The sequence below is a fragment of the Musca autumnalis genome, unplaced genomic scaffold (genome assembly GCF_047663935.1).
Source record: "Musca autumnalis isolate F117 unplaced genomic scaffold, ASM4766393v1 scaffold_5, whole genome shotgun sequence".
In the NCBI taxonomy this organism is placed as follows: Eukaryota; Metazoa; Arthropoda; class Insecta; order Diptera; family Muscidae; genus Musca; species Musca autumnalis.
In genome coordinates, this window is record NW_027412088.1 from 39,836,415 (window position 1) to 39,980,593 (window position 144,179).

Below are 144,179 nucleotides of genomic sequence, written 5' to 3' on the forward strand. Positions count from 1 at the left end.
TATAAATTAGTAAACCGTCGTCCAACAGAGGTTCGGGAATCGATTTTCCTTGCCAAAACCCAAATTTTTGTCATCACCGATTGTTAATTTCTATATGGGATTCAATAGTAAACATATTGAAACTAAGGAAACCAAACAATTAGGTCAACATTTTGGAAGGTGTGGGCGTGGCGTGCTCCTAAAGATGATAATTTTTTTACAATTTTGAAAAATATGTCATTTTTGCAAATTTCTGGAGAAAGAAATAGTTATTTCTCGGAAACTATAACAGGTATTGCGTTTATTGTTTTTGTTAGGTAGGTATAATTGTTGTCTTTAAGAACCGTTTCAATAAATTACAGTAGCGTTTACACGAAGTGAGCTATTTAATTTTTCCTCAGGTAATAAAATTTTAGTGCAATTCCAAATTTAGTGGACCAGGACTTTTAGGGAACAGCTTGGAACAGTTTTCTGCTTTCACAGATTGATGCCTGAGAGTATCCTCTGTCAGTCCATATGTACTTCTGTGCCCGACCGGTTCCGACCGTTAAATACTTTTTAATTTTTTTGAAATTACATGGGTAGATATGTTTTTTTTATATACCGTTTCCCATATATACATTATAGGTTTTTTACACAAATAGACATTTTTTAAATATTTTTTGTGGAAAAAATTTTAAATTTTTGAAAAAAAAAAATTAAGTTTTTAGGTAAAAAAAATATTATTATAGCTTTTTTACACAAATGGGAATTTTTTAAATATTTTTTTTGGAAAAAATTTAAATTTTTTGAAACATTTTTTTTAAAAATAATTTTTTGAGTAAAAAAATTATTTTTTTTGAAAAAATAAAAAAAAATCTCAAAATTGCTTGAATTTTTTGATTTTTATGTTTTTTTATTGGTATTTGACCTTTTTTAAATAGTTAGATCATATGAAAAACTCAAAAACACTCATATTTTGATGCAAAATATAAAAAAACTAAAATTTTTATCTTTGATATTGAATTCCTCTGCTACTACACCTTATTCAGATGTAATTCGAAACATTTGGTTGCAATTCATTACATTTCATTTGTAATTCGAGAATTTTATATGTAATTCGAATTATTTCACTTGTAATTAGAATTATTCTATTAGTTTTTCGAATTATTCCATTTGTAATTGGAACTATTCTATTTGTAATTCGAATTATTCTATTTTTAATTCGAATTATTCTACTTGTAATTTGAATTATTCCATTTGTAATTCGAATTATTCCATTTGCATTTTATTTGTAATTCGAAACGAAAAAATTACGAGATATTTCTTGTATCGAATTACAAATGGAATAATTCGAATTACAAATGAAATGTTAAGAATTATAAATGGAATTCTCGAAAAACAAATAAATTATTCCGAAATGCAAATGGAATAATCGAATTACAATTAAAATGTTACGAGTTACAACTGGAATGTTTCGAATTACATCTGAAAAAGGTGTATTTGTAATTCGCAACATTTCATTCGAAATATAAATTTGTAATTAGAATTATTCTATTTAAAATTTGAATTATTCCTTTTGTAAATTGAATTATTCCATTTGTAATTCGAATTATTTTATTTGAAATTAGAATTATTCCATTTGTAATTTGAATTTTTCTATTTCTAAATCGAAGTTTTGCATTTGGAATTTCAAATAAAAAAATTCAAATTACAATTGGAAAAAATCAATTAACAAAAATTATTCGAATTTCAAATGGAATTCTCAAATTACAAATGAAATAATTCGGAATTCAATTGAAATTGTCAAATTATCAGTGAAATGTATCGAATTACAACTGAAATCATTCGAATTACATGTTAAAATGGTGTACACCTTGCTCAGATGTAATTCGAATTATTTTAATTGTAATTCGGGAAATATATTTGTAATTCGTAAGAATTCGTTTGTAATTCGAAAAAAAATACAAAATATTTCTTGTATTGATTTGATATCTGGCTTTTTCGAATTACAAATAAAATGATTCGAATTAGAAATGGAATAATTCGAATTACAAATAGAATAATTCGAATTACAAATGAAATGTTAAGAACTACAAATGAAATTCACGAAAAACAATTAAATTGTTTTGAATTACAAATGAAATAATCGAATTACAATTAAAATGTTACGATTTACAACTGGAATGTTTAGAATTGCATCTGAAAAAGGTGTGTTTGTAATTCGCAAACATTTCAATCGAAATATAAATTTGTAATTAGAATCATTCCATTTGAAATTTGAATTTTTGTATTTGTAAATCAATGTTTTTATTTGAAATTTCAAATAAAAAATTCAAATTACAAATGGAAAAAAATCGAATTACAAATGAAATAGTTCGAACTACAAATTAAAAAATTTAAATTACAAATGAAAATTTCCGGAATTCAATTGGAATTGTCAAATTACCGGTGGAATGTTTCGAATTACAATTGAAATCATTTGAATTACATGTGAAAATTGTGTACACCTTGTTCACATGTAATTCGAATTTTTTTAATGGTAATTCGGGAAGTATATTTGTAATTCGTAAGATTTCATTTGTAATTCGAAATATAAATTTGTAATTCGAATTATTTCATTTGTAATTCGAAAAAAAATGCAAAATATTTCTTTTATTGATTTTATATCTGGCTTTTTCGAATTACAAATAAACTGATTCGAATTACAAATTGAATAATTTGAATTTCAAATAAAATAATTCGAATTACAAATGGAACAATTAGAATTACAAATGGAATTCACGAAATACAATTAAATTGTTTCGAATTACAAATGGAATAATCGAATTACAATTAAAATGTTACGAATTACAACTGGAATGTTTCGAATTACATCTGAATAAAGTGTATTTGTAATTCGCAACATTTTATTCCAAATATAAATTTGTAATTTGAATTATTCCACATGAAATTTGAATTATTCCTTTTGTAAATAGAATTATTCCATTTGTAATTCGAATTTTTTTATTCGAAATTCGATTTATTCCATTTGTAATTTGAATTTTTCTATATGTAAATCAAAGTTTTTCTTTGAAATTTCAAATAAAAATTCAAATTACAAATGGAAAAAATCGAATTACAAATGAAATAATTGGAACTTCAAATGGAATTCTCAAATTAAAAATGAAATAATTCGGAATTCAATTGGAATTGTCAAATTACCAGTGAAATGTTTCGAATTACAACCTTGTTCAGATGTGATTCGAATTATTTTAATGGTAATTCGGGAAATATATTTGTAATTCGTAAGATTTCGTTTGTAATTCGAAATATAAATTTGTAATTCGAATTATTCCACTTGTAATTCGAATCAAATTACAAATGAAATATTTCGGAATTCAGTTGGAATTGTCAAATAACCAGTGAAATTATTCGAATTACATGTGTAAATGGTGTACACCTTGTTCAGATGTAATTCGAATTATTTTAATGGTAATTCGAAATATAAATTTGTAATTCGAAGTATTCCATTTGCAATTGGAATTATTCGAGTCATTTTTTGTAATTCGAATCAAATTACAAATGGAATAATTCGGATTTAATTGGAATTATCAATTTACAACTGAAATCTGTCGAATTACATGTTAAAATGGTGTACACCTTGCTCAGATGTAATTTGAATTATTTTAATTGTAATTCGGGAAATATATTTGTAATTCGTAAGAATTCATTTGTAATTCGAAATATAAATTTGTAATTCGAATTATTCCACTTGTAATTCGAATCAAATTACAAATGAAATATTTCGGAATTCAGTTGGAATTGTCAAATTACCAGTGAAATTATTCGAATTACATGTGTAAATGGTGTACACCTTGTTCAGATGTAATTCGAATTATTTTAATGGTAATTCGAAATATAAATTTGTAATTCGAATTATTCCATTTGCAATTGGAATTATTCGAGTCATTTTTTGTAATTCGAAAAAACATGCATAAAATTAATACTAAAAATATTTTGAATTTGTTTTGCTTTGAATTTCAAATAAAATAATTCGAATTACAAATAGAATAATAAGAATTTGGAATAAAATAATTCGAATTACAGATGAACTAATTCGAATTACAAAATGGAAATAATTTGAATTATTCCATTTGTAATTCGATTAATTTTTTTCAAATAAAATATTTCGAATTACAAATGAAATAATTCGAATTACAAAATGAAAATAATTTGAATTATTTCATTTGTAATTCGAATCATTTTTTTTGTAATTCGAAAAAATTAAAACTATTTTGACATTTTTTTGTTTCGAATTTCAAATAAAATAATTCGAATTACGAATAGAATAATTCGAATTTCAAATAAAATAATTTGAATTTCAAATAAAATAATTTGAATTTCAAATAAAATAAATTGAATTTCAAATAAAATAATTCGAGTTACAGATGAAATAATTCGAATTACAAAATGGAAATAATTCGAATTATTCCATTTGTAATTCGAATCATTTTTTTTTTCAAATAAAATATTTCGAATTACAAATGAAATAATTCGAATTACAAAATGGAAATAATTCGAATTATTTCATTTGTAATTCGAAAAAACAGGCATAAAATTAATATTAAAAATATTTTGAAATTTTTTTTGTTTCGAATTTCAAATAAAATAATTCGAATTACGAATAGAATAATTTGAATTTCAAATAAAATAAATTGAATTTCAAATAAAATAAATTGAATATCAAATAAAATAATTCGGAAAGGAAAGAATTCGAATTACAAATGGAAAAATTCGAATTGTAAATGAAATAATTCGAATTACAAATGGAATAATTCGAACTACAAATGAAATGTTACGAATTACAGCTAAAATGTTTCGAATTATGTATATCTGAAAAAGGTGTAGACCGAATTAAAGTGTTTTAATGCATCGCAAAGCTGAAAGCTGTTATCTTTCAAACAAAAAAAAAGTGAAAATATCTCTATCCGTTCAAAAGTTACAGAGTTTTGACCCGGGAAAAACGATTCTGAATCACTGTGCGTACCCATCATCTAGATATTAGTCGTATGCCACACGCTGAAACTTGTACTAAAAACTTTCCCATTTTATAGGGTTTCTTAGATCGAGCTATCCACTACAACAATTAAATAAAATTACTCTGGTATGGAACTCGATCTAAGAGCTCATAATTTCATGCAATTTATTTCACCGTGAGGCAGGGGGGCTTCGAGTACTTCGACTGTTGCTTTCATAATTCGATCATACCAAACGATATGTGTGTATGTGTGTTCATTACATTTGTTTAAAGGCGAGTGCATGGCAAGCTCAATATTTTTGTTTTGTCTTAGAGGGGAAATAAAAACAAAGGTTTGAAATCACCTATAAAGTTTAGGAATGTTTTTTTGTTTCCAGGCAATGCAAAAAGTAGTTCTCTAAAGTGGCTTTTTAAATTGCATATGTTGACGTTTGTTGTTGTTGTTGATGTAATAACAATAATTGTTTCTGTTCTTGTTGTAATTTATGAACAATATGTTGCAAAAGTTTTGTTTCATGCTGTTCTCTTTCGATGGTAACTTCAACAGGATCAGAAGTTGTTCGTTCAGTAGTGAAATGATGACGTCTATGATGGACATTACCATATTCATTGTTGTTGGTTGTAATGGCTTCTTTCTCTTCACCATCATCATCATTATTATTATGTCTCTGATGATGTGCTGGCTGGTGTTGATGATGATGACGTTTGTGTTGCTGTGGTTGTTGTTGCTGCTGTTGACGATGGTGACGTCGATGTCTGGGATGATTCCTGTAATTGTATTCAATAGTTTCAGCTGGCATTATTTCATCTGCTTCTCCCTCCTCGTTTTGTTCTTCTTCAATTGTCTCTGACTCTGGTTCCTCATCCTCCTGTTCCAACTGTACATCTTCTTCCTCCATAGATGCTTTTAATTCTTCCGCTTTCAAATGACGTTTACGATGTAAATGTTCTTCTTCATCATTGACATCACCATCGACTTCCTGTAAATGATTATTGGCGGCTGAGGCTATTTGTGTGGTTGATTCGTTATCAGCTTCACTGGAACTGGTTTTACGCGTTAAATTGAATAGTTTATCTTTGAGACTAGCATAGACAGTATCGGGTTGAGTGTTTGGTTGATTAATAGGTGCAAATGATGCATAGCCTATGAGTTTAACATCTAATCTTGGGTACCTGCAAGGGAAAAAGAAGAAGAATGAAAGGAATTTTAGTATATTTATAGCATTGATGGCCAAAAACACACATTTGCAGATTATATATTGCGCTTGTGTGAGTATAAAAAATTCGAAAGACCAACATTAGTATTACACTAACAAACCAACGTTCTTCTCATCCACTGAATTGCAAAATGTAAGCAACTCGCCAACCTAACGAAGCTACACGAAGATGTTTACTCTATGCGTGTGAGTACGATCGCTTTGCCTGTGCCGCGGGCATAGGAAATTTGTTGTTGCTGGCCATCTCTGATTTATAGATAAGTGCATATATGACTAGGAAGCTGTACGTATAATTAATATTAGCGAGATACTTATATGGCTCATACGACCTAAACACCGGGTATTGTGGACTATGAGCGTTTAATACATACATGCATATGCATAGCTTATACATACATGCATACCGAAAATCGGGAGACATCATTTTATGGGGGCTATATGAGAACGAGAATCTATACCGACAAATTTCAGATGGATAGTTTTATACCCCCAACGAAGACTAAATACCAAATTTCCGCCATTTCGATGGGATATTGAGGCCAAAACCTACAAAATACCGAAAATCGGCAGGTACCGTTCTATGGGGGCTATATGAAGACGTGGACATATTCCGAAAAATTTCAGATGGAAAGTTTTATACACCAACGAAGACTAAATACTACATTTGAGTCATTTCGGTGGGATATTGAGGCCACAAACTTCTTAATACAGAAAATCGGGAGGTATTGTTCTATGGGGACTATATGAAGGCGTGAACCTATACCGACAGAATTCAGATGGAAAGTTGTATACCTCCTTACGAAGACTAACTACCAAATTTCAGCCAATTCGTTGGGATATTGAGGCCACAAACTTCTTAATACAGAAAATCGGGAGGTACTGTTCTATGGGGACTATATGAAGGCGTGGACCTATACCAACAAATATCAGGTGGAAAGTTTTATAGCCCCTACGAAGACTAAATACCAAATTTCAGCCACTTAGGTATGATATTGAGACCAAGACCTTCAAAATACCGAAAATCTGGAGGTATCGTTCTATGGGGGCTATGTGCGGACGAGGACCTATACCGACAAATTTCAGGTGGAAGTTTTATATCCCCTACGAAGACTAAATACCAAATTTCCGCCATTTCGATGGGATATTGAAGCCAAAACCTTCAAAATACCGAAAATCGGCAGGTACCGTTCTATGGGGGCTATATGAAGACGTGGACATATTCCGAAAATTTTCAGATGGGAAGTTTTATACCCCAACGAAGACTAAATACTAAATTTGAGTCATTTCGGTGGGATATTGAGGCCACAACCTTCACAATACCGAAAATCGGGCGGCACCGTTCTATGGGGGCTATATGAAGGCCTGGACCTATACCCACAAATTTCAGGTGGAAAGTTTTTTACACCCTAGGAAGACTAACGACCAAATTTTAGCCATTTCGGTGGGATATTTAGGCCACAACCTTCAAAATACGGAAAATCGGCAGGTACCGTTCTATGGGGGCTATATGAAGACGTGGACCTATACCCACAAATTTCAGGTGGACAGTTTTTTACCTCCTAGGAAGACTAACCACCAAATTTTAGCCATTTCGGTGGGATATTGAGGCCACAAACTTCTAAATATAGAAAATCGGGAGGTACTGTTCTATGGGGACTATATGAAGGCGTGGACCTATACCAACAAATTTCAGGTGGAAAGTTTAATAGCCTCTACGAAGACTAAATACCAAATTTCAGGTACTTAGGTATGCTATTGAGGACAAATTTCAAGTGGAAGTTTTATTTATACCGAAAATCAGGAGGTAATGTTCTATGGGGGGCTACATGAAAACTTGGACCTATACCGACAAATTTCAGATAAAAAATTGTATACACCATACGGTGTGCTAAAATCTTTAAAATACCGAAAATCAGGATGTACCGTTCTATGGGGACTATATGAAGACGTGGACCTATAGCGACAAATTTCAGATGGAAAGTTTTATACCCCCAACGAAGACTAAATGCAAAATTTTAGCCATTTCGGTGGACATTAAGTCCACGGCCTTCAAAATACCGAAAATTGAGAGTTACTGTTCTATGAGGGTTATATCAAAACGTGGACCTATAGAATTTTATGCTGATCAAGAATATATGTATATATACTTTATAGGATCTCCGACGATTATTTCGGTGGTGGTTGCAGGTCAGGTTGCAACAAACGCAAGGATAAACAGACGGACATCGTTATATAGCATTCGAATTTTATGCTGATCATGAATATATAGCACTTGTTCAATGAAATGGTGGTAACTCAAAATATTGAATTTTTCAATTTTTATTAAAAAAAAGATAAATATTGACCAACTCCACCAACTATAAAAATCTGCAATTATTTTATCTAGTCTTTCTCCAAATAACACCGTTATGTCACTAATTGTACATCAACCGTTTTTGTCTCTACGGAAAAATACAACATTTTGAGTTACTATCCTTTTGTGACGTAGGGGATGGAAGACACCAAGCAAATGTCCTGACCGGTTTTAACATGGCAAAGCCCAGGATTTATCTTGGTCCCTCTTTCATCTCAGGTGGACACTGACCTCCCAGTGGTGTCACCTGAGGAACTGCCTTTAACACCCGTTAAAGGTAGTGAGCTAACATGTGACGCGCGTTTACCCATAAGAACGTTAAAAACTTGGGTTTGGGCGTCGGGTTAGTAACCCTCCCCTAGAAAAAACATCCTACTATGAAAAAACGAGAAAAACAAACCCCTCTAAAGTTGACGAACCCCGCAAACGTTTTAAGGACCATGATCTGCGAATCTGCACCTGGAATGTTCACACACTTTATAGAGAAGGTGCAGTCTTCGCATTGGCAGACGTACCTGAAAAGTACAAGGCCTATATTACTGCCATACAGGAAATACGATGGAATGGGAAAGACGTCACAACAACACCTAAAGCTGCCATGACCTAAAGCATAAGTTTGGTTGCGGATTCGTAGTTAGTCGGAGGTTAAAACATCTGGTATCCAACTTCACCCCAGTGAATGAAAGACTTGCTGCAATTCGAATAAAAGCTAAATTCTTCAACATCAGCTTTATTTGCGCTCATGCTCCCACTGAAGAAAAGGACGAACAGATATAATTTACGAGCGCTTAGAAGAAACATATGGCCGTTGCCCTGCCCATGACATTAAAATCATTCTAGGCGATTTTAATGCCAAAATTGGAAAAGAGAATATCTTTGGCCCAACAGTCGGGACATTCAGCATCCACAGTGAAACATCTGACAATGGTATGAGGCTGATAGACTTTGCAGCTGCAAGAAACATGGTAGTTAGCAGTACCAGATTTAATCATCTCGATATTCATAAGGGCACCTGGCTGTCTCCAGATCAGAAAACAAGAAATCAAATTGATCACGTTGTTATAGATGGAAGACATTCATCGAGCGTGTTGGATGCACGATCGTTCCGAGGAGCAAACATAGATTCGGACCATTACCTCGTTGCAGCAAAGGTACGTACCCGTCTAAACGTTGCAAATAAAGCACGGACAGACACAACACGAAAGTTGGACATCGCTAAGCTGCAAACACAACAGATAGCCCCAGCATATTCCACTCAACTGACCCAATTGCTTAATGAAAGCGCTTCTCGTCCCGATAACATATCAGCACAATGACAAAATATTGCCCACTCTATGCAAACAGCCGCAAAATCAATACTTGGATACCAGAGTCCCCCACCAAAGAATCCATGGTATGACCAGGAGTGCCGTGCTGTTACCGAAGAAAAAATGCGGCATATAGGGCTACTTTACAATCAGTAGCAAGGCGAAGCGCTCGAGAGAGGTATCTGGAGAAAAGGAGAGAGGAGAAACGTCTTTTCCGCAGGAAAAAGAGAGACATGGAAAAGAGGGAGTGTGAACAAATAGAGATGTACAGGAAACAGAACGAAGTCCGAAAATTCTACCAAAGAGTGAAGCATCAAACTGATGGCTTTGGTACAGGCATATCCTCCTGTAGAGACCAACAAGGTAATTTGGTAACTGATACAGATAGTGTGCTCAGGATATGGAAAGAACATTTTTCCAAACTGTTGGTGTCCGATAGCAGTGAAGACGGCGAAGGTACCACAGATCCAATCCCAGAAGATGGTATTGAATGTATACCGTCCAGCCAAGATGAGGTAATGACAGCAATAAACCAGCAGAAGAATAATAGGGCGGCAGGAGCAGATGGCCTACCAGCCGAGCTGTTCAAAACCGGAGGCGACACGCTGATAAGATGTATGCATCAGCTAGTTAGCACCATCTGGCAGGAAGAACGCGTACCCGACGATTGGAACGTGAGCATCCTATGTCCAGTCCACAAGAAGGGTGATAAGACTGTGTACTCCAATTCAGGGGCATACGTCTGCTCCCTATTGCATATAAGATAGTATCTGGCATGTTGTGTGAGAGACTAAAGCCTATGGTCAATGAAATTATTGGACCCTATCAGTGCGGCTTTAGACCTGGCAAATCCACCATTGACCAGATATTTACCTTGAGACAAATCCTGGAAAAGACTCAAGAAATGCAGATCGACACCTTCCATCTTTTCGTCGATTATAAAGCAGCATTCGACAGACCTATACGTTCAAAGGTGTTCCAAGCCATGTCTGATTTTGGTATTCCTGCATAGCTCATTCGGCTTTGTAGAATGACATTAACTGAGACGAGATCCTCAGTTAGAATAGGAAAGAACCTCTGCGAAGAGTTTATTACCAAAAGAGGTTTCAGACAAGGAGACGGCCTGTCGTGTGATCTATTCAATGCTGGAAAAGGTCATACGAGACGCGAAGGTCAAAAGAAATGGAACGATATACACGAACAGCCATATATTACTGGCTTATGCCGACGACATTGACATCATGGGTCGATCGGTAAAGGAAGTAACTGACACCTTTGCAAAAGTCGAAAGAGAATCTGCTAAAGTTGGTCTGGCAGTAAACGGTGAAAAAACCAAGTTGATGGTATCGACCCGTAATCTGTCCACAAACCATGCACCATCTGTGAATGTTGGTACCTAAAATTTTGAGGTAGTGAAGGACTTCGTCTACCTCGGCACCGCCATAAACACAACAAATAACATCAGTTGTGAAATACGAAGAAGAATAGTGTTGGTTAACAGATGCTACTTTGGGCTGAGTAAGCAGTTTAGAAATAAAGCCACCTCTCGTCAAACAAAAGTAACACTTTACAAAACACTGATACTACCCGTGCTAATGTATGGTTCCGAATCATGGGTACATGCTCAAGCAGATAAGCCAGTGCTTGGTGTGTTCGAGAGAAAAATTCTTCGAAAGATATACGGGCCAATCTGTGTTGACGGCGAATATCGGCGTCGTATATTCAATGACATCAATGTAGTTGAACGAATCGAGATACAACAATTGCGATGGCTAGGACATGTTATAAGAATGAGTGATGATGAACCCGCTAAAAAGGCGTATAAATACGGGCTGCATGGAGGTTCTCCCAGATCTGGAAGGCCAAAGCTTCGTTGGAGCGAACAAGTGAAACGAGATATCATAAAGCTACATATCCCAGATTGGGAAAATACAGCAGCAAACAGAGAGGATTGGAGATTTTTTCTTAGTTTGGCTTATGGAACAAATGTTCTGTAAAAGGCCAGCTAAGTAAGTAAGTAATGTGGCTAAAACTTCAGAATTCCCAAAATCAGGAATGTACCATTCTTTTGGGGCTATATCAAAAATATGGACCTATACCGACGAATCTCTGACCCAAAGCTTTGTAGCCCCAACGAAGACTAACATTTTTAAAATACCGAAAATCAGGTATAAGCCAGCTTGTATCGGGGAGTACCGTACAGATGCAAGGAGCAAGGATAAACAAACGGACATCGTTATATAGCATTCGAATTTTATGCTGATAAAGAATATAAGTTCATATGTTATAGGATATCCGACGGGCAGTTCGATGTATGTTGGAGGATGTTATTTTGTAGGTTATGAATATGCGGTACCTCAATAAGTAACCGTTTTTGGTTTAAATTTAGTTTTATATTGATTTACTGCGCCCTTTGCTTATTATTGTCCATAATATATAGCATGCTTTTAGGCATTTTAATATTACATGTTATATTTAATTTGGTTTTTATTTTATCGTTCACTTACCTTGGCACCTCGAGCGTTGCAAATGAAGAAGTAGGCGAGTACGGTCTATAGTAGTTCCACGGGATTGCAAGATCTGTAAGAACAATATTATCAAAGAAAAGGAAATATTTATTAGACAAAATATTACAAACATAATTACAATTAAAGCACAAAAATAGCTTATTTTCAATGCACAGAAACAATAGCGAACGAATTAAATAGCATTATTACATTATTTGCAGCAAAGATATTGAGCGTCACATTCTTTACTATATGTTAAAAGCAACAGTAAATGCAACCTGACTTATAGCTGATTAAAAAAGCTAATTCATGCCATAGACAACAAAGGAACAAAAAGTAACATTTTGGCCAGCCAGAATATGTATAACACAGCTTGAGAATGCAACAACAACAAACAGTTGCTAATTCATATTACAACAATTGGAAGTTGTGTGTGTTATATGTTTACTTTAAGTAACTGTAACAACAACACTCTATATTGGTTTCCACTTAATGTTTACTTGGTTATCGAAAATTTCTGACCTTACCTCCGCTAAATGTTTGAAATTTAATCTTAAGAAAAATATAAAAATAATCTTTAAACAACAATATTATAAATTGCGTTGAACTAATTAGTCTCATGTGTAAAAAATTGCTAATTCATTGAAAATGTAAAAAGTTTAATTTTTTTCCGCACGCACACAAAGACATTTAAATGTCGTTTTAAAGTTCTTTACTTCTTTTGTATTGTTTTCAGTTAATACAAAAAAAAAAAAATAAAATAATTCATGTGAATTTGTTTTTTGCTGATTCACTTGTAAAGTTTAAATGTCTAGACATGGTTTATAATTACAATGTGTCTGATATTAAATTCATAATATTTTGCGGTGACGTAGTGTCTGTCGGTTATGTGTTCTACGAAAACATAATACATACATATGCATGTGCATTTTCTCGTTGTTCGTTTACGAAGGAAGAAAAAAGGTAATTTAGAAAGAATTTTTCTAGAATATCTTACAACTATATAAAACTATGAAAAATGTTTTTCAAATTCCACAGATATTGAATTACACTTCAAAGGTATTGCATTACATTTGCATGTATGTATGTAATCTATGTATCAATTTTTTACAGTATTTTATTTAACTTGCTTTGGTCCGTTTAGTTCAAATTTGGTAACTAATTTTTAACACAGTTGCAGTTGACCAATCGAACTGAAACTTTGCACACTTTTCAGATTTAGATGACAATACATGAATATGGAATCAAAACCAATATTGGTCCATTTTATAGTGTTTTAACGGTGTTTTATTTAACTTGCATTTCAACTCTGGTAACTCATTTTCCACACTGTTGCAGTTTACCAATCGAACTGAAACTTTTCACACTTTTCAGATTTGGATGAAAATACATGAATATGGGCCCAATTTTTCCTACAGCCCCCATATAGCGGTACCACCCGATTTCAGGTATTTTAAGAATTTATCTTAATTTTTGCCCGAATTAGCTGTCATTTGACATTTCCAATGATACATATGTACATTTCCCCACCAAAAATTGTGAACATAGGTCTTGGTTTTTGGTATAGCCCCCTCATAGCTGTACCACCCGTTTTCAAGTATTATGAGGATTTTATCTTCATTTGTAACTTGGCATTTGGAGTCCCCATTGGTACAGAAACTTCCCCACCAAAAATTATGGACATAAGTCCAGGTTTTGGTATATATAGTACCATAACGGTACTACACGATTTCAGGCATTTTAAAGTTTTTATCTAAATTTTCGGTCTAAATTGACTATAATTTTTTTCTCAGTGGTCAAAAAAACGTATTTACTAAGAAGTTAAAGATAAAATATAATTTAAAACCAGTAAGGAAAGGATCAAAGTCGGGCGGGGCCGACTATATAATACCCTACACCACTGTGAATATGTAAAATATAAATCGGAGCTATATCCAGATCTTAACCGATTTTGATATAATTTGGCACATTTATTTCCAGACCGAATTCAGTCACACATTCCAAATATCATTGAAATCGGACTTATATATCGTGTTTGGAGCTGAAAATACACGAAATCGGCCGAAAATATATATGGGTGCTATATCCAAATCTGAACTGATTTCGATATAATTTGGCACATTTATTTCTAGACTGAATTCGGTCACACATTCCAAATTTTATCGAAATCGGAAATATATAGCGTGTTTGGTACAGAAAATACGTGAAATCGGCCGAAAATATATATGGGAGCTATATCCAAATCGGAACCGATTTCGGTATAATTTGGCACACTTATTTCTAGGCCGAATTCAGTCAAACATTCCAAATTTCATCAAAATCGGACGTATATAGCGTGTTTGGTGCAGCAAATACATGAAATCGGGCGAACATATATATGGGAGCTATATCCAAATCTGAACCGATTTCGATATAATTTGGCTCAATTTAAGTGGCGAAATTTCGTGGTCACTGGGAACCACATATGTAAAATTTCAGCTAGTTCAAGCCAAAAATGTGGCTAAGATCCCTAAAATACCTTAAATCGGGAGGTATAGTTATATGGGGACTATATCGAACCGTGGACCTATCTTGACAATTTTTAGTGGAACAATTTCGCGGCCATTGAGATCCTCAAATGTAAAATTTCAGCTAGTTTGGGCAAAAAATGTGGCTAAGATCCATAAAATACCTTAAATCGGGAGGTATCGTTATATGGGGACTATAACGAACCGTGGACCTATCTTGAAAATTTTTAGTGGAGCAATTTCGCGGCCATTGGGAACTTCAAATGTTTGGTTCTGGTTTGGGCAACAAATGCGGCTAAGATCCTTAAAATACTATAAATCGGGAGGTACCGTTATATGGGGGCTATACCAAAACTTGGGCCGATATAGCCCATCTTCGAACTTGATCTTCTGACGGCTAAAAAAATGGTATTCCCCAATTTTCAGCGAAATCGGTCAACAAATGCGACCTGTATGTTGCGAACGGACGGACGGACATGCATAAATCGACTCAGAAAGTGATTCTATGTATATCCCTAGAAGGAACTATGGGTCTATCTCGCTTCCTTTTGTATGTTACATACAAATGGTGTAGGGTATAAAAATTAAGTTTCAGTGTTTTATTTAGAAGTGCACTTAAAACTAGGAAATAATTTGTCGCTTAGCCTCAATAAATATATTCTTTCTCAAGATGGAATCTCTCAAATAAAACGCTTGCATTTAAATTAAAAATGGTGACAAAATTAAACGGCAAGCGTTTTATTTGAGAGATTCCATCATGAGAAAGAATATATTTATTGAGGCTAAGCGACAAATTATTTCCTAGTTTTAAGTGCATTTCTAAATAAAACACTGAAACTTATTTTTTTTTTAATTATATTTCATTTTAATTTTTAGACACTTTTGCTGATAAATTTCTAAACTATTGGGTTTCAAATCTGAAATAAACATAAATTGAATTGAAATTGATGGGCGAAGATCTAAATCTTGTTGTTGGTCACAGCTAAACGTTTTGTACTTTCTATTGGGAAAAACTCAAATCTTTGAAAATATTCCGATTCATTATAAATATGTTGTTCTATTAAAAAATGGGAGAAGGCCCAGTTACGGTCAATAATGTTTTCAATAAAAACATCTGAAGTTCGAACGTAAAATATAAAATAGTGAATATATTGAATTTCTTAAAAGCCAAATTAGAATATATTAGTAAAACCGGGAGGTATGTCGCTAAATGTCAAATTACAGGTCTTAAATAGAACAAGTAAAGAAGTATAAGTCGGCTTTGCCGACAAGGATACACCCTCAGCCTATGTGAATTGAAACTTTCATCTAAGGACAAATCGAATGTATTTAGGGTCTTTTCAGAATTTTGTGACCCTTTTTGGACATTTCCACTTGCCTTTGAATTTAGAAGTTAAATATTAGGAGATCCCAAGTTTGGACCAAATTGGTCCAAATTGGCCCGTTCAAGAGATATCGTGCATACCATTTTAGTGAAATTTTTTAAGTACTTGGGGAAGTACCGGAAGTTGTGGATCGGTATTGCCCATCTTCGAATAGAAACTACCGGAAGTTGTGGACCGGTATTGCCCATCTTCGAACTGAAACTAAAATTGGACAAACATAACGAAGGCCAAATTTTGGATCAAATCGGTTGATCAGTTCGAGAGTTATCTCCAGCCACTATACATGGCTAGGAGTTTTAACACCTTTCGGGCTGTTTTCTCAAGAAGTATAAATTTACTAGAGTTGTGCCAAAGGAACTATATGGAACTATATAGTTCACTTCGCAGTTCCAATGGCCCACATTTTTTCTTTGAACAAACTGCGTATACTTAATATCACACGTTATATTTCATTATGTTACTCATACGGTCTGGAACTAGTACAAGGAACTAGGAACTAGATTACCCAACTCTAAAATTTACCATGAAAACTCTTTTACCGTCGTAAAGGATGCAGCGAATGCAAGTTGGTTCAACAAAAATCAAATTGATTCGAGAGCAGATCTTAAAGTGAACTTATACGAAATTTTAGGTGTGAGGTACCCCAATGAGTGAAAAAATATAGTCCCTATTGGTATGAGGTACCCCAATGAGTGAAAAAATATAGTCCCTATTCAAATCTGTTCTATGTCTGGTAGATATATTAGGATGTGTAAAGTATGGACCAATTCGGTCGCTCCGTTCAAGAGAGTTTTAATATGTGGCGGAGGTACCTGAAGGAATGGACCGATATGCCTTATCTTCGAGCATAAAATAAGTTTGGACAAAATATTACGAAGGCAAATTTTGTACCGAATCTGCAGATCCGTTCGAGAATCATCTTGGGCTCCAGCCACTACACACGTTGCCATAGGGCTTGTTTTTGCATCTTTCAGGTCATTTTCATTTCACATTTTTATAGAAACAAAATTTAGCCACTGGTCCTAAACTGAACTTCCCCGAAATTTTGTGTGGGAGGTATCCGAAGGAGTGGACCGATTGGGTCAAGAGTTATGGTGCACACAAATTTTCGAACATTTTTGAACTTTTGTGGGGGAGGTACCGGATGGAGTGGATGTAACCCATCTTCGAACTTAAACTAAGTTTAGACAAACTATTACGAGAGCCAAATTTTGGACCGAAGCCGTTGATCCGTTCGAGAGTTATCGTGCGCTCCAGCCAGCATACTTGGGGTCTAAACCCATTATTTCGATGAGGCACATTTTGCCCGTATGAAAGTGTATATATATCCGCGTTAGCATAAATGCTGAGGGTATAAAAACTAGTTAAAACAAGTAAGAAAGTATCAGTCAGCTGTGCTGACGGAGATATAACCTCAGCCACTGACAAAAAAGAAACCAAACACAATAATTATGACGTATATAAAATATATTGATTTTGTCTCACGAGTTCGACTTAAAATAGGGATGTACCGTAATGTGGGCTTACCCCAAATCATTGACATATAATAAACATTTTTAGTAACCAAACTTCTTCATAAAGGACTCGAAATATTAAATTACACTGTGCAACACTGGAAATGCAAACAACTTCTAATGGGCATTTTCTGAAAGTACATATTGAGACTATAAAAACCTTAATTGGGTTTTGTGTTCTTAGATCGGGTTTAGATTTTATGGCCTCATCTAAACCGACCTAAAATGAGCCTTTTTTCCAGTGATCGGACTTTTATCTCCGAAACTAATAAGAATTTTGCTTTGCAGTCTTCAGCAATATTGTAGCCCTAAAGTAGTAGAACTTATGTGTCAACCAGATGAACAAGGAAAAGCTGCATCTAGCGCATCAAACTCGTTAAAATATATAAAAGTTTACATAATTTCTGAAATTCTGGTCAGTAACAACTAAACTGTTGGGAGTTGAAACAAGTAACCATTCTAAAAATGTTCCAAATAATGTGACCATCAATTCTTCAGAACATTCTGAAACTCTAAAATGGGTTTTTCACGTTGTTTAAGGGGTATTTCATAACATACCTTTTACAAAACTTATTTCAAACAATGTTCACACAGGCTGTTTATTCTCATGTTGGGGATTTCATTGAATTATTGAAATATTTACCAAATTGTTGTTGAAAAATTTGCTATAAACAAGGCGATAGAGGCATTTTACAACAATATAATGTTCTGAAGAGTTGTGTATTACATTCCAGAGAATATTTTCCCAAAAGGTAACATTGAGAAGAATTTAACATTTTGGGAGATACGCTGCGAAATATACACAAATTATAGAATTTTTAGAAATATTATAAAATTTGAGGCAATAAATGCAGTTTTTCGAGTTCACTATTCCTCCAAATATTTTCTTCTTGCTCTTATCTACAAGTTTGCTGCAGATGTCAAAACAAGATTCGTATTGGTTTCAGAGATACAGCCCTGATTTGTTTTAAAAATTCGATTTTTAACCATGTTTAGATGAGGCCATAAAAACCGAACCCGATCTAAGAAAACAAAACCCAAATACGGTTTTTGCCTATTGGTCCTCTACTTTCATAAAATTCTGGCCAGAAGTTGTTTGCACGCGATTGGCTCAAAAATGTTGCACAGTGTTATGTTAAACTAAGTTTGAAAGAAATGTTTGAAAAAGTTTAGAGTTATCTTGCATAATAGCAATTTTAGTATGTGCCGGGAGGACGTATTGAATTACTACGGAAAAAGATTTTACCGTTGAAAATGAGGATGCTAGAACAACCTACTGAAAAAATAATCAAAACGATGTGAGAGGAGCTCCTAAACTTTTTTCTCGAATTTTGTGTGGGTGGTACCCGGAGAAGTGGATGGATATAGCCCATATTCCAACCTGATACATGACTGGATGAAATAATATGATGTGCAAAGTCTGCACAAATCAGAAACTCCCTGAGAGAATAACTTGCGGTTTTACCATTTTGGTTGGTGCCGTAAGGGTTTTTTGGAACTTTAAAGCCAATATCTCAGGAAGTATGGACTTGCGCATGAAAAAAATTTTACCGTCGTAAAGGGAGAGGAGTTCTTTAACTTCACTTTAACCGAATTGTATGTGGGAATGACCCGAAGGAGTGGACCAATATACTCCATATTCGAACTTTTGTGTGGAAGGTAGCCGAAGGAGTGGACCGATGTGGCCCATCTTCGAAGTTAAACTAAGTTTAAGTTAAACTAAGTTTGGACAAGATATTACGATACCCAAAAATTGGTTCGAATCAGTTGATCCGTTCGAGAGTAATCGTGCGCACCGGCCAGCCAGACAGACGGACGGACATGGCTAAATCTACTCCGAATTGTCTGAAACGAATTTTGTCCAAACATACTTGGAGTCTAAAACCGCTATTTCGATGAGGCACATTTTTGATCGTATCAAAGTGCATATACCCCTTCTAGCCTAAAGGCTGAGAGTATAACAAGGGTTGTTGATTGAAAGTAAAGCAATGTTGAAACAAGTAAAAAGTATCAGTCGACGTTGCCGACACAGATATATTTACCTTCATTTCCAACAAAATGTAGCTAAAATTCTCAAAATACCGAAAATTGCAGGTACCGTTATATGAGAGCTATACCAAAACTTGGACCTATGTTGAAAATTTTCCGTGGTGAAGTTTCGTGACCACTGAGAATCTAAAATGTCAAATTTCAGGTAATTCAGTTCAAAATTGTAGCTAAAATTAAAAGCCCAAAATAACGAAAATCGAGAGGTACCTTTATATGGGTACTATTCCAAAACATGGACCTATGTCCACAAATTTTTGTAGATAAGTTTTGTGACCATTAGGAACCCGAAATGCCAAATGAAGATGTAGCTAAAAGCCTTAAATTACCTGAAATCGGGCAGTACCATTATATGAGGGCTATACCAAAATGTAAGGGCCGCAAACGATCGAAAGTTAATATTATTTTCGTTGCAGTGAGCCAAAATATTCCACTAACAGATCCAATCAACACTGACAAAGGAATCATAATCCTTCTTGCAAACAGACGAACGCTTCTATGCATCAGAATGACTCCGAGGAATCTTCGACCAGGAGTCGTCATATCAGAGTATCTGGAATATCTGCATAGATCTCTTTTGGTCCGTTCCGGAATAAAAAACCCGGAATCTATTCCATTTTCGAGGCTGCTCTAGCCTTTGCGGGGAGGTACCTAAAGCCATGGACCCACATAGTCCATTTTGAAAGTTGGTCTTATTTGGGAAGTCATTCCTCTCGATAGATATCAGGAAACAAGGACTTGCCCACGAAAAACATAATATCGTTGTAAACAAGGTCACTAGGAGTACCTTTGGTAAAATTTCCAAAGGATCCTCGAACAGACCGTTAACCGCACTTAAACAGAAATGTTGAACATTTGTGTGGGCGCTATCCCAAGGAGTAGACTGATAGGGGCCACTTTTGAACATAAACTAAGTTTTGAGACATTTGGACCAAATCGGTGGCTCTGTTTATGAGATATTACACGTATCATTTAGTGAATATTTTGGAACTTTTGTGGAAGAGGTACCAGAAGAAGTGGACCCATAAGCACCACCTTCGAATTTTGTCTAATATTCGAAGAATTATTACGAAAATGCAAAGTGTGGATCAACGCAGAATTCGGTTCGAGTGCTGGCTGTAGTGTTTTTTTTTTAAAGATTTCGGGTCATTTTCTCAAGGAGTATAGACTTGTCATTTAAGAAACTTGTACCCGTAAAAGGGGCCTTGAGTGCAACCTGCTCCAAGAAAACTCAAAACGAAATTTTGTGTGGGGGGTACCCGAAGCATTTGACATATATAGCCTATATTATAACCTGATCTATGTCTCGTAGAAAGATTACGAGGGGGGAGGTAACCCAAGGAGTGGAGCGATAAGGCCCATCGTAGAACTTGATTTATGTTTGCATGAAATATTACGACTGCCAAATTTTGGATCGAATTGGTTTGGTTGGAGAGTTATCGTGCGCTGCATCCACTACACATGGTGCTTTGGTGGGTTTTTACAGTGTTCGGGTCATTTTCTCAGGAAGTATGGACTTGCCTCTGGAAAAACTTATACCGTCGTAATGGGGGCGCCGAATACAAGTTGTTAAAACAAAAAATCAAGACGATTCGAGAGGAGGTCTTCAACTGCATTTTCCCGAGAATTTGTGTGGGAGGCACCCGAAGGACTGGACCGATATAGTCCATATTCGAACTTGATCTATGTCTGGTAAAAATATTACGATTTGCAAAGTATGGACGAAATCAGTGAGTCCCTTCGAGAGTTATCGTATGCATAATTTTTGCGAAAAAATTGAACTTTTTTGGGGGAAGTACCCGAGGCAGTGGACCGATAAGGTTCATCTTCTTAACTTAAACTAAGTTTGGACAAAATATTACGAAAGCCAAATTTTGGACCAGCCAGTTAGACAGACATTGCTAAATCGACTTTAAATTGTCTGAAACGGATTTCTTCCAAACACACTTGGGGTCGATGAGGCACATTTTATATATACCCTCGTTAGCATAAATGCTGGGGGAATAAATAGTATTGGCCCACAGATGCTATTTTGGTCTAATTAAGCAGTTTAAAAACAAGGCCAAGGGTCTCTTCATGGATTACTTTTAGGTCTTTTTATTGATGACTGTAAGGTCCTCTCATAGAATATCCTTACGTCTTCTCAGAGAAGATTATTAGGTCTTCTCTTTGAATACCCTTAGGTCTTCTCATAGAAGACCCCTAAGTCTTTTGTTTGAAGACCCTTAAGGGCTGAGTACATAAGCTGCCTCGCCTGCCTTGCTTGCTTCTGATAAAATAATAAAAGAGAAAAGGGCAACATAGTTCGAAATTGGCTCGGTCTTAAAGGCCTGGGTACATAAGCTGCCACGCCTGTTTGCCTTGCTTTCCTGCTTCATTTTTGATATAATAAAAATAAAAGAATAAAGGAGCCGGAGCAAATTTCAAACTGGGTTGCCCTTTTCTTTTTTATTCTTTTATCAGAAGCAAGCAAGGCAACTAGGCGAGGCCTTTAGGTCTATTCTTTTCTACATACCAAACTCTTTTTAGCCGTTTGTTATGGCTGATATTATGTTCATTAATAATTTTCATATTTTCCAAAACTTTTTCAAAAATCTTAAATCTTTCTTTCCATCAATGATCTATTTTCAATAGTTTTTGTTTTGTTTTTCTTTGGTGTTGTGATAAAAGTTACTTATTGGCAAACAACACACTTACCTGCCTGATTGCAACTTGGTGGCTTAAAGAATAAACCCGGCTTCAATGGTTGTTCCTCCTCATCGTGAACTTCAATCATTAGATAACCCACTAAGACAGGAGGACGCGATTGTTGATTCTGTTCAATTTGTTTGCCAACATTTTCCCAAATATAAATGGCACGCCGTATATCGATCTCCACCCAGCCCGTGGTCGAAACATTCATCATAATGGTATTGCAGATACGCTTCTTACGTTCTGTAATGAAATGCAGCGCAAAGCAAGAAAACAGAGCAAGAACGGAGAGGGAACACAAAAAAAAAAACAGAAAACAAAACAAGCGATTAAGAAAACAAGCAAGAAAGCAAACAAGAGAAGAAAAAGAAATGCAATTAATTAAAATCGCATCCTTTAAAATTGGCCAATAATTACCATACACACCACGTTTATTGCGTCGCGTTTGCTGGACAATTGAGACAGTGACACGAATTTGAGCATCTAGAATTGGTTCAGCACATCTTTTGGGTTTACTGGTATCGTCGTCGTCGTCATCATCACCATTGCCAGCATTAGTACCACCAGCAGCTATTTGTTGTTCATCACGTGTTTCATTTGGATTGATTTTGAAAAGCCTTAGAATGGCTGAATCTAAATTTAAATTTTGCATTTTTTGTTCAAACAGAGTACTGGAAAATTGTATGGTGATATTATTATCGTGTAGCCAAGATGCTTCTGTGGTCTCCGAATTACATGTGGGATATGCAGCCATTTCATGTAGCGGCGATTCGATAATTTCTTCGGAGTTTTTTGTCTGTATGGCATTGCTAATGCGATTTTTGATATCATTAATGCTGAAATGTCAGAAAACAAACGAAATAATAATATTAGATTTTTAATAATAAGAATTGGGCGACACAGCTTAATTTAATAAAAAATACTTAAAGTTTTGCAGAGTATAATTTGCAGATTCTACATAAGAAAAGCAGACTACTTTTCTAATCGAGCTGTACATAAATGCCAATCGAACGGGGTGTTTTATAATGCTCAAGAAAATGTGTCAAATTATAAGAACTTCAGTGGGAAATTTTGTCAAAACCTAACCTACATTTCCAACATGCTACAGGTAGAAGTGGATACTTGCTGCATATAAAATTGTTCAGCTCGATTCTTTATGAGCTATTTCTGGCATAAATGTTGGTTGTATATCGCAAACTTATGGGTAGATTTTTTAAGATGGCGACAACTGTATAGATGGTCGATTTCTGAATAGATGGTGACCTTATAAGTCGACTTCTGAATAGACTTCTGAATATATGGCGACCTTATAGGTCGACTTCTGTAAGGATGGCGTCTTTATAGGTCGACTTCTGTATATATGGCGACCTCATAGGTCGACTTCTGTATGGATGGCGACCTTATAGGTCGTCTTCTGTTTATTTGGCGACTTTGTAGTGATGGCGAACTTGTAGGTCGACTTCTGTATAGATGGCGACCTTATAGGTCGATTTCTGTACAGATGGCGACCTTATAGGTCGGCTTCTGTATAGATGGCGACCTTATAGGTCGACTTCTGTATAGACGGCGAACTTATAGGCCGACTTCAGTATAGATGGCGACCTTATAGGTCATCTTCTGTATATTTGGCGACCTTATAGGTAGATTTTTGTACTGATGGCGACCTTATTGGCCGACTTAGCTACCTTATAGGTCGGCTTCTGTATAGATGGCGACCTTATAGGCCGACTTCTGTATAGATGGCGACCTTATATTCCGACTTCTGTATAGGTTGCGTCCTTATAGATCGACTTCTGTATAGATGCTGATTTTTTAGGTCGATGGCGACCACATAGGCCGACTTCTGTATGGATGGCTAACTTATAGGTAGATTTTTGTATTGATGGCGAACTTGTAGGTCGACTTCTGTATAGATGACGACTTTATATATCAACTTCGGTATAGATGGCGACCTTATAATTCGACTTCTGTATAGATGGCGACCTTATAGGTCGACTTCTGTATAGATGGCGACCTTATAGGTCGATTTTTGTATTGATGGCGAACTTGTAGGTCGACTTCTGTATAGATGGCGACCTTAAAGGCCGACTTCTGTATGGATGGCCACCTTATAGGTCGACTTCTGTATGGATGGCGACCTTATAGATAGATTTTTGTATTGATGGCGAACTTGTAGGTCGACTTCTGTATAGATGGCAACCTTATTGGTCGACTTCTGTATAGATGGCGACCTTATAGGCCGACTTCGTTGCGTCCTTATAGATCGACTTCTGTATAGATGACGATTTTATAGATCAACTTCTGTATAGATGCTGATCTTTTAGGTCGACTTCTGTATAGATGACGACTTTATATATCAACTTCGGTATATGTGGCGACCTTATAAGTAGACTTCTGTATAGATGGCGACCTTATAGGTAAATTTCTGTATAGATGGCGACCTTATAGGTCGACTTCTGTATAGATGGCAAACTTATAGGTCGACTTCTCTATAGACGGTGAATTTATAGGTCAATTCCAGAATATATGGCGACCTTATAGGTCGTATTCTCTATATATGACGACCTTATAGGTCGACTTCTGTATAGGTTGCGACCTTATAGCTTGATTTCTGTATATATGGCGAACTTATAGGTCGACTTCTGTACAGATCGCGAACTTATAGGTCGACTTCTGTATAGATGGCGAACTTATAATCGATTTCTGTATAGATGGCGACCTTATATGTCGACTTCTGCGTAGATGGCCACCTTATAGGTCGACTTTTGTATAGATGGCGACCTTATAGGTCGACTTCTGTATAGATTGCGACCTTATAGGTCGACTTCTGTATAGATGGCGACCTAATAGGTAAATTTCTGTATAGATGGCGACCTGATAGGTCGACTTCTGTATACATGGCAAACTTATAGGTCGACTTCTCTATAGACGGCGAATTTATAGGTCAATTCCAGAATATATGGCCGACTTCTGTGTAGATGGCAACCTTATAAGTTGTCTTCTGCATAGATGGTGACCTTATAGGTCGACTTTTGTATAGATGGCCACCTTATAGGTCGACTTTTGTATAGATGGCGACCTTATAGGTCGACTTCTGTGTAGATGGCAACCTTATAAGTTGACTTTTGCATAGATGGTGACCTTATAGGTTGACTTCTGTATGGATTGCGACCTTATAGGTCGACTTCTGTATACATGGCGACCTAATAGGTAAATTTCTGTATAGATGGCGACCTGATAGGTCGACTTCTGTATAGATGGCAAACTTATAGGTCGACTTCTCTATAGACGGCGAATTTATAGGTCAATTCCAGAATATATGGCCGACTTCTGTGTAGATGGCAACCTTATAAGTTGTCTTCTGCATAGATGGTGACCTTATAGGTCGACTTTTGTATAGATGGCGACCTTATAGGTCGACTTCTGTATAGATGGCGACCTTATAGGTCGACTTCTGTATAGATGGCATCCTTATAAGTTGACTTCTGTATAGGTGGTGACCTTATAGGTCGACTTCTGTATAGATGGCGACCTTATAGGTCGGCTTCTGTATAGATGGCGACCTTATAGGTCGACTTCTGTATAGACGGCGATCTTATAGGTCGACTTCTGTATAGACGGCGGATTTATAGGTCGACTTCTGTATAGATGGCGATCTTATAGGTCGACTTCTGTATAGATGGCGACCTTATAGGTCGACTTCTATATAGCTGGCGACCTTATAGGTCGACTTCTGTATAGATGGCATCCTTATAAGTTGACTTCTGTATAGGTGGTGACCTTATAGGTCGACTTCTGTATAGATGGCGACCTTATAGGTCGACTTCTGTATAGACGGCGATCTTATAGGTCGACTTCTGTATAGACGGCGGATTTATAGGTCGACTTCTGTATAGATGGCGATCTTATAGGTCGACTTCTGTATAGATGGCGACCTTATAGGTCGACTTCTATATAGCTGGCGACCTTATAGGTCGACTTCTGTATAGATGGCGACCTCATAGGTCGACTTCTGTATAGACGGTGAACTTCTAGGTCGACTCCAGTATAGATGGCGACCATATAGGTCGTCTTCTGCATGGATGACGACCTTATAGGTCGACTTTTGTATAGATGGCGACCTTATAAGTCGACTTCTGTATAGATGGCGACCTTCCAGGTTGACCCCTGTATAGATGGTGACCTTATACTTCGACTTCTGTATAGATGGCGACCTTATATGTCGACTTCTGTATAGATGGCAAACTTATAGGTCGACTTCTGTATAAACGGCGAACTTATAGGTCGACTCCAGTATATATGGCGACCTTATAGGTCGTGTTCTTTATATATGGCGACCTTATAGGTCGACTTCTGTATAGGTTGCGACCTTATAGCTTGATTTCTGTATAGATGGCGAACTTATAGACTTCTGTGTAGACGGCGAACTTATAAATCGATTTCTGTATAGATGGCGACCTTATAGGTCCACTTCTGTATAGGTTATATATTATAGTTTGATTTCTGTATAGATGGCGATTTTATAAGCCGACTTCTGTATATGTGTGGACATTATAGGTCAACTTTAGGGTAGATAGCGACTCCAGTATAGATGGCGACCTTATAGGTCGTCTTCTGCATAGATGGCAACCTTATAAGTTGACTTCTGCATAGATGGTGACCTTATAGGTCGACTTCTGCATATATGGTGACCTTATAGGTTGCCTTCTGTATAGATGGCGACCTTATAGGTCGAATTCTGTATTGATGGCGACTTAATAAATCGACTTCTGTATATATGGCGACCTTATAGGTCGTCTTCTGCATAGATGGCGACCTTATAGGTCGACTTCTGTATAGATGGCAACCTTATAAGTCGACTTCTGTATAGATGGCGACCTTATAAGTCGACTTCTGTGTAGATGGCGACCTTATAGGTCGACTTCTGTATAGGTGGCGACCTTATAGGTCTACTTCTGTATAGATGGCGACCTTATAAGTCGACTTCTGTGTAGATGGCGACCTTATAGGTCGACTTTTGTATAGGTGGCGACCTTATAGGTCTGCTCCTGTATAGGTAGCGCCCTTATAAGTCGACTTCTGTATAGGTGGCGACCTTATATGTATCGGTGGCGACCTTATAAGTCGACTTCTGTATAGGTGGCGAACTTTCTATATAGATTGCGACCTCATAGTTCGACTTTTGCATAGATGGCGACCTTATAGGTCGACTTCTGCATAGATGGCAACCTTATAAGACGATTTCTGTATAGATGGCGACCTTATAAGTCGACTTCTGTGTAGATGGCGAGTTATAGGTCGACTTCTGTATAGGTGGTGACCTTATAGGTCGACTTCTGTATAGATGGCGACTTTTTAAGCCGACTTCTGTATATGTGTGGACATTATAGGTCAACTTTAGGGTAGATAGCTACTCCAGTATAGATGGCGACCTTATAGGTCGTCTTCTGCATAGATGGCGACCTTATAGGTCGACTTCTGTATAGATGGTAACCTTATAAGTCGACTTCTGTATAGATGGCGACCTTATAAGTCGACTTCTGTGTAGATGACGACCTTATAGGTCGACTTCTGTATAGGTGGCGACCTTACTCCCAATTTACATTAGGCGAGTTTACTTGCGGCAATTGTCAGTTTGTAGGTGAGAGAGGGGGCTGAGAGGCAAAGGGTTGCCATATGCCTCACCTCTCTCTCCATCAAACTGACAATTGCCGCAAGTAAACTCGCCTAATGTAAATTGGGACTTATAGGTCTACTTCTGTATAGGTAGCGCCCTTATAAGTCGACTTCTGTATAGGTGGCGACCTTATATGTATAGGTGGCGACCTTATAAGTCGGCTTCTGTATAGGTGGCGAACTTTCTATATAGATTGCGACCTCATAGTTCGACTTTTGCATAGATGGCGACCTTATAGGTCGACTTCTGCATAGATGGCGATCGTATAGGTCGACTTCTGCGAAGATGGCGATCTTATAGGCAGACTTCTGTATAGATGGCGACCTTTTAGATCGACTTCTGTATAGGCGACGACCTTATAGGTCGACTTCAGTATAGATTTTTACCTAATAAGTTGATTTTAGTTGTTTTTGGCGACCTTATATGCCACCTTCTGGATAATTGATGACGTTATATGTGAAATTTTATAAAGATGACGAAGTTAAATAAAAAAATTGTACAGATTGCTACCCTTCAGGTCGACTTTTGTATATATGGCGACTTTATAGGTCAAAGTTGATATCAAATCGGTTTATTCCTTCGACAGATAAACAGACGGACAGACATGGCTAAACTGACTCCGAATTGCCTGACTCGGATTTCGTCTAAACGTTCTTGCGGTCCACAGCCATTATTTCTCTCGGCTATAGATATAATTAAAAGAATCCTTTCAGTTGCCTATAAAGAAACTTTTACTATAGTCCTCGACATAGACTGCCTTTCTGCAATCGGCGATAAAGTTTCCCTTCATTGTTCTCTTCAAGCGTTACAGAAAATTCTTCGTCTACAGAAAGTTCTTTTAAGTCGTTTATATAGTTGTTTCAGTATTTTGTAGAGAATCCATTTCAGTCGTGTACAGACGACATTTTCAGTAGTCGATAGATACTCTTTTTCAGTCGTCGATAGTCATTTTTTTCAGTTGTCTATAGAGTCTCCTTCTACTCGCCTAATTATTATCAAGCGCATGTAGTCAGAATCAGACTCCTTCTAAGTCATCTATAGAGACACATTTTCAGTACTCCATTCCATTTCTGTTTTGAGTCGTCTATAAAGATTCCTTTTAGTCGTCCACAGAGATATAGATACTCAATTTTACTCTCCTACAGAGATACCTATAGAGCAATGGTGGGCAAAGTGCAAGAGACTCATGTATTTTTTACACTTTTGTGTATGAGGCCGAGCATTTCTGCCCAACAGTGCTATAGAGACTCCTTTCCATTTGTCTATAGAGACTCTTTTTCAGTTTTCTCAAGAACTTCTTCCCGGTATACCATAGAATTTATGTTCGCTTGTCCACAGATCCTTCTTTTTAGTCGTTAACATAGACTCCATTTTAGTTGCCTATAGAAACTCCTTTTCTTTCGTCTACAAAGACACCTTTGCAGTCGTTTATATAGACTCCTTATCAGGCGTCTGTCTATTTGCCTATTAAGTCTTCTTATCATACACCTGTAGATAATTCCCATCATATTTTTATTCCGCTCTTGAGGTCTGATTTAACTTCTTTCATAAATTTTATGAATTAAACTTTACTCGACGTGGGCGGTTACGTAGGTTTAGTTTGTTTGTTTGTTTGTTTTTTACACATTTTTACGAGAGTACTACTTTTACGATGCATTTATGTATTGTTGCATTACGATTTCATTGTAAATTTTGTTGTTTCTCCGGTGGTTGCTGTTGTTGCCATTCATGTTGTTGCTGCTGCTGTTGCTCAAAATAATTATTCATTCATGCAAAACAAAATCTCACACAACAACAAACTTGTAATGAGTTACTGAACAAAATACATAATTTACAAATGCATCAAGGACTAACTGTAGTAGAAACGTGGGTGTGTGTGTATGTCGATAGTCGTAAGTCTGTAAAGGAGTGCTTCGTGCTCAGTGCTTTAATGTAATATTAATGTGTGACGGGGTGTTTGTGTCAGATGAATATGGTTTAAGGGCTACTCAGGTTAACTGCATAATTGTTATTATTGTTGTTGTTTAATTGTTGTTGAGCCGACTTGAATGTTTGAAGAACCAAAGGAAAAAAAGGCTGCAGTAACAGCCGGCTAGACACTGTCTAGCCACGTTTTGTATGGCATATCAAAACAAAACCAAAACACAAACAAACAGCAAACACTCAATGTCTAGAAAATTAAACCAGCAACGACAACAACAACAGCGACAACAAGAAGAAAAACGCAATGCAAAAACAACATCAACAACTCTTTTCAATCGAGGCATAGACAAATACACAGAGAGGTTCAGAAAAAAAATTAAAATTAACACAACACACAAGAGTAGCAAAAACAACAACAACAAGAGAACACATGAATGTCGGTCTCGACAACATAACTGCTGATTTAATGTAATCATAATCTTGGCTCTTTCCTCAAACATACTTGCATTAGCCGCAGTATGACCACACATTAAAGTGGGTTTAATATTTTTTCTGTTCTTTTGGTTCCCAACTAAGTACCCTCTTAGACATATTTATATAGTCCTTGTAAGTTATATTAAATGAATTAAGGACTCATTTTTAGTTGCCTGAAGGGACTTTTTTAGTAGTTTATTGAAACTCCTTTAAGTGTTGCTTAGGTAAACTTCAAAAAACATTAAAGGGTAATTTGCCATCGTCTATGCGGAGGTCCTGTGCAAACTACTTTTAAGTTGTTCAGGCATACTGAGCTTCTATCTTTTGCTATAATGTTCCGTTTTGAAGACTCTTCCTAATCATTCCCCTATAAAGTCTCCCTTTCAAAATTTCTAAAGGTATACGTTAATTCAGTTCAGTTAGACGAATTTCTCGAACCTACCACAGACTTCATCATCATGATACTGCATTTTGTTCACATAGCTCCAATCTAATAAGCGTATATGCATATAAATACTCACAAGTCTACGTTTGTCGGCAGAGCAAATAAATGCAGACACAAAAGACCAACAAAATGCATCAGACCAGGCCAGACATACTCTGAGAGTCAGACAGACATAAGACGCCGCCAACATTGACGTCTCAAGTTAAAAAAAAAAAAAAAAAAAAAAAACAGCAACAAGAACAGGCCAGCAGAGACCAAATCAACGTCCATGACGATAACAAGAACAAATCTTAAATTGAAACCAAATTCACTTTGAAGAAGGAGAAGACCGCAAAAATTGGAGACATCATTTTACATACAACAATTAAGAAGGGCGTTAAGTTCGACCGGTCCGAACTTGTTATACCCTCCACCAAAAGTTGTATTGAAGAAAAATGGAAAAATTAGTTTACCAAATTTCAGATATATAATAATTGTTCCACAAACATCCCATACGGGACAAGGGAGACTTCAGATATTTCTGCAAAACAATTTGGCTAAAACCTTCAAAATACCGAAAACCAAGATTTACGCTTCTGTGGGGGATATAGGAAGACGTGGACCTAACCCCATGGAAGACTAAATAACTAATTTCAGTCATTTCTGTGGGATACTGAGTCACAACCTTACGAAAATCGGGAGGTACCGTTCTATGGGGGCTATATAGAAACGAACATATCGAGACTAATTTCAGTCGGTAAATTTTTTACCTCCAACGTAGACTAACTAAATACCAAATTGCAGCCATTTTTGTGGTTTGTTGGGGCCACAACCTTTAAAATACCGAAAATCGGGAAGTACCGTTCTATGAGGGCTATACGAAGGCGTGGACATATACCCACACATTTCTGGTGGAAAGTTTTATAGCCCCAATGAAGTCTAAATTTCAAATTTCAGCCATTTCGGTGGAAACTTGAGGCCACAACTGTCAAAATACCGAAAATAGGGAGGTACCGTTCTATGGGGGCTATATGAAGACGCGGAACTATACCGACAAATTTCGGGTGGAATGTTGTATACCCGCTTACTTACTTACTTAGCTGGCCCATTACAGAACATTTGTTCCATAGACCGAACTAAGAAAATATCTCCAATTCTCTCCGTTTAGTGCTTCGCTTTGTGGAATACCGCGCCTTGTCATCTCTTCATCCACTTGTTTGCGCCATCTATTACTTTTATACGTATGTATACACTTTTTTAGCGGGTTCATCATCGCTCATTCTGATTATATGGCCTAGCCAACGCAATCGCTGCATTTCGATACGATTAACTATATTGATGTCGTTGTATAGCAGATACAGCTCGTGGTTCATACGAAATCGATATTCACCGTCAACGCAGATTGGTTCGTAGATCTTTCGAAGAATTTTTCTCTCAAACACGTCAAGCACTGCCTAATCTGATTGCGCAAGTACCCAGGCTTCGGAACCATATATCAACACGGGTAGTATCAGTGTTTTGTAAAGCGTTATTTTTGTTTGACGAGTTGTGGCTTTACTTAAGCCAAAGTAGCATCTGTTGGCCAATACAATCCTTCTTTTTATTTCACAACTGATGTCGTTTGTTGTGTTTACGGCGGTGCCGAGGTATACAAAGTCTTTTACTACCTCAAAATTGGACGCATTGCGCGTCGGCACCATCAACTTGGTCTTCTCGCCGTTTACCGCCAGGCCCACTTTAGCAGATTCTCCTTCGACCTTCATAAAGGTATCGGTTACTTCCTATACTGATCGTCCCATGATGTCTATATCATCAGCATAAGCAAGTAACATGTGGCTATTGGTGTAGATTGTGTCACTTTGACGTTTGCCTCTCATATAACCTTTTCCAGCAGGATGGTGAAAAGATCACACGAAAGGCTGTCTCCTTGCCTGAAACCTCTTTTGGTACAAACCTGTTCGGAGAGGTTCTTTCCTATTTTAACTGAAGATCTTGTGTCAGTTAGAGTCATTTTACAAAGCCGAATGAGCTTTGCGGGGATACCAAATTCAGACATGGCTTGGAATACCTTTGAACGTAGCGGGCTGTCGAAGGCTGCTTTATAATCGACAAAAACGTGGTAGGTGTCGATCTGCATCTCTTGGGTCTTCTCCAGGATTTGGCGCAGGGTAAATATCTGGTCAATGGTGGACTTGCCAGGTCTAAAGCCGTATTGGTATGGTCCAATTATTTCGTTGACCATTGGCTTTAGTTGTTCGCACAATATCCCTGACACTATGTTGTAGGCGATAGGGAGAAGACTAATGCCCCTATAGTTGAAGCATAAAGTCTTATCTCCCTTCTTATGGACGGGACACAGGATGCTCAGGTTCCAATCGTCGGGTACGCTTTCTTCCTGCTAGATGGAGCTAACTAGATGATGCATACACCTTATCAGCGTGTCGCCTCCGGTTTTAAACAGCTCGGCTGGTAGGCCATCAGCACCTGCTGCCTTATTATTCTTCAGCCGGTTTATTGCTGTCTTTACCTCATCTTGGCCGAGTGGTATACCTTCAATACCTATCTATCAGCCTCATACCATTGTCAGCTGTTTCACTGTGGAGACTGAATTTCCCGACTGTTGGGCCAAAGATATTCTCCTTTCCAATTTTGGCATTAAAATCGCCTAGTATAATTTTAATGTCATGGGCAGGGCAACGGTCATAAGTGTCTTCTAAGCGCTCGTAAAATATGTATATCTTTGGTCTGTTCGTGCTTGTCTTCAGTGGGAGCATGAGCGCAAATAAAGCTGATGTTGAAGAATTTAGATTTTAATCGAATTGCAGCGAGTGTTTTATTCACTGGGGTGAGGCTGGAGACCAGATGTTTTAACCTCCGACCAACTACAAATCCGCAACCAAACTCATGCTTTGTGTCATGGCAGCTATAATACAGTGCGTCGCCTTTAGATGTTGTTGTGACGCCTTTCCCAATCCATCGTATTTTCTGTATGGCGGTAATGTCGGCCTTGTACTTTTCAAGTACACCTGCCAATGCGTAAACTGTACCTTCTCTATAAAGATTGCGAACATTCCAGGTGCAGATTCGCAGATCATGGTCCTTAAAACGTTTGCGGGGTTCGTAAACTTTAGAGGGGTTTGTTTTTCTTTTCTTTCGTTTTTTTTTATAGTAGGCTGTTTTTTCTATGGGAGGGTTACTAACCCGACGTCCAAACCCAAGTTTTTAACGCGGCACATGTTAGCTCACTACCTTTAACGGCTGTTAAAGGCAGTTCCCCAGGTGACACCACGGGGAGGTCAGTGTCCACTTGAGATGAAAGAGGGACCAAGATAAATCCTGGGCTTTGCCATGTTAAAGCCGGTCAGGACCATTCCTTGGTATCTTCCATCCCCTACGTCACCCGGTTGTATACCCGCTGCAAAGACTAAATATCAATTTCAGCCATTTCGGTAGCATAATGAGGCCACAACCTTCAAAATGCCGAAAATCGTGAGGTACCGTTCTATGGGGCAATATGAAAGCGTGGACTTATACCAACAAATTTCAGGTGGAAAGTTTTATACCCACAACGACGACTTAATACCAAATTTTACCCATTTTAGTGGAATATTGAGGCCACAGACTTCAAAATACCGAAAATCGGGAGGTGCCGCGTAGACCTACATATACCGACAATTTTCAGGCGGAATGTTTTATAGCCCCAACGATGACTAAATATCAAATTTCAGCCATCTCGGTGCCATTTTTGACCTCAACCTTCAAAATACCGAAAATCGGGAAGTACCGCTCTATGTGGGCTGTATTAAGACTTTGACCGATACCGACAAATTTAAGGGGGAAAGTTTTATACCCCCAACGAAGACTAAATATCAAACTTCAGCCATTTCAGAGGAATATTGAGGTCACAACCATCAAAAAACCAAAATTCAGGAGGTACCGTTCTATGGGTGTTATATTAAGATCTTGACCTATACCAACAAATTTCAGGTGGAAGGCTTCATACCCGAAATTCCAGTCATTTTAGTGGTATATTGAGGCTAAAACATTGAAAATACCGAAAATCGGGAGGTACCGTTCTATAGGGGCTATTTGAAGACGTGGACCTATACCGATTAATTTCTGGTGGAAAGTTTTATGCCCCCAACGAAGACTAAATACCAAATTGCAGCAATTTCGGTAGGATATTGAGGCCAAAACCTTAAAATATCGAAAATCGGGAAGTACTGTTCGATGGGGGCTATATGAAGGCATAAACCTATACCGACAAATTTCATATGGAAAGTTTTGTACTCCCAAAGAAGACATAATACCAAAGTTCAACCATTTCGGTGGATATACCGAAAATCAGGAGGTACCGTTCTATGAGGTCTATATGAAGACGTGGAGGTATACTGACAAGTTTCAAGCGGAAAGTTGTGTACACCCAAAAAAGACTATATACCAAATTTCAGCCACTTCTGGGGGATATTGAGGCCACAACCTTTGAAATATCGAAAATCGGGAGGTACCGCACGGTGCTCTTGAAGCAACTTTAAATGGAAGGTGCTTACACCTGGGAAGTTTTTGCGGATTCTGAAACTACATTGCTCAAAGATGAGAAAAATCCAAAAAAAAAAAAAAATCACCGGACCGCTTTTCAAATAAATCACGGTTCCATTTGACATTTTTAGGGGTTTTCACGATTTTGCATGGAAACCACAAGTCCTATCGTAATGACATTAAAGAAAATGTTGTAGCGATGAAAATTCTCTACAAGATTGACCATTATGGTAATTTCGTAGATTTTACCGTTATTGATATATAGAAGTTCAAATTGGGACAATGCATTGACTGTATCGCTTATAAAACAATGTCATACATGGTGCACCTTAACTAACTTTAAGAGAAACCCGCTTACACATGGGAAGTTTTTGCGGATTTTGAAACAGCAATGTTCATAGGTGAGAAAAATCCAAAAATATGAAAAAATCGGTGGAGGGATTTATAAATAAATCGCAGTCAAAATTCACATTTTTAGGTTTATTTTAGGTTTTCGCAATTTTGCTTGGAAACCGCAAGTCCTTCGAAATGTGGCTAAAGAAATTGTTGTAGCTGTGAAAAAATTTCTAGAGGATTCACAACGGTCAATTCTCTAGAAATTTATTTCTAGATTTTACCATTTTTTGAGATAGTTAGATGTTCATGGCACATTTTTAGCGTTTTTGTAACGTTTTCACGATTTGCTTGAAACCGGTAAGTCTTATCGAAATGGGACTAGAGAGAATCTTTTAGCTGTGAAAAAATTCTACAAAATTGTCTTTCATAATTTTTTCCTAGGTTGTACCATTTTCGATATATATGAGTTTAAGTTGGAAAATTGCAGTCATGACATTGTTTTATAAGGAGGCGATACAGCCAATGCATTGTCCCAATTTGAACTTCTATATCTCAATAACGGTAAAACTTACGAAATCATCGTGAAGGTCACTCTTGTAGATAATTTTCATAGCTACAACATTTTCTTTAGTCATATTTCGATAGGACTTGCAGTTTCCAAGCAAAATCGTGAAACCTTAAAAAGCCCATAAAAATGTCAACTTGAATCGCCATTTATTTAAAAAGCGCTCCGGCGATTTTGTTGTTTTTTGATTTTTCTCATCTATGAGCTTCAGAATCTTCAAAAATCCGCAAAAATGTCCCAGGTGTAAGCACCTTCCATTTAAAGCACAAAACGTGGACCGATATAGCCTATTTTCAATACCAAACATCCTAGGAGTGTTTTTTATTATTATTTGGTATTATCCTACACCAAATTAGAAAGTTCTATCTTAAAAATTGTGAGCTGTATCTTGATTTCAACAGACGGACGGACAGAGGGACATAGCTATTTCGACTTAGAGTTTTATGCGGATCAAGAATATATGTACTTTATAGGGTCTCCAACGAATATTTCGATGTGTTACAAACGGAATGACAAATCTAATTATACCCTACATGTTATGGAGGAGGTATAAAAACTTGTGTGTGTATATGTGTGTGTGTGTGTGTGTGAATGATATCTCATTTCAAATAAAGTGTATTTTAGTCTTTGTTCCAAGAATTTTTTGCTAAATTTCATAGGAATTGATATCGAATAGAAATTGTGGCAATCCGGGGAGGGATCCAAGGAATGAGAATGTTGATGATTCACCCACCATACAATGCATGTTTTTGTTTTTCAAACTACTGCAGACTAGTTAAGCCACAAGTATTGATTTCTTGTTAATTGGCCTATACCTTAATGTATGTCTCATGTTGTTCCTGTTGTTATTGTTATTGCTGTTGTGTGCCACTGATCTGTCTGCAACCTTTACAAGGCAACAGCAACATTGTAGTAGAGCAGCAAGTAACATACAAAATGTAAATACCACAAGACAACCTGAAGCTATCAAAACCACCAAACAGAAAACATGAGCGTGCTCGAGACAGAGGAGTATCAAATGTGTCTGTCTGACTGTCTGGTGGCGGTGGCGGTTGTAGTTGTTGCAACTGCTACTTTATAATGTGTCTGGCAACAACATAACTAACTCTCGACAACCACAACAGACACAAGCAAGCAACCAGTCGTACAACAACAGCACTTGTTGTTGCAATTGGCTAGACGAGCCCTCTAAACATGCGCAATGTTGCTTGCACCCCTTAAGCTATGCGTTTTTTTGTTTTTTTGCAAAAATACCAGACCAAACCAAAGTGTGGTGTTTTTTTGTTTAGAGTTCAGCTTAACGAATGACTGACTGTCTGAGATTTGGTTTTGAGATTTTTGACTCACCACCAACCAATATCGTCCGGCCGGTGTCTGTGGTATAGCCTGTCTGCCACTTGGCAGACAGTCTGGTTTGAGGTGCGTTATTAGCTTCACACGCAATGTCACTAAATCATGTTTCCTGTCTAGCCTACCGTTTGTCTGGCTGACTAGCTAGAATCAGGTATGCTTTGCAGCCACAGATGTGATAGTTGTTGTCGTAGTAGTGGCCCAGACAGTGTTAATTGCTGGTCATTCATTTAATGATATGAACAAATTAATTGATTATAGCACAAACGTAGGTAGACCTTCAACGGGAAATAGCTAAACATTAATCTGAATGGGTGATTTTAGACAATGTTGCAGAAGACTGAAGTTGATTGAATGGAAGCAGTTTTTAAGCGTTTGGCTTTTAGTCTGGTTATAGTTAACATGTAAGAAATTGAGGCTTTATAGAGGACAGGAATCGATGATTTGTACGAGACGACTGAAATGGAGACTTTATAGACGACAGAAATGGCGGCTTTGTAAAAACCCGAAATTTAGGCTTTTGCAGTTGACTTAATTTGAGGGCTTACAGACGAAAAATGACGGAAAATGTGTCCGTGTAAAAAGACTGAGATGGTGGCTCTACTGATGACTGAAGTAGATGCTCTGCAGAAGATAGAAGTGTATGCTATGTAGATGTTTGAAATAGAGGAATTATAAGCGACTGGAATGGAGTCTTATAGATGACTTAAATGGAGGCTCTGCAGACAACTGAGGATCCTCTGTAGATAATTTAGGCTCCATAAACGACTGCAATTGAGCCTAGATAGATGACTGAAATGTAGGTCTTATAACGACTTTAATTATGGCTCTCTAGACACCTGAAGAGTATGACTGACATTGAGGCTTTAAAGACGACACTGAAATGGAGACTTTAACGATTAAAAAATACTGAAAATGATTCTCACGGTGCTCTTGAAACAATTTTAAATGGAAGGTGCTTACACCTCGGAAGTTTTTGCGGATTCTGAAACTACAATGTTTATAGATGAGAACAATCAAAAAACAAAAAAAATCGCCGGAGCGCTTTTTAAAAAAATCGCGATTGAAGTTGACATTTATAGGGGTTGTTTAGGTTTTCGCGATTTTGCTTAGAAACCGCAATTCCTATCAAAATGGGACTAAAACAAATGTTGTAGCTATGAAAATTCTCTACAAGATTGACTTGTATGATATTCTCGTCGGTTTTACCGTTTTTGAGATATAGAAGTTCAGATTGGAACAATTCAATTCAATTCTGTATCGCCCCTTATAAAACAATGTCATAACCGCAAATTCCCAACTTAAACTTATATATCTAAAAAATGTTACAACTTAGGATAAGTTACTTAAGCCAGTCTTGTAGAGAATTTTCACAGCTTTAAGATTTTCTCAGGTCCCATGTCGATAATACTTACCGTATTCAAGCAAAATCGCGAAACCCTAACAAAAAAACCTAAAAATGTAAACTGAGCCTCTTTATCTCAAAAATGGTACATGCTGGAAACAAATGATAAACGTCAATCCTCTAGAGAATTTTCACAGCTACAACATTTTCTTTAGCTCCATTTCGATTGGACTTGCGGTTTCCAAGAAAAATCGTGAAAACCTAAAAAACACCTAAAAATGTGAATTTTGACCGCGATTTATTTAAAAATCCGTACAGCGATTTTTTCTTGTTTTTGGGTTTTTCTCATCTATGAACACTGCTGTTTCAGAATTCACAAAAACTTTCCCTGTGCAAGCGGTTTTCATCAAAAGTTAGTTAAGGCGCACCCTACATGACATTGTTTTATAAGGGGCCGATACAGTCAGTGCATTGTCCCAATTTGAACTTCTATATCTCAAAAATGGTAAAAACTACGAAAGTACCGTAAAGATCGATCTTGTAGAGAATTTTCATAGCTACAATATTTTCTTTAGTCCCATTTTGATGGGACTTGCGGTTTCTAAACAAAATCGCGAAAACATAAACAACCTTTAAAAATGTCAACTTAAATCGCTCGGCAGAAAGCCTCCATAGACGATTGAAACTTGATTAGAATCTCCATAGTGTCTGGAAAGGAGTCTATATAGAAGTTTGGACAAGAGAGTATACAGATGACTAAAACGCTGTCTCTAGGGTATACTGAAAAGTTGTACCTATGGTTGTCTCTGTGGAAGACTGGAAAAGGGTCTTTATAGAAGCCTGAAAAATAAAATAGTCTCTCTAGACGAGTGGGTTCAACATATAAAGGCGACAGGAAATTAGTCTCTATAGACAACAAAAAGTATAATTTTAGGACCTTTAATCGAGTCTTGGACGGCACCCGGTTCTTCGAGGCCAGCGGCTGTCACCTCAGGGTACATACGTTTCAATTTTATAGTGTTTTGGTGTTGGAAACAGCATATTCAGGAATGCCTGATCCGGATTCTTTTGGAGGAAAGACCAGAACCAATATGTGCTCGGGGATTTGCCACAGTACCAAGTTGGCTCCTACATCCACCACTCTAAAACTTCGTGAGATGCAATAGATGCCGGGAGCGGGTGCATCTTAGGCGTTCCTTTGTAGTCGTCCATCATAATTTTTGCAATTTAATTGCAATGGACTCCGATGTAAGGTCGAGAAAAGATCGAGAAAGAATGTATGGGGGTATGAGTCAGGTGCGGAACTACCGATGTAGAATTGCTTAAGATGTATTCGATAAATAGGCCAAATATCAGCCAACGTTTAGAAGCATTATGTTTAAATTAATGACTAAAATGTTATAGTACTGGCTGAGCACAATGATCACTGCATGTTTGGTACGGTCAATAAGGACGCCCCTACTAGTATTAGCGGAGAATGACACGGTTCGCCAGACATGACTATTGTGGCACCTTTCGGTTAGATCATCCTTATAACCAACCGACTTCACAACATGTGAAAGCCGTCATCGCTTTTACCAATCATGTGAAAACTAATTGTCCTAGTTTCAGAGAGTTCACCAATCATCGGCTCAGAGAACTGCCCAACCCATCTATGGTTCGGGAAGCAGAAAGGATGTTCCGGGACATCATCACAGCTGCAGTCGCTGGTCGAATAGACGAAGTGAGACCAAATTACCCACCAGAGGGGGCAAGACTAGCAAATGGGCGTAATGGACTTCGTCGAGCCAATCGTAGTTATTGTGGTCGGTCAGTAAACACAAGTGGCTACATCATCTGAGAAGTTGCCGGAATTAGTAAATGCTGGGCAAGTAAATTTCGAAACCTAGAAATAAGGTAGGACCTCAATCACGTTTGGTGACGTTACGCTGACGGATATGAGGAAGGGGCGCAAGTTATTTTAATCGACAATTTGTCGAGCATCCTGGGAATGACAGGACAAAGAGAAGAGTACTGTGTTGCATTAGATCTGCCAGCATGCGATAGAGGGCCGTACGACACATTTTCAACAGCCCGGCCAAACTTACTCAACTATCTTCAAAAATTAAGAGATAGGTCCACGTTTTGCTATAGACCCCATAAAGCGGTACCTCCCGATTTAAGGCATTTTGCGGATTTTAGCAACATTTTCCGCCCAAATTGGCTCCAATTTAGCAGTTGGAGTTTCAAGGGGTAAAAAACTTCAGCGCCAAAAATGGTGGAGATGGGTCCACGTTTTGGTATAGTTATTTTAATCGACAGTGTTTCGAGAACCCCGGGAATGACAGGACGAAGAGAAGAGTACTGTGTCGCATTACATCTGCCAGCCTTGTACCGCATGCTGGCAGATGTCGCACGACACATTTTCAACAGTCCTGCCAAACTTCTCAACTATCTTCAAAAGTTAAGCGATATGTCCACGTTTAGCTATAGCCCTGATAAAGCGGTACCTCCCTATTTAAGGTATTTTGAGGATTTTAGCTATATTTTCCGCCAGCATTTGGCACTTGGAGTTTCAAGAGATCAAAAAACTTCTGTACCAAAAATGGTGGATATAGGTCCACGTTTTGAAATAGGCCCCATATAACGGTACCTCCCGATTTAAAGTATTCTGACGCTTTTAACTACATTTTTTGACCGAATTAGCTTTAATTTGACATTTGAGGGTCCCAATGACCAATATAGGTGCATGTTTTGGTATAGACGTCATATAACGGTACCTCCCGATTGTCTGTATTTTGAGGGTTTTAGCTACATTTTTGACAGAACTACCCGATATTTGAGATTTGAGATTCCCAGTGGTCACAAAACGTTGTCACTAAAAAAGTTTTAATTAGTTCCATTTTTTGGTATGGGCCTCATTTAAGCATACATCCCGATTTTCGATATTTTGAGAATTTTAGCTAAAATTTTTAACCGAACTGCTGTAATTGCCCAATTTGAGGTTATCAGTGGTGACGAAAGTTCCCTACCAAAAATCTCCACCAACATAAATCCATGTTTTGGTTCCCTACCAAAAATTTCCACCAACTTAAATCCCTGTTAACAACACCTCCCGATTTTCGGTAGTTGGAGGGTTTTAGCTACATTGTTTGACGGAACTACCCGAGATTAAACATTTGAGATTCCTAATGATCTCAAAAAGTTTTCACTAAACATTTTCAATATGGTTCCCATTTTTGGTATGGGCCACAACCAAGTATGCCTCTCAATTTTCGGTATTTTTAGAATTACGGCTTAATTTCTTGACCGAACTTGACATTTGAAGTTCCTATTGGTCACAACACTTCTCCACCAAAAGTTGTCAATATCGGTCCACGTTTTGGAACAGACCCTATATGACGGTATCTCCCGATTTTCGGTACTTTGAGGATTTTGGCAATAATTTCTGTCAGAACTTTTTCACCTATGATTGTGGACAGGAATGGAAATAACTATTCCATTTTAGTTAAGAACATTTTATGGTGTATGGGTATAAAAAGTTCGGTCCGGCCGAACTTAACGACTTTTTGCTTGTTATACCCTCAGCATTTATGCTAACGAGGGTATATACACTTTCATACGGGCAAAATGTGCCTCATCGAAATAATGGTTTTAGACCCCAAGTATGTTTGGACGAAATGTGTTTCAGACAATTTGGAGTTGATTTAGCCATGTCCGTCAGTCTGTCTGGCTGGCTGACTGGTGCGCACGATAACTCTCGAACGGAGCAACCGATTCGGTTCAAGATTTGGCTTTCGTAATATTTTGCCCAAACTTAGTTTAAGTTCAAAGATGGGTTATATCGGTCCACTCCTTCCGGTACCTCCCCCACAAAAGTTCGAAAATGTTCGAAAAATTTGTGCGCATGATAACTCTTGAAGGGAGTAACCGATTTGGCCCACACTTTGTACATCGTGGAAGTTCTACCAGACTTAGATGAAGTTTAAATACGGACTCAATCGGTCCACTCCTTCGGACCTGCTCTCGAATCGCTTTGATTTTTGTTGTAGCAACTTGTATTCGCTGTCCCCCATGGTACAAGTTTTATAAGGGGCAAGTCCATACTTCCTGAGAAAATAGCCTGAAAGGTGCAAAAAAAAAACCCTATGACACCGTGTGTAGTGGTTGGAGCGCAAGATAAATCTCGAACGGATCTTCAATTCCAATTCGGTCCAAAATTTGGCCTTCGCAATATTTTGTCCAAACATAGTTTAAGTTCGAAGATAAACCATGTCGGTCCACTCCTTCAGGTACCTCCCTCACAAAAATTCAAAAATCTTCGGAAAAAATATGCGCACGATAACTCTTGAAGGGAGTGACCGATGTAATCTATAATTTGCACAGCCTAATATATCTTCCAGATATAGATCAGGTTCGAATATGGACTATATTTGTCTACTCCTTCTGGTACCTCTCACACAAAATTTCGGATAAGTTCACTTTAAGACCTGCTCTCGAATCACTTTGATTTTTGTTGAAGCGATTTGCATTCGCTACCTCCATTACGACGGTAAAAGTTTTTTTCAGGGCAAGTCGATATTTCTTAGGAAAACAGCTCGAAAGGTGTAAAAAACACCTATGTCACCATATGTGGCGGTCGAACTGTTCAACCGATTTGGTCCAACATTTGGTCTTCGTCATATTATATCCAAACTTAAATTAACTTCTAAAATGGCTCATATCGGTCCTCCCTAAGGGTGCCTGTCCTACAAAAGTTCAACATTTGTGTCTTAGTGCAGTTAATTCCTAATCCACATTTTTGTCGGCAAGTTCAAATGTCCAAAAAGGGCCACAAAATTCTGAAGAGACCTTAAATACAATCGATCTGTTAGGAGGTGAAAGTTTCGCTTCATATTGGCTGAGGGTATATATCTGTCGGCAAAGCCGACTGACACTTTTGTACTTGTTTTTACTTATTATTATATTAGGCTGTTCAAAACTCTTTAGGTTTGTATATTTCCCATATTTTGACATACTGTTTTTTTATTTCAATATTAATCAATTTAAATGTCTACAAAATTCATTTGTGTGTCTGGTTTTACAACAAACACTTTTATTTTTATGAATTTACTTCATGTCTGTGTCAAATTATCACTTAAAAGTGTTTAATAAAAAATATCTGTGGAAGTGACTGCATACAAACACAATACGATGCCTAAAGTTCAGACATGCAATTGTTTGCATATTCAAACGGAGACAACAATTGCATTATTCAAATGCACTATGAGATGAGATTGTCTGCCTACCCAAGGAAATCAGTCACATACAATACATATGTATGTGTATATTATAAGACACAATTCTAATATTGCATATAATTGTGATATACATATTTAAGTATAACTGATCTTAAATCTACTATGATGGAAACTTTTAGGGTCTAACGGCCTTCGATACTCTCTGGTCTACAGTCAAAAAAGTTATTCTGCAACGTACGTATGTATGTAAGACATACATATATACGTTGCAAAAGAACTTTTGATGATTTAATTGTCTACATGCATATGCCATCTATAACCAACATAGTGTACATATAGGTATGAAAAATCTGAATGAATGTTATGCCAAATAGTATGCAACATTGTTGTTAAACTGTCTAAGTGCGATCAAATGTTTGATACTCAACACTTGCCAGCATAATTTAACATTATCAATTTACTCAGACGCTATCGTAGACAGACATCGACATATAGGCCTCTATGTTCTCAACTAAATGTTGTGTGTTGTGTAGACTGTCTGGAGGGGAAGTGGTGGTGGTGATGGTGGTGCAGGTGTCTGTGATATGATTTGGTGCAATTTCATTCAAGACTATAGACGACAAACATCAGCACTGGTACGATAACATGCAGACGTAATTCAAACTTAGCGATATGTTGTTGCTCGCCGTTGAAGTTGCCCCCATGTCGCGAGTAGCCTGCCGTCAAGCACAACAAATTTGTTTTGTCAACAATTTCATACATAAGTTAAAAACAATAACAACAATACGAGTATTTGCTGGTGATTGTTGACGTTCATTGGCCATTGACAGACAGACTGACTGACGACAGACTGTCTACAATAATTGCTGTGAATTCTTTAGTTTTACTTTAAATGCTACCCAAAGTGTGACTTGATTATGTCTCGAATATCGTGATGGTTATGTTGGAGTTTCTCATAAATAAATAATAGTTGTGTTCTAGAACCTGCAATATGCTACTTGGTAGAATATGTGGTAGTAAAGGGTTCCCGCACTACAAAAACCAGCAAAACTTGTACTTATCTTCAAACATTCGCTACTATGGATACCATCAATTTGAAAAAATAAACTCTGTTTCTATGTCTTGCGCACACTATCTGCTACTTAATTACCTTGCTGCCTTTACCAAAGCCATCAGTTTGATCTTTCACTTTTTAGTAGAATTTTCGGGCTTCATTCAGGTTCCTGTACACCTCACACTCCCGCTTTTTCTTTTTTTTCTGTGGAAAAGACGTTTCCCTTTTCTGTTGTGATTGCAGATTATCGATGTCTAACTTTCGTATGTTTACTCCTCGGAACGATCGTACATCTAACACGCTCGATGAATGTCTTCCATCTATCACAACGTGACCAATTTGATTTCGTTTTCTTTGATCTGGAAACAGCCAGGTGCCCTTATGAATATCGATATGCTTAAATCTGATACTGCTAACTATCATGTTTTTTTTGCCGCTGCGAAGTCCATCGGCCTTATTCCAGCGTCAGATGTTTCACTGTGGAGACCGAATTTCTCGATGTTGGGCCAAAGATATTCTCCTTTCCAATTTCGCCATAAAATCGCCTAGAATAATTTTAATGTCATGGTCAGGGCAACGGTAATATGTTTCTTCTAATCGTTCGCAAAATATGTCTTTGGTCTGTTTGTCTTTGTCTTCAGTGGGCTGAGGCCCGTTTCCAGCGTTTGGCCGTGGTACGCTCTGGAGTATCGTATTCTGCTGCAATGGGAAATACTTCCGCCCCCAGAACCAATACGACCGGTACTAACTTCCGAGCACCTTCTTCTGCCACAAGTAGAATAAATGCCGAAGCAAGTGCTAGCAATATTGCGCAGTACTTTGGTTCAGATTTCGATAAAAAATGTGAGAAAGTGGAAAATTTTGCGCCGATTTTCACAGAAATAAAAAATAATGCTGGTTTTGATGCGGCATTGTTTACATGGGTCCTGTGTATGGCTGGCGATGTCCAATTTTAAAGTTATTTTTTAAACGTGAACACTCTAGACTAATCAAGAGACACTATTTTAAGAACTTCATAAAATAAAGACAACCAGTAGTGCGATTCTCTAACACATTTGTTGAGTTACCGACAAAAATCGGTAAAATTAAAACGCAAAATTATGAATGAAAAGTTCAAATAAAAGTTGACAACACTCATGCTATCGGTAGAACTTTACGACTGATTTTTATTCGTCGCTAACTTAACGAAAAACCTCGTTAATTACCGAAATTACAAGCATTGTAATTTTACCGACATTTGTCGGTAACTCAAAAAATGCGTTAGAGAATCGCACTACTGATGTGGTTCTCGTGGCTGAACATAAGCTTCAGCCGTCGAATAGATTCAGTTTAGGTGGTTTCAAATGCCACTTTCCATCACCACTGGTTCGGTGGAATCCTGTGTTGTCAAAATTTCAAGGGAAGATGGGTCCGCTGTTTTCCTTGCAGCCTTATATTGTCGTCTTGCTAATAGTCAGATCTTCAATCCTTATTTAATCTAAAGTTAAGGGGCGAAGTTCCTATAGGAGGAGATCTCAACGCCAAACACCCATCATGGGGTGGAAGTAGAAACAAGTAGAGCACTAGCAACGTATTTAACGGATTGCCCAAATCTTGTTATACTTTCTTCTGTCTGTCCCACACGGCCCAATGATACATTGGGTTCGTTTATTGACGTACTCCTGCGGACCCCATGTCTACCTTTTGTTGGAGGTAGCAACGCGGTTGCAGCCCTGGACTTCGAATCAGACCACAGAGCTCTGGAGATAGTCCTCGACATGGGTGGCTTTAGAGAGAGGGAAACAAATGCCTTCCTTAATTTCGATAACATGAATTTAGTTCGCTTTCAGGGCAAAATAAGGCAGGGACTCTCAGAAATTTGTCTGCCAGTAGACAGAAATGTTTCACTTGAAGAGATAGACTCAACTGTTATTAATTTAGACTCTGTATTTAGAAATGCTATCGACTCCTCAGTTCTAAAGCAAAGAATTAAATACATGGCCCTAGGTGAGCTTCCCCCAAGGGTTATCGGATTTATTCGAGAGCGGAGGCGAATCTGCCGCGCTATGCCCAGAACCAATGATCCCTCGCGAGTTAACACTCTTAAAGCGGATATAAGGAACCTTGATCACATTATAAGTGATTCGATTTGCATTTTCGAGCATGAACGTTTCCAAAACTTCTTGGAGGGTATAAGAGTAGATTACAGAGCTTTCGCTAAGGTCAAGGCTGCAGCAGGGGTGTCCTCCAGGGACCCAGTTGGTGAGCTAATCGACTCAGAAGGTACACACATCGTTGATGACACTGCTAAAGCTGAAGCTCTAGCTGATCAATTGCAGAACGCCTTTGAGTCGGCTGATGGAGCGATTGGAAATTCTTTCCACGGTTCTGTTTCCAGGGCTGTGGAGGGAATGGATTATCGGTCTCCCTTGGAAACGTTCTGAAGCTCCTTTACGGTTGATGGTTCGGCAGTTGATATCGATAGATGGAATCAAGCCGGATATGTTCTAACCAACTGTGTAAGGGAGGCTCTTGCAAGCAGATGCGCCAAAAAGTCTAGTGATTTAGACAGGATACCAGACATAGCAATGAAAGAGGCGGGATCAGAATTATTTGGTTTCCTTACTATTTTATTCAACCATTCACTATCTAGGGATTGTGGTAGCTATCGTCCCATTTCCATGCTTTCAGCTTTTGGGAAACTTTACGAATCTTTCATTCTCAAACGCCTTAAAAAATTGTTGAAGACAAACGAATGCTAGTCCATGCCCTTACGGTCTTTTCCTCTTTTGTGATCAAGGTGTTTGATCGGAGATTTGGGACTATAGCTGTTGGGCTTGACTTCGAAAAGGCCTTCGACTCAGTGTGGCATGACGGGATCTTATCTAAGTTTAATCAATTTGGTTTTGATATCCAGACATGAAGATTGGTGGCTAGCTTTCTCAAGGGCAGAAACTTTAAAGTTAACGTAGGAGACTGTCTCTCCACTGAAAGACCTGTTCGAGCTGCAGTTCCCCAGGACTCTCTTCTGGGTCCCATATTTTACAATATTTTTGTGAGTGACATGCCTGAACCTCCTCAAAGAGGGCTGCTACTCATGTATGCTGACGATGTGATACTGGCGATGTCTGGCCCAATAGCAAAGACTGTGGCTTCTCGCCTTCTACTCTAGACAGACGGCAGCGTTAATTTGCATTATGATGTGCATTTAATTTTACCCTGACAGACGACAGTTTCTGCATTTACGAAACAGCTGATTGCTGTTTGCACTGTATTTTTTTTGTTTTCCTTGTGTCTCAGAGCATGAATATGCTCTCTCCCTCATATGAATATGGGCTCTCCACTACGGTATTGCCATATTGAAATACCTAAATGCCCTTTAAATTCTGTTTGATTTTGTGCATTAAGGATGTGGATAATGCACGAATTAATTTGTATTAAGGCAGTTAATGCAAATTAACGCTGCCGTCTGTCTAGGGTATTAACGTTTGGCTTGAAGACTTACATAGATATTTTTCTAGGTGGCCCCCAAGGTGAACTTGGGCAAATGTTCAGATATCGTGTTCATAAGCAAACCGAAGGTCTTTTTTTTCCGAATTTTAGGTCTTTCTACCCGATTCTAAAAGTTGGTTGGTGGTGAGGTTATCCAACTCAAAGATAAAATCAAGTACTCAGGAGTAGTTTTCTGCAAAAAATTCGAGTTTATAAGGCACGTAGATTTTAGCCTTGAAAGAGCCAAACGAGTTTATTATGCCTATCAAGGTGTACTACGGCATAATGGTGGGCTCTCTAATGTAATAGAGCTCTTGATCTACAAACAGGTGATCAGACCCATTGCCTCCTCTGCTTTTCCGGTCTGTTTTCTTATATCTTCGTGCCAAATGGAAAGACTTAGTAGATGGGAAAGATCGATACTAAACTACTGCTTAGGTCTAAAGGCAACAATTCAATGCGATGGATTGTATAAAAGTCGGTCATGTATGGCAACTTATGATGGAGCGAATATTGAACGAATCGACAAGTTTCTTATGAGGGAGGCTTTGAATTTTGTGGACAGAGCACAAAACCTTGAGAATGATCTTGTTGAGGATTCCTTATATTGTCCGTATGATGCAGAGGCACTACGTTTGGCCTTTAATAATTTGATAATTTAGTTTGTATCCAGGTAAGACGTTGCTCGCAGTAAATCTGCAGTTTACGAAATTATGAGCTTGCGCTCATATAGCTTATGTTGAAAAATGTAGCTTTTATCCGGATTGTAGCAAGTCTTTCACCAGGAGGAGGGCAAATGTGCCGCACTTTGCTCTGGAAAAAATGTCGCCAAATTATTATTGTAATCGTGTTTTTGTGTGTGGGCGTAGAGAAAAAACAACAACAACAGGGCGACGCCGACACCAAAGTCCAGCGTTGATCTGTTTGCCGGCATATATTTCAAATGAATTTGAATTTTTCGGCATCATGCCCCACAGTGTAAAAACTGCCAAAACGACACAAAACTTTACCCAAACGTTGGATGTGTTTTCAGCTTTACTGATTTTTTCGAAAGTGGCATCTTGCCGGAAAAATTAACCAATTTGTTTTGTCAAATCAACTACCCAGCAAAAATACTCATTACAAATTGGCCTACTTTCTCATTATTTTAACATGGGCGTGTCATAGGGATTAAGTACTTACTTTTTGACCACTAAAAAGTAGATAAATAAGTAGTTACTCCCGGTTACTTCAAGTCGTAACTACTTATTTAAGTATTTATTTATTTACTTTTAAGTGCCAAAAAATAAGTACTTACTCCCTATGACATGCCCATGTTAAAATAATGAGAAAGTAGGCCAATTTGTAATGAGTATTTTTGCTGGGTAGTGTCATTGCTGCTTCCTTTGTGTTTATAATACATATCTTCGTTTAAGTGTCTCCCTATATTTTGGACTTCGTTATTCACAATAGCCATACGTTTGTTTCCGATATCAATATGTTTGGCCTCTCCCCACTGAATGTGAGTGTGAAATCTTCTTTTTTCCACTGTTCGAAGGTTATAACAACCGCAAAGTCATTGCATTTTGTTCACAGTCGTACTTTAACATCAACAAAAGTGCCGTCTTAAAGTCTCAAAAGTTATTTATTTTGGTGGAACTTTAGCCGTTTGCCGGTAAACTGCAAGTTTTGCATAAATGTCTGTTATTTTAATGTGTGTGTGTGTGCGTGCATGTGTTTTTCAGTGTATTTCTGTTGGCCCATGTTAAACAGTTTATAAACATACATGTGTATGTGTGTTTATGATGTGGTTGTTATTTAAAGTCGGTCTAGTCTAGCCTGTCTATGCATTGTCTGCCAGATGTCTGGGCCATGTCTAGGTATCTCCGTTAATGAACTTTTTGTAGGTCGTTGCTATGCACAAAACGTTTAATAAACACACTAGAGCACACTGCACACACATAGAGACAAACAAACACACAATCATATGTGTGTTAATAGAGTTTAATGTTTATTCCTTGTAGTTTATGTCGGCTATTTATTTATTTTTGTGTGTCTTTACCGTGTTGGCCAATTGTTTGCCGGTCTGGGCCATAGACGTTTAAGCTCGTTTTTGTTATTTTTAAACAATTGACCAGCAAACACCACCACTACCACAATAATGCAACGGAACTTTAAAATCTACAGCTTTAATTAAGTCTAGAAAATATGTTTGTTGCTATCATTTTTAAGGTAACTTTTTTGCAATGAACAAACCATACAGAACCCAACAACAAATTAAAACAACATCTCCAGACTGAGTTTGATATGGCGTCATAGGGTATACTTGTGGCGGCATCTATGGCATAAAAGAGTTTAGATTTCTTTATTAGCACTTTTTATTATTGTTGGTAGCAGACCACATTAAGAATTCTTTGATTGTGAGTCGTCGTCGTTGTTGTTGTTGTTCCTTTATGTGTTATAGCCGTCGAAAAGGATCAAACAGAATATTTAGCTTCAAACATGTCTGAGTTTTATTTCCAGACAGCATGACATTTCTGGTTTTGTTTTCTATTCGATAAGAAGAAGATGAAGAAGAAGGTTGGCGGCGTGTTATATACAAATGAGTCTACTTAAGTTAAATGGCAAATTTAAGTGTCTACTTGAAGGATATAGAAACGATTAAATAAATATTTTAAATAAAATGTTAATGTAGTTTTTTTTATAATTTGTGGTACAAATCATTGCTTTGTAAGAAAATGCAGTTTTCGGAGAATGATAGATGATCAGAAATGGTTTCCTGGAAATTTTAAAATGTTAAATTATCTTTCAGGAACCTGAGAACCCAAATGGTAGTACATCTATATTTAATTTAATATCAGATAGATTAACAAATTTCTATAAGATTGTAAGACTACAGCAAGATATATTTACCAGATCACGTAAATAGCACAACAACATCTCTATTTTGGCCGAAAATTCTTCAACATGTCAAAATGTTTATTTACGTTTTAATATAATTTATTCACAATAACAAAAATGTTGATAGATTGAAACCACGACAATGGCGTTTTATCATTGGCAACAGATTTGACGCTTTGTATCTGCCTCTAGAGAATTATATAGAACTTTGCTACGCATACTCTACTGGTTTCGGAACCTACTTCGTCGCAGTATCTCTGGTGGCATTAGCAGAAAGAAAACTAGGATGCGGTAAGTAAAAAATAAATAAAAAAATTGCCGCAGCGCTTTTTAAATAAATCGCGATTCAAATTGACATTTTTTAGGTTTTCACGATTTGGCTTGGAAACCGCAAGTTCTATCGAAATGTGACTTAAGAAAATGTTATAGCAGTGATAATTCTGTACCAGATTGGCTAATTGATATTTTCCTAGGTTTAACCATTTTTGAGATATGTATATAAGTTTAAGTTGAGAAATTGCAGACATGAAATTTTTTATAAGGAGCCGATACAATCAATCCATTGTCCTTATTTGAACGTCTATATATCAATAACGTTAAAAACTACGAAGATATTATAAAAGTCAATCTGGTAGAGAATTTTCACAGCTACAACAGTTACTTTAGTCCCAATTCGATAGAACTTGCGGTTTTCAAGCAAAATCGTAAAAACCTAAAAACCCTTAAAAATGCCAACTTGAATCGCGATTTATTCAAAAAGCGCTCCGGCGATTTTTTTTCTCATCTATGAACATTGTAGTTTCAGAATTCGCAAAAACTTCTCAGATGTAAGGACCTTCCATTTAAATTGGGTTCAAGAGTACCGTGTCAGCTCTTAGGCTAACAATTAAATACATATATGTCACATCGTAACAATGGTTTTGGATTCTAAGTATATTTTAGAAAAATAAGAGTATAATTAGCCCCGTTCGTTCGTCTGCCTGGCTGGTGCGCAGTTAACGTACAATCAACTGATCGAACTGATCAACAAATTTGGTTCAAACTTCGCAACTCGTAGTATTTCTCACAGACAGAGATTAGGTTTGAAAATGAACTATATCGATCCACTCCTTCGAATACCTTCCACACAAAATTACGAGAATTTTCACAAAAGTGTAGTTTAAGGACATGTCCAGATCGTTTTGAAAGAAGCTCAAAACCCCTTTCTGGCACCAACTAAAATTATTGGTAAGCTCACCATGAGAAAGCTGATTGGTAAGGGTTCAGAGAATTTACCAATCACCGCTTCAGAGAGCAGCCGATTCCCTCTGATCCTCGGGTAGCTGAGACAACTTTTCGGGACATCAACACCGCAGCAGCCGCTACATACGTGCTGGTGAAATACCCGAAATCATACCAAGTTTTCCAGCAGAGACGACGGGACTATGTAATGAGCGTGATGAGCTTCGTTTTACGAACCCTGAAGACCCAAGAGTTAGAGAACTTACTCTTGAAGTCAATAGGCTAGTAGGCGAAAAAAAGCCCACAAGCAAGGATAGAACACCTGAGAGTGAAGGGTGGAGAGGAGTGTGCTACGTTGCATAAAATGAACCCTCCCAGCCGAGAATCTACCACCACAATTTACGATGAGAGATATTGCAAAAGTCATACGAAACGCCAAATCATCCAAAACGTTGGGTCCACACGGAATATTAATGGTAGTGCGTAAGTGTCCTCAACCTATCGTTAGCCATTCGTTTGTATCAAAAGTCTGAAAAGTTGGCAGGATGGTCACTCTACTGAAGCCTGGCAAGGATGCCAGCAGAGGTGATTCGTACAGGGCAATTTCACTACTGTCGCCTGTAGCAAAAATTCAAGAGGTACCACTCCTCCCCATGATGAAAAGCCGTTTTCCAGTTGCCCAACATCAACATGGATTCCGGAAAATGCACAGTACTACAACAGCATTAGACGCCATATCCAAACATATCAATAGAGGACTGAGCCAGAATAGGCCGAGCGACCTAACAGTTAAGGTGGCACTTGACCTACCTAAGGCCTTTGATACCGTCAACCATGCCAAGCTGTTCGAGGACATAGAGAATACCACTCTCCTGTCATTTTTGAAACGTTTGGATAATCAACAATATGTGCGGACGCCAGTCGTTTGTGGAATTCAGAAACAAGAAGTCGAAAACCTATTGGACGAAACAGGCGGTATGCTATATCCGGAACTGTTTAACCTCTACCTTTCTGAAATTCCACACCCTACAGACGGTATAGAGATCGGAATGTATACGGATGATTGGGTGTAACGTTCGATAGCATGCTTAAGTCGTCCGCGTAAGTCATAGCTATATGGGATAAGATGAGAAATAAGAACAATGTCCCCTAGCCGCTGGCCGGCAGCACTTTGGGTGCTGATAAAGAAGCCTTGTTGATCTCTTACATAGCAATAGGCCGGTCTGTGATAAGCTATGCGGCGCCAGTGTGGTATGCAAATATTAGCGCTACGCAGTGAAAGAATATTCAAACCTGACAGAATGCCGCCCTGAGTATTGTTACAGGGTGCCTCCTCATGACACAGGATGTTGTCGATGCAGTACCTTGGGTGCTACCGCCGTGAGCATCCCTGTCATGATTTAATGGACAGACTTCTCCCACCCAGGCACGTCAGGAGAGATCTTCAGGACCTAGGGAGGGAGGTTCAAAGGAGGTTCTCTAGATCAACGAGATTATTAGGCAGTCTTGGATAGCATTTACACTGATGCGGTCGCGCAGCCAGTACGGAGATACAGTGTAAATGCCGTACTTGGAGACCACCCCTAATCCATCGCAGCGGAAGAACGCCAACTGCCAAGGCAAACAGGAGTGTTTTTGGCCCAGTTAAGATCCGGACAATGCAGTCCCCTTTATTCGCATTGTGCCCGTATTGATGTCACGATGATGATTCATGTCCAACGTGTGGATTGGGACCACACGACACGCTGCATTTGTTTAGCTGCCCAGCTAACCCCACTCAACTGTCTCCTGATTCTTTATGGACGTAACCAGTTCAGGCTGCTGAATTTTTGAGTCTGGATACATATGAACCAGAACCTGATAACTGAAATAATACAAACGAACGAACATACTTGCGTTGCTACAACAACAACTGATAAGCTCGTACTTACGAAATATTTGTTAGGGTGATGACTTTTCGACTTTCCTGTTGCACGTTCCGCGAAATAGTGCAAAACGAACAAAACTTCTGATAGAGTGCGACAAAACGTTGATTGAAGGTATTGCTTGGCATCACCAAGGTAAAAGATGAAAATTAATTGGTTACACCAGCGGCAAACCTGCTGGTGTCAATACCATTCACCCATCCAAGCGTAAGAGGACAATGAAATGGGGTTGTATCCACGCTTACCAGCTCAGCGATACCTGATTATTCCCAAACAGCAGTACATATAGTTGTTGGGAGGATAGGTCGGTCCATGCCTTAATACAGTCCCCATAGAACGGTACCTCCCGATTTTCGGTATTTTGAAGGTTTTAGCTCCATTATCGCACCGAAATGGCTGATATTAGCCTTCGTTGGGGGTATAAAATGTCTCCTCAGATTTTTTTTGTTATGGGTCCAAAAAACGGTACCTCCCGACTTGCGGTATTTTGAAGGTTGTGGCCTCAATATTCCTCCGAAATTGCTGAAATTTGGTATTTAGTCCTCATTTGAGGTATAAAACTTTCCACATGAAATTTGACGGTATAGGTCCACGCCTTCATATAGTCCCCATAAAACGGTACCTCCCGATTTTCGGTATTTTGGAGGTTGTGGCCACAACAACCCACCGAAATGGCTAAGACTTGATATTTAGTCTACGTTAGAAGTAAACCCTTTCCGCTTCAATTTCGTCGTTACAGGTCCGCGTTTCGATAAAGCCCCCATAGAACGGTAACTCCCGATTTTCGTAATTGTGAAAGATGTGACATCAATATCCCACCGAAATGACTGAAATATGTTATTTAGTCTTTAATGGGGTTATAAAATTTTCCAGTAAAGAATTATCAGTATAGATCCACGTCTTCCTATATCCCCATAGAAGCGTACCTCTTGATTTACGGTATTTTTTAGGTTTTAACCACATTATCTTACTGATATATCGGAAATTTGGTATTTAATCTTCTTTGAATATAAAAACTTTACGCCAGAAATTTGTTGGTATCGAAGTTCTGATATAGCCCCCATAGAACGGTACCTCCCGAATTTCGGTATTTTAAAGCTTAGATACATTGTTTTACTGAAATTGCTAAAATTTGATATTAATTCTTCTTCATAAACGAAAGAAACTAATTGTTACATTTTACTTAAATACCACTCGTATATAAGTGTATAACAAGTTAAACCCGTTCTTACTTGTTTAAATTTTCTATTTTCTCTTGCGTAACTTTCCCCTAGCACCAAGTGTTATGTGTATGGATTTTCTCAACGCAAGGTGTTTAACCTTATTCAAATTTATAAACATGGAAAAGTGCATTGAGAGGTGAATAAAAATAAGAAAACTCTTTAAAAAGAAAATCAATGCAACCTTGAAAAAATAAACATTATTTGTTGATATAAACAAAAAAGAGAATATCCAAATGAAAACGAGATGAGGAAAACGTGTGAGAATAAACAGAATTATATTCAACAACAAATATGTACAATGGTTAGACAATAAATCTGTAATACTCATATTTTAAATATGAAAGCCATATGTTTAATGTTTGTTGCAGATTACAGATTTAAGTAACTGCAACATTTAAATAAAATTTAAATAAATATCTACCAATGAGGTTTGTGGCCACTAATAGGGAAATGTGTGAGGTCATTGTTATTTTTTGAAGTATTTTGTTTTAAAGTACACAACAAATTTAATCGCTGGCAAAGTTACAACATCGGTAGCAATGTAGGATGTAATTATTACAATTTGTTGACTTTAATATAACGCTTTAATATTGAATGTCTGTTTCTATGTTTAAATGTTTGCTGCACTTGCTTAAATAATCAAATGTTCTTAAGACCATCAAAGTGGGAAGAAATATAAACAAATCCATGTGGGACAATTCACAAAGATTTCAAAGTTCGCAACGTTTGATGTGGTCTTGCCAATATGACTCATGGTTTATTTTAACTATTGTTCTTGTTGTTGTTTTTTTCTTTTTTGTCAAAAAACTAATATTCCATTGTTGGCTGCTTGTGACTAATACTGGTCGCTAATGTATTTACTTTTCAAGCTGATCAAATGTCACTGAATTGCAATTTTCTTAAATAAGGAAGTAGATATTAAGTTTGTCTAGCTAAATGCCTTAAATATGTAAAAATAACTTATAAGAATTATATATAAAAAATTTAAAGAAAACTATACGCAGCAAGCATTTGAAGAACTGAATAACTTATTACAAGTTAATTGAAACAAGCTATCTTTAGCATAACCAAAAGATAATAAATAAAACAATTCTTCGTGTATTTTTGAGCTTTCGGCCATTATCGAGGGAAGTATGGGGCAGAAAACATATAAGAACGGCGCACAATGGTTCAGGAATCGATTTTTTTCTGGTAAAAACCCCAATTTTTTGTCGTCACCAATTGTCAATTTCCATTGGCGATTCGATGGTGAATGTATTGAAACTAAGGAAACCAAAAAATTAGTTCAAAATATTGGAAGGTGACGAAAATTGTTTCCCAATTTTAGAAAATACGTCATTTTCGCATTTTTCTGGAGAAAGAAATCGCTATATCTCGGAAACTATAACAGATATTGTATTCATTGTTTTTTTGTTAGGTGGTAGGATTGTAGCCTATAAGAACCGTTGCCGTAGCATTTACACGAAGTGAGATATTTTATTTTTCATCAGTTACAAAATTTTATTGAAATTCCAAATTTAGTGTACTAGAACTTTTAGGAAACAGCTTGGAATAAGGTTTCGTCTTCACAGAATGATGCCTAAGTGTATCCTCTTTCAGCCCATATATACTTTTGTAAAGTGAATACTATAACAAATATAACTCAAAAACAACCACATAGAAATTTGTTTTTGTTTGTAACGTTAGTGTCACCGTTATTTGTAAACAAAACAAGGAAATACCTATAAATTATTGAAAAAGAAACTAATATTTTTCACATTTCATTGTATATTTTGAAAAACATGAATGAAAATTCGTTACATTTTCAATTTGAATGTTTCCGTATCATTCCACTAAACGCATAATTTGCAGAAAGTTGAATTCTTGCAAACTTAACAATTGTTTTACCGCCTCTATAAGCGGAACTTGGAGAAGGTTACATGTCATCGATATGAGGAAGTCTTTATGGGAAAGAGTTTTTTTCTGAATGATATATTTTTTCCTTAAAAATTTATATCACTAATATAATTTGGTATTATATAACCAAAACAGGCACTATTGGAGCCTATTTTCGTTTTTTTATACCCAATACCATAATGTGGAAAGTTATTATAAGTTTGGTTTTCCGAAAATTCATATAACACCGCGAAATATTCCTTCTTGTGGTATACCAAAATTCATATCCTGACGAGATAAAGCGATTTTAAGATGTGTTAAAATTTTTAATCAAACATGACATATATGGACCAATCATCACAAAATTTTGTATGGAGGTCGGGCACCGACCAGAATAGACACTTATTGTTGTTGGTGATGATCGTGAAATATTGAGAAGGTGTAAAGGACCAAAAACAAATTTTTTATCCGATTTTGTAGCTGCTCGGAAGGTCGCAATAATAGTTTGATTGGTGCGAAAATTGAATTAAGGTTTGAGTTTATGTCAAAGAAGAAGCTTGCTTGTAAGAAGGTGATCCTATAATATTTAGCGGGTTTATTGGACAAAAAATTTGGTGTGAAAATTTGTGAATTTTTGAAATTTGCGTGCTGTGTATTTATAGTCATATAAAATAAATTCAGTAGAAAACTATTGCCCAGGAGAAAATGTGCAGGATATAACATAGTCGGACCAGTCCGACTATAGCCCTCTCTTACTTGTTTTTTGTTTTAAATTTGTTCCTTCAGCGGTTAGGGCCAATTTGGCTTCACCACAAGAAAATGGAAAATTAAATAGATTGTGATTGGGTTTTCCTTTAGAGCATTTCTTCCCACATTTAGGGCACAAATGCAATGAATATCTTTAAACCCCATTATTGACATGACACCCCAAATGTCTTGTTTCATTTACACCCCAAATGTTATAGAAAAAATATTTTTTGGGGCAATAATGCATAATTTTGAAAATGCATCCCAAATCGAGAGATACATTTGGGCTCAAACGTAATTTTGCGAACACACACTGAATATTTTATAGGGACTAATTTTCTGTTGGGGCTTTTTATGCCCTCCACCATAATATGGAGAGCATAATTAAATCTGCCATTCCGTTTGTAACACATCGAAATATTCGTCGAAATAGCCATATACATAGGTCTGTATGTCTGTCTGTTAAAATCAAGATACAGATTTCAATTTTTAAGATATAGCTTTATATTTTAATATAGAAGGTTCTATTACCCCTAGGATGTTTGGTATTGAAAATGGGCTATATCGGTCCACGTTTTGATATAGCCCCCATAGAACGGTAGCTCCCGATTTTCGGTAGTTTGAATGTTGTGACCTCAATATCTCTCCGAAAGGGCTGAAATTTATTAGTTAGTGTTCGTTGCGGGTATAAAATTTTCCACCTGAAATTTGTCGGTATAGGTCCACGTCGTCATAAAGCCCCCATTTAACGGTACCTCCCGATTTTCGGTATTTTTAAGGTTTAAGCCTCAATATCCCACCGAAAGGGCTGAAAGGTGGTATTTAGGTTTCGTTAGGGGTGTTAAATTTTCCACCTGAATTTTGTCGGTATAGGTCCACGTCGTCATATAACCCCCATTTAACGGTACCTCTCGATTTTCGGTATTTTTAAGGCTTTAGCCTTAATATCCCACGTCGAAATGGCTGAAATTTGGTATTAACTCTTCGATGGGGGTATAAAACTTTCCATCTGAAATTTTTCGGTATAGGTTCAGGTCTTCATATAGTCCCCATAGAACGCAACTTTCCGATTTGTGGTATTTTGAAGGTTGTGGCGGCCTTAATATGACTCCGAATTGGCTGAAATTTGGAATTTAGTTTTCGTTGGGGATATAAAATTATCCACGTGAAATTTGTCGGTATAGGTCCAGGCCTTCATATAGTCCCCAGAAAGCAGTACCTCCCGATTTTCGGTATTTTGGAGGATGTTGTCTCAATATACCACCGAGCTGACTGAACTTTGGTATTTAGTCTTCGTTGGGGGTATAAAACTCTGCACCTGAAATTTGTCGGTATAGATCAACGTCTTCCTGGAAGGTGCTTGCACCTGGGAAGTTTTTGCAGATTCTGAAACTACAATGTTTATAGATGAGAAAAATCAAAAACCAAAAAAAATCGCCTCATCGCTTTTTAAATAAATCGCGATTCAAGTTGACATTTTTAGGGGTTGCGTAGGTTTTTGCGATTTTGCTTGGAAACCGAAAGTCGTATCAAAATGTGACTAAAGAAAATATTGTAGCTACCAAAATTCTCTACAAGAGTGACCTTTGCCATATTTACATAGGTTTTACCATTTTTGATATATAGAAGTGCAAATTGGGACAATGCACTGACTGTATCGCCCCCTTATAAAACAATGGCATAAAGGGTGCGCCGTAACTAACTTTTAATGAAAAACGCTTACACAGGGGACGTTTTTGTGAATTCTGAAAGAGCAATGTTCATAGATGAAAAAATCTAAAAACAAGAAAAAATCGCTGTAGGCATTTTTAAATAAATCGCGGTCAATATTCACATTTGTAGGTGTTTTTTAGGTTTTCACGATTTTGCTTGGAAACCACAAGTCCTATCGGAATGGGAAAAGAAAATGTTGTAGCTGTGAAATTTCTCTAGGGGATTGACGTTTATGATTTGTTCCCAGCTTGTACCTTTTTTGAGATAAAGAAGCTCAGTTTACATTTTTAGGTTTTTTTGTTTGGATTGTCCCAATTTCAACTTCTATATCTCAAAAACGGTAAAACCGACGAGAATAACATAAGGGTCAATCTTGTAGATAGCTTTTGATAGCTACAACATTTTTTTAGTCACATTTTGATAGGACTTGCGGTTTCCAAGCAAAATCGCAAAAACCTAAACAACCCCCAAAAAATGTTAACTTGAATCGCGATTTATTTAAAAAGCGCTCCGGCGATTTTTTTGTTTTTTGATTTTTCTCATCTATAAACATTGTAGTTTCAGAATCTGCAAAAACTTCCCAGGTGCAAGCACCTTCCATTTAAATTAGCTTCAAGAGTACCGTGTGAGGTGTATAAGGGAATGATCCTAAATATCGGGAAATTTTGGAGCATAAATTCATAGCCATTTGAGAAGTGGCCTTAAAGTGGATTTAAGCACAAATATGTTGAATTTTTGTTAATGAGATATCTGAGAGAATCGAGCCATAACCCATCTGGGTATTGATATAAGTTTGGAAGTCGCTCCCTTCTGATAGTTTCTTCCCCTGCACCCATTTAATTGGTCACCGTGGGACATTTTGGAACTTTCGAACCAGTATAACATTAAATAAGGACTTGCAAAAAAAAAAAAAAAAAAACAACAGGAGGTACCGTTATATGGGGGCTATACCAAAGCGTGGACCTAAATTGACAATTTTTAGTGAAGAAGTTTGTAGTCCACAAATTTTAGCTAGGTTGGCCAAAATATGTAGATAAAATCCTCAAAATACCTTAAATTGGGTGATAGCGTTATATAGGGGCTATACCAAAACGTGCACCTATATAGCCCATCTTTGAACTTGACTTGCCATGGAAAAAAGACACTCGGGTGCAAAATTTTAGCGTTCTATCTCAATTATTGTGGACGCTAGAGTGATTACAACTGAGGGACGGACAGACAGACATGCATAGGTCGTGTCAGAATTTTACCCTGATCAAGAATATATATACTTTATAGGTTCTCAAGTGATTATTCCAATGCGTTGCAAACGGAAAAACCAACTTAATATACCCTTCATACTATGGTGCCCACTAGTCATTTTAGATGGGCAACAGAAAGCATAGAGAAAAAATTATATCATTGTAATCAGGACCCCTAATAAATGTTTAGAACTTTATTCGATCGACACTTAAACAGCTATTAAGAGGTTATGACTACTTTTTGAGTACAAAAAAGGCCACTCGCCTCGACCCTTAATCAAATTTTCGAATTTTTGTAAGGGCGAGTTTTTTAGAGCTTTTGGCCCATTATTTCAGGCATATGGATTTGTCCACGAAATATATTATGTCATTATAATCAGAACCATAAGGATTATATTCGATAAATATTTCACAACCAAACGATACTCGAAAATCACTTAAACTGCACCTAAGAGTAGGGTTTTAAGGACTAACTTATGTGAAATTTTCAAAACAATGCTCAAAATCCCTTAAACTGCAGTCAAGCAAAAATTTTGGACTTTTGTGAGGGCGGGAATTTTTAAAGCTTTTGGGTCATTATCTCAGGAAGTATAGACGTTCCCACGGTGGGGGTACTCAAAGAAGTGGCAGATATATTCCCACATGGAAGAAATATTACGATAGCTATGGGTTAACCAGCCTCACAGACTGCATGTCTCGACAACAAATTATCTAAAGTGGCTGAGGCTATAAAAAGTAATGAACAAAATACACAACATTTTAATAATTTGTATGACCCCATTTTATTTCATAAAAAAAACACTTTGATAATTCAAACATTTCTAACTAAATTACATATGAAAAATAAAATTTAATCCTATTTTCCTGGTTGTGTTTAATTTCCTGAGCGATTTGTCTTTAGCCAATGGAAGTGCAGATTTTAGTATATGGGCAAGTCACCACGTGATGCAAAAAATTGTCTGTAGATGGAATAGGAAAAAGTCTCAAATTAGTCAACAGTCTTCCATCTTTGGATACAAATTTGAAGTTTCTCATGCACAATTTCAAACAAATCTATTTGTGTGTGGTTTTCTGACATAAAAACAAGTTCTTAAACGTTCCGCCCAGGACTTAAAGACGATACAAGAAATACACTATACATCCCTTCAGAATAGCTTACAAATATTTCATTTAACTTACCGGAAATCTTTGATATTTTTAAAATAAACACTGCCATTGGCCTCAGCTTCCTCTTTTTTTGCATTTATACCGGCATAGATACGACTCATTTGATCTTCAGTCAAATTAAACATGGCCAATATTTGTTTACGATTATTGCCATCGACCGGTGCAGTGTGGATGGCACCATCATCGGCTGTTTCCACAAAAATATTGAAATACAACAAGGGAAGGCAATAGAGGCCAAAGATGATAATAACTTTTGGCACAAACATTGTGTTGGAGTCAAGCGTTCAATACGTTTATTGTTTTTTTTAGTGGAATGCACTTGTAATAAATGTTGTTGTTGTTAAATATCTTCCTCTAAACGGAACAATATTATATAAATTTCATTGTTATATTGCACCAAGAGTGTCTTTGGTTTTTTTATAAAATAAATATTTATTGGTTTCTTTTGCACACTGATTATTACAATTTTCTTCTTAAGAAGTTTTTATTTTATATTTGAACAAATTTTTTGTTTAGACACTTTCATTGAGAAAATAAAAAGCAATATTTTCCTTTTTCTTGATTTCTAGTTTGTTGTCTTCACTCTAAGAATGGCAAGTACGAAGTGATTTGCGCGAGGCACTTTAAAAGACTTAAATAACATTTGCTCGCATCTATCCAACACAGACTGTGCTGTGTTGGCTCGCAGTCTGGCTGAGGCTGTCTTTGTATTTGTCGTTTATTCGTACCTACATATATGCATGCACTTATGTACAATAAGGCCAAAGCAAAAGCAAAAACAACATCAATATCAGCAGCTTTTTATTCGTATTGGTACGAATGAACATCTATCTGAATGTTGGTGTGTTTCTGTGATTGAGAATGCGATTTGTGTCTTTGAATGTATGTGTATATATTTACTTTTGCTGTGAATTTACTTACTGTTATTTCATTCGCAGAGAAAATTATGCACTCGTATATGTTCAAATAGAGGTGTCTGTGTTGGTGGAAAATATATACGCGAGATAAGAGGGCAATCCTTACTGGAAGTTACATATATTGATTTACATGCAAACATACTCACTTAAACTTATACAATAATTTATGACAACTATTTCTTATAAGTTTACATTATTTTGCGTACTATGTTATATCCTACTAGCAGAATGAGCTCGCTTTACATACCTGTCATGTTAACTCTATTTTGGATTCCCTCTAAGCTCCTACGTACATAAAATGTTGCAGACGGCTTACCATTCTAAGACGCTATTATCTTTTCAAAGTTCGGGACTAGAAGACAAATACATTTGATGTGTGAAAAATCCTATGTGTGTTCTTTAAAACATATGTTTCTACAGCCAGACTATAAATAGATCGAAGTTGGATGATAAAATTTTATATTCTTTCGGACATACAAATATCCTATGTAAAGGAACTTCTGCTTAACCAACAGTAAAACTGTGGTAATATTCTGCTTGGGTGGGTGTGGGATTTGGCTTGATATCAAAAATTACATGCACTCCTTAGGCCATAATAGATCACAAATTATTATAAATTATGTTTTCGTTGGGGTTGAAGGGGCTTGGTAGAAGGGACTCAAGGGAAGAAGGTTATATCAAAACTTGTTGTCAGTCGAAGTAGCACAGAAGGTTGTTGTTGTAACAGTGTTTTATTATTATGTTCGTATGTTCGTGATCCTGTTCAATCTGGCTCTGGGTCTATCTCCAGTTCCAGGCAGTTGGCTTCATCGATGGGATGTAACCACAGATCCGCTGGAGTCAGATGAGTAGGCTTGGCGGGGCAGTTGAATAGGTGCTTAGTAGGCCCATGCCGCACGGTGCGATCGATTCCCGCCCAATAGGAATTTAGGCGATACTGCGCCGGCCATGTGGTGAACAGAGTGGCCGTCGATTTAGTGGCGGATATCTGCATATTCCTCTCGTGGAAAAAGGAGGTAAGATCGGTTAAATAGGAGTTCAGTCTCTCACAGATGTCATCCGGGTAGGTACCTGACGCCAGGATCATACAATCATCCGCATACGTTATGATCTCAATGCCGTCTGGAGGGGGCGGAATACAGGAAAGGTAGACGTTAAACAGTTCCGGAGATATCACCACTTCTTGGGGAACTCACTGTTTTACTCTACGGGGCTTGGATTTCTTGTTCCTGAATTCCACATACGACTGGCGACCACACATATAGTTGATTATCCAACGTTTCAGACTTGGCCGGAGGGTTGTCTGCTCGATGTCCTCGAACAGCGTGGAGTGCTTGACATTATCAAAGGCTATTAATAAGTCAAGCGCCACCATCACTGTTCTATCACACGGCCGCTCTTGGTTGAGTCCTCGACAAATATGTGTGGAGATGGCGTGCAGCGCTGTTGTCGTGCTGTGCTGCTTACGGAATCCATGTTGATGATCGGCAACTTGATAGATATTTCTAATGCTGGGGAGGACTAAGGCCTCAAGGGTCTTCGCTACAGGTGACAAAAGCGAAATCGGCCTGTACGATTCACCTTTGCTGGCATCCTTGTCTGGCTTCAGTAGCGGGACCACCCTGCCCATTTTCCAGACTTCGGGAACAATAAGAGTGGCTAGCGACAAGTTGAGAACTTTAGTGATATACTCTACTCCCGGCTCATCCAGCTGTTTCAACATTACCATGGAAATTCCGTCAGGGCCCAACCCTTTGGATGATTTAGCGTTCTTGATGGCATTCGCAACATCATCCACTGTAAACTGTGGTGGTTCATCATCGGCAGGAAGCGATCTAATGCGAAGTAACACTCTTCTCTTCGCCCTGTCACTCTCGGGGTGCTCGACAAAAAGTCGATTGAAGTAACTTGCACACCTCTTCGGGTCAGTCAACGTAACGTCGCCAAACGTGACTGAGGTCCTGTCATCCCTCCTTCCGGGGTTCGAGAGTGACTTAACCGTTGTCCACAATTTACATATACCGGCTCCAATGTTGCAACTCTTCAGATGATTTAACCACTTGTTCCGCTTAAGTTCGCCGACCAGCCCGTTAACTTGCAGTGTCAGCTCCCTGACTCTGGGGTCGTCGGGGTTGGTTCGACGAAGCTTATCACGCTCGTTTGCTAATCCCGTCGCCTCTGCTGAAAAAATTGGTCTTACTTCGGGTATTCGACCAGCAGGTATATGGTATATCTGCTACCCGAACATCGGAAGGATTGAGCACATCAGGTCGAGACGCTAAGCTGATCTAGCCATGTCCGTCCGCCTGCCTGTTCTAATCAAACTAGATTGAGATACAACGCTAAAATTTGCACCCGAGTGTATTTTTCCCATAGGCAGATCGTGTTCGAAGATAGGCTATTTAGGTCCACGTTTTGGTGTAGCCCCCATATAACGTCACAACCCTCAGAATTTCGAAAATCGGAAGGTACCGTTCTACGGGGGCTATATCGAAACGTGGCCCTATACCGACGAATTTCAGTCAGGAAGGTTTTTACCTCTAACGTAGACTAAATGCGAAATTTCAGCCATTTCGGTGGAATATTGAGGTCACAACCTTCAAAATATCGAAAATTGGGATGTACTCTTTAAAGGCGTGAACCGGTACCGAAAAATTTCTTGGGGAAAGTTCTATACCCACAACGATGATTAAATACCAAATATCAGCCATTACGGAGGACTATTGAGGCCACAACCTGCAAAATACCAATAGCAGGAGGTAGTGTTCTTTGGGGGCTATATGAATGCGTGGATCTACACCGACAAATTTCATATGGAAAGTTTTGTACCCCAAACGAAGACTAAATACCAAGTTTCAAAAATTTCGGTGGATTATTGATGCCACAAACTTCAAAATATCGGAAATCCGGAGGCACCGTTCTATGGGGGCTATATGAAGGCGTGAAACTATACCGACAAATTTCTGGGGGAACGCTTTATACCATCGAGGACAAAAATTTGAGCATTTCTCAGGAATATTTTATGCCACAAACTTCAATATACCGGAAATCCGTAGGTAGCGTTCTGTGGGGGCTTTATGATTACGTGGATCTATACCGACAAATTTCATATGGAAAGTTTTATACCCCAAATGAAGACTAAATACCAAATTTCAGCCTTTTCAGTGGTTTATTGTGGCCACAACCTTCAAAATACCAAAAATCGGGAGGTACCGTATGGGGGCTATATGAAGGCGTGGAGCTATACCGACAAAATTCTGGGGAGAAGTTTTATATCACTAATGAAGACTAAGTACCAAATTTCAGCCATGTGATAATGAAGCTAAAACCTTACAGGGTCTCCGATGAATATTTCAATGTGTTACAAACGGAATGACGAATTTAATTATACCCTCCATATTATGGTTTAGTTATAACCCCCATATAACGGTACCTCTCGATTTAAGGTATTTTGAAGATTTTAACTACATTTTCCGCCCTAATTGGCTCCAATTTGGCAATTGGAGTTCCAAGTGGTCAAAAAGCTTCTGCACCAAAAAAAAAAAGCTTAGGCCCATATATTGGTACTTCCCTATTTAAAGTATTTTAGCTACATTTTAGCTGAAATTTGACATATGAGGTTCTCAAAAACCAACTCCACTAAAAATTAACCAGATAGGTTTAGGTACGTTTGGGTATAACCCCCATATAAGGGTACCTCCTAATTTAAGGTATTTTGTGGATTTTAGCTAATTTTTTGCCGAGCTAGCTATAATTTGGCATTTGAGGTTCTCATTGGTCCCGAAATTTCTCCACCAAAAACCATCAACAATCATCCATGTTATGGTATAGCCCCCATATAACGTTACCCCTAGAATTTCGGTATTTTAATGATTTATGCTAAAATTTTTAACCGTACTAGCTGTAATTTGACATTTGAGGCTCTGAGAGGCCCTGAAACTTCTCCACTAAAAATCGTCCATATAGGTCCATGTTGCAGAATAACCCCCAACGGTATCCCCCGATTTTTGGTATTTTGAGGATTTAAGCTACATTTTTTAACCGAACTAGCCGCAATTTGACGCTTGAAGTTTTCAGCGGTTACGAAACGCTTTAACATTTTACTATTAAATTTTAAAAATTAAAAATACATATTGGGGTTAAAGACGGACTCCATTTGAGTTTATGCAAAATTGTCCCAGAAACCATTTTTTGAGAAGAATGATGTCAATGACAAAAATTTTATCCTCTACTTTTTACTATAAGTCACCAAAGAAATTAAATCTCTATTTGTATTACCTACTAAGGAAATATAAGTATCAATTTTGCCAAATAAAAAAAAAAAAAACAACGACACTCAAATCGTGTTGCAGGTTTCCACCATTTCTACATTTTGAAAATATGTATGTTCAGATTCCTTGGAATCCATGCATTTTATGTATATGGTGTCCTTGGTAAAAAATTTTAAAAAATTGACCATCGAGCGGGTCATTAATAGGGTTAATTTGGTCCTTTTTTCAAATTGTCTGCTAGACAAAATATCACACAAAATCAAAACGTGCAAATTAGTGCAGGATGTTTCTATGGAAATTGGTAAAAACAACTTTCCCCCTCTTTTATGAAACGATATAATACATAGTCCAACTAGATTTATATTATTTTCATTATTTATTGTAAAAATTGACCTTGAACAAATCAACAAGTAGGGTTACTTTTGGCATCAATTATTAAAAAAACGCACATTTAATTGGCGATACTGGACATTTTAACTAGGTTTCACATACTTTTCATTACAATTATAAAATTGGAATTTCTTATCCACACATGCCAGGAAACAGCTTTTAGACGAATAGGTTTTATATGCTAAGATCAGGAAAACACTGCTAACCTATGCCCACTCATATGTAAAACAACTGAACATGACACCACTATAGTCTGGTGCTCAATTCTCTTTCTATGAAAATTTGTATAAAATATTATGAAAAAAATATTTTTCATTTCAAATTTTCATAGAACAAGAATCTAGCCCTAACTAGGTGTTTACACACAGACAGTATTGGCAAGACAATAGCAAAGTTACAAACCATTTTCAACAATACATTCATACTTTTCTCTATACGTATTTAAAAATATTCCTAACTAAAATGGTATAATTATTTCCCTTCCTGTCCTCAATTTTAGGTGCAAACATTTTCCGACCCCGGACACCCCAAATGTCTAAATTATCTAATCTTAATCATAAAGGGCGGGCGGACTATATGATACCCTACACCACTGTGAGTATGTTAAATATATATGGGAGCTATATCTAAATCAGAATTGATTTCAATTAGAACTTATTTCTAGACCAAATTCCGTCACACATTCCAAATTTCATCTAAATTGGATAGTATGTTTGATACATCAAATAAAATACCTCAAATCGGCTGAAAATGTATATGGGAGCTATATTCAAATCACCGGACCGATTTCGATATAATGTGGCACTTTTTTCTAGACCGAATTCCGTCACACATTCCAAATTTCATCGTAACCGGGAATATATAGCGTGTTTGGTACATCAAATACGTGAAGTCGGGCGAAAATATATGGGAGCTATATATATCCAAATCTGAACCGATTTTCACCAAAAGAAATATCGTTCTTCCTATGGCTAAAAAATGGCATTTCCCAATTTTCAGCTGAATTGGAAGATAAATTCGACCTTTAAGTAACGAACAAAAATACATGGACAGGCGGACGGACGGACATGCATAAATCGACTCAGCAAGTGATTCTATGTATATTCCCAAAAGGAATTATTGGTCTTTCGTTTACTTATGTATGTTACATACAAATGCACAAAGACATAGTACGCCTTACCACAGTATGGTGTAGGGTATACAAATGTGTTCCATCAAGTGGTACCTTTATATCGTTAAGTTCGACCGGAATAATTATTTTCTTTTCTGTCCACAATTTTAAGCGGAGATATTTTGTGACCACTGATACCTAAATAAGGTAAAAATGAATATAAAAATGTCTTCAATCGGTCGCACCTTCATATTGGGCTATATCAAAGTGTCGACATATCGTCGGTGTCATGCTTAAGTGTTCCATACGCCATTTGCCCGTTTTGAGATAATCGCATTTTAATGGTTTGCGTCAAAACTGCTTGGAGCTGACTAAAGAAAATATTTATACTTTTGACACGAAATATTAGTAATAGTATATAGAACATATTTGCAAAAATACAGAGGAATATGTATTGGAATATAAAAGTTATAGAGATTTTTTTAAGAAATGAATTTTTGTCGATTTGTTCCATATCCACACTTATGACACAAATGTGAAATATTGTAAATCACATGGAACAAAGTGAGAAAATTTTTTTCCATCTTTGCCTCAATAAATTAAATACTTCTAAATCGAAAATTAAAGTTCTGATTTTTGAAATGCGTTTGTAAACTTGTAAGTTTTTAAAATATTAATTTCATAACTGAAAAAAGTTTAAGCTTTCGCGTCGATGCGTGGATATCTCGGAAACTAGAGCAGATAGGAGAAACCCGACTAGAAATTCAGAAAGAGCATACCAGAAAACCCTAGAAATCACCTGTATCTCAAAAAATCCAAAATGGCGTATGGAACACTTAAGCATGACACCGACGATATGTTGACAATTAATGGTGTAGAAGTTTTGTGACCAATGGGAACTTCAAATTGCAAACTGCAGGTAGTACGGTCATCAAATGTAGCTAAAATGCTCAAAATACCGAAAATCGGGAGGTACCGTTATGTGCGGTAGTTTTGTGACTACTGAAAAGCTCAACTGTAAAAGTACAGGTAGTTCAAATATAGCTAAAATCATCAAAATACCGAAAATCGGCAGGTACCGTTATATGGTGGCTTGCCAAAGCCTATGTAGACGGTTTTTGGTGGAGATGTTTTGTGACCACTAAGAACCTAAACTGTCAAATTACAGGTAGCTCGGCCAATAATTACTAATTTTTATACCCTCAGCATTTATGCTAACGAGGCACAGAGGGGAAATGTATGTTAAAAATTGATTAAAACTCCTAACAAGCTCATTTTTAGTCCGATTGACGTAAATTTTGGCACGTATCATATTTACGACATAAAGATTAATACTACAGAAAATAGTGAGAATTGGTCCAGATTAAGATACAGCTCCCATATATATTGGCATCCGAGTTTAGATAACATTTGAAAGAAGCGAAAAACATCCAAAACTTAGCCGATGTAAAGCATGCTTAATTTGGTCCAAATCTGTTCAGATTTATTTGTAGTCCCAACATATATTTTTTAATTCACATTTTGTTAAAGTTGCACAAAAGTCACAATATACCTCAGATCACGATTATATTATATCTACCGATTTCCCTTAAAATTCATATTTAAGGGTTTCACAGTGTAGAAAATAAGTATGTATAATTTTTTTGAAACTATGTCCATTTTTTGTCATAGCCCCCACATAAAAGTACCGTCCGATTTTAGATATTTTGTGGATTTTAGCGACACTTTATGACCGATTCGGCTGAAATTTGGTATTTTGACCTCTTGGAAGATATGAATCCTCCGTACCAAAAATTAAAAACATAGGTCAATGTTTTGGTTTAGACCCCACACAACGGGACCACCCTGTTCAACAAATTTTGGCAGTTTTTGGTCATTTTGGTCGATAAAACGTAAGAATTCGTGTTTGTACACATTCATTATAAATAATAACTAATTTCAATACAAAATGGACGTTGAAATAGTTTTGGCCAGAAAATTTCGATTTGGGACCATTGTGCAGTGTGAAACATTTGTTATTTTACCAAAAAAAAAAAAAAAAAAAATAATAAAAAATTACATTTATTAACATGGGTTTTGTTTGTTATTTAGGAATTTGTCAAAAACATCGTAAAAATGCTTCATTTTTCGATTTTAAAAATTAATTAGCCGGAGAACAATCCAAATATATAAAGAACTTTTTTTGTTCGTTGAAGTGATTAAATTCTACTTAAGTCTTATATTTCGGTCCCCATGAAATAACATTTTCTAACTCTGATGTAACGCATTTATATTTCTTTGAAGCCACTGTTTAGAATGCACTGAAAAAAGGGTTTACTGTTACACACACGAAATATATTTATTTATATACTTCATCAATGATGTATGTATGTTTAACGACACAACGACTTTAACCTGTTCATCGTGTCATTTTCTTGCTGTCGTCTGTGTGAAATGCTGCTGCAACTGTTTGCATGTGTGTTTCCGTATGTTTGCTGTTATGTTATAGCTGTCGGTTTTTGCTATTCGCCGGTTGGTTGAATGCAAATGCAACTGTATTTGTGGCATCACATTGGCCATTGCGGTGCGATGTATGTGAGTTTGTGTTTGCTTTCGTTTATGTGACTAACACCATTGTCAATGTTTCATGTCGTGTTTTCTGTTAACGCTGATGTTGTAATATAACAGTCGTCAACTTTGTCTGTTAATGTTGTATGCTGGAGATTTTTAACATTAAGAAAATAATGTTAAGTATGTATAGTTGTATATTAAAAAGTCTTTTCTTTCGAATAATTAAAATGATGTGTGCGCAAGAAGGGGGTACCAGATTTATTTATTTCAGACTTGGCATATCGCAATATTTCTTCTAAACTTACATCAAATTCGAAGACATACTCCGGTCGACTCCTTTTTAGAGTATACATTTTCCGAGATAACGGTTGCATGTTCCAGAAAAAGAGAACTTTCCTTTTGATCGTTCCTGATATAAGTTTGTAGGCGACAAACCACTTATTTTGAAATAAGTAATATAAAAAAATAAATAAATAAAAAACTTATTAGGAAGGGATCAAAGTCGGGCGGCGCAAAATATATATGATACCCTCTACCACTACGATTTAAATATAATTTGGCGAAATTTTCTCTAGACCAATTTGCGTCACATTTTCCAAATGTCTGTCCAATTTTGTGAATAGTGCGCCAAATACCCAATTCTGCGCCAAATGTCTTCAAAGTTGGACATACATAAATGGGATATTTAGTTGTATCAAATAAATGAGACTGGGGAAAAATGTATAAGAGCTCTACATATATTAAAACCTAAAACGTTTTCAAACTTAGTTGACGAACTTTTTTTAAGACAAAACTCCGTCACATTTTTATCAAAATTAAACAGGCATAGCGTGTTTATTGCAGCAAATGCATGATTTCCAAATCTGAACCGATTTTCATATACTTTGACAAATTTATTTCTTGACCGAATTCCGTCACATAATCCAAATGTCATCAAAATTGGACACACATAGGCTTGTTTAGTGTATTAAATGCATACATAAAATCTGCCGAAAATATTTATGAGAGCTACATACATATGTATATCCAAATCTGAAACCGATTTCGATATAATTGGCAAATTATATCTGGTTAAAATATCGTCACACCTTAATCATTTTATTGAAATTAGATGTACATAGGCGTGTTTAGTCCCAGCAAAAATTTGGATCCGTCAGTCATTATGTAAGACATTACAAAGTAATGTAAGCAAAAATAACGACTTATATTGTTCCTTACTAAGCAATGGGTACGGTGCCACGGAGCGTGTTCAACGTCCACCGTCGGCAGAAAGCAGAAGTTCATGTGTCCAATTCCAGCAAGGAGCGAATAAAAATAAAAATATGAAATGTGTTTGAAATTGAAAACAATTCCACCTCAACTGTTCTAAAAATTGAAAATATTTCTTTTTGGCTTATAGCTTATTTTTAAACTTCCAGTGGCCATAAAATAACTAGTTATTCTAGTGGTCATAGAATAACTAGTAATTTAGTTCGGCATGCCCTTGTTAAAATAATGGGTTAGTAGGGGGTTTTGTAAGTAGTTACGACTAGCAAAAAGTATTATAACAACCCATTAATTAATAGGCATTTTTTTGCTGGGGTGTATAAAGTACATGAAATCTGCGGAAAATATGTAAGGGAGCTATATCACCAAAAATTAAAGAGCATGAATTCCCTTGAAGATAATTTGCATCTACTATTTCTATAAAAATTTTTTGAATAATCAAATTTTAACAAAATTCAAACCTTTCTGGATAAAAGAAATCCATTTTCAAATTCATTTTACTAAATGAACACCTAGAGGGTATAAGTGTTAATGATAGTTATACGCTCCAGAGCACTATCAAATTTTTATTAAGATTAAATAGCATTGAATTCCTTGGAAGGGAATTGCCATCATTGGAAATTGTCGCAAAAATGTGTATAACACTATGCGACACGAAAATTATTAACCATTTTCGCTATCACTTCAACTTTCGCGGTTATAGGCCCCCAAAGACCTAAGGCCTCGAAATAAATAATATGTTCCAAAATGTTGTTTATTGAAATCTTAGGTACATTTTTGTAGTTGATTGTATCCTTAATTTTTGGGCGGTTCGCTATCTGTTGACCAGAATCGGAGAAAAAAGTATAAAAATCGAATATTTTCAAAAGTTATTTATTCACTAAAGTATATTCCAAAAAAATGTTTGCTCATATCTTTGCTACATTATTGTGGTTGACTGTTTTCTATCATTTTGAGCAGTTTAGTATCTATAGAGCGGAAACCGAGAAAATAGAATGAAATCGGATTTGTTTTTCTACATTAGCCATTAACACTCATTTCTACAGAGTTCGCATATTCTAGAATGTTGTTTATTGAGATCTAAGGTAAATTTTCTAGTTGGTCGTTTGCTTCAATTTTGATCGATTTGATATCTGTAGACTAAAATCCGAGAAAAAATTATAAGGGAAATTTGACCTTGGCGCTTTTGACCTTGTAGATGAGGTTGAATAGATTTTATGTGTTCACAATTATTATTCTCTAAGACGACACCTACAAGTTTGCTTCCACGAGTAAACCATAATTCTTAGCGGTTTATAAGATATGTACCTGACAAAATGATCCCTTTTGACATCAAGGCCTCAGGACTTTGGGCACCAATAACCGCGAAAGTTGAAGTGATATGAAAAGACAACGGAACACGAGTCTTGTTATTTTTGGTCTTCTATTACTTTGCGGTGTCAGAATATGGTGTTATAAATCATGACTCAAAAAATGACTCACAGTGCAATTGAAGAAATTCTCTTTTAATTTTGCCCCTAGAGAGTATGAGTGCTGGTGATAGTTATACGCTCCAGAGCACGAACAAATTTCTTTATTTCCCAAAACCCTAACAATGTTTTTAAATAAGAAATAAAATTTAAATTGTTTTCAAATTTAGCTATTTTAAATTAATTATATTCCCCAAAGAGTCCCTACAATAACACTGTGCTACAAAAATTCACAAAATTTTTTGCAGGGGTTCTGATGCATATATTCACTTTTGTGCGTAATTATTAAGTAGACAAATTCAAATTACAATCATACGGCCAAAGGAACCAACTTTTATAAAGGAAAAACCAAAAAGTTAGAACACAAAAAATGCCATAACTCATCTATTTTTCAACCGATTTAATTGGGTTTCCCCATTTTGTAAAGCTAACTAAATTTCCTTCTTGATAAAAGTATATTATTACGCAGTTTGGTATCTTCTACGCAACCTAGAGCACGAGGAAAAGCATTTTCCTGTTTTTTAATACGTTTTTGTCACACTTAAATCACTATAATTTAACCATTTGTTACCCAATTTTTAAAAATTATAGCTTGTTCGAAAAACGTGATTTTCACCTTTTAAATAAAGTATATGCTGTAAAATTTCGTTGTGGAAAAAAGAAGTTATGTCCTTTTTAAGTTGAAAATCCAAGAAACCCCGTTTTTCACTACATTTACCGTTATAAAATTTAAAAAACGAAGTGACCCAAAGAAACCAAAGGTATTTTCGTCTTGCATGAACTCCCACACTACTGAATTTATTCATCAGAACCCCTGCAAATTTTCACAGTCGCTCAGTGTAATTATACACTCCACACATCTTCATTTGTTATTTCATTTTTAGTTCCTTCCATACAAGAAAGACTAGACTATTTTATTAGACAGTTTACCTTGCGAAAACCGTTACTTTACCAGAGTTACTTTACTAATTTGATAATACTTCTTGAATCTCTTGGATCTCGTAATAGTTTAAATTCGGTGGTGGGCCATATCGATGCACTTCTTCGGGTACCACCCCACAAAATTTTTTCCCACACACTGATCATGGGTATATATGGACTATATCGGTCCACTACAAATGTGATGTTCTGAGAAGTAAAGTTTAGGTCCACCAAACCGTTCAAAATCCAAGCAAACAACCAACTACAAACATGTACATAGGGACGTAATAACGACTTACACACACACACACACACCTCTGTAGAAACGGTTCTTAAAGGCGAAATAAATAAATAAAAACAAGTAAGAAAAGACTATATTCGGACGGAGCCGACTATATGATACCCTAATCCACTACTTTGTATGATTCTCGACAATTTTTTAATTATTTGGCGTTTATAGTTTTGTAATATCTAATTTAGTTTGTTTGATATCCGTTCCTTAAAAATGTGCTTTTTTTAAAAGTCGACTAAATTATTATTTTTTATAAGTTTTGGGGGTTTTTTAATGTATTGTGGTGAATTGCAGAATAAATCATACATTTTCTGAGATGTAGGATATTTTTCTTAGACAAACCAAAAATTAGCTGCAGGTTCGCGCAGGTTTACGAGATATGCGACTTTTTCAGAAAGTCATTGGAATATTCATATAACTATATTTTTGAAAATTTGATAGAAGAACCTGCATTAGATGTCAATGTTGCTTTCGTTTATCCCAAAATGGGTTCACCAATACTAAGAAATGTTGCTTTTAATAGTTTTATGACTATTCTTGGGAATTTCATTCACATTTTATAGAAAAAATTGTCAAATTTGAGCAGTTTTCTCAGGACATCGTTAAGTACCTAAAACAAAGCATAGTTGCACCAGATGCTTTTAGGTGATATACTCATTTGCAGAACCGTGTAAGAAGATAAACATATCCTCAGTCGAAACATTCAATTTGTAAAATTTATTTATATCAATGACACTAAACTAAAAATAAAAAATCTAGAAAAAATGTTTTTTTTTTTCATTTACTAACGTACATATGTCATTCGAAGAAAGTTGTCCACTTCGAGACAGGTGAAATTCGTAACAAAGCAAAGAGGTCCGAAGGCGTAAAAATTAGCTGTATTCTGGGACAACTATCACACAAAACTTAAAGAATTCAACAATATGACTAGAACAGCAAAGCCAATTCCTGGAAACTCTTCTGTGAACAGGTAGACAGCGTAAATGATGTATCATAAATAAAAAAGTTTCTATCGAAAACCCATACACAAACCGAGAGTATGGTGAATGATATGGGAAATAAGATGGAAACAATCGAGGACACGCTGGGGCTTTTGATGAATACACATTTCCCGCCGAGCACTGCAGTGCACGCAGAGAAGGCGGTAGTTAGGGAACATGTTACAGAAGAAGCACCAACAATTGATGAAGCGATGGTAAAGGATGCCATAAAGAGTTTCAAACCTTTCAAAGCAGCGGGACCGGATGAGATATTTCCGGCCTTACTCCAGAAAGAGATGGACTACATTGCGTCCAAACTATCTGGAATTTTTAACGCATGCTTAAAATTTGCGTATACCCCTAAAGCCTGGCAGGAGGCGACGGTAGTATTTATCCCCAAACCTGGGAAGGCAAGTTACGCAATTCCTAAGTCTTATCGTTCGATAAGCCTAACATCCTTCCTGCTTAAAACCATGGAACGAATAGTCGATACCATGATTAAGAGCAAGATTCCAAACGATATGCTTAAATATAAACAACATGCATACGTTAAAGGTAGATCAGTGGAAACCGCATTACATGAGGTTGTACACCACATTGAGAGCACCTTCGACAGGAAGATGTATACACTAGCGGTATGCATTGATATCGAGGGTGCTTTCAATACCGTCAGCACCGAAAACCTTATCCAATCCTTAGATAAATTTCAGGTGAACCGGGCCCTTAGGGACTGGATAAGCCACAGGCTAAGGAATAGATGGATAAGCTGCGGGCTGCTTGACGTAAAAATAAAGGACAAAGTTGGTCAGGGTACACCGCAGGGGGGATGTTATCCCCACTCCTATGGGTCGCTACCATAAATAGCCTATTAAGGACTTTAACCGATGAGGGATTTGACCCAGTCTGCTATGCAGACGACGTTATAATACTTCTGAGTGGTATGAATCCAAACTTGCTATGCAAAAGAGCTGAATCAGCCTTAAAACTAGCGTACAACTGGGCTAGACCAAGAGGTTTTAACGTAAACCCGGAAAAAAACGGAAATATGTCTGTTCACTAGGAAAACAAAACTGGGACACTTTGAAGAACCAGTTTTCCTAAACAATACAATAAATATTTCGAACAGAGTTAAATATCTGGGAGTAAACTTAAACTTAAATGGAAAGACCATATTCAAGAGAGAGAGCTAACAAAGCTTATAGATGTTGGTCAACCTGTAGAAGGGCTATAGGCTCCAAGTGGGTTCTGAATCCTAGGATGACACACTGGCTATACAAAAGCGTAGTTAGACCTATTCTAACATACACTTCAGTAGTCTGGTGGACAGCTATGGATAAAAAGTGTAATATTAAAATACTACAGAAAGTTCAACGAATGTGCTGTTTAAGTGTAAGCGGCGCAATGAGGACAACACCAACGAGGGCATTAGAAACTATTCTATATACCCCCAATAGAAATCCAGATAAGGTATGAAGCGGCTGTCGTAGCTATCCGACTTAAAGCGATGGACGAGTGGATCAGTAAGGACCACGTAACATACCATCAAAACATCTACGGGTAATAACGGGAGAGTCAATGGATAACATTGTATCGGACCGTATACATGAAACAATTGTAGCTTCCTAATGTGAGGCATTAATTCCAGACAGAGACTCGTGGATCGGCTGAACACTAGCACAAATGCCGACTGGAAACTGTTGTTATACAGACGGCTCCATGCTAGGTGGGAGAACGGGACTGGGTCTTTGTATTGAAGAACCAGAGACCGAAATATCTCTTCGTTTGTGGGATCACAATACGGTCCATCAAGCGGAGATCCGAGCGATTACAGAGTGGCTGAACTGGCTTAATGCCAACACGTGACCAACTACTGTAACCGTCTTTACGGACAGTAAAACTGCAATCAAAGCAATAACATCCAAGACAGTAAAATCACAAACAGTCTTGGATTGTATAAATTCGATCAACAGCTATTCTCAACATGGCTCGGTGCGTATAATATGGGTACCGGGACATGCGGGGAATAGAGGTAATGAGATAGCAAATTCTCTGGCCAAAAATGAAAGGGAATTAGCAACAGTAAACTTAGAGAACGCAAAGCCACTAAATGCGTCTCGGCTAGAGTTAAAAACTTGGGTAAAAAAATGCCCACTTATCCCTATGGAATAGAGAGGAATTAGGGAAAACCGCAAAAATCCTATGGGGAGACCCAAATGAGGAAAAAACTAAAAACCTATTACTGCTAGGTAAGGCAGAGTTGAGTAGCATTACAGGTGTCCTTACAGTTCACCTGGGTTTACAAGCTCATCTGCACAAAATTAATTGTGCAGACAACAGCGTATGCAGGGCATGCGGAGAAGATGACGAAACATTGGAGCATTTTCTCTGCCAATGCACCGCTTCCCAGTTTTTAGGGAACGACACAATACCAGACAACCTGAAACAATTACAGGATTTTGTTAAGGGAACAGAGTTCCTTAAATAAAATACAGTAGAGTCCCCTTCTTCAAAAACCTAGTCTAGAGCGCACAACAGGCCTACTTCATGGCTTATGTGTATGTCCACCTGGGCATATGGCGATTACTCGCCCCTATTTTCAACCTAACCTAACCTAACGTATGTGGATGCTTGGGGGGAGGGGCCAAAGCAAGGATCTATGCTCTGAATTGTTTTTTAGAATATTTTCTACTCAATGAAGACAAATTTTAAAGTAAACCAAACTCTGTTGGCAATAATTATTTATTACGATTTAAATATTCCAAAGGAGACGGTACAATAACGGTATAACCTACGAAAATATCATAGAGGTCAATCTTGTAGAGAATTTTCATAGCTACAATATTTTTTCTAGTACCATTTCAATAGAACCTGCGGTTTCTAAGCAAAGTCGTGAAAACCTAAATACCACTAAAAATTGAACTTGAATCGCAATTTATTAAAAAAGCATTCTATACATTCTATTTTGCGTAAAAGACCCATATTCCTCGCGCATCTCAGTAATTTTTGACACGAGGATTCCATTTGTGTAAAAATGTTTAAAGAAAATCGATGTTTAATACCCGGATTTGTCAAAATATATTTTTCCTATATCCGCGGTTTTAGTGGATGGATTCGATCGCAGAAGGGCTCATTAGATTCGTCGCGTAAAAAAACTAAATTCACGCGGGGTTCAAAGGAAATTGAATGACACTTTTCAATTTTAAACGCAAAAAATACGTTTTTTAAGAAAATTCACGCATCAAATTTTGGCCTTTAGACTCCAATTACTAGGATACTGTAAGGAGCACACTCATGAGACATATGTACATTAAACGACGTAAAACCACGCGTTCTATAATCCCATTATAAGTTTGAACATTACATTGTTGCGCGTCCGGATTATTAAAAAAATCAAAAAAAAAACCCGAAATGCCGGCTTCTAAATGTCAGCATCAATTTTAGGTGGATGCAGTGAATATATCGAAAAATCATACATTAGTATCATGTTGCCCATGAAGTATTCTGTGATTCTTTCTTTGGACATAGGTCTATAAAGTGTAAGGTTAAGGCAGAAATCGGAAGGGAACATAAAAAACTTGTTGGAATTGCCAACACAGCTTCCACGCAAATTAATTTTAATGGTCGACGTTATGGGATCCCTCCTAAAACACTTCATTTTAAAGAATTTCAGGCATACTACATAGATTATGTGACTGTTCGTGAATTCTGAATGGGTGAAACTCGGATTCATCGATTGTAAAACATTTTTGGTTTTTACCATATACCCTTTTTAGCCTAAAAGCTGAGGGTATAATTAACGTCATCTTAAAATGCCGAATAAGCTTTTCGGGAATACCAAATTTAGACATGACTTGGAATAACTTTGAACGTAGAGGGCTGATTTATAATGGACAAGAAGATGGTAGGTGTCGTTCTGCATCTTTTGGGTTGGCAATATTTCGTTGACCATAGGCTTTATTCGTTCGCACAATATACTTGATACAATTTTATAAGCAATAGGTAGAAGACTTATGTCCCTGTAGTTAGAGCACAAAGTTTTATCTCTCTTCTTGTAGACGGGACCCAGGATTATCAGGTTCCAATCGTCGGATACGCCTTCTTCCTGCCGGATGATGCACACAATATATAAACGTGTCGCCCCCGGTCTTTAACAGCTTGGCTGGTAAGCCATTCTCTCCTAGTGCCTTTTTATTTTCATCTGGTTTATTCTAGGATTCAGACCTGTGGTAATTCGTCGTCTTCGCTAGTATTGGATACCAACAGTTTGCAAATATGCTCTTTCCATATCCTGAGCACACTATATGTATCAAAGCCATCAGTTTAATGTTTTACTCTTTGGTGGATTTTGTCGATTTTTTCGCATTCCCTACTTTTCCATTTATCTATCCTGCGGAAAAGACGTTTTTCTACTCTCCTTTTCTTCCGATACCCCACTCGTGCAATACGATTGTAGAGTAGCCCTATATGCCGCATTTTTTTTTCTTTAGTAGCAGCACGACTCTCCTGGTCAAACCATGGGTTCCTTGTCAAACCATGGGTTCTAATTAAGGATTTTGTGGCTGTTTGCATGGAGTGGGCAATTTGTTTATTGATAAATCAGCTTTTTGACATTATTATTTTTGGTGATGATGTGCGAGCTTTTCAAGGATCAGTTTCTCATGTAATTGAGAATTACTGTTACTACTCACTAGCCTTTCACAAAATAAATCAGAAAAAAATTATTTACAAATTGGTTTTATTGAGCTAATTATCTATAAAAAGTCAGCGCAGAATTATATTCTCCGGCTATAATATCCCAAAACAGAATAAGGAAATTCATTAGGATTGTGGGGTAATATCACCGTAGTAGCAGGGGACCCCATTCAAATCAACAATCTAGCTTACTTTTAAAGGTCATCTTTGATAATATTCATGGAAATTCTGACAACATTAATTAGCTTAATTTTTTTTTTTATTTCAAAATTTCTAGAAAAAATTGATTCGAAATACATCAACACATAAACCGGAAGTAATGCAACAAACACGCTTAAGTTAAATCTATGAAATGATTATGCTACTATTATTCGTTCATCATTGAGATAATATGAAACACATGCCATCACACGTTCTCTAGAGTAGAAAAGTGTATGTCTGTGTGTGTGTGATAATAAGAAATAATTCTCACTTTCTGCTTTCTTCCAATTGAACTATTTGCGCATAGTAGCATAATTGAATTTGCAGACGTTTTTGTATTATACGCTCAATCAACGGCGCAATGTTTCTTTTTTTTTTTGCCTTTGTTACCAACTAAGTCGGGGAAAATTTAGATTTAGATAGACAGACAGACTGACTGATAGACAGACAAACAGAATATAAGTCATTTATTTACTACTATGTTATACAAACTGGAGCAAGTTCCATATTTGATTGTTTACGCACTTCGAGACATTTGTACAGATTTTTTTTTCTAAATCATTCACTTAATTTAAATACAAAGCAAAATGTTCAGACAGTTTTGTGATTTGTTTACAGTAGATGCAGTTTTTGCATATTTTAGTGTGTCGAGGGTGTTTCAAGTATGTTAGCAATATGTGCAAAGAAACGTATAATTAATTCAGATACCAGATTACAAAAGATTTCTTAGTCCACCTCTATGGCTTCTTTGAGAAACCATTTGAGTCTTCTATGAGAAGGCCTTGTAGTCCTCAATAAGAAGACCTTGTAGTCTTCGATTAGAGGCCTTTGAGGTCTTGTATAAGAGGACCTTGGGGTCATTGTGTACATTGAAGATACCTTATTGTATTCGGTGAGAAACATTGTGATCTTTCATGAGAAAATCTTGTGCTCTTTTATGAGGGAACTTGTGGTCTTCTGTGAGAAGATCTAGTGGTTTTCTGTGAGAAGACTTTTCTTCTATGAGAGGACATTATGACCTTCTACGAGAATACATTGTGGTCTATTTATGAGAAGACCTTGAGGTCTTCTATGAGAAGATCTTTGTGGTCATATTTCAGAAAACCTTGCGGTTTTCTATGATAAGACCTTGGGGTCTTTTTGCGATAATAGTGTGTTCTCTATGAGAAAATCTCGTGGTTTCCTATGATAGGGACTTGTGGTCTTTCTAAAGAGAACTTAGTGGTCTTCTTTTAAAAAATCTTGTGGACTTCTATGAAGAGATCTTGTGGTCTTTTATGAGAGGATCTTTTGTCTTCTATGAAAATATCTTATAAATATATTTTGAGAAATCTCAAAACTGGTAAAACCTAGGAAGATATCACAAATGTCACTATTGTAGAGAAATTTCACTGCTACAACATTTTCATTTCATTCATATGCTTTTATACGCCAGCACTTTAGCCATTTACAAAGAGTATTTAAACAGTTTTATAGTTTTTTACTAGCATTAGGAGCATTTTCGTCGGTGGCTAAAATATCAGTATCATCAGCAAAGCTGTCCCTCATCGGGAATAACAATCTTGAAGCGATATGAGGGCTTAAGTGTACAGTTTCTCTTTTTGTCCAAGCAATGTGCTTTCACTGTATATTTCTGCATTTTAAGTACATTGCCCTGATTTATAGGAAGCTGTGCACGACCAAAGGTTATTCCAGGTAGTGATCCTCCGCCTTAACGGGGATCCCCTAACGCCGGGGTATTAAGCAACCTCGTGCCTATCGGTGTTCCTAAGGTTTCCAGTTAGGGTACCAACTGTATTTAAACGGAGCCTCGCTTGATACCTGGGCGCCTCAGCGAGTATTTCAGCCCCAATCATGGTAGTGGAGGACTATGCCATGATTGTCCTCAGAACCCCCATTACACTTCTCTCTTATTGATGATAATTTGAAAACTTATAAAAACCCCAACCCTAATACACTCTCCATACCGACCATGTCCCCATCAGCCAGTCAGAAGAAGGATAGGTACAATTACCGTAGAGCAATCTTCTACTGCCAAAGATTTATCGGCAAAGACCCCTCCGAGGCGACTCAGTCGGAATTTAGGGAGATTGTTTGAATATCCAATTTATGAGGCGTTTCGAACGGAAATACCCTCACATTGAGAAGATCTTCATTCCAATCGACCAAATTCCGACCCCTGTAAAGGCTGCAGTTTCCAACCCAGCGGCTGTCACAAAGGCAACCTCTACAGGGAAACTAATAAATCCAATGTTGTCGAACTGCTCGAGTCCTTTGCGGACATCTTTGATGACCGCGGTAGGTTCGGGCAGCTCGGCTCCGTTGGCCCCGAAGACGATGGAACGTAAGGGAAACACGGGTGTGATCTCTCCCATTTCGAAGTTGACGCAGGGAAAGTTGCAGCCACAAGCGAGACAGCCGCTAAAGGTACCGCCTATCTCGACTGCCTCATCGGTGGCTGCTACCGGACCTGCCGGGGTAAAGAAGGGTGAAGATCGATCAGGGGCGACGACTGTGCAGAGGACTGGGCAACAGACCACTGTAAAGTCGTCGGCACTTGAGGGACCTCACTCTTCTGGAGTTAAGAGCAGTGCTGACACTGTGAAGAGCCATGGGGCAGTGGTGGGAGATGGACCATCGACCTCTTAACAGGGCGGACATTCGAAGACATCTGCGCAGGAATGCGTTAAGAGGGTTAGGTCTTCTGAAGATCCGCATCCTGTTGGTGGTGGATCTTCGACCGGGCAACCACATGGACTCGTATGCACAGGGGACCGGTCAAAAGAAGGCAGAAAGGGCTCAACCGGGGAAGGCCAGCAAAGCCTACCTAGGTCTAATCCCCCCACAGCCTTCTGGTGACAGGACACCGAAGTCAGTGAGCTCAGAAGGGATGATCGCTCCGAGAATCTCCGAGTGGCGGTAATCGATAAAGCTGACCTGTATGGGAGGATCAGCGACACACACTGGCTCGCAGTGGAACGCCTCCTTAGGAGGACCATCACCTCCGATGAGGTAGACACCGGGAAGACCGGTTTCGGCAGGGCGGTCGCCCAAAGAGGCATCAAAATCCTCTATTGTTAGGATGAGGAGTCGAGAGACTTTCTTATCCAGACGGTAGAGGGCGCTGGTGAACTCTGGGACGGCTGCAGGCTTGCTGCGATTTCTGCGGATGAGATACCCAGGAGGATTGTAGCCACAACATGGGGGCCTCCTCCTGATTCTGCTGCAGAGGAGGTGATGAAGATGATAAGGAAGCAGGATAGAGGCCTCTTTATCGACAGTTGGAGGCTGCTCAACTTCTTTAAAGAAGGAGACGGCATGGTAATGCGGTAGGGATATATTATAGACTGTGGGGGAGTGCTGTTCTTCGGATCTGGTGGACTTCGGCTCCGGATCTCGAAGTCGCAGTAAAGTAGTTCGGCAGCATGGCCTGCGGGTGGTGCAGATTAATCTGCACCACTGTAAGGCCGCGGCTGTGCAGAGATCTGCTTCACTTCTTATCACTGGAGCAGTAAAGAGCACCCCTCAGGCAGCACTGAATGTGGTATTGAACATTCAACCCCTTGATATCTCAGTTCAATATCTAGCATCCCGTAGTGCCCTGAGGCTTAAGGAGCTCAACCTGTGGCGTTCTTCAGGGTTTGAACATGCTAGCATTTTACAACAGTTAAGCAGTCAGATCGGATTAAGCAACGGGAGGAATGAAACTGACTACATTTCGCCTTCACTGGACTTTGATGTAGCGAATGTAATAATCCCTGACAGGAGTGAATGGGAGCAGGGCAGACTACTACCCGATAGCCTTCCCATCTTTACTGATGGTTCGAAGATGGATGAAGGTACTGGAGCGGGGTGTACTGCGAAGAGCTAAATATCAAACTCTCGTTTGAGCTTAGTACAAATTGCAGTGTTTTTCAGGCGGAGGTCTTTGCAGTAATGAAAGCCCTAGAATTAGTGGTAGGAATGACGGACAACGCAGGCAGGACAGTCACAGTCTATGTGGATAGTCAGGCTGCCCTTAAGGCGCTAGGGTCTTATACTATTAAATATAGGATTGTACAAAAGTGTAGATCCATCTTAAAAACATGCAACGTACGCGTCAACCTTTTTTGGGTACCAGGACACTGCAATGTTGAGGGGAATGAGATTGTTGATGAACTAGCAAGGCGAGGCTCACAGTCCTCTGACCTCATGGTAGACGACTATGTCAAGCCACCGCTTTGCTTCTTCCTCAGCAAACTCAGCCAGTTCTACGCAGAGAAAACCGTAAGAAATTGGCAGGAAATACCTGGCTGTAAGGTATCGAAGTCAATCTGGCCGGCAATCTCAGGGCGTAAAAAGGCGTCCCTTCTCTCACTGCGCAGGCCACTGCTACGGGGTTTATAACTGACCACTGTAGCAGATCCATGACTTGTAAGTTGGATGAAAACAATATTGAGTATTGTAGGTTATGTGAGGATGAAGAGGAAACGGAGACAATCGAGCACCTTCTTTGTCGATGCCCTAGACTGACGGTCAAAAGGCATAGACTATTTGGTGTATATGTGATTGACTCTCTTTCTTACTTTTCCTCTATTGACCCTACAGTTCTGGTTACATATTGTAAGAGCCTTAAATGGCTATGGGCGGGTCAGTATAGACTTGAATAATCTAGAAATCTTTCTTTAGACTAACTTTCTCTTTCCTATAACTACCTTATCCTTCACCCAATGTTTTGGATCTCGCGCTCAATTTCTTTATCGTTTATATATATATCAAAAGCTTTCGGAGTTCAGGGGTTGCTTTGTTAAGTATCCGTTTGTCCTCAGGAGATTTAGTCTGTTGCCAACGCTTCCTGGCCTTTCTTTTTTCGGATATCTTTTTTCGCACATGATTAGGTAGAGATTGTGGGGTTTGGAAACTTGTTTTAGGCGTAGAATTCCATGAAGCGTTTTGTATAACTTGGACTAAGTGTTCCACACTCTCTGTGATTTCATTTTCTGTTTTCAGAGATACCTTAAGATTGAGAGAATTACATATTTGGTGTCAAAAGTATTGCCAGTTGGTTTTTTTGTTGTGCAATTTACATTTTTAATCATTCATGATGTGTTTAGAATGCAACGTTAAGAAAACAGGCGAATGATCAGAAGTCATGAGTATTAAAACAAGCTTCAGAAGATACTGGGATCTCCTTTGCGACACAGAAATCAATAAGATCCGGTGCTTTGTTCAGGTCCGAAGGCCAGTAGGTGGGGGAATGTGGAGAAATTGTTCTTAGTTTTAATTCCTTTATAGCATTGTACAACTGCCTACCCTTTGGGGAAGTAAGCCCCGAACCCCAATGTGTGTGTTTGGCGTTATAATCTCCGCACGCTATAAATTTATTCTCAAGAGTTCTTGGAGGGCTGTATAGTGAAGACACAGTAAATGGGCCATGGGAACTTTCCACAATAATATTTGTAGCCTGAATTTCATCTGTACAATATGAGTTGCCTTGGTGATGCTTTATAGATTCACTTATTAGGATAGCTGACCCACCACGTGCTTTCCCACCGGGATGCATGACGTGATAGAAATTGAACTTTGGAATTGAAAAATTGTGTTTATGCGTAAAATGTGTCTCTGATAAGAGTAGAATGTCAACTTGATTTGATATAAGAAAAATTTTCACTTCTAAGGAATGCTGTGACAAACCGTTTGCATTTCAGAAAACTATTTTTAGTAACTCCATTTAAATAGCAGAAAGTTTTTGACTGATGCTTACAATGAGATTTGTCATTTGTTGCATTATCATGTTGAGGCTATTCAACATGGCTTGAATTTCAGACATTTTAGTCGGTGGGTGTGACTGGGTTTCAGTATTATGATGTTGTGTTGGTTCTGCACTTCTGGTTGCATTTGAATATGAAACATTTTCGGTAAGTCGTGATGTTTTGGAAGTAGGCACGATCTTGCATGTTTTGTTTTTTGATTTTTCTTATCTATGCAAATTGCAGCAGTTTCAGAATCCGCAAAAACTTCCCAGGTGTAAGTACCTTTCATTTAATGTTAGTTCAGGAGTATTGTGATAAACTATGTTTCGATTTATGCCGTCAATACGGAACTAAATTTCCTTACACTGTCGTCGGTCTCTTTGGCAAAATTTTATAAATAAAGCTTCAACATTATTCAGAGCCTCCTGTAATGTCTCTACGTAATACGATCTTTTTTGACAGTCACTAACAATTCATAGAACCTAATTCTAATATCATGTGATAATGTCGGGTTTTAAATTAGATAATTTGTATATTTTCTAAGCCAGACAGACAAAAAAAAAACTTACGAAATAGTTTACTGGTAACAATGTGTGCGGCAATGTTGTTGCTTAAGTGGTCAGCAACAATGTTGTAAGATTTTTGCGAGCAAAATTTAATACAACAATTGTGTAAGGGGAAACGCCATGCCAGTGTGTCATTTAATATTAATAGGTGCAACTAGAATAAACTATTAAAAAGAAAACTGAACATGAATAGAAAAAATGAAATAAAGGAAAGTTATAATTAATAACTTTATGAGTTCTATATATCTATTTCCTTTACATGGGACCTGCGTAATTGTCTGATTTGGATATTAGACGTTTAACGCCTCAAAATATAATTACCAACGGGCTCTGCTCATTGCACCTTCGGGCAAGTTAGTGATATATAAAACAATATTTCTTTTCAATGAAATTGATAAACAATTTAATAAATAAACTCATAATTTTTTTCTTAGAAAACTTTAAACGTTCGTATGTATGTATGTGTATGTATTTGTGAATCTTTGCCAACAAATCATTCATTCACTTTAAGCTAACGAAGAACAATGAAACTTCAATAGGAAACCATTTGACGCTTAAAAAACTCTTTGTTTAGATTTGATGATATTGCAAACAATTTTTTATATCAAAAACTTATTTATGACATGTTTGAAATGTTATCTTGTTTCGGTGGTCATGACATGTCATTTAAAAAAATAAATAAAAAGGAAATGCAATGCATACACACACATACAAAAAGTTTGTTAGATAAGACAGTTTGCCAAACAAATACGTGTCTATATTTCGTTGAAAAAAAATGTTTTCTATGTCGATTACAATAGTTTTTAAACGACCACCATAAAGAAAATATTAGTTAGAATTCCTTCCTGTTCACAATTTTAAGAGGTGATATTTTGTGACCACGGAAACCCAAATGCTTAAATAAGATCAGAAAAGATTCACTTTGGCAGTTTTGTTGAGATTTGTTGTTTTCAAGTTTAAAAACAACAATTTTAAAGTGGGTGTAGTTAAAATTGATTACTTTTGGGGATGGCAGAGAAGACTAGTTTCGTCCAACGCCACTTGGACTCATCAGTTCTCCTAGTTCTTTGTATTGAAACAAAGAACCCTTCCCCAATTTTATGACGACTCGAGCTCACTTTAAACTTGTTGTTTTTAAATTTGAAAACAACAAATATGAGATTAAGCTTAACTTACATACAAATAGTACGTAAAACACACATCTCAACAAAACTGCCAAAGTAAATCTAAAAATAAACACACAAAGCACCGTGTTCGATTGGTTGTTGTTATTGTTCGACAACTATCAAAATAGTTGTGTGCATTCTCTGCAATGTGGAGACACATGACAGTGGGAGTAGTTAATTTAGTTTACATATGCGGCTATGAGAGTTTTTAGGTGTTTCGGTTGAATTCGCATCTAAACGAATTCATCAGTCACACTTATTCATGAGCTCGAGTCGCCATAAAATTGGGAAAGGGTTCTTTGTTTCAATACAAAGAACTAAGAGAACTGATGAGTCCAAGTGGCGTTGGGCGAAACTAGTCTTCTCTGCCATCCCCTAAAGTAATCAATTTTAACTACATCCCACTTTTAACTTGTTGTTTTTAAGCTTGAAAACAACATATATGGGATTAAGCTTGACTTATCTACAAATAGTAAATATCGAAAATATTGTTGGTGGGATAACTTCCTTGCAGAAAGTTGTCAAAATAGATCCACGTTTTAATACAAGGTTTCCATTCGTGAATGTGACGAATGGATATATACAGTGTTTTAATATGGTGTATGATATAAACAGTTCGACCCGAACATAACACACTAACTTCCCATTAAAAGGTTTTGTGGAGAAGATACAAGAAGATACCAAAAAGAATAGACCGAAGTCATTCTTTTGATAGATTTCCTGTCAAGCCGTTATTCGTAAGTTTTAGAGCTTTTGGGCCATTATTTCAGCAAGCATGGACTTACCGACGAAAAATAGAATGTCGCTGTAATCAACATCATTGGCCAAAATGTCCAGTGCATCCTCGAACAGCCCTTAAACTGCACTTATGTTGAAATATGTGAATGAGGTATCCGAAGATGTTGTCCCATATAGCCCCTCTTGGTTCTTTATATATATGCCTGGAAGTAATTTTAGGAAATCCGGAGTTTCGGTGAAATCGGATATTTTTAGTTTTGTGTGGTAGATACCTGAAGGAGTGCACCGATTTAATCCATATTCGAAACTAATCTATGTCTCGAAGAAATTGATTTGGACCTTCGATTCTTATTGTGCATTTTGAAGTTTTGTGGGGGAAGTGTCCAAAGGAGTGGACCGATATAACTCAAAGTTTGGACAAAATATTGCGGACGAACAGGGCTAAATCGACTTCAAATTATCTGAAGCCGATTTCTTTAAAACATATGAGGAGTGTAAGACCAGATCAGCTACAATCAGGTGGGTATGCTAAATATTGTATATAGCAGCACTTTATGACGCACAGCAATAAATTTTTCTCCATTATTTTGTACTACTATATACCAACAAATTTGAAAAAAATTTGATTACAAATTTTGATTAAGGCAGTAAAACAATTTTCTGATTAGTTTTCGAGATATACTACATGGAAACCCCTTGATATGTTGTACATTTTTCCAATATACATGCCGTTTCACGCACTTCTAATCCGCACAATACTTAAAAGCTTCAAGACCTAAATATTCACTACAGATTTCCGAGACCCTTTATTACCCCTTTCGGTGCTTCTTTTTTGTTTTTGTTCTGAAAAGTATATTTTTCCAATTTTATATATATGTACTTAAGCCCACTATATGAATAACCAAAACTAATTTTTTAACATTTTGTTTGGAAAAATGGTTTTTGGACTTTATGTCATATGGCATAGAATGTATTTAAAGAAAAAAAAAACTAAAATATTCAAGTTTTTAATTCAATTTTATCTTATAGAAGACCAGGAGAAGAGAAGAGGAAGAGGTCTTCTTATAGAAGAGCAGGACGTCTTCTTATAGAAGAGCAGAAGGTCCTCTCATAGAAGGGCAATATGTCTTCTCCTTGAAGAGGAAAGGGTCGTCTCATAGAAAGGCAGGATGTCTTCTCATAGAAGGGAAATATGTCTTCTAATAGAAAAGCAGGAGGTTGTCTCATAGATGAGCAGGAGGACTTCTTATAGAAGAGCAAGACGTTTGCATATAGAAGGGCAGGAGGTCTTCTTATAGAAGAGCAGGAGTTCTTCTTAAACAAGAGGAGGAGGTATCCTCATAAAAGAGCAGAACATTTGCATATAGAAGGGCAGGAGTTCTATTTATACAAGAGCAAGAGGTCTCCTTATACAAGAGCAGGAGGTCTTCTCATAGAAGAGCAGTGGGTCGTCTCATAGAAGATCAGGACGTCTTCTCATAGAAGAGCAGAGGGTCCTCTCATAGAAGGGCAGGTAGCCTTCTCATAGAAGAGCTGGGGGAACTTTTTAAAGAAAAGCAGGAGCATATCTCTTTCAACAGTAGGAGATCTTCTTATAAAAAAACAGATGGTCTTTTCATAGAAGAATAGGAGCCTTGAACGTTTTTTATAGAAGATCTGGGGGTCTACTTTTTGAAGATTTGGTGGTCTTCACATAGAAGATCTTCTTATAGAATATCTGGAGGTCTTCTTTTAGAACATTCAAAGCTTCTTAAAGAAGACAGAGAGTCTTCTTATGGTAGATTTGAGGCCTTCATTTAGAAAAAACCGATAACTTCTTATAGAAGACCTGAATGTCTTCTTAAAGCAGATCTGAAGGACTTCTTATAGAACACCTGTATGCCTTCCTATAGAAGGCCGGGAGATCATCTTGCAGAAGATATGGGGGCCATCTTATAGAAGATCTGAGGGGCTTATTTTAGAAAATCTGCAGGAATTGTTATACATGATCTGGAGGTTATCTTATTGTATATCTGAAGGTTTCTTATGGTAGATCTGAAGGTCTTCTTATAGAAGACCTGGAGATATTCATACATAAGTCCAAGATCTGGAGGTCTTCTTATTGAAGGTCTAGGGGTTTTACTATAGAAGATCTGGCAGTCAAACAAACTGAAACATTTCCGTTTGGAAAAAATCTATGCCATATGGCATAGTATGAAATATAAAAAATCTGACAGGTCTATTGAACTATACATATTTAGGATCTTTTTTTCGTTTTAATTACACTGTGAACCGAAATTTTGGGGGGTGGAAAATTCCTATTGGAGATGAAAGCCCTTGGTGAGTATATACAGAACCCCGAAGGACAGATTCGCCGTGAGTCGAACTTTCGCGATATGGCGTGATGAAGTTTTTGCTAGAGACCCTGTAAGCCATCAGGTATTAGCGTTATATCTTTGTTCACTGTTGCTTTAGCTTATTTTTGAAATGACATGTCTTCAATAAAATCGAATGGGGATTATTTTCGTAGAACACTTCGACCTTCTAACTCGCTTCCTTCAATGCCCTTTTCGTCCTTTATTTTAAGAGCCGCTATAAAAGTACCCCCAGATGACGTTTTTCAGCTTCGAAATGTTTCTCAAAAATGTAGGCCAGAAAATTTTAGTTACGGCTCTCATTGACAACAAATCGATTTTGTCACGTTTTCGTGGTCTTTTAGTGCATTTACCCTGTTTTTGTTCAGAAAAATACTATATTTGATTTTTTGTATATTCGTTACAGAACATACAAAAACACAAAACACAGTTTTTTTCTGAGCAAACAAGGGTGAATGTAAAAAATTACTATGAAAACGCGACAAAAGTGATTAGTTGTCAATGAGAGCCGTACCTAAAATTTTCTGGCCGACATTTTTGCAGAACATTTCGAAGCTGAAAAACGTCATCTTGGGGTACTTTTATAGCGGCTCTTAAAATAAAGGACGAAAAGGACATTGAAGGAAGCGAGTTAGAAGGTCGAAGTGCGCTATGAAAATAATCCCCATTCGATTTGATTGAAGACATGTCATCTCAAAAATAAGCTAAAGCAACAGTGAACAAAGATATAACGCTAATACCTGATGGCTTACAGGGTCTCTAGCAAAAACTTCATCACGCCATATCGCGAAAGTTCGACTCACGGCGAAACTGTCCTTCGGGGTTCTGTATATACTCACCAAGGGCTTTCATCTCCAATAGGAATTTTCCACCCCCCAGACTTTGAGCTCCATTTTGTTGCACAGTGTTATTAAGGCAATGACTATCTACTAAATTAATTACAAAAAGTTAACAAAAAATATTTTTGTTAATGAAATATATACAATTATAAGATGGTATTTTCATGCAAAATTTAAATCGAACGAGGAGCGCTCGCTCTTTGAGACATAACAATGTCGATTTATTTCTAGATAACACTTCAGGGAAAAATACAAAATTATTAAAAAGGGTACCCATAAGTATTTTGCCTTAAAACGGGCTTCAAAAACTGGCTATGCCATATGGCATAGAATCACCGAAAGGTTATTTAATAATGAAATGACATGACATAAAGAAGTAATTCAGATTTTACTGGTAGTTTCCCTTAATAATAGTTTTCCAGCAAAAAAAAAATTAAATATTGCTTAGACAACTTGTTAATAAAGTAACCTTTCAGTTCAGAACCTACAGAAAAATGTATGTATTCATTTTCGATTTCCGGCCCCCCCTGTGTACGTACCTGGCCACCACCAACAATTTTTATGTTCTGGTAAGGGATTGAACCGCAGACCTTCTGACCTTCAGCAAGGCGAATGTAAACCACAAATTGTTGCACTGCAAATAAACTAACATTTTGTCTGGAGTGTAATATTGGTGGCAATGTTGTTGTCAAAATATGCGCATGCCAAAGTAAGCCTTCCCTAATTACTATTTACGAATATTTTCATTTTGCAAACACTTTCATTTTCATGATTTATTCATTGCCTCCAACCACGTTCTTTTGGGCAAATCAAACCATCATTAAGTTTGTGAGTATATTGGCCGTCGTAATTAGATACAAGCTGCATAATTTTATGTTCAAATTGTGTTCTGTTGTTATGTTTGTTCCTTATTTTGTTATGTTTGTTGCTTTTGATGCATTTTTATGTGACATTAAAAAGTTCCAGTTGTTAATTAAATGCAGTTGCATCCCGGAATCAATGCAATCATGGTCACGAACGAAAAAAACACAGTAAATTTTGGTCAGCAGTCAGTCGGGGCATCGTCATTAAAATAATGTTGTTGCCAAACATATAACATAAATTTAGTGTTTTCAAAGACTATGACGATGTTGTGTTAAATGTTTGTGATGGTGTTTCGATAGCTTGATTATGGCTTCTGTGCAAAAATTCAATGATGCAGAGAGTGGGTATATTAGAGTGATTATAAGTGTAATAATTTGTTTTGTATTTTTCGATGTTCAAAACTAAGGCCAGTCAGTTGGTATTGCTAAAAAGAGTTTTCCATCGCAATGGAAGTGAAAACATGAATGTAGATTTGTTCATGTACTGTTTAAATTTGGTTCTGCATACCTGTGATATAAGTATTTTAAATCAAAAAAAAAAAAAAATATTAGTCATCCTATTCGATTTAAAGTTTCATCGGATTTTCAAATCTCAACAGTTTTTCTAAGAACCCACTCTTTTGTTTCTGCAAAATTGCATTTATAAACAATAATATTTATTATGACTTTTTGACTGCTACTGTTTTTTAAATTTTTTTGTTGAGTGGTATTTCTTAAAAAAAAAAACTATAAATTACGACCAAACACATATAATTTGCCATGGAAACGACGCAACGCAGACAGACAGATACGGACAACACCTCTTCTTTGAATGTTTGCCACAAACAAAAATCTTGAATGAATGAGAAGGCATATCGTGCAGACATAACAAGAATGCACATTTTGTCTAGAAGTCTACAGCTTTGGTTAGTTGAACATACAACTGAACACGAATGTGAATATTGGAATAGCCTAACATATGTACACATGTGTGTATGTATGTAAGTGCGTTTATGCATTTTGTGGAAATACAAATCGTTTTCAGTGGCACAAATGCATTATTTGTTGCGACAGTGGAACAATGACGTAGTTGACGATAGTTTCTAGGCAAAGGTTTTGTGGGGTTTTAACATTGAAAAGTCCTAGAATTATATGGTCAGTGATATTGACCATGCAGTGCAGGCATTTGTAAGTTAGCAATAATGAATACAGAGTCAGGGAGTTAAATATACACATGTGCAACATCATAAAGTTACATTTAAATCTGTCAGAAGGTCTCTCTGAAAATTCCAACAGGGGTTTCCCCCATTTATCACTGCTGCAGGACGTCAGCTGCTACGAAAAACCGGCCAGCTTTGGCTTGAACAACTATTCTTTAAAAATCCACGATTTTTGGTTTTATGATGCTTGAAAAAATATTGTTTAAAAATTCAAGCTTTTTGGGCTTATGGTGCTTGAAAAAATAGTTTTAAAAAATCCAGGTTTTGGCCTTATGGTGCTTGTAAAAAAATGTTATTTAAAAGTCCACGATTTTTCCTTATGGTGCTTAAAAAATATTCCTTAAAATGCATGCTTTTTGGCCTTAAAATTTAAAAAAATTTAATTTTTTGGCCTTATTGCGCTTGAAAAAATATTATTTAAAAATCAACGCTTTTTGGCCTTATGAAGCTTGAAAAATATTCTTTAAAAATGGAAACTTTTGGGCCTTAAAAAATATTTTTTAAAAATTCATTCTGTTTGGCCTTATGGTGCTTGAAAAAATATTCTTTAAAGCTTCAAGCTTTTTGGCCTTAGGGTGCTTGAACAAATATTCTTTAAAAATTCAAGTTTTTTGGCCTTATGGTAGTTGAAAAAATATTCTTAAAAATTCAAGCTTTTTGGTCTTATTGTGCTTGAAAGAATATTCTTTACAAATTCAACGTTTTGGCCTTATGGTGGTTGAAAAAATATTCAAGCTTTTTGGCTTTTTGTGCTTGAAAAAATATTCTTTAAAATCCACGCTTTCTGGCCTTATGGTGCTTGAAAAATTATTGTTTAAAAATCCACGCTATTTATGGTGCTTGAAAAATTATTGTTTAAAAATCCACGCTATTTATGGTGCTTGAAAAATTTTATTTAAAAATCCACGCTTGAAAAAATTTTCTTTAAAAATCCAAACATTTTGGCCTTATGGATTAATAATATTAATAAGTGTTCACACCACTGTTGCATTATATCGTCAATGTAGACCTGAACAACAAACACCTTCATCAGTTTAAGATTGTTTTTGTTTTCTTGTTTGTGTCTGCAAGGATATGAGGAATTTTGCATATGTTCTGTGGCTCATTGTATAAACATGCAGTTGAAGTTACCTTAGGCGCGTTGGTGATATAAAATTTTCATAAATGGGGCCTATGATAGTTCTTTTAATTTAGGTAGGGCAGAAAGAGGACCCTATTTTTGTATTTTTAATATACAAATGGTTTTAATTTGTGCCCTCTTCCTTTTGAACATTTTGAAAATATGACAGAGGTTAAAAAAATGTCAACCAAAAATTTTGTATAGGTCTTTTTAAAAATGGGCGGCAAACCGCCCATATTACGCGCCACTATAAGAAATTTTGAAGGGATTTGACCACCGAATTTGTCGTAGTTTTGGTTTTGTGTTTCGAGAGGTAAGAAAAGATTTTCACAAAAAAACTGTCTGAAATCGGACACTTTTTCAAAATGAGGTTTTTGATTTCCTTTATTTTTTGTTGTGATGCTGCTGCTCATCGGAAAAACTTTTTTGGATATTTTCAAATTTTTTTTAACTGAAGGTTTCAGAGATATCGCGCGCCTTGAATTTTGTTAAAACTATTTGGAAAAATATACTCATAACTTCTTTAATATTGGTCCAAATAGAAAAAAATCATTTTTATTAATTTTCTCGTTTAGAGTTAAGTTTGATGATCGAAAATTTTTTGTAAGTGATAAAGGAAAGCCAAGGACTCGACCCCACACAGTCACCAAATTACGTGACCTGGTTTCGCTGTTAGTTGAGCAGCTCTTCAGACGTATCGACTGTGGGATGGCTTCTCTGTCCTGGAACTTTTGGTTTTTCAAATGCAAATGTGTTTTTATACAACCACGGATATTTGGACGGATATTTTTATATTTTTTATACCCTCAGCATTTATGCTAACGAGGGTATATACACTTTCATACGGGCAAAATGTGCCTCATCGAAATAATGGTTTTAGACCCCAAGTATGTTTGGACGAAATGTGTTTCAGACAATTTGGAGTCGATTGAGCAATGTCCGTCTGTCTGTCTGTCTGGCTGGATGGAGCGCACGATAACTCTCGAACGGATGAACCGATTCGGTTCAAATTTTGGCTTTCGTAATATTTTGTCCAAACTTAGTTTAAGTTCGAAGATGGGCTATATCGGTCCACTCCTTCCGGTACCTCCCCCATAAAAGTTCGAAAATTTCGGGAAATTTGTGCGCACGATAACTCTTGCAGGGAATAACCGATTTGGTCCATACTTTGCCCATCGTAAAATGTGTACCCAACTTAGATAATGTATCAATATAGACTCAATCGGTCCACTCCTTCGGTTACCTCCCACACAAAATTTCGGAAAAGTTCGGTTTAGGGCCATCTCTCGAATCGCTCTGATTTTTGTTTTAGCAACTTGTATACACTGCCCTCCATAAGAAGGTAAAAGTCTTATTAAGGGCAAGTCCATACTTCCTGAGAAAATAGCCTGAAAGTTGCAAAAAAAAACCTCTATGACACCGTGTGAGGTGGTTGGAGCGCAAGATAACTCTAGAACGGATCTGCCGATACGGTCCAAAATTTGGCCTTAGTAATATTTTGTCCAAACATAGTTTAAGTTTGAAGATAAGCCATATCGGTCCACTCTTTCAGGTACCTCCCCCACAAAAGTTCAAAAATGTTCGGAAAATTTGTTCATACGGTAACTCTTGAAGGGAGTGGCCGAATTGGTCCATACTTTACACATCCTAATATATCTACTATATATAGGTCAGGTTCAAATATGGACTATATTTGTCCACTCCATCCGTTACCTCCCACATAAAATTTCGGATAAGTTGAATTTAAGACCTGTTATTGAATCACGTTGATTTTTGTTGAAGCAACTTGCATTAGCTGCCTCAATTCCGATGGTAAACGTTTTTTCAGGGGTCCATTTTCAGTCCATACTTCTTGAGCAAACATCCCGAAGGGTGTAAAAACCCCCTATGCCACCATATGTAGTGGCTGGATATCCACTTCCATACTGGTCAATGTAGATCCATTCCTTTTAGTATCTCCTACCCAAAACTTTTGATCTATAATCCTACTGAACATTTTTGGCAATTCAAATTCCCAACATTTTTAAAAACCCCTAAATACATAGGTTTTTTGGGAAAAAATTGTTTCAATATATAAAGGCTGAGGGTATATCTCTGTCGGCAAAGCCGACTGATACTTTTTTACTTGTTTTTATTAAACTACGATTAATTACAAAAGTTTTAAGTACTATTTGATAGTGGAATTCGAATAATTACTATTTTTTCTATTTATACCCTATACCACAATGTGGAAAAGGGTATTATAAGTTTGTTTTGGTAAAAATTCATGTAACACCGCGAAATATTCGTCGGAGACCCCCAATGTGGTATACCAATCTTCATATCTCGACGAGATAAAGCGATTTTGAGATGTGTGTCTGTCCGTCCGTCCGTCCGTCCGTCTGTCCATTATAAATTGTAAACACGCTCCAGGCCGCAATTATGGACCGATCGTCACGAAATTTTGTATGGAGGTCGGGTTCAGATCAGAATAGATCCCTATTCTTATTGGTGATGATCGTGAAATATTTAGCGGGTGAAATGGACCAAAAACATAATATTTATCCAATTTTCTAGCGGCTCTGTAGGTCTCAATAATAGTCCGATCAACGCGTAATTTTAAATTAGGTAAGAGTATATCACAAAGGAGAAGCTTGCAATTTGAGATGGCGATCGGATATTATTTAGAGGGTTAAATGGACCAAAACTTTTGTGTGAAAATTGTGAAAATTTTTAATAAACAGCTTATATCTTAATTCCTGGAAGTGACATTCCGGACAAGTGAGATATACTTGAAAGTGGAACGCTTGACCTTTCAATTGATGCCAATTATGTTGGTGTGCATGATCAGATAACAGAGTTACAGCCTAATATATTCCGTTATTTGTTTGTAGTGCAATAATAAACTCGCTAGAAGTCGCAATTATACATCAATAGTCACGAAATTTTGCACCGGGTAAGAGTATAGGTCGAAAAAGATGCATACAATTTTGAATGATGATCTGATATTCTTTAGCGGGTGAAATGGACCATTACTTTTGTATGAAAAAAATAAAAATTTTATTTTTGGTCGATATTTTAATTCCTTGAGGACATATTTATTTCGCAAAGTAGCCTACATATAGGAAAAAACTACTGACCTTTCCTCTGATGTAAATTGCAATAAAGTGTTTGCTAGATAACGGGCCTACTGCCTAATATATAATGGGTTCTGTGTAGATAACCACATTTTTATCCCAAGCTATGTATTGTCTCTCCAAATATTCGTCCTAGACCCCTTATTTGGTATGCCAAAATTCATATCTCGACGAGATAAAGCGATTTAGCGATGTGTGTCCGTCCATTAAAAATTGTAAACAAGCTTAAGGCCGCAATTATGGACCGATTGTAACGAATTTTTAAGGAGGTTGGGTTCGGCCAGAATATAAATGATTAGTTTTTGGTGATGATCGTGAAATGTTCAGGGGATGAAATGGACCAAAAACAAAATTTTAACTAATTTTGTAGCGGCTCTGTAGGTCAAAATAATAACCCGCAAAATTTTAAACAAAGTTTGAGTTTATGACGAAGAAAAAGATAATACTTAGCGGGTTAAATGGACTGAAACTTTTGTGTGAAATTGGTAAAAATTTCAATAACGTAGCGGTTAAACAACGGAAGTAGTAGTACTACATAAGTGGGTTGCAATACATTTTAGTTTGTGTGAACTAAATTTTCCTTTCCTGCTACAAAAATGTCTTTGTCATGCTAGATAACTTTTTTGGCTTTGGTCATAAGTATTATACATTACATATTTTATATTTGATAATTAAATTTTCACAATCATTGAAAAGAATATCCGTGGAGAGCGATTGTCCAGGGATAGTGGTATAGGGTATCCCATGGTCGGCTCCGTCCGACTATAGACTTTTCTTACTTGTTTTTTTTTTTAAATTTGTCAATAAACACGGTGCGCCTTAACTAATTTTAAATGGAAGGTGCTTACACCTGGGAAGTTTTTGCAGATTCTGAAACTACAATGCTCATAGATGAGAAATATCAAGAAACAAAAAAATCGCCGGAGGGATTTTCAAATAAACCGCGATTTAAGTTCACATTTTTAGGGGTTCTTTAGGTTTTCACGATTTTGCTTGGAAACCGCGAGTTCTATGTAAATAGACCTTAAGAAAATGTTGTAGCTGTGAAAATTCTCCACAATATTGACCTTTATGATATTTTCGTAGGTTTTGCCGTTTTTGAGATATAGAAGTTCAAATTGAGACAATGCATTGACTGTATCGCCTCCTTATAAAACAATATCATTACTGCAATTTCCCAAATTAAACTTATATATCTTGAAAATGGTACAACCTAGGAAAAAAATAAATCATCCAATTTTGTAGAGAATTTTCACAGCTTCAACATTTTCTTTATTCCCATTTTGATATGACTTGCGGTTTCAAAGCAAAGTCTTGAAGACTTAAGATAAAAACCTAAAAATCTGAACTGAGCCTCTATATCTCAAAAATGGAAAAACCTACGAAAAAACCTAAAAGTCAGTCTTATAGAGAATTTTCATAGCTACAACGTTTTCTTTAGACTCATTTCGATACGGCTTGCGGTTTCCAAGCAAAATCGTGAAAACCTAAAAAAACCCTAAAATTGTGAATTTTGATCGCGATGTATTTAAGAATCCCTCCGGCGATTTTTTCTGTTTTCTTATTTTTCTTATCTATGAACATTGCTGTTTCAGATTCCGCGAAATCTTCCCATGTGTAAGCGGTTTTCATTAAAAGTTAGTTAAGGTGCACTGAGCATGATATCGTTTTAGTCAGTCAGTGCATTGTCTCATTTTGAACTTCTATATCTCAAAAACTGTAAAACCTACGAAAATATCATAAAGGTCAATCTCGTGGAAAATTTTCACAGCTATAACATTTTCTTTAGGCCCATTTACATAGGACACGCGGTTTCTAAGCAAAATCGTGAAAACCTAAAGAACCCCTAAAAATGTGAACTTAAATCGCGATTTATTTGAAAATCTCTCCGGCGATTTTTTTTGTTTCTTGATATTTCGCATCTATGAGCATTGTAGTTTCAGAATCTGCAAAAACTTAAGCACTAGAGTTATGACTTTTTTACAACCTCATATTCCTGTATCATAGCGTGATGAGTTTTGCCATAAGATTACATAAAATCATAACTATAAGGTGATTCGGTGAAAAAACCTCACGCACACAATGATTTTAAAATTTGAATTTATCAAAATTATGGACAATTTTTTGAAGTCACTGTAAGCAGATATACAATTGAAAATAAACTTTAGAGTCTCATGAGATAATTAAACTGACATAACATTTATTTCTCACTAATTTTCTTCAATTCTGAGAATCGTAAAAATGTCGTAAACGCTTTTATTTAAAGATATAATTTTTTAACAAAAAACAAAAAATTTAAAATTTTTTCAAAGTGGTTTGTGCATGACCTTTTTCAATATTTGAATGAAATAAACATTATTATAGTTATTAGGAGGCTTTTGCCTAATAATCACTACCCTATCGTTTATTCCATTGAAATATAAAAAAAGTTCACGCACAAATCGATTTTAAAAATATAATATTTTGAAAAAAATTATGAGATGAAAAAATTTTTTTTTCAAAAATTATTTTTTGTTGCACGAATGAATAAATATAAGCCTACCTCCAAAAGATTTAGATTTTGAATACAAATATCTTTAGAACTGTTACAAATACAATCCCCAAATTTTGCATGTATGACGGAATTTGATGTAGAAATAAATTTACCAAATTATATTCAAATCGGTTCAGAATTAGATATAGCTCCCACATACATATATTTTCATCCGATTTCCTTATTTTATGTACCAAACACGCTATTAATGTCCAATTTCAATAAAATTTTGCATGTGTGACGGAACATGGTATAAAAATTTGGAATGTGTTACAGAATGTGGTCTAGACATAAATGTGCCAATTCAATTCAAATATATTGAGTCTTTTTTTTAATCTCATACAAGTTTAAAATGCACATAATATGAAATACTTAAAGCTATTATGTTTTGTTTCAATGACATATTTAAAAATTCAGCATCTGGCTTGTTTTGACGTGTAAGATATGTTGTTATTGTACAGTGAAAGTAAATCGTGTTTGCTCTCGACACTTCAATATTTATAGAGCATGTCTCATTTGGATTAAACTTAAAACTAAACTTAACCTAACCTAAACCTAATAAAAAAAAAAATAAAAAAAAAAAATAAAAAAAAATAAATAAATAAGAAATGAATAAGAAATGTGGCCTCTCTGACAGGAATGTTTAGACCTGTCAGAGAGGCCACATTTCTGGTTAATTTAGCCCCTGTGGATTCCAGGAGAAGTGCGTACATAAAAATCTGGACACATTAAACCATCCATAAATGTGCCAAATTATATCGAAATCGATTCAGATTTGGATATACCACCCATATATATTTTCGGTATTTTATGCACCAAGCACGCTATATACAGTATCGGCCAAAACTAAAGCACCCCCTCAGTAAATTTTTTTGAAATGATAATTTTTTTATGAAAACTAAATTATAAATTTATTTTTTATTTTTCTTTTTATTTATTTATATCTTTATAATTGAAAAATACAAAAATAAGGAGATCAGAATTTAGTAAACAAAAGTTAAAATTCAAAAAACATTTTAGGTCGCAAATATAAGCGGACAAAACTAAAGCACCCCCCATTTGAAGTACAGCAAAAACTATTGAAATCAATATTACGTTGCTTATCCTCTATTCTGGATGACACAATCACATCTTTTAGGCATAAAGGATACTAAATTATTAATTACTGCAGGCGAAATAATTGATTTTCGGAAAATTTAGCTTGAATCCTCAAAATACTGAAAATCGGAAGTTACCGTTATATGGAGGCTATACCCAAACGTGGACCCAGGTTCACGATTTTTGGTGGATATGTTTTGTGACCACTAAGAACCCTAAGTACCAAATTACAGCTTATTAAGTAGGAAAATGTGGCTTAAATATCCGAAATACCGAAGATCGGAAGGTACCGCTATAAGGAGGCTATACCAAAACATTAGCCGATATTGTTCATATTCATCCAAAAATGATGCTACAGCATTCTCTGGTCAAATACTAAATCCCTTAGGTTTAAAAATTACCAAAAGAACGAATTGCAAAAGAACGATAGACGCCGGCTTATTCAGTCGACGACCAGCAAAAAAAAAAACCTTTCATATCGACTAAAAATGAAGGAGCCAGACTGGCATTCGCCAAGACCCATTTGAACTGTTTTCCGATGAATCTATGTTTAATGTAAAGTATTCAGATGGTAAAAGGCGTGGACCAAATGGGCAACCGTTAAATCCTAAATATTGCAAAGAAGCTGTAAAACATGGAGGCGGAAGGTTTTTTGCTGGTCGTCGACTGAATAAGCCGGCGTCTACCGTTCTTTTGCAATTCGTTCTTTTGCTAATTTTTAAACCTAAGGGATTTAGTATTTGACCAGAGAATGCTGTAGCATCATTTTTGGATGAATATGAACAATATCGGCTAATGTTTTGGTATAGCCCCATTATAGCGGTACCTTCCGATCTTCGGTATTTCGGATATTTAAGCCACATTTTCCTACTAAATTAGCTGTAATTTGGTAGTTAGGGTTCTTAGTGGTCACAAAACATATCCACCAAAAATCGTGGACCTGGGTCCACGTTTGGGTATAGCCTCCATATAACGGTACCTTCCGATTTTCAGTAATTTGAGGATTCAAGCTAAATTTTCCGAAAATCAATTATTTCGCCTGCAGTAATTAATAATTTAGTATCCTTTATGCCTAAAAGATGTGATTGTGTCATCCAGAATAGAGGATAAGCAACGTAATATTGATTTTAATAGTTTTTGCTGTACTTCAAATGGGGGGGGTGCTTTAGTTTTGTCCGCTTATATTTGCGACCTAAAATGTTTTTTGAATTTTAACTTTTGTTTACTAAATTCTGATCTCCTTTTTTTTGTATTTTTCAATTATAAAGATATAAATAAATAAAAAGAAAAATAAAAAATAAATTTATAATTTAGTTTTCATAAAAAAATTATCATTTCAAAAAAATTTACTGAGGGGGTGCTTTAGTTTTGGCCGATACTGTATGTCCAATTTCGCTGAAGTTTGGAATGTGTAATGGAATTTGGACTAGACATAAATGTGACAAATTATATCGAAATCGGTTGAGATTTGGATATAGCACCCATATATATTTTCGGCCGATTTCCCGTATTTGATGCACCAAACACGCTATGTATGTCCAATTTCAATGAAATTTGGAATGTGTGACGGAATTTGGTCTAGACATAAATGTACCAAATTATTTCGAAAACGGTTCAAATTTTTATATTGCTGCTATATATATTTTCGGACGATTTTTTGTATTTGATGCATCAAACACGCTATATATATCTAATTTCGCTGAAATTTGGAATGTATGACGGAATTTGTTCTAGAAATAAATGTGCCAATTTATATCGAGATCGGTTGAGATTTGAATAGAGCTCCCATATATATTTTCCGCCGATTTCCCGTATTTGATGCATCAAACACGCTATATATGTCAAATTTCGCTGAAATTTGGAATGCGTTACAGAACTTGGTCTAGAAATAAATGTGCCAAATTATATCGAAATCGGTTCAGATTTTTATATTGCTCCCATATATATTTTCGGACAAATTCCTGTATTTAATGCACCAAACACGCTATATATGTCAAATTTCGCTGAAATTTGGAATGCGTTACAGAACTTGGTCTAGAAATAAATGTGCCACATTATATCGAAATCGATTCAGATTTGGATATAGCTCCCATATATATTTTCGTCCGATTTTCTGTATTGATGCACCAAACACGCTATATATGTCCAATTTCGCTGAAATTTGAAACGCGTGACGGAATTTTTTCTAGAAATAAATGGGGCAAATTATATCGCAATCGGTTCAGATTTGAATATAGCTCCCATATATATTTCCGCCTGATTTCCTGTATTTTATGCACCAAACACCCTATTTATGTTCAATTTCTATGAAATTTGGTCTACAGCCCGGTTTCGACTATTTTTAAGTTTTGGTACCCTCAGTATTTAGACTAAAGAGGGTATATACGCCTTGATACGGCCAAAATGGTGACTGATCGAAATAACGGGACACTTTTTCAAAATGAGTATATTTGGACGAAATCCGTTTCAGACAATTTGGAGTCAATTTAGCCATGTCTGTCCGTCTGTCTGTCTGCCTAGTGCGCACGGTAACTCTCGAATGGATCAGCCGATTTGGTTAAAATTTTCGGTATCGTAATATTTTGTCAAAACTTAGTTTATCTTCGAAAATTATGTCATATCTGTCCACTTCTTTCCTTACCTCCCCACAAACTTTCAGAAAATTTCGCTAAAATGATGCGCACTATAACTCTTGAAGGCAGAAACCGAGTTGGCCCATACTATGCACATCGTAATATTTTTACGAGATATAGATCACGTTCGAATAGGGACTATATATGTCAACTAATTCAGGTACCTCCCACACAAAATTTCGTAAATGTACAATTTAAGAGCTGTTCTCGAATCCGATGCATTACGCCAGGTTCGTCCTCCGTAAAGACATCGACACATAAGAAGCATGGCATTCTTGCCGAAGTCATATCTGATAAAAGACTAGAGACCAAGTTCGACCTAATAAAAAGATTTCAGAATCATATTTGAATTAGGTCGAACTTGGTCTTTAGTCTTTTATTAGATACCACTTCAGCAAGAAGGCCATGCTTCTTATGTGTCGAGGCCTTAACACTTTTGAGCTTTAATCCAAATATATATTTTTGTCGTCAACTTCATACCAAAACAGGGTCGAAAAATCTGAAAATCCCCTAAATTATTGCCGAAAAGGATTTTGGTTGCGTAGCCACTTTTCGAATCTATATTGTCCATAGATGAAAGTATAGAGTCACACAGGCTGAGGGTATACCTCTTTCGGCAAAGCCAACTGATATTTTTTCATTTTTATAGAATATGGATTTAATTGGGCATTAATAATTGATGTTGTTAAAAAAAAACATTTTTAGCATTTTTTTTGATTTAGTTACACGATTTAGAATACCCTGAAATAGTTTTAGAAAAACTCATTCGATTCCAATTTATTTTTAATACATCTATAAAGGCCCCACAAGCATATTCCTAAAATACCATGCCAAATCCCGCATACGTTTCAAGTGCATCGTGCATTTGTAATGTTCCATTATTTATTTCTTTATTTTTCTGTTTTTGTTTTTAAGTCAGACTGTCTGGTTTGGCGAGACAGACTTGGTCAGATCGTTTGTGCCTTTGGCCTACTAAGATCTGAGTTTACGTGAAATGTTAAATGATTTGTTGCTGTTGCCACTACTACTGAAGTTGTTGTTCTTGTTATTGTTTTCGTCTCCTTGCAACAGCATCATTTCTACCAAAACAATATCAGACATTAACAATTTAAAAGACAAGCAGTCTAGCCACAGGTCTCATGTCTGTCCATTTGTCTGGCATGTTAAAGGGCTATTAGCTGACAACGCATAAACAAGGTATGCTGCATGCATGTACAGACAGACATACGCGTGTCACGTTGTCTGGTCCACATTTGTCTGCCACAAAAAGCTAAATATTAAATACGATAAATTTAAGGCACTTGAAAATGTGGCAAAAACAACAACGATGACGATCGTCCAATAAGAAACAAAAAATACAGACTCGAGTCTGTTGTCTGCATCTTTAATAACATTACCTTTTGTCTGTCTGAAATGTCTCTGTCTGTCTGTCTGTTTTGGCGTCTGTCCTTCCCAACATCTGACTTAAGTATAGGCTGGAAACATGTGTGCATTGCAAATTTCAACTCTAGACATTTTGCAGACAGACCCTCTGCTCGGCTGCACTTGTTACGTTTTTTTTGTGATGTTCATATGATTTGTGGGTTTGTTTGTTGTTGTGCTGGTTTATATGTTTTTTTTTGTTTTTATTCACATTTGGTTTCTTTCCTCTTGCTGTCGAGAGATGCTAAACAATAAATGTTTATACAATACACGCCTATTGGAAACAAGAAATCAATGCAAGATGTTTACCAGATTTAAAGAAAATCTTCTTTTAAATAAATTAACGAATAAGAATCATCAATTTGCTATTTGGTCTTTGGATTTTTTTTTTGCTATTTTTGTTTTACAAATTTTTCCATGTCCAAATGTGTGTGGAGTTCTCCAATCTGGCAACTACAAATGCTGAAGGCATAAATAAAAAATGTTCAAAATCCAATATTTATGCTAACAAACAAATTAGCTTCTGGTCTTTGCAAATCAAATTTAAAATGCATTATTGCATGCCATGCAATTACCACCAGATAACGAACGACAGGACATTTTTATGCATTTTAAACACCAAGAAAGGTATAGACATAATTTTTTATTCCTTCGAAATGCCTGGAGTTACTGGATAATTCTATTTACAAATGCATGTGTTTTATATCCTTCACCATAATATAGAGGGTACGAGTATAATTAAGTTTGCCATTCCGTTTGTAGCACATCGAAATATTCGTCGATGATCCTATATATTCTTCATGAGCATAAAATTCTAAGACGATATAACCATATCAGTCTGTCCGTCCACCCGTTTTGGCCAATCTATCTAAGCGAAATGGCTGACATTTACTGAATCTTCTTTGGGAGGTACAAAACTATCATCCAGAAATTAGTCCCCATATGTCCGTGTTCGGATTTAGCCCCATAAAATGGTGCCTCCCGATTGTCGATATATTCAAAGTTTTAGTCGCATTATCCGACAGGAATTGGTAAAATACAGTTTATAGTGTTCGTTAGGGATATACAACAGAGGATTATCGGTATAGGACCACGTTTCGCTATAGCCCCATAGAAGGTACCTCGCACAGTGGTTCAGAATCGTTTTTTCCGGTCAAAATTCTGTAACTTTTGAACGGATAGAGATATTTTCAAAATTCTTTTTTGTTAGGTCTATAAATTATAACTGGTCAAATTTGGCCTGGTAGTTGCAGGGAAATTCAAGGTCAAAGTTAAACTTTTGATGTTTTTTCTATTTTTCATCAAAATTTGACTGTTTTTTGTGTTTTTTATATCTTTGTATATATTACAGATGGTCAAAACCCAATAGATAAACTATAAAAATACCAAAAAAAAAAAACTTAAAAAAATCGAAAACAAAAATTTTCAAAATTTTTTCAAAAATTAAAAAAAAAATTCCAAAAAATTTCAATTTTTTAAAAAATTAAAAAATATACTTCTTGCGTTTTCATAAAACTTATATAACCCGTATAAAAACTCATATACTCAAAAAATGTCCATTTGTGTAAAAAGCTGTAAATCATATGGAAAACGGTATGGAAAAACACACATTAGCTTTGTTCCTTTACTTTTTTAATGGTAAAAGTGGTAAAAGAGAAAACTGTCAAAATTGCTCTCTCATGAACATTTTTATCAGAGGTAGATCTGGTAGCAATGTCAAAAAGAAACATAAAATATTTTTTCTTTTATTTCTGAGTTTTTAATTTTGTTTTTTTGTTTTTCGTTTATTTTTTCTTCATTGTGAAATAATCATCAAACAAATGTCGAAAAATCAGTTCTACCATTTTTTTACCTGCAGAAATTTGTCTGGTAGCCTCTTTTAAACTCTCTTAAAAATTGCTGCCAGTTTTACCACTTTTTGGGGTTAAGAAACGCTTTGCAGGTTAAAAATGGTAACAAATGGTAAAAATGGTAACCTCAGGTAACTAAAGGAACACATTTAAAAAAGTGTTAAACGGACGGAACGGGACGGATACAAGAGTATATATGACCTGAAAGAGGAGACTCTCCGGTATCTTTTAGTGAAAACAGAAGATTGTTCCATGTTGTTCCACAAAAGTTCTAGTCTACTAAATTTGGAATTTCATAAAATTTTGTACAAGGCGAATTTAACAAGGTGATCCAATAGTTGACGTTAGGTTGTAGTCTTCATTTGCTGTCAAATTTTTTTTGCGCGAATTATCCACAAAAGTTAGAAGAAAACGTTAAAATATTATTCGCGAAGCTTAAACAAAGATGTTGTACACAGATATTTTTTATAGAAGCGAAATATTTGTTATTTATTTTTGATTAAAAATATGTTTTGACAGCAAATGAAGACATAGGTTGTTATTATTGTATCACCTTCTTTCTTACACCATGATTTTGTACCTGTGGAAAAGTAAAATAGCTCATGTTGTGTGAACGCTACGGTAATTTGTTAAAACGATTTTTAAAGCCCATTATCCTATCTACCTTAAAATAAAACAAGTGAGAAAAGGCTATAGTCGGTACGGGGCCGACTTTGTGATACCCTACACCACTACCTCTGCGCATAATCTTTTCACTCGAAAACATTTCTTTTAGGGAGACACGAAAGTTTTCACCTATCTGGCTTTTATATCAAATTACTGAAGTCGAACTGAACCAAAATAATTTATATTTAATTTTATATTTGACTACTATCGACATCACCAACATCAATATGCTTCTATCTCTGTGAGAAATTTTTTTGATGATCTGATCAAAATTCCGACCTGTAGTGTGATTGCAGAAAAAGTGGAAAAAAGGGATGCATTACCGACTATTGCGAGATCTCTGTTATTTGACCACCTTCGCTAACCTACTTTGCATAATTTTAAAGATGGGATTTTCTACTTTCTTAGTCAGGATTTGCTTTTAGAAGGTCCCTTAACCAAAGGTGTGATATCCGTCATTATTATTAAAATCGCAAAAATGAAAAGTTGGGTTCTATTAGCGACTATTGTAATATCTTCGTTGTTTGACCACCTACGACAACCTACGTTACATCTTTGTAAAGGTGATATTTTCTACTTCCATTGCCAGGTTTTGCTTTTTGTATACCCCTTAAAGACGCTGAGATATTTGCTTTTGAATAAAATGTTGACTTTTTCTCCAAATAAATTTTTTGCTCATTCCGACCCCTAATTTTTATCCGACCATCACCAAAATCAATAAGCTTCTTCCTCTGTGAGACCTCCATCAACTCTCAAAATTTCGTGACGATCCGATCAAAATTGCGACCTGTAGCGTGATTTCCAAAAAAATTGAAAAATGGGATGCATTACCGACTATTGCGATATCTCCTTTAGTTGGTCACCTACGCCGACCTAGTTTGCATCATTGTAAAGATGTGGTCTTCCACTTTCATAGTCAGGCTTTGCTTTTGGAAAGTCCCCAACCAAAGCTGTGATATTCGCCATTATAATTAAAATCGCAGAAATGAAAAGTTGGGTTTTATTTGCGACTATTGTGATATCTTCGTTGTTTGATCACCTACAAGAACCTACTTTACATCATTAGAAAGGTGATATTTTCTACTTTCATTGTCAGGTCTTGCTTTTGGTATATCCCATATAGATGCTGAGATATTCGTTTTTTGCCCATTCCGACACCTAAATATTATCCGACCCTCACCAAAATCAATAGGCTTCTTCCCCTCCGGGACCCCCATCAACGTCCAAAATTTCGTGGCGATCCGATCAAAATTGCGACCTGTAGCGTGATTACAAGGTTTAGATGGACAGACGGACGGACTGACTGACGGACGGACGGACACACATAGCCAGATCGACTCAGATCTTCGAGAAATTCATTTTGGTATATATAAGTATGGGTCTACGACCATTATTTCGATGCGTTACAAACTTTTTGGCCAAAACCAACTTATAATACCCTCCCCACATAGTGGTGTAGGGTATAAAAACAATGAACACAATATCTGTTATAGTTTCCAAGATATAGCAACTTCTTTCTCCATATATTTGCAAAATTTACTTAATTCCCAAAAATGGGGAAAATATTCGTCTCTAGGGGCAGCCCCGCCCACACCTTCCAATATTTTGACTTAATTTTTTGGTTTCCTTAGTTTCAATATGTTTACTATCGAATCCCATATTGAAATAAAATATCTGTTTGAAATTTGCCCTAAAAAGGCAAAAATAAAAATTCAGCTGAGACCGGCTGGGATTCGAATCTGGGTCGTCGCCAACTAACAGACAATGTTGCTGACGTCTCAGCGTTCTGAACCACAATCCACTTAAAATCTTTCGATGTGAAAGACATATACAGTATACGATGGAAATATGAATGTAATATTGAAAAATCTATTTCTGGATAGAAGGGGGACAATGAGTCGTCTTTGGAAATAAAAAGCTTCAATTTGAAATTCACAAATTTGCAATCTTGGATGTATAAATAGGGGATCCAAATGACGAAAATTGTCTAGCAACAACAACATCTAATACACCTGAGGATGTTAGCCTAACGAAACGATCGTCGCATAGTGGTTGATGTGTGTGTAGGACTTCGCTAGATATCAATATTTCAATGTAATCTCCTTAGGTCATAAAGCTCGATTAATTAAATTAAAAACAAGTAAAAAAGTGTTAAGTTCGGCCGGGCCGAACTTTTTATACCCTCCACCATAAAGTAACCTAAATGGAATAAATGGTTTCCTTTCCATTGGGAAAGTACTTAGATCCTCCGCCACGTCATATTACTAGGAGGAGTAAATTATGTTACTATATAATACCGTTTAATTTTGCATAAAATCTCCCTATTGGTTAAAAATTTTAGCTAAAAATCTCAAATTACGTAAAGTCGAGACGTACCGTTTATGTGGGCTATACCAAAACATGGACCTATGTATATTGACGATTTTTGGTGGATAAGTTTCATGGCCACATAGAACCTCATATGTCAAATTACAGCTATTTCGTTTAAAAATTGTAGCTAAAATCCACAAAATACCGAAAATCGGGAGGTACCGATATATGGGGGCTATACCAAAACATGGACCTATATTGACGATGTTTGGTGGATAAGTTCCGTGGCCACATAGAAACTTATATGTCAAATTACAGCTAGTTGGGTTCAAAATTGTAGCTAAAATCCACAAAATACCGAAAATCGGGAGGTACCGATATATGGGGGCTATACCAAAACATGGACCGATATTGACGATGTTTGGTGGATAAGTTTCGTGGCCACATAGAACCTCATATGTCAAATTACAGCTAGTTCGTTTTATAATTTTGGCTAAAATCCACAAAATACCGAAAATCGGGAGGTACCTATATATGGGGGCTATACCAAAACATATACCTATATTGACGATGTTTGTTGGATAAGACGGACGGACGGACATTCATAGATCGACTCAGAATTTTACGCTGATCAACAATATATATACTTTATAGGGTCGCAAATTATTATTTCAATGTGTTTCAAACGGAAAAACAAACTTAATATACCCTCCATACTATGGTGGAGGGTATAATAAAAACTTCAAAGTACCTGAAAACGGGCGGTATCTTGATATGGGGGCTATTTCAAAACATGGACGTGGAATTTTTGATAAAATGTTTTTTGACCTACAGAGACCCTAAATGCCAAATTGTGTCTAATTCGGTCTGCAAATGTGGCGTAAAAACTCAAAATACTTCAAATCGGGAGGTACCGTTATATGGGGGCTATATCAAAACTTGGACCTATATACATACTTCTTGTAGATATGTTTCTTGGCTTCCAGGAACCCTAAATGCCAAATTATAGCTTATTCGGTCTGCAAATGTGGCAAAAATTGTGAAAATACCTCAAATCGGGTGGTACCGTTGTATGGGGGCTATATTAAAACTTTGACCTATATACATAATTTTTTGTAGGTATGTTGTTTGCCCCCCAGGAACCATAAATGCCAAATTATAGCTAATTCGGTCTGCAAATGTGGCGAAGAACGTAAAAATACCTCGGGAGGTACCGTTATATGGGGGCTATATATATAATTTTTTGTAGATATGTTTCTTGGCCTCCAGGAACCCTAAGTGCCAAATTATTCGGCCTGCAAATGTGGCGAAGAACGTCAAAATACCTAAAATCCGGAGGTGCCGTTATATGGGGCTATACCAAAGAGTGGGCCGATATAGCCCATCTTCGAACTTGACCTGCCTCGGGTGCAAAATTTCAGCGCTCTATCTCAATTATTGCGGACGCTAGAATGATTACAACATACGGACAGATCGTCTTAGAATTTTATACTGATCATGAATATATATACTTTATAGGGTTGCAAATGATTAGTTCGATGTGTTATAAACGGAATGACAAACTTAATATACCCTCCATACTATGGTGGAGGGTATAAAAATTGATTTTTGGCCAGGAAAATCCATTTCTGAACCATCGTGCCTCGTGTTTTTCAGTATTTTAAAGGTTTTAGCCACGATCTAACCGAGATGTCTAAAATTTAATATTTAATCTTTGCTGCATTAAATTGTCGGTATAGGTCTATGTTTTGATATAGAACATACCTCCAGATCTTTTATACCCTCCAGCATAATGTGGAAGGCATACTTAAATTTGTCATTCCGTCTGTGACACATCGAAATAATCGTCGGAGACTCTATAAATTACATATGTATTTGATCAGCATAAAACTCTTAGACGAAATAGCTATGTCTGTCTGTCTGTTGAAATAAAGATATAGGCCTCAATTTTAAAGATAGAGCTTTATAAGCTTGTATAGAAGTTTGTATTACTCCTAGGATGTTCGGTATTGAACGGTACGTCCCGATTTTTAGTTTTTTGACGGTTGGGAGTATAACAATTTCCACCTGAAATTTGCCGAAACAGATCCACGTCTTTATATAGCCCCCATATAACGGTATCTCCCGGTATTCGGTATTTTGGAGGTTGTAGCCTCAATAGTTGTGGGTGACACCGTGGTGCAATGGTATGCACACCCGCCTTGCACGCTAAAGGTCGTGGGTTCGATTCCCAGGCCAAACAACATCAAATTTTCAACGGTGGCAAAATACCCCTCAGTGATGTTGGCGACATTTCCTGAGTATTTCAGCCTTGTAAAACTTCTCTACAAGTGGTGTCTTAGGACACGCCGTTCGGACTCGGCAATAAACAGTAGGTCCCATATCATTGAGCTAATATGAATCGGTGTGCACTCATTGATATGAGAGAAGTCTCCCTTGTCCCATCTGGGGTGTTTGTGGAACAATTATTATTATTATATATAGCCTCAATAGTTGTATTTGTCTTCGTTGGGGCATAAAACTTGAAATTTGTAGGTATAGGTCCTCGCCCTCATATAGCCCCCATAGAACGGTACCTCCCGATTTTCGGTATTTTCAAGGTTTCAACCTCAATATCCCACCGAAATGGCTGAAATTAGGTATTAAGTCGATGGCGGTATAAAACTATCAACACGATTTTCGCAGCTTTGAAGATTATGGCCTCAATATTTTGTCGAAATGTGGTCTTACTTGGGGGTATTTGACTTTCCACCTGAAAGTTGTCCGTGTAGGTCCATGTCTTCATATAGCCCTTATTGAATGGTAGTAATGACTGAAATTTGGTATTTAGTCGTTGGCGGTATAAAACTATCAACCTGATATTCTTATAGCCTCCATAGAACGGTACCTCCCGATTTTCGATATTTTAAGGTTGTGGCCTCAATATCCTATCGAATTTACAGAAATTTGGTATTTAGTCTTCGTTGGGATATAAAACTTTCCACTTGAAATTTCTTGGTATAGGTCCACGTCTTTATATAGCCCCCATAGAATGGTACATCGAGATTTTGAAGGTTGTGGCTTCAAAATCCCATCGAAATGGCTGAAAATTGGTATTTAGTCTCCGTTGGTTGACGTAGGGGATGAAAGATACCAAGGAAAGGTCCTGACCGGCTTTAACATGGCAAAGCCCAAGATTTATTTTGGTCTCTCTTTCAATGTGCCGCGGCTTCTTCAATAAGAACATTAATAACAACAACACCTAAAGATGATGCACTGTTTTATAGCTGACATGAATTTGGTTGCGGTTTTGTAGTTGGTCGGATGTTAAAACATCTGGAAGAAACATATCACCGTTGTCCTGCCCATGACATTTAAATTATTCTAGGCGATTTTAATGCCAAAATAGGAAACGAGTCTCCATAGTGAAACATATGACAATGGAATGAGGCTGATAGACTTCGCGGCGGCAAAAAACATGGTAGTTAGCAGATTTAAGCATCTCGATATTCATAAGGGTACCTGGCTGTCTCCAGATCAAAGAACAAGTAATTAAATTGATCATGTTGTGATAGATGGAAGACATTCATCGAGCGTTCCGAGGAGCAAACATAGACTCGGACCACTACCTTGCTGCAGCATAGGTATGTACGTGGTTAAACATAGCGAATAAAGTACGAACAGACACAACACGAAAGTTAGACATCGGTAAACTGAAATAACAGATAGCCACAGCATATTCCACTCAACTGGCCCAATTGCCTAATGAAAGCACCCCTCGTCCCAATAACATATCAGCACAATGGAAATGATTGCCCACTCTATGCAAACAGCCGAAAAATCCATACTTGATCTCCACCAAGGAATCCGTGGTATGACCAGGAGTGTCGTACTGCTACCGAAGAGAAAAATGCAGCATATATGGCTACTCTACAATCAGTACCAACGCGTAGCCCACCATAGAGTTATCGGTAGAAAAGGAGAGAAGAGAAACGTCTTTTCCGCAAGAAAAAGAGAGAAATGGAAAAGCTGGAGTGTGAAAAAGCGAGATGTGCAGGAGGCAGAATGAAGTCCGAAAGTTCTACCAACGAGTGAAACATCAAACTGGTGGTTTTGGCAGGCACACACTCCTATAAGACCAACAAAGTAATTTGGAAACTGATACAGATAGTGTGCTCAGCATATGGAAAAATCAGAAGATGGTATTGAATGTGTAACCACCTGACAAGGTGAGGTAAAGGCACCACTAAACCGACTAAAGATTAAAATGGCGGCTGGAGCCGATGGCTTACCAGCCGAGTTGTTTAAAATCGGAGGCGTCACGCTGATAAGGTGTATGTATTAGCTAGTTAGCCATCTGAAAGGGAAGAACGCGTACCCGACGACTGGATCTTGGCCATCTTGTGTTTCGTCCACATGACAGGAGATAAGACTGTATGCTCTAATTATAGGGACATAAGTTTTCTCCCTATAGCATAAAAGATACTCCGTCCTCAGTTGATAGGAAAGTACCTATCCGAACAGTTTTGTACCAAAAGAGGTTTCAGGCAAGGTATTTTGAAGGTTGTGTCCCCACCGAAATGGCTGAAATTTGATAGTTTTTTTTTGGGGAATTAATCTTTCCATATGAAATTTGTCGGTATAGATCCCCGCCTTGATATAGCCGCCGTAGAACGGTACCTCTTGATTGTCGGTATTTTGAAAGTTGTGGCCTCAATATTTCTCCTAAATGGATTAAATTTGGTATTTAGTCTTCAATTAGGGTACAAAACGTTCCATATGAAATTTGTCGGTATAGGACCGCGCCCTCATATTGGCCCCATAGAAAGGTACCTCCCGATTTTCGGTATTTTGAAGGTTATGAAATGAAATTTGTAGGTATAGGTTTACGCCCTCATATTGCCTCTATAGAACTGTACCTCACGATTGTCGGTATGTTAAAAGTTGTGGCTTTAATATTCCACCGAAGTGGTTGAAATTTGGGACTTAGTCTTCGTTGGTCGTATAAAACTTTCGTGGTCGTAAAAAACACATTTTGAAAGTTATTTTGTTTTACCGAAATTGCTGGAATTTGATATTTAGTCTTCTTCATAACGAAAGGAAACTAATTGTTCAGTTTTACTTCAATACAACTCGTGGTGGAGGGTTCGGACGGGCCGAACTTAACGCCGTTCTTACTTGAGTTTCTTCAAATGTCGGAGCGGGTGTTAAAGGTAGCTTCCGAGGTGATACATAGAGAAGGAATGTGTGCCTTAAATACAGAAGAGGGTAAGAACGCTTATGGTAAATATCATCCCCACCCCTCATATCATATCCATTACGGGCAGTTAGAAAATTATAAAAGCGTAAATATTCAACGATCCAAATATTTTATTTCGTTGTATGTTTTATGCAAAGCAATTGTAGTTTCAATGGAATAATAACAATTAATTTTTTCCTAAAAAATAAATTACCAACATATGTATGTAGATTTTAGTCATTAATATTCATTATTATGTTATAAATTAAGATTATGTCTGAATATGTGAAATATGTCCTTCAAATTTTCAACAATAACAACAATTGCAAATAAATTGTATTTTAATGAATTTGCATGTTCTTTTACTGTTTGCTTAGATACGAAAAGAGACGATCAAACTGCTATACGGAAATTCAAAGTCTCGCCATCGAGAACAGCGCCAACAACAATAATATACCCCAAATCCACACAATAATTGTGCATTTTGACAATCAGATATAGCAGACGCACGCTTTCAAAACAACAACAACAACATTAAATTGCAAATATAAAGTAAATCAGAAGTTCTTTATTTGATACGTCTTGTTTTTCTTTTCTTTACAAATTTCGCAATTCTCAGGGTCCTCTGTCATTTGGAATGCTGCCTAATACCTAACATATGATAAACAACCATCGCTGACTAAAAATACGTTTATTTCTTTACACTTTTATTTTCATTCAATTATTTATTCTCACATTATCATGCACACGTCTGGACTCAAATTTTGATTTGAAAGTCTAATTTATTTTTGAAAGCATCAACAAGTTGTTTATGTGAATTTAGAGTAGTCTTTGTGTATACACACGAAGGAGGTACTGCTTAAGATTTGTACGTCTAACTAAAACTTACATGTTAAGGTGGTTATAGGTTTCAAATATTTTGTGAAGCTTATGAGCAATGGGTAGGTCCAACCCCATCTTTGGAAACATAATATTCTTTAAATAAGATTACAGGAATTGGTAGCTCACTTTACAAAAAAATAAATATGTAAGTGTATAATTAGGTTCAGGTCTTCATGTATACAATGTAAGACCCGATTTCAAACTATAATAATAATTGTTCCACAAACATCCCATACCGGACAAGGGAGACTTCTCTCATATCAATGAGTGTACCCCTCTTCACATTAGCTCAATGACATTGGACCTATTGTCTATTTATTTCAAACTAAACAAAATATTCCATCGTGAAATCTAGATCAAGAGAATCAAAAACGAAAGGATACAGTTGTAATAGAGGCCACAAGGACAAACTGTGGTAGGAGCGATCAGAAAGAGTGGTCCGATATTAAAAATTCTCTAATTTATTATACCCTCTACCATAATATGAAGAGTATAATTAAATTTGTCATTCCTTTTGTAACACATAGAAATATTCGTTGGAGACCCTATAAAGTATATATATTCTTGATCAACATTTACGTCCGTCCATCTGTTGAAATCAATATACAGCTCGCAATTGTTAAGATAGGGCTTTATTATTTAGTATAGAAGTGACTCCTAGGATGTTTAGTATTGAAAATGGGCTATATCAGTCCAGGTTTTTATATAGCCCCCATAAAACGGCATCTCGCAATTTTCGGTAGTTTGAAGGTTTTGGCCTCATTATCACACCTAAATGTCTGAAATTTGGTACTTAAACTTTGTTGGGGGTTTACAAATTCTCGGTATAGGTCCACGTGAGATGTACAGGAGCCAGAATGAAGTCCGATAGTTCTACCAAACAGTGAAACATCAAACTGATGTCTTTGGTACAGGTACATCCTCCGGCAAAGTAATTTAGTAACTGATACATATAGTGTGCTCAGGATATGGAAAGAGCATTTTTTCCAAACTATTGGTATCTAATAGTAGCAAAGACGACGAGTTACCACAGATTGAATCCCAGATGAGGTAAAGTCAGCAATAAACCGGCTAAAGAATAATAAGGCAGCAGGAGCCGATGGCTTACCAGCTGAGCTGTTTAAAGCCGGAGGCGCAAAGCTCATTCGGCTTTGTAAGATGACTTTAACTGATACTAGGTCCTGAGGTAAAGTAGTAAAGAACATCTCCGAACAATTCAGTACCAAAAGAGGTTTCAGACAAGGAGACAGCATTTCGTGTGACTTGTTCAACATTCTGCTGGAAAAGGTTATACGAGATGCAAATGTCAAAAGCAATGGCACAATCTACAGCAACAGCCACATGTTACTTGCTTATGCTGATGACACTGACATCGTGGGACGATCAGTAAAGGAAGTAACTGATACCTTTAAGAAGGTCGAAGGAGAATCAGCAAAAGTGGGTCTGGCGGTAAACGGCGAAAAGATAAAGTTGATGGTGTCGACGCGCAATGCGTCAATACAGCTCGGACCAAAAGTTGAAGTTGTTTCCTAGTAATAGACTTCGTCTATCTCGGCACCGCACTATAGGTAATTTGGACTGTTTTTTAGGCAAAAATTAATAGCGGTGGATATGTGGGCTTTTTATACATTTTTATTGCTTTATATGCAAAAGTATGATAAAACAAAGAATTACAACGTAAAATTCGGATATAGCGAACATCGATTATAAGAAACTACGTTTATAGCGAATAAAGTTTTATGTTTCCAAGGAACTTTTCCAATTATTTGAACACACATTCAACTTCTTAAAACGACCACGATTATAACAAACACCGGTGCACCGTCATAAACACAACAAACAACATCAGTTGTGAAATAAAAAGAAAAATTGTATTGGCCAACAGATGCTACTTTGGCTTTGGCTTGCACCTAAAAACAAACATTTTTCCCATTGTTGGAAATACGTAATTTTTCCAAATTTCTGGAGAAAGAAATTGCTATTTCGGGAAAACTATAATAGATATCGTGTTCATTGTTCTTTTGTAAGGTAGGTAAAAGTATGGACTTTAATAAATTACCGTAGCGTTTACACAGCATGAGCTATATATTTTTTTTCTTCAGGTACTAAATTTTAAGAAATTCCAAATTTAGTGGACTAGAACTTTTGTGGAACAACATGAAACATTGTTCTGTTTTCACAGAAAGACTCCCGAAAGTCTCCCCTTTCAGCTCATATATACTTTTGTTCACGTCCAGTTCTGTCCGTTTAACACTTTTTTAAATTCATTGAAATTACATGGGTAAACACGTGTTTTTTCGTACCGTTTCCCAAATGAATTACAGATTTTTTATACAAATGGACATTTTTTGAGTATATGAGTTTTTATACGAGTTATATATGTTTTATGAAATATTTTTTTAATTTTTTGAACAAATTTAAATTTTTTGTAATTTTTTAAATAATTTTTGAATTTATTTTTAAAAAAGTGTCGAATTTTTTTTTTCGATTTTTTTAGGTTTTTTGTATTTTTATAGTTTACTAGCAAAATGCCCGCTACTTCGTATGCGGAAAGGGAATAATATACAAATAAACAATATTTCATATGTAAATGGTGGACAGTGAAAATTTTGATGTACTAATACTTATTTTAATAGATATTTAATTTCTTTTAAGTACTTTTCATACTTATGTTCGAATTTCCAAAAAATACCCATTTTAAATTCCATTCCATCTTTTATTAGAACGGTACGGGTATTTTGAAGATATTATTCGCAACCGAAGTAATTTCGGCATTTGTGATATCAACATGTAGAAAACCTTTAGTCAAAAAATGTTACTTAATGCGCACGCTTTGTTTGACGTGGCCCCTATATATAACAGTTATTTTTACACATTTTAATTGAACCCTTTTGTTCCCAGGGGATAAAAACCTTCTTGTAAAACAATAGTCGCATAGATCTATGTTTTCAAATGTACCTTCTAAAACGTTCAAAATAGAAAAAAAACAATATTGTTCAAAAGATACGTTTGACTGTTTGATTTCAGTGTAAAATTTATAAACCACCTCGCGTTAACATGAAAGCATTATCACACTATTCGATACAATTTTAAAACTCCATGGTATTTAGTACTATTTAATACGTCTAGTACACTTATTGTACTAACACCTCTAACAGTGAAACTGACAACTTCTCCTTAGCCCAATACCAAATTTATTGCCCTTTCGTACTTTGCGCACACTAACTATAAAATTCCAGCATCACCCAACATCAAATTTGGTACTATTTTGTATTTCTAATACCAACTCAATAATTCAGTCCTTAGAGACCTCCATACCTAATTTCAGAATTTCTATGCATTTCAAAAACTCCTTATCTGAACACAAACAAAGCAACAAAGAACCAAATTTAGTACTTATAATAGGTAAACGTTTCAAAAATAACATCGCGATATCCCAAACGCGATACTTATTTACAATTTCATCTAAACAATTTTAACCAAATTTTGTGGCGTTTAGTAATTTTCGTTAACTTATCTCAACCCTATACACCAACAGCGTCTATAATACCAAATTTCAGAATTCCACCGTTATAAACCATTTAATATTTTTCGTACGAAAGTTCGAATTTCAATAACTATCTCAATCCTCCACTCCAAATTGTACCATATTGTACCCATATCCAAATGGTACCAAATTTAGTATTATTCGGAAATTCGTACTTCGTACAAAAAGTATTTTGTACACATAAGAACGAATTTCCGAAATCTGTCTCAATCCTCTACGCAAAAGTAATCATAATTCCAAATTTCACGATACTTTTCGTACACGTAATTACGAATTTCCAAAACTACCTCAATTCTGTACTCCAACAGTAATTATTATTACAAATTCTAGGTTCCCGGCTCTATCCGTTCGCGCTAATCCAAATTGTACCAAATTTATTACCATTTAACACTTTTCGTACACATAAGTACAATTTTCCAAAGCTATTTCCATAACTCAATCCTACCCTACAACAGTAATCGTAATTCCAAATTTCCGGTTTGCAGCTCTATCCGTTAACCCAAATCCAAATTATACCAAATTTAGAACAGTTTAGTATTTTCGTACACATAAATACGAATTTCCAAAACTACATCACTCCTATACTCCAACAGTAATCACTATTCCAAATTTTAGGATTCCGCCTTTATCCATTAATCCAAATCCAAATTGTACCAAATTTAGTACACTTTAGTACTTTTTGTATACATAAGTACGAATTTCCAAAGCTACCTACATAACTCAATCCTACACTTCAACAGTAATCCTAATTCCAAATTTCAGGTTTCCAGCTCTATCCGTTCACCCAAATCCAAATTGTACCAAATTTAGAACAGTTTAGTACTTTTTGTACACATAAGTACGAATTTCCAAAACTACCACAATCCCATACTCCAACGGTAATCACTACTTCAAATTTTAGGATTCCGCCTTTATCCATTTATCAAAATCTAAATTGTACCAAATTTAGTACCATTTAGTACTTTTCGTACACATAAGTACGAATTTCCAAAGCTAACTTAATAATCCACAGTACAGGTTTGCAGCTCTATCTGTTTACCCAACTCCAAGTTGTACCAAATTTAGTTCCATTTAGTACTTTTCGTGGACATAAGTACGTATTTACAAAACTACACCCATATCTCATTCTCACACTTTAACAATAATCATAGTTCCAAATTTCTGGTTTCCTCTGGTTCACCCAAATCCAAACTGTACTAAATTTAGTACCATTTAGAACTTTTCGTGCACATGAGTACGAATTTCCAAAACCATTTCCTTCAATAAACACAACTTCCCAACCTTGATTTCCATACCAAATTCCAGGATTCTAGCTATATCAGTTGAAAATATACAACTGGTACTAAATTTAGTAACTTTTAGTACACTTATAGGTCAAATTTCCAAAAACTTTTGGTACATCTTTCTAACTCCATCAGTGACCCACATTCCAAATTTCAGAATTCCCGCTCTATCCGTTCACCCAAATCCAAATTGTACTAAATTTAGTACCATTTAGAACTTCTCGTACACAAGAGTACTAATTTCCAAAACCATTTCCTTTTATAAACACCACTTCCCAACCTTGATTTCCATACCAAATTCTAAGTTTCAAGCTAAATGTCTTCAAAATATACAATTCGTACAAAAATTAGTACTTTTCGTACGCTTAGAGGTCGAATTTCCAAAAACCCTTTTGTACATCTTTCTAACTCTCCATGAGTTACCCCCATTCCAAATTTCAGGATTCTAGGTATTCCCGTTTGCCTAATACAAAGGGTACCATATTTAGTACCTTTTAGTACCCTTCTAGGTCGAATTTCCAAAAACCCAGCCTTATCTCACACCTACACATCGACAGCAACCCACAGTCAAAATTTCAGCTTTCCAGCTTTAGCGGTTTCGTCTGGGCGATGATATATATGTCACTCACTTATCACTAAGCTCTTTTATATATCAGGAATATTGTCAAATATTTCATATTCCATTTCAGAAAAAAAGGATAAATTTTTTTCGCGCTACATCAACGATTTTTGATATGTAGGTTAAGAAAAAAATTCTCAGTAAGAATCTGGTCGCGAGCCAATTTTTGGTTGTTGCGGCCAAAAGTTATGGCGCTTTTATTTCGCTTTTTAAGAAATAAAATATTATAGAAACGCTAATTATTTTAATGAGCACAATTGTTACAAAAAGTTCCCTCGAAGTGACTTCAGCGAGTAGATTGCATAATACCTGCAAAATATTATACAGAATTCGCGGAATGTACATAAAATTGATAAATTATTGAACATAAGTCAACTTTTTTCAAAATTAAGGCCCATTTAGTGGTCATAAAATTACATAAAAATTTGTTGTGGATCAAAACATCACGGCGAATCAAAGGAGACTACAATCATGCAGATTGGTATTATAATTTCGACGTTACAGCCAAAATAAACACATATTTTGGTTAAAAAAATAATTTTTTGTTTGAAAAAATATGTTTTCACGTGCATTATGTAGTAGAAAATATTGTAAAAATATGTAGAAATACTTCCTTCATTTTGCTTAAATCTCTCAATAAAATAGACGGACTTTGCTTTATTGACATTCATATTAAAGCTTTCCCATTAGGGAACGTAATTGGGTGGTTGAGGATATATCTCAAAGCTTCTGAAATGGAAATAGAGGTCAAATAACCCATTTTAATTTATATGCATTTTAAAATACGTGTAAATCGCGTAATTATCAAAATCATTTTGTCCGCATGTGATTTTCATGTACAACAAGACCATATCTATTAAGTTGTATATATTTTTCGAAATATAATTTGGACTCTAAGATGTAGCATCGGCTGCATCTTAGCATTAAAAAACCTATAAAATATCGCTAATTTGCGCAAAGTGCATACAATTTTTGTCCGCATCCGATTTCAGTGTTCACCATGAAAATCTATATCGATATATACCTATTTCAAGGCGATCAATCAAGAACCGTGTATGTAGCATCACACATTATTTTTTGGGATAAAATTAATGTAGCTTCCTTATCAGTGAAGTTTTCAAATCTCTGTTTCCGCTAAAACACAGATGCTGCACTAGTTTTTTCATTGCAGTGGAAACGATCCGCAGAAAACGCGATATTTTCAAAAACAATTTTAGGTGATTTTTCTACTTTGGAATTTCTCGTAACTCGCGTTTTAGTAGATGGATTTTCACGAGGAATGATTTATTGGATCCGGAACGTAAAAAACTAAAATGTGCAATGGAGTACGAGGTATTCTAGAGACAATTGCAAATATTAGACCCAAAAAATATGATTTTTAGAAAAATGTTCGCATAAAATTTCCGCATTTGGATGCAGATTTCTATGAAGCTGTGCAGACTACATTCACAATATACCTATAAAATAACTCAGAATCGCAAGTACTACAATCCTATATATGATTTTTTGAAAAACCTTTTTGCGAAATGAAATTAGAAGAAAATGTCAAAAAACACTGTAAATCTGGCTTCAAAATGTCAGCATCATTTAATGGTAGAAGCAGTTAAAATTTTGAAAAGTAATACATAAGTGAGATGATCCTTATTTAGTTTGCTTCTACTTTTACTTTGACAGGAAAATCGAGAGAAGTGTGGTTTACTCACAAATCGAGAGAAAACAAAAAAAGACATGGTGGCTTCAACCCATTTTTACCCATTTTTTAACATAAATATATCCACAGCTTCCACGCATATTATCTTTTAAGGCCAATATTTTTTGCCATGTCCAAAAACATTTCATTTTATCCAAAAATATTTAATTTGTATAATATACAATCACAATTCGCGTGTTCTAAAAGGGTAAACCTTGGCTTCAGCTATGTTAAATTTTCAAAAATATTGGTAATATATAGATTTATTGGTGTTTGACCATCTTTAATATATAAGAAGATATTAAAAACAAAAAAAAAAAACACTCATATTTTGATGAAAAATAGTAAAAAAACTCAAAATTTTAACTTTGACCTCGAATTTCTCTGCAACTTGCAGACCTGTAGCCTTATTCTGTACCTTTTATCGATCGAAAAGTTGGTAAAATTTCTTTTGTTTTTGTAACAACTACAAAACAAACAAATGAAATTGTTGTAAAATAAACAATGAGTGAAGTTGTTAAATTTACAGATTTGCCTTTGATTTGTCAGTATGTTTCGTTTTGGAATACATTAAAAACTGAAAGCTCTTGAAAGTTTATCGTCAATTTGTCTACATTTTTACAGAATATCACAATCGTTACTGCAAACAATTTTTAGTGTCGATAACGTTGTCGATTTTCGGATTGTTAAAAAGTTACAGAATAAGCCTACTGATTTCTAGGAAAGAAGGGGGACAAATGACTCGTCTTTGGAAATAAAAAGCTTAAATTTGCAATCTTGGATGTATAAATAGGGGCTTCAAATGACGAAAATTGTCTAGCAACAACAACATATATTATGCCTGTAGGCCTATTCTGTAAATTTTAACAACTTTCGATATTGTTTAAATTTCTTTTGTTTTTGTAACAACAATAAAACAAACAAATGAATTTTTTGTAAAATAAACAATGAGTTAAGTTGTTAAAAAGTTATAGACCTATTCTGTAACTTTTAACAACTATCGATATTGTTAAAATTTCTTTTGTTTTTGTAACAACTACAAAACAAACAAATGAAATTGTTGTGAAATAAACAATGAATAAAGATGTTAAAAAGTTAAAGAATAGGACCCCAGTTAACGAAACGATCGTCGGATAGTGGTTGAAGTGTATGTAAGACTTCACTAGATATCAATTTTTTAATGTAACCTCATTAATCATATAGCTCGATTAATTAATTAAATTAATTATAAATCTCACAAATTATGGTCTTCGCCCTAAGGTAAAACTTAAAAAAATTTAATTTTTGAGTAATTTTCTGTTTAGTTGATGTTAAGTTGAAAGGTCTAATCGTAAGTTTAGGCTGATTGTGGTGTTGCTGACTTCAGAACAATACGTTGATTTGTATATGTGGAACGTTTGTGGGATATAACGTCAAATATTTAGGATTATGAACAACATATAAAAAAATCTTGCAATTTTTTTTATTTTTGAAATTTTTGATAAGAGAAAATCAACAATGTTTGAACTTTGCTAGAGATAAAATCATTGCTTAATCTTTGTGGCTTTCAATTTTTGTATATTTTCTCTAATACCTTATGTAATGAACTATTTTGAACATCATTACAATTACAAATTCCTTTGTTTGTTGTTTGCAAAAAAGTTATATTAACGTTTGTCATTAGATTATTTTCATCTGATTTCTTGCTACAGGTTTTTTTTACTTCGACTAAGTTTCCGAGATATATATATTTATAAATGTTCCACAAACATCCCAAACGAGACATGGGAGACTTCTCTCCTATCAATGAGTGCACCCCGTTTCATATTAGCTCAGTGATATGGGACTTACTGTTTATCGCCGAGCCGAACGGAGTGTCTTAAGACACCACTTGTAGAGAAGTTTTACATGGATGAAATACTCAGGAAAGGTCGCCTACATTACTGAAGTGTACTTTGCCACCGTTGGAAATTTGATGTTGCTTTCCCATATACAGCCGTTTTTCACTATTTCTGCTGAAATGTCTATTGTACAAAATGGATTTTTATGCCCACAACAATTGTATTTTGGAAAAAAATAGGACGATAAGGAACAAACACGTACTTCCAATTTATGCATATTTCTACAAATTTTACTTTTTTCTTTCTTCGGTAAATCACTTTGCAAAGACAAACGAAAAAACTGAAACCGATCCTTAATTATAAAAGACTCAACAACTAAATAAGTATCAGTCGGCTTTGCCTACAGAGATATACCCTCAGCCTGTGTGAATTGAAACTTCCATCTATGGACAGATCGAATACCGGCTACACAACCAAAATATTTTTCACAAAAATGTATGTATTTAGGGTGGTTTCAGAATTTTGTGGCTTTTTTTTTGACGGTTGAGCTTGCTGACAATATAAGGATTTGGATTAATACTTGTAATAGATATCACACATACCGCTCATTTCAGTTGGTCTCCGTATAATGTAGAGTTTTTGGACCAAACATGGACATGTCTACGAAAAACATAATATCGCTGTTGGACGGTACCTTAGCTATGGCCCATTTTCGAGCTTAAAGTAAGTTTGGGAAAAATATTACTAAATGCAGTTTGGACCAAATGGGTTGCTCCGTTCAAGAAATATCGCGTGTGCCACTTTAGCGATTTTTTTGAATTTTATGGGGTAGGTAGGTAGTTAACAGCATCTTCGAACTTTATCTAAGATTCGCACAAATATTGCGATATGCAAAGTTTGGACCAACGCAGGATTAACGCAGTTCGAAAGTTGTGGTTTTTACAGCTTACGAGCCAGTTTCTCATGAAGTATGGACATGCACCCGAAAAAAACTTGTAACGCCTTAATAGGGGCCCCGAAAACAACCAGTTGCAAAAATGTCAAAACGAGTCGAGAACAGATCTTAATCTGCACTTTTCTGAAAATGTTTACATTGGGAGTCCCCGAAGGGAGTGGACCGATATCCTCGAACTTGATCTAAGTTTGGACAATCTAAGTTTCGACGAATCGATTCTGTTCAAATTTTGGTTTTCGTAATATTTTGCCCAAACTTATTTTAAGTTCGAAGATAAGCCATATCGATCCACACCTCCAGGTACCTCCCCCAAACAAGTTCAAAAATGTTCGGAAAAATTGTGCGCACGATAACTCTGGATTGGGGTGAGCGATTTGGTCCATACTTTACACATCCTAATATATTTACCAGATATAGATCAGGTTCGAATATGGACTTTATTTGTTTTGTTCAGTCCTTCGGGTATCTCCCACACAAAATTTTGGATAAATTCACTTTAAGACCTGTTCTCGAATCACTTTGATTTTTGTTGACGCATCTTGCATTCTCTGTCTCAATTACGATAGTAAACGTTTTTTCAGGGGCAAGTCCATACTTCTTGAGAAAACAGCCCGAAAGTTGTAAAAAAAAAACCTATGGCACCATATGTAGTGGCTGTAGAGCTCGAACCGAATACTGCGTTCGTCCATACTTTGGATATCGTAATATTTCTTCGAATATTAGATGAAATTCGATGGTAGTGCTTATAGGTCTACTGCTTCCGGTACCTCTCCCACAAATGTTATAATATTTGCTAAAATGATAAGCGCAATATCTCACAAACGTAGCAACCGATTTGGTCCAAATTTTCGATCTCGAAATTTTTTGTCCAAGCTTAGTCTATGTTCAAATTTGGGCCCTATCGGTCCAATACTTGGAGTACCACTCATACAAATGTTTAACACATTTTTGTAGTTGAGGGTCTATTCGAGGATCCTTTGGAGATTTTTACTGAAGGGTTCCCTAGTGGCCCGATATTATGCTTTTCGTAGGCTAGTATGGTACAGAAGCCCTATCTATCGATATCCCCCGCAAATTTTTGAGCTTTAATCCAATCCATATTTCTGTCGGTTCATAGGCCCATGCATTTCTTTTTTTTTGGAAAAAAAGAATTTCAATCCACACAGGCTGAGGGTATATCTCTGTCGGCAAAGCCGACCGATACTTTTTTACTTGTTCTCTATAAAATAACCAGTTTGGGCGCCAAGGTTTGTCTGTTAAAAGAAACAAGATTGGATGCCACAATTTTTCTATTAACAGATTCACGATTTGTAGCCATAATATGTTTATTTCAAAGCCACAGGTTGGACGCCAGGATATTTATATACGCAGGACTGTGAATGGGAGTCTGAAGTTGCTTATTAACATACCCACGATTAGGTTCCGGAATTGATCTATTAATTAACTCACGTCTTGGCTCTATAATTATACCCTCAGCATTTATGCTAACGAGGGTATATACACTTTCATACGGGCAAAATGTGTCTCATCGAAATAATGGTTTTAGACCCCAAGTATGTTTGGACGAAATGTGTTTCAGACAACTCGGAGTCGATTTGGCAATGTCCGTCCGTCTGTCTGTCTGGCTGGCTGGTGCGCACGATAACTCTCGAAGTTTAGGTTCGAAGATGGGTTATATCGGTCCACTCCTTCCGGTACCTTCCCCACAAAAGTTCGAAAATGTTCGGAAAATTTGTGCGCACGATAACTCCTAAAGGGAATAACCGATTTGGTCCATACTTTGCACATCGTGAAATTTCTACCAGACTTAGATAAGGTTCTAGTATGGACTCAATCGGCTCACTCCTTCGGGTACCACCCAATTTCTGAAAAGTTCAGTTTAGGAGCTGCTAGGAGCTGTTTTTTATTGTAACAACTTGTATTCACTGCTCCGCATACGATGGTACAAGTTTCGTCAGGGGCAAGTCCATACTTCCTGAGAAAATAGTCTGAAAGTTGAAAAAAATCCCTATGACACCGGGTGTAGTGGTTGGTGCGCAATATAACTCTCGAACGGATCAATCGATTTGGTCCAAAATTTGGCCTTCGTAATATTTTGACCAAACATAGTTTAAGTTCGAAGATGAGCCATATCGGTCCACTACTTCAGGTACCTCCCCCAGAAAAGTACAAAAATGTTCGGAAAAATTATTCGCACGATAACTCTTAAAGGTAGTAACCGATTTGGCCCATACTTTTCGCATCGTGAAATTTTTACCAGACGTAGATGAGGTTCCAATATGGACTCTATCGGTCCACTCCTTTGAGTACCTCCCACACACAACTTTGGAAAGTTCAGTTGAGGAGCTGCTCTCGAATCGCTTCGATGTTTGTTGTAACAACTTGTATTTGCTGCCCCCATTACGGCAGTACATGTTTTATCAGTGGCAAGTCTATACTTCTGAGAAAATAACCAGAAGTTGTAAAAAACCCCTATGCCACCAAGTGTAGTGGTTGGAGAGCACGATAACTCTCGATCTGATCAACCGACTTGGTCCAAAATTTGGTCTTCGTCATAAGTTGTCATAATTTAAGTTCCAAGATACACAAAACCGGTCCACAACTTCCGGTCTTCCCCCAAATATTTCTATTGAACAAATTTGGTCCAACTTTTGGATCTCCTAATATTTTGTTCAAATTTAGTTTATCTTCTGAAATGGAGGAACTTTAGGGTAAATGTTCAACATTTGTCTTTAAGTGCAGTTTATGGTCTGTTCGAAGATCCGATGCTGTTCGTTGAGGTCCTGTTTACAACGATATAATGATTTCCGTGGACATGTACATACTTCCTGGCGTACTGGTCCAAAAGTTATACGATGACCCAATGAAATGACTAGTGGGCGCAATATCTATCGAAAAGATATGACTCCCAAAATAAGATGCACTTCCATAATGGACTATGTCGGTCTATTCCTTTAAGTGCCTCCTCTGCAACACTTTTCAACTTTAATCCTAATCCATATTTTCGTCGGCAAGTTCAAATGTCCAAAAACGCCACAAAATACAGAAAAGACCTTAAATACATTCGATCATACCATAGATGACATTTTCAATTCACATAGGCTGAGGGTATATCTTTGCCGACAGATACTTTTTTACTTGTTTTTATATTAAACATAATAACACTGACACCGCAGCGTGATACAAGACCAAAAAATATGTATCGAGTCTCGACGTGTTTTTCTCCTCAATTCTCCTGACTTCTACCTGTCAATACAAAAACCCAAATGGAGGACGCAATGATGTCCCAACGCTCCCTCTACATAGATCAATGCTCAACTAATCCCATCTTCTTTCCATAAATTATTCAATAAAATTAGAGTGGAAAATTTAAACTTTTGTGAAGTAGATAACAAAGGAAAGGACCTAAACATTCCATGGACATATTTAACGCAATTTTGGCTGGGGGTTTGAGAACACTATTTCGGGGAGTGGGAATTTCATAAGAAGTTGTATAGTTCTATATATTACTCTGAAGTATTTTAACAAAGGCCCTCCAATATGATAAATGATACGCCCAATAGTATGTGGGAACAAGGTTAACATCATTGTTAAATAAGAAATTTCGTTAAAATGAACTTCCAAAATTTTGGTCCGGTGCATCCCCCCCAAATGAAATCCTTGATACGTCCCTGACTCCTACGATGTTTTGTATTTAAAGTGGTTCAATTTTTGATATAATCCCCCTCTACCACCCGATTTTCGGTATTTTCAAGGTTTATTCTCATTATCACACCTAAATGAGTGAAAAGTTCGTATTTAGATTTCGTTGGGAGCGCTGAACTTTCCCTCAGAATTGTTAGCCCCCCATCCCAGATAGCATTTAGAAGACTGTTTTTTCAAAAATCACATTGAGGAGTCTTTTTAGAGTCCTTTTGGTGATCAAAAATTGATTAAGTCGCTTGTGTGATCAGAAAGGGACTCGAAAGTGACTCCCTGTAATGATTAAAAAGAGTTCAATTTAAGATACAACAACAAATGTGTAGCAATCACAAATAAATCATTGAGGTGTTTAAAATGTGACAATTTTTTGTTATTTATTGTCACATTTTGATCATCTGGAAGATTGAAAAATGCTTAATCAAAAAAGGGTCATACAGGTGTTTGAAAAGTGATTATAATTATGTACCTTCTGATCATATTTTGAACAGTTAGGTGATTAAAAACTGATTGCTTTGTTTTATTCTTATTTGGTTGTAAATAAAAAAATAAAATTCCCATATACACTTTCTACAAAATTTTGATATAAATGTAACGTATAATATTAAAGGTACAGACAAACACAACACAACAGGTTTTGCCAAGTGAAATGAAGAAGCAGTATACTAACCACCAAGCAACATAAAGGATAATTAAAAGACATACCAAAGCAGAAAAGACTATAAAACGAAGGAAAGAAACAAAGAAGAATAAAAAGAAAATTTTTTTAATTTTTTTCGTCTAACAAAAAGACTCATAAATGACTCCCTAAAGACTCATAAATGATTATAAACATGACTCTAAAAAGACTCGAAAAAGGGTCCGAAATTAATCAACAAAACACCAATAAATGATTGAAATACGACTCGAAAAAGACTCATTTGTGATTTGTTTAGAAGAGTCGCCTGAGGTTATGTTTTCCTACCGACAAAGGAGTCATTTATGATCAGAAAATGAGCTCATATTCTAGCTTTTTAATCGTGCAGTCGGATCAAAAAAGACTCGAATTTGATTAAAATTTTCAAAAAATGCTGACTGGGATAGAACGCTACCTTCCAATTTTTGGTATTTTCCTGGTTTTTGGTTCATTATCACACCGAAATGGCTGAACATTTAAATAAATTTCTTAGACCATATAATATCGTGAAATGTGGAAATTATTTGGCCATCTTTGGCAGCACCTGACTATTTTTTATTGGGGTCATGGTTTAATAAGAAAGGCTAGCCAAAGCTTTATGTCAATTTAAATTTTTTCATTCGAGTATTCCTAAAACTTCAAAACAATATGCACAATCTTTGTATGTGTGTGTGGTGTTTGAATAATATGTCAAACAATTTTAAAAACAATCGAATTCAATGATTTTTTGGAACATTTGTGTAGAAATAAATCGTCAGGTTATCATTGAAACAAACATTTTATCATATCCACAACTTGATTATGCGGAGAAACATTGGTCCTTCATTCATTTTTCGCGATTTTTATAAAATGCTCAAAATTGGTGTTGTAAACAAACCCACTTGTTGATTCATTTTGAAGTTTTAGGAATTCAGGAAAAACAAGGGTTCTATAGATTTTTTTCATTTAAATCTACCTCTTTATTTATACCATGATTGGGGTTATTTCAAGAAGCGAGTGGATCTGAACAAGCCAGAGACAATCCTTGAACTCAAGGCAAACATTTTTGCACAAATTGTTTAAAGATGCTGTGGAAAATGCTCTAGGACGAGCCCATTTGTGCGAAGCTGAAGACTGTGGTCATTATGAAACATTATTTGTCAAGCTAGTAAAAAATTCCATTTTATATATCATATACGAGAAAGTTATTAAACTTAAACATGACTCATCAATACTTTTTTCAAGTTTGTCCTATACTCCAAAAACTAGTAAAACTTACTCTTTTCTTTTAACAAAAATTGCATTAATGACTATCTCTTCTCCTATTTTCTGCTTGCAGAGTAGAAACAAATAGCATGTTTGCTGGCATCTGAAAGGCTGATTTGATTTTGACATTTCTGCTTGAGTTTGTGCAATTTTTGCCATTTTTCCTTTTTTGATCAAATTTGTATCGAAAAGCTATTTTTGACAGTTGACACTTTTGCTAGCTTTACCATCAATAAAAGTTGAAAAATAAATTACCAGAACTACCTTTGACTTAAGTTGTAATTGTTCTTTATTCTTTTTCTTTATTCTTCTAAAATGCTACTTATCTGTCTCAACCTTAACCAATTGATTGATTGACTTCTTCCACAGTTGTCATACTTACTGGTGATGACAGTCATCAACATCATAGCCATAATTGTTGCTGTCAGTGTTAACATTGTCACCTTAGCCACCAACATGTCTAGCCATGGTAAATGCGAAGCATGTGGTCAGTCTTCTATATGATTAGTAGTAGACGTACAACAACATACCATAGCCATCCATATATGTATAGAATAAAATGCCACGTGCCTCATTGAAGAGAAAATTCTATTAATAAACAGTGGACATAAAGATGCTCCTCCTAGCTGACAGGCTAGCACCTAATAGAGTTATTTTATTTTGAAATTATTACTAAAATGGTAAGAATATCTGTTGCTATTACTATTATTATAAGGAACTATTAATATATTATTAGCGAAGCATGGCTATTGATAGAATACCAACAGTTTTACAAGGGAGTCACGATTGTTTTTTTTTCTAAATTTCAAGGTCGTTTCTATGTTAGCGATGTATAGACATGATTGACCTTGAAACCATGTTTCTGTAAAGTTTTTAGTTTGCACCAAATATGTTCGGAATGTCATTGAACCATTTCTATTGAACTTGTTTGCACGCTGGCAAGAAATCAATTCGACATTAGTAATATCGGTCAAAGTTGAAAATTAGAATGTAATGCGTCCCATACACAGTGGGAATGCAGGACAGCATTTGTAATAGTATTAGTAAATTTAGAAGTATTTGCCAATGTATGTGTGAGTATTTTAAGCAGCCCAGTCAGCATTTTTTGAAAATTTTAATCAAATTCGAGTCTTTTTTGATCCGACTGCACGATTAAAAAGCTAGAATATGAGCTCATTTTCTGATCATAAATGTCGGTAGGAAAACATAACCTCAGGCGACTCTTCTAAACAAATCACAAATGAGTCTTTTTCGAGTCGTATTTCAATCATTTATTGGTGTTTTGTTGATTAATTTCGGACCCTTTTTCGAGTCTTTTTAGAGCAGCGACGACCACAGAAATACAACAAAAGCGAAGACATGTATGAACGTATGAGTGAAAAAAGCAACAACCACATTTTGTTTTTGTTGGTTTTCATTCATTTACACTGTACGTGAGAGAGAGAAGCAAATGCAAAAACAACTCAGTGGGCGCCCTCACTATACGATCTAAGCAAAGAAGCTCATCCCTGTTTTAGAGTCATGTTTATAATCATTTATGAGTCTTTAGGGAGTCATTTATGAGTCTTTTTGTTAGACGAAATAAATTAAAAAAAAATTTCTTTTTATACTTCTTTGTTTCTTTCCTTTGTTTTATATTCTTTTCTGCTTTGTTATGTCTTTTAATTATCCTTTATGTTGCTTGGTGGTTAGTATACTGCTTCTTCATTTCACTTGGCAAAACCTGTTGTGTTGTGTTTGTCTGTACCTTTAATATTATACGTTACATTTATATCAAAATTTTGTAGAAATCAAAATATTTTGATTTTGGTGCTTCTTTGGAAAAGCCGAAAAGTGAGTGTGATTCTCATTCATATGAGAATACAAGACACTTAAAGAGTTCGGTTTTTCGCTAAAAAGGCATCATTTCAAAAACTGAGAAGTCAATTGATAATTCCCTTCGCCGGGATGAAATCATGATATTGGTAGCGATCAGTAAAATTTTGCAACACTGTCAGTTCGTTTTGAAAAACATTACTCTCTGTAATAGAGGGTAATAAATGAAGTTGAGCCAATGGGGGAATACTCCACTCAAACAATCGAAAATAATAAAAATAGTTTGTGACGAAATTACACTAAAAATCATGTTTTGGTGGTTGTTTTCCGTGACTTGAAAAAATCACTTCGTTATAACAAAATGGAATTTACTTGTGAATATTTTCGTCCGATAATTTTTCACAACTTTCGACGTGGATACGGCAAGAGTGCATCGACCAAATTAAATCTCTGTATGTCGATAAAGGGCCATCCTAAAGCACTGTGAAAAACTGGTTTAATGAACTCAATCGTGGCCGAAACTCCCTAAAAAACGAAAGTCGTGAGGGTCATCCAAAAATGGGCGTTGTGCCAGAAAAAAATTAAGCCGTGCGTAAACGAATAATGCAAGATCGCCAAGTTAAATACCGTGAGATAGAGGCATACATCCTAACATTTGATATAGCATGAACACATGGCCGCAAAAATGTATTTTTCTCGTTAAATCCAGCAAAATTGGACAATAGCTGAAAAAGAAGCTCTTGTGGATTGCTGCAAAGAAATTGTAAGTAAAAACGATCGCGGTGCTTCAAACGTCGTCACAGACGAAGAATCTTGCATCTATGCTTAGGAACCCGAAACAAAATAGGAAACGACCGTTTAGGTTTTCGAAAGCGAGCCAAATCCAACGAAAGTTGTTTATGTAAGAATCACTTTGAAGGAAATCGTCGCCTGTTTCTTCGGCAAAACTTATTATGTGGCGACTATATGGCTTCAGAAATGTAGGACGGTTAATTCTGTGTGTAGGGCCACAACTTCGTATTGCCCTTATAGAATGGTTCATTCCGAATTTCGGTATTTTGAAGGTTTGTGACCGCAACCTTCAGCTGCCGATATGACGGAAATTTGGTTTTTAGTCTACTTTTGAGGTAAAAACCTTTCGATTGAAATTCGTCGGTAAAGGTCCACTTTTCGATATAGCCCCCATAGAAGGGTATCTTCCGATTTTCTTTCGAAAGGACTGAAATTTGTTATTTAGTCTTCCATGGGGTTATAAAATATTCCAGAAGAGAATTATCAGTATAGGTCCACGTCTTCCTATATCCGCCGTAGAAGCGCAGTACAAAATTTATGCGATTTCGGTTGGACAATGTCGGCAAAACCTTTAAAATACCGGAAATAGAGATGTGCCGTTATACGTACCGACAAGTTTCTGGTGAAAAGTTGTATAACCCCTACTAAGACTATATACAAAATTTCAGCCATTTCGGTATATATATAGTATATTCATGCCACAAGATACCAAAATCGAGAGGTGCCGTTCTATGGGGGTTATATTAAATTTCTGGTAGAAAGTTTTATACCACCAACGAAGACAAAATTCCAAAATTCAGTCATTTCGGTTTGCTATTGAGGCCACAACCTTCAAAATACCGATGCTGATGCAGCCCATTAAAAATTTTCAAAACTATCTTCGAATAGCCCTTAAACTGAACTTAAGCACAAATTTTGAACTTTTGTGAGGAAGGTACTCATGTTATGCGGTATAGACCTGCTTGGAACTGGATGTAAATAAGTTTGAAAGAATTTCTACTACGATGTGGAAAGTTTCGATCAATCGTATGCTCAATTCGTAAGTTATCATGCTCATCAGTCATTGTTGGTCGGTTGGAAGGGGTTTCTAGTCCATCATTAAACTTCTCCAGTGCAAAAATTTTTAGCGAACATTTTTCATCTTCTGTGGAGAAGTTACTCGTAGGGCTGAACTTGATCTAAATCAAACCCGTTCGTTGGTATTGATATGGTTACGAAGTTTTTCGGCAAATCACACACACGCGACCCGAACGCAAAGTAAGAGAGCAAATGTTTTGATTTTTTTACTTCAGTCTTGTACTGAATGTCATGCAAGCAGGTTGATGCCGATTTATTTCTTTTTTTTTTTTTGGGTACACTGAAAAGATTTTGCAGTTGTACAGCAAATATGTGGAGGGAAGAATTTGAAAATTATTTTTTGTTTTGTATTAATATTTTTAATGACGCAGAATGCCTCGTCTGCAATGCAACAATAAAAAATGTATATCCATCTTACCTTAGGCGTCATTATAATACGCATACAAAATATCATTTAATGACGGGAAATGTGCGAAGAAAAAATAATATGCCAGCTTAAAGATAATTTAAGAAATAAAAATAATAGGTGTCTTAATATTATAAAAGACAAAGGCAATTATGATAATGCCACAATCAAGGCCTCATATAATATTGCTTTGGAATTGGCCAAGAAATGTAGACCTTTTGAAGATGGGGGGTTTTTTAAAGAAGTTTTTATGTCAGTATTACCTTTTTTTAGAGATACTGGTAGAAAAATGGAAGACATTTTCAAAGAGGTGCCTTTATCTCGGTCCACAATAGTCCGCCGCACCGAGTCAATAGGGAAATTCATAAAACATGAAACAAAGGAGAGGATTCGAAATGCGGTATATGTATCTGTTTGCTTTGATGAAAGCACTGATATAAGGGACACAAGTCAAATGCTAATTTATATTAGAACCGTAAACAATTTGTTCAATGCATTTGAAGAAATTTTAAAGTTGAAATCAAAGGATGTCAAGTGCTAAAACCCTAACAAATCCTTTTTGCTTTGTAAAACACACAAAAAACACACCCACCACTATGTTTGGCTCTGAACGCTAACACGCCGTGACAACTTTTTTCCTGCATTTTTCATTTCATACTCAATATGAAAATCATCACCCTGTTCTGTTCTGTCAGTGTAATTTTACCCACACATAAACAATTTAAGCGCTCGCTCTTCTTGGTCGGCTATGATCTAAATTTGTACAAAGTATTAAAAGGTACAAAGTCTGGACAAAATTGGTTTATTCTCTCGTGAGTTATCGTGCATGCGGACATAGTTGCATTGACTCCAAGTTGTCTGCAAAGCCCGAACGTACTTGGGGTCCAAAACCATTAATGCAAAGGGTGTGTTTTCTGGCAAATTGGAATAAAAATGGAAATGACAGCCAAAATAAAATAATGTCTGACATTCATATAAAAAAGTAGAAACCATTAAGTTCGGCCGAGCCATAAAATAGTCTGAACTGAAATGGAATAATTGGTACACAAATTGTTCGACCACGGATACTCTAAATGTCTAAATTTGCTCAAAAAATATATCTAAACATTTCTTCAATCTGTTGGTACCTTTATGTGTGGATACACCAAACCATGGACCTATGTGAACGATTTTTGGTGGATGGGACCTCTGATAACTTCAAATGTAAAATTACAGCTAGTTCGGTCAATAATTGTAGCTAAAATCGTCAAAATACCGAAAATCGAAGCGTACCATTATATGGTTGCTATTCCAGAACATGGACTTATATTGACCATTTTTGGTGGTGAAATTTCGGGATCAGTGAGAACCTCAAATGTGAAGTTACAGGTAGATCGATCAAAAAGAATTAGCTAAAATCCCCAAAATACCTTAAATCAAATCAATAACTTCAAATGTCAAATTACAGCTGGTTTGATCAATAATTGTAGCTAAAATTCTCAAAATACCTTAAATCGGGAGGTACTTTATATGGAGGCTATTCCAGCACGTGGACCTATATTGACGATTTTTGATGGAGAAGTTTTGTGACCGCTGCAAACCTTAAGTGTCAAAGTTCGGTCAAAAATTTGTAGCTAAAATTCTCAAAATACCATAGGAAAGTTTCGGGACCACTGAGAACCTCAAATGTTAAATTACAGATAGTTCGGTCAAAAAATTTAGCTTAAATCCACAAACTACCTTAAATCGGGTGGTATCGTAATTTTTAGTGGTTAAAAATTGTATCTAAAATCATCAAAATACCGAAAATTGCAAGGTATCGTTCTATAGTGGGTATTCCAAAACATTGACGATTTTTGGTGAGAAATTTTCGAGGCCACTGAGAACCTCAAATTACAGCTAGTTCGGTCAAAAAACTAGCCGAAATCCCCAAAATACCTTAAATCGGGTGGTAGCGTTATGTGGGGACTATATCGAAAACTATCTTGTTAATTTTTAGTGGAGACGTTTGTTGGTTATTGAGAACCTCAAATGTCAAATTTCAGCTAATTCGGTCAAAGAATTTAGCTAAAAGCATCAAAATACCTTTAATAGGGTGGTGCCGTTATATGAAGGCTATCCCAAAACGTGGACCTATATAATCCGTCTTCGAACTTGACCTGCCTATGGAAAAAAATACACTCGGGTGCAAAGTTCAACGGACAGACAGACATGACTAGATCGTCTTAGAATTTTATCCTGATTAAGAATATATATAATTTATATGGTCGCGAATGATTAGTTCGATGTGTTACAAACAGAAAAACAAAATTAATGTTGGATATGTAATATATCTATATATTATATATTAAAAATCCCAAAATAAAATTTTCAGTCTAAATTCATCATCTCCACGGTATCACACGCCAACCAGGTATGGTATCATCAAAGCTATATGTTATATCCAAGGTATCTTGACTAATAACTCCGGCTTCTATTAAACGCCTTAAAATGCTGCCAGTTCTTGGATTGTATTTGTTTCCCCATAAATGCAAATTATTTAGCGGTAATGACTTTTTCATGGTTAAGAGTATCAACGTAATAGCTTCAGCTCCGATGTTATTATTTTGAACGCGAAGTGATTCCAAACTTCGACATGAACTAAGATATTTTGCAATATATTCACCACCATGCGAACCCAAACCACAACCATTCATGTTTAAAGATTTTAAAGTTCCAGATACAGAAATTGCTTTCAATAGATGTTCAGCACCATTTGGACCAATTGTATTATAGGCAACATTTAATATAAATAATTTCGAATTTTTGTTGTATAAATATTCTGCAATGATTTCCATATCATCACTATTTAATTCACATTTTTCCATTTCAAGTTGTTGTAATTTATTTTGCCATATTAATGAGGATATGAGGTGGGCGATTTTTTGAGAATCTAAACTTAAATTATTGCCCAATAAGCGGCCACAGTTGAAACCTTTTATGGATTGAGATTTGTGAACTGCATCGGCTAAATTGGCGAAATTATATTGGTTTATATTGCATGAGCCAACGTGAAGATATTGAAGGGTCCGCGAATTTATGATATAGAGGCGTAACCATATGATGTCATTATCATTTAAAGGAGTTCCTGAAAGGGACAGATGTAGCGGTTAGTAAGTATAACATTTATCTAATAAAAACAATAGTTGAGAAATAGTTTTAAAGCTAACTTTTCCAAAATGGGAATTTTTAATAATATTTGAAGATAGATAACGTCGTAGCAGGTATTAAGCTCGGTAGTGGAAGGATCAGGTCCATCCATCTCTCTTAATTAATTGTTTCAAAGACTTAACACAGTGGTCAACGAAGTTAAATGCCCAAAACGAAACGCCTAGACCTGCAAAATTCACTATATACTACGCTACGTCAATTCTTAAGAATAAAAAAATAATTACAAAAAATTAAGTTCAGTGATTTATTTAAAAATGCACTTAAAACTAGAAAGTAATTGTTTCCGATTTTTTTTTCCGAATTCGGAACGAAACTCTGCACAAGTTTCCGATTCTGATGCCGAATTCGTTCCGAAATCGGAACAAAATTGTGTGAAGGTGCCCACGAATTCGGAAAGTTTTGTCGGAAAAAAATCGGAAGGAATAGTAGAGTTTGTTTCCGAATTCTAAATGAATTCGTAACAAACTCGTATGAAAAAAGAGAAATTTTAAGGGAATTGTCGATTATCTGCACAATTTCGGAAAAAAACTCTGAAGGAACATTCGAAAATCGGCAGAAAATAGGGTGGTTTTCGGATACTTTTTCAGAACATCGAAAAAAATGCTGATCTTTGATCCGAAATTCGGAAAAGTATCGGATGTTTGATCCGGTATTCGGAAAATTATTGCTTGTTTAGTCCGAAAGTCGAAAACTTTTCGGATGTTTGATTCGAAATTCTAATTTTTTTCGGTCAAAATTTTAAATCGGAAAATGGCGAAAAAATCGGTTTTCAATAAGAAAATCGGATGTTCAATCAGAAATACAGACCATTTTTGGGGATTTGATGTAAATACGTCAATAATTAACTTCTTCATATATTTGTAGAACTCTATAATGTGGATTTAATAGTATTCATTGCTGCTGCTCGCTGACATTGTATATCTACAAAATTATAAAACGTAGCTCTTCCAACCGTAGTTTCCGTATGCCACCACGCTGTTGTTTTTTATTAGACTTATCTAAAAGAGAATTAACAATATTAACTGTTATAAACAACTTATTAAAAAAATGTGTATCCATTTTCCCTTGTCATTTCTTTTTGAACACAACATTCAAAAACAAACACAAAATTACTCGGAAAATTATCGGAAAAAACATTAGAGAATCTCGGAAAAAATCTGATATTGGAGCCCTCGGCAAAAATTGCTAGCTGGGTTGAAAAAAAACAGCCTGTTTATGTATTTCGAAACGAAAATGTGTGCGCATGAAACACACCCAAACTTTAGTTTTGGAAATAATATTTCCTTTGCTTTTGCTTCAAAACAAAAATCAAATTTGAACACATAAAAAAGCTTTAAGTTCGGCCGAGTCGAACTTTTTATACCCTCCACCATAAACTGTTCAGAAATAAAACGGAATAATTATTTTCTTTCCTGTTCACAATTTTAGGCGGAGATATTTTGAGATCTTTGATACCTTAATAAGGTAAAGAAAGCATAAAAATATATTCAATCGGTCGGGAACCTTATATGTGGCTTACGGCTATGACTTTTTTACAACATCATATCCCTGTATCATAGCGTGATAAGTTTCTACATAAGATTACATAAAATGTTAATTATAAAGTGATTCGATACAAAAAGCTTGCGCACATAAAGCTTTTAAAGTTATTATTTTTCATTTTTTGACCATTTTTTGAAGTCACTATAAGCAGATATTTAACTGAAAACAAAGTATAGGGGCACACGACATAACCGAAATGACATAACCGTTGGTTTCTAACTATTTTATCGTCGTATTATTACATATATATCATTTTATATTATATAGAACATTATTTCATATATCATAAAAATTAAAATTGGTTTGTGCGGGACCTTTTTATATATTTATATGAAATAAAAGTTATTTCAGTCATTTATAGGCAAAAGGTCATTCATTCGTGCAACAGGAAATAATTGTTGGAGAATTTTTTTTCATTTCATAGTATTTTTTCAATTTTTTTTGCAAAGTGGTTTGTGCGCAACTTTTTTTATAATATCATGAAATGAATGTTATTTTAGACATTAATGGCAAAAGTTCATTCATTCTCACTACAGGAAATCGTTTTTGAGAAAAATTGCCAAAAAGTCATAACCCTAATGGGGATATATCAAAGTGTGGACTTATGTTTTCGATGGAGAAGTTTTGTGATCACTGGGAACCTCAAATGTTGAATTGCAGATATTTGGGTCAAAAATTGTAGCTAAAATAAACAAGTAAAAAGTCGTTAAGTTCGGCCGGGCCGAACTTCTTATACCCTCCACCATAAAATAGTCTTAATTAAAATGGAATAATTAGGGTCCTTTCACAATTTTAGGTGGAACAACTTTTCGACAATGGATAGACTCCTACTGCCTCCCACTATTACTTAAATTACACTGTAAACACAAATGTTGGGGCAGAGATAATTCCTTTTGGAGATGAAAGCCCTTGGTGTGTGTATATTAAAAACCCCGAAGGATGGATTCGCCGTGAGTCGAACTTCCGCGTTATGGCGTCATGAAGTTGTTGCAAAAGACCCTGTAAGCCATCATGAATTAGCATTATATCTTTGTTTGTTGTTTTTGTAGAGCACTTAAGCAACAGTGAACAAAGATATAACGCTAATTCTTAATGGCCCACAGGGTATCTAACAAAAATTTCATCACGCCATAGCGCGCAAGACTCACGGCGGATCTGTCCTTCGGCGTTCATAATATACTCACTAAGGACTTTCTCCCGCAAGAGAAATTTTCCGTGCCCCAGACTTTCACCTCCATTCTGTTGCACAGTGTTATCTAATCTAATCTAAAAAAATGTGGTCAGCTAGGTGAAAGGTACCACCTACGGGGCTATATCAAAGAGTCAACCTATCTCTAAATTTTTTGGCGGAAAAGTTTTATAGCTGCAGGGAACTTCAAGAGTCAAATTGAGGGTAGTTTCATCAAAACAATGTAGACCCTAAAAATGGAGCCATGTTGACGAATTTTAGTGAAGAAATTTCGTGATCACTGAAAATTCCCGAAAATCGGGAGGTACAGTTATATGGGGGGATATACCAAAACATGGACCTATGTTGGCGATGTTTTGTGGAGACGTTTCATGACCACTGAGAACCTCAAATGTC

The 144,179-nt window shown here is 36.3% G+C and overlaps 2 protein-coding genes across 3 annotated transcripts in view; both read right to left on the reverse strand.

The window, feature by feature from the left end:
• Positions 1-4,882: 4,882 nt before the first annotated feature.
• On the reverse strand, positions 4,883-63,543 carry ana (anachronism). 2 transcript variants are annotated; one of them, XM_073989710.1, is made up of 5 exons: positions 62,887-63,543; positions 22,932-23,341; positions 22,512-22,748; positions 12,363-12,435; positions 4,883-6,151 (listed from the first exon to the last, which is right to left on the reverse strand). In XM_073989710.1, exons 1-5 carry the CDS (start codon positions 63,138-63,140, stop codon positions 5,389-5,391), a joined length of 1,737 nt encoding a protein of 578 aa, XP_073845811.1. In that variant the 5' UTR covers positions 63,141-63,543; the 3' UTR covers positions 4,883-5,388. The 2 variants fall into 2 exon arrangements, with proteins under 2 accessions (XP_073845811.1, XP_073845810.1); XM_073989709.1 differs by having other exon boundaries at positions 22,923-23,341; positions 62,887-63,469.
• Positions 63,544-140,198: 76,655 nt separating this feature from the next.
• The window catches only part of LOC141405909 (uncharacterized), a 10,345-nt gene continuing 6,364 nt past the window's right edge, over positions 140,199-144,179 (reverse strand). The window contains exon 2 of the mRNA XM_073990778.1: positions 140,199-140,969. Within this exon, the coding sequence (XP_073846879.1) occupies positions 140,227-140,969 (743 nt within the window). The 3' untranslated portion in view covers positions 140,199-140,226. The remainder of the gene's footprint in view (positions 140,970-144,179) is intronic.

Coding starts and splice junctions, on each gene's coding strand:
- ana (XM_073989709.1), bottom strand. CDS start 63,140: ATGTTTGTGCCAAAAGTTATTATCATCTTTGGCCTCTATTGCCTTCCC. Junction 23,342..62,886: donor AAAAATATCAAAGATTTCCG/GTAAGTTAAATG, acceptor CTGACATTTCAG/CATTAATGATATCAAAAATC. Junction 6,152..12,362: donor GCAACGCTCGAGGTGCCAAG/GTAAGTGAACGA, acceptor TTTCCCTTGCAG/GTACCCAAGATTAGATGTTA.